The 123,394-nt window shown below is 35.3% G+C and overlaps 19 protein-coding genes, 2 long non-coding RNA genes and 1 pseudogene across 22 annotated transcripts; 10 read left to right on the top strand and 12 right to left on the bottom strand.

Moving 5' to 3' along the window:
• The first annotated feature begins 5,353 nt into the window (after positions 1–5,353).
• On the top strand, positions 5,354–7,244 carry LOC105964776 (uncharacterized). Its single transcript, XM_088823263.1, has 2 exons — positions 5,354–6,758; positions 6,849–7,244. Exon 1 carries the CDS (start codon positions 5,355–5,357, stop codon positions 6,558–6,560), a length of 1,206 nt encoding a protein of 401 aa, XP_088679389.1. The 5' UTR covers position 5,354; the 3' UTR covers positions 6,561–6,758; positions 6,849–7,244.
• A 10,295-nt stretch (positions 7,245–17,539) lies between these two features.
• LOC105966280 (uncharacterized) lies at positions 17,540–19,321 on the top strand. Its single transcript, XM_012990846.2, has 2 exons — positions 17,540–19,147; positions 19,223–19,321. Exons 1-2 carry the CDS (start codon positions 17,687–17,689, stop codon positions 19,319–19,321), a joined length of 1,560 nt encoding a protein of 519 aa, XP_012846300.2. The 5' UTR covers positions 17,540–17,686.
• A 773-nt stretch (positions 19,322–20,094) lies between these two features.
• Positions 20,095–20,805, bottom strand: LOC148767853 (uncharacterized). Its single transcript, XR_016033589.1, has 2 exons — positions 20,671–20,805; positions 20,095–20,580 (listed from the first exon to the last, which is right to left on the bottom strand). It is a non-coding gene; the product is annotated as an uncharacterized LOC148767853 (long non-coding RNA).
• A 740-nt stretch (positions 20,806–21,545) lies between these two features.
• Positions 21,546–22,073, bottom strand: LOC105952135 (putative invertase inhibitor). The gene has a single exon (XM_012975650.1). The coding sequence runs from the start codon at positions 22,071–22,073 to the stop codon at positions 21,546–21,548; it is 528 nt and encodes a 175-aa protein (XP_012831104.1).
• An 8,840-nt stretch (positions 22,074–30,913) lies between these two features.
• LOC148767852 (germin-like protein subfamily T member 2 pseudogene) lies at positions 30,914–31,700 on the top strand (annotated as a pseudogene).
• Positions 31,701–39,989: 8,289 nt separating this feature from the next.
• On the top strand, positions 39,990–40,776 carry LOC105952157 (germin-like protein subfamily T member 2). Its single transcript, XM_012975673.2, has one exon. It carries the CDS (start codon positions 40,037–40,039, stop codon positions 40,715–40,717), a length of 681 nt encoding a protein of 226 aa, XP_012831127.1. The 5' UTR covers positions 39,990–40,036; the 3' UTR covers positions 40,718–40,776.
• A 1,681-nt stretch (positions 40,777–42,457) lies between these two features.
• On the bottom strand, positions 42,458–42,985 carry LOC105952136 (putative invertase inhibitor). The gene has a single exon (XM_012975651.1). The coding sequence runs from the start codon at positions 42,983–42,985 to the stop codon at positions 42,458–42,460; it is 528 nt and encodes a 175-aa protein (XP_012831105.1).
• A 9,154-nt stretch (positions 42,986–52,139) lies between these two features.
• Positions 52,140–52,646, bottom strand: LOC105952137 (pectinesterase inhibitor). Its single transcript, XM_012975652.1, has one exon. The coding sequence runs from the start codon at positions 52,644–52,646 to the stop codon at positions 52,140–52,142; it is 507 nt and encodes a 168-aa protein (XP_012831106.1).
• A 5,888-nt stretch (positions 52,647–58,534) lies between these two features.
• LOC105952138 (pectinesterase inhibitor) lies at positions 58,535–59,041 on the bottom strand. The gene has a single exon (XM_012975654.2). It carries the CDS (start codon positions 59,039–59,041, stop codon positions 58,535–58,537), a length of 507 nt encoding a protein of 168 aa, XP_012831108.2.
• A 10,420-nt stretch (positions 59,042–69,461) lies between these two features.
• On the top strand, positions 69,462–69,976 carry LOC148767851 (uncharacterized). The gene is made up of 2 exons (XM_088823354.1): positions 69,462–69,831; positions 69,939–69,976. Exons 1-2 carry the CDS (start codon positions 69,462–69,464, stop codon positions 69,974–69,976), a joined length of 408 nt encoding a protein of 135 aa, XP_088679480.1.
• Positions 69,977–71,912: 1,936 nt separating this feature from the next.
• Positions 71,913–72,509, bottom strand: LOC148767850 (uncharacterized). Its single transcript, XR_016033555.1, has 2 exons — positions 72,369–72,509; positions 71,913–72,273 (listed from the first exon to the last, which is right to left on the bottom strand). It is a non-coding gene; the product is annotated as an uncharacterized LOC148767850 (long non-coding RNA).
• A 925-nt stretch (positions 72,510–73,434) lies between these two features.
• On the top strand, positions 73,435–73,941 carry LOC105952139 (pectinesterase inhibitor). The gene has a single exon (XM_012975655.2). The coding sequence runs from the start codon at positions 73,435–73,437 to the stop codon at positions 73,939–73,941; it is 507 nt and encodes a 168-aa protein (XP_012831109.2).
• A 3,249-nt stretch (positions 73,942–77,190) lies between these two features.
• On the bottom strand, positions 77,191–77,697 carry LOC148767849 (pectinesterase inhibitor-like). The gene has a single exon (XM_088823352.1). The coding sequence runs from the start codon at positions 77,695–77,697 to the stop codon at positions 77,191–77,193; it is 507 nt and encodes a 168-aa protein (XP_088679478.1).
• Positions 77,698–79,029: 1,332 nt separating this feature from the next.
• On the top strand, positions 79,030–79,767 carry CCB3 (cofactor assembly, complex C (B6F)). The gene has a single exon (XM_012975674.2). It carries the CDS (start codon positions 79,113–79,115, stop codon positions 79,686–79,688), a length of 576 nt encoding a protein of 191 aa, XP_012831128.2. The 5' UTR covers positions 79,030–79,112; the 3' UTR covers positions 79,689–79,767.
• Positions 79,768–80,404: 637 nt separating this feature from the next.
• On the bottom strand, positions 80,405–85,418 carry APC8 (anaphase-promoting complex subunit 8). Its single transcript, XM_088823486.1, has 5 exons — positions 85,118–85,418; positions 84,679–85,009; positions 82,237–83,487; positions 81,870–82,149; positions 80,405–80,475 (listed from the first exon to the last, which is right to left on the bottom strand). The coding sequence occupies exons 1-4, from the start codon at positions 85,201–85,203 to the stop codon at positions 82,078–82,080; spliced, it is 1,740 nt and encodes a 579-aa protein (XP_088679612.1). The 5' UTR covers positions 85,204–85,418; the 3' UTR covers positions 80,405–80,475; positions 81,870–82,077.
• Positions 85,419–87,304: 1,886 nt separating this feature from the next.
• Positions 87,305–90,261, top strand: DEL1 (DP-E2F-like 1). Of its 2 annotated transcripts, none has more exons than XM_012975711.2 (11): positions 87,305–87,574; positions 87,674–87,741; positions 87,842–87,894; positions 88,019–88,096; positions 88,217–88,270; positions 88,397–88,505; positions 88,653–88,723; positions 88,805–88,880; positions 88,979–89,040; positions 89,132–89,495; positions 89,937–90,261. In XM_012975711.2, the coding sequence occupies exons 1-11, from the start codon at positions 87,474–87,476 to the stop codon at positions 90,026–90,028; spliced, it is 1,128 nt and encodes a 375-aa protein (XP_012831165.2). In that variant the 5' UTR covers positions 87,305–87,473; the 3' UTR covers positions 90,029–90,261. The 2 variants fall into 2 exon arrangements, with proteins under 2 accessions (XP_012831165.2, XP_012831164.2); XM_012975710.2 differs by having other exon boundaries at positions 87,338–87,574; positions 88,961–89,040.
• An 872-nt stretch (positions 90,262–91,133) lies between these two features.
• Positions 91,134–95,159, bottom strand: LOC105952189 (pyridoxine/pyridoxamine 5'-phosphate oxidase 1, chloroplastic). Its single transcript, XM_088823485.1, has 13 exons — positions 94,702–95,159; positions 94,563–94,601; positions 93,468–93,635; positions 93,283–93,385; positions 93,043–93,209; positions 92,734–92,946; positions 92,544–92,632; positions 92,366–92,416; positions 92,112–92,202; positions 91,929–92,033; positions 91,759–91,829; positions 91,587–91,682; positions 91,134–91,310 (listed from the first exon to the last, which is right to left on the bottom strand). Exons 1-13 carry the CDS (start codon positions 94,801–94,803, stop codon positions 91,262–91,264), a joined length of 1,344 nt encoding a protein of 447 aa, XP_088679611.1. The 5' UTR covers positions 94,804–95,159; the 3' UTR covers positions 91,134–91,261.
• Positions 95,160–96,072: 913 nt separating this feature from the next.
• On the bottom strand, positions 96,073–100,237 carry LOC105952190 (pyridoxine/pyridoxamine 5'-phosphate oxidase 1, chloroplastic). Its single transcript, XM_012975718.2, has 14 exons — positions 100,039–100,237; positions 99,723–99,914; positions 99,607–99,645; positions 98,976–99,143; positions 98,793–98,898; positions 98,316–98,482; positions 97,993–98,235; positions 97,763–97,851; positions 97,542–97,592; positions 97,330–97,420; positions 97,099–97,203; positions 96,918–96,988; positions 96,567–96,662; positions 96,073–96,347 (listed from the first exon to the last, which is right to left on the bottom strand). The coding sequence occupies exons 1-14, from the start codon at positions 100,174–100,176 to the stop codon at positions 96,281–96,283; spliced, it is 1,623 nt and encodes a 540-aa protein (XP_012831172.1). The 5' UTR covers positions 100,177–100,237; the 3' UTR covers positions 96,073–96,280.
• Positions 100,238–101,504: 1,267 nt separating this feature from the next.
• Positions 101,505–102,589, top strand: LOC148767848 (cysteine proteinase inhibitor 5-like). Its single transcript, XM_088823351.1, has 2 exons — positions 101,505–101,592; positions 102,279–102,589. Exons 1-2 carry the CDS (start codon positions 101,505–101,507, stop codon positions 102,587–102,589), a joined length of 399 nt encoding a protein of 132 aa, XP_088679477.1.
• Positions 102,590–103,309: 720 nt separating this feature from the next.
• On the bottom strand, positions 103,310–107,639 carry LOC105952191 (uncharacterized). The gene is made up of 15 exons (XM_012975719.2): positions 106,923–107,639; positions 106,282–106,379; positions 106,062–106,162; positions 105,866–105,944; positions 105,695–105,755; positions 105,562–105,608; positions 105,380–105,472; positions 105,195–105,285; positions 105,043–105,091; positions 104,826–104,942; positions 104,558–104,705; positions 103,994–104,086; positions 103,844–103,912; positions 103,673–103,715; positions 103,310–103,570 (listed from the first exon to the last, which is right to left on the bottom strand). Exons 1-15 carry the CDS (start codon positions 106,978–106,980, stop codon positions 103,470–103,472), a joined length of 1,248 nt encoding a protein of 415 aa, XP_012831173.1. The 5' UTR covers positions 106,981–107,639; the 3' UTR covers positions 103,310–103,469.
• A 2,724-nt stretch (positions 107,640–110,363) lies between these two features.
• Positions 110,364–110,955, bottom strand: LOC105952159 (CDP-diacylglycerol-glycerol-3-phosphate 3-phosphatidyltransferase). Its single transcript, XM_012975675.2, has one exon. The coding sequence runs from the start codon at positions 110,753–110,755 to the stop codon at positions 110,534–110,536; it is 222 nt and encodes a 73-aa protein (XP_012831129.2). The 5' UTR covers positions 110,756–110,955; the 3' UTR covers positions 110,364–110,533.
• Positions 110,956–112,974: 2,019 nt separating this feature from the next.
• LOC148767847 (uncharacterized) lies at positions 112,975–116,280 on the top strand. Its single transcript, XM_088823350.1, has 4 exons — positions 112,975–113,112; positions 113,209–113,269; positions 114,683–115,212; positions 115,300–116,280. Exons 1-4 carry the CDS (start codon positions 112,975–112,977, stop codon positions 115,330–115,332), a joined length of 762 nt encoding a protein of 253 aa, XP_088679476.1. The 3' UTR covers positions 115,333–116,280.
• The last annotated feature ends 7,114 nt before the right edge of the window (positions 116,281–123,394 follow it).

The following is a 123,394-nucleotide window of genomic DNA, read 5'->3' as shown; positions in this document are numbered from 1 at the left end:
GCCCCACTGCTTATCATATGCATTCCCCAATGCAATTGGCATTAGGCTTTGAGCCTGCTATTTCGCACCTACGCACATTTGGTTGCGCCGTGCAAGTGCCAATTTCTCCTCCTTAGAGGAATAAAATGGGTTCCCAACGCCGACTTGGCATATACGTTGAGTTTGATTCACCGTCGATTATTAGGTTCTTGGAACCAATGACGGGTGATTTATTTACCGCTAGATTTGCGGATTGTCATTTTGATGAGACATTATTTATACCGATTGGTAAGGATATTCAGAATATCCGTGATAATGATAAACAAAAATCAATCGAGAATCTCACATGGTGTGAGCAATATTTATCCCATCTAGACCCACGTACCCCTGAATGTGAAAATGAGATCCATAGAATCATTCATTTACAAAATATTGCCAATAGACTTCCTGATGAATTTAATGATGCCAGTAAAGTCACGAAGTCTTATATTCCAGTTGTGAATGTACCAGCTAGGATCGGTGTTCCTGAAGAACATGCGAAAATGAATGACGATCGCCCACGACAAAAACGGGGTAGACCTTGTTAAGTGTATATTTTTACACTTTATCCTATCTTTTTATTTGAGCTTTTGGTGTGTTTTAACGATAATTGGTGCTTAAAAAGTTGATTTATTGTATTTTAGGTATAAATTGAAGAATTGGAAAAGTATGGGGTCAAAACTGCAATTTTGGCGAAAATATGGGTCAAAAGTGAAAATATCAAAATTCTGAAGATTTAAAGCTGAGACCCCCGTCCCAGTTTTAGTTCAAATTGTGAGACCCCCGTCCGAGACTCCGAAGTTGCGCAGTAAAGGAATTTTAATTGCACAAGGAAACTGCCTTCTTCCCCAAGTTCTTCACCCTATATAAGACCAAGCCAAGCACACAATTAGGGATCTTTTTACGCAATTTCAAGAGCAACAAAGCAATAACGAAGACGAAGAATTCGAAGACTCTAAGCAAAGATTTGTCGTCTATGATTTATTTTATTTGCGTTTTTCCTTTAATCATGAGTAGCTAATTCTCTTATTTTTAGGATTTTATTTGGAACCCTATGTGGGATTTATGAACCCTTTTCTATGATTTTATGCAAGTTTTAATTCCGGATTATTTCTTCTACTTGTTTTATTAAGTTCATGAAACTGGCCACTTTATGCGCTTTTATGTTATTGTTAATCGCATGAATCGGAAGATCGGGTTAATAATTAGAACTGTGGTAGAAGAGCCTTTGTGGTATTAACATAGGAATATAGTTAATCTCTTAGGTAGCCATTATTGAGATTTGTGCTTAATGCTTTGTTCTAGAATTAATTGCATAGGAATATAGTAATTGAATCTAGAGTATTAGAATTGTAATACACGCGGAAGCGGGTTATGATTATTTTAGCATCTCAGGTTAATAATTCGGGTTAATTGCTTGCATAATTGAAGGAATTGGGGGAGTAATAATCACATAGGGGGAAGAATAAAATCCTAGGCTTGTCTACTTTGATTAATCTTCGTATTTTAAATTGCTTTCTTGTTTTTGCTTGTTTTTAATTTAGTTTAATTTAGTTTATTAATCCTTATTCGACTGTGTAGGGTGGGCTTGATAATAATTGGTAGAATTTAGCGTCTAGGATTAGATAATTAAATATTCCCTGTGGGTTCGATATCCGGACTTAATTGTCCACTATATTACTTGTACGATACGTGCACTTGCGTGTAGGTTTTCGACCAACAGACCTATTGGATCAAATGACGTTGTTCCTAGAAAAATAAAGGAGAAAATCGATAAACCCTCGAACCAAGTGGTTCCTAGTGAGAATGCTCCAGATGAATCTGTTGAGCCTGATATCGAAAAAGCGATATCAAATCCCGGGAATACCAAGAATCCCATAAGTTATTGCAATGAAATATGGGATAGAAATGAGATAATCACCGATAATATTTTTGTATTCTCGGTTGCACAAGAAATTATGTACGATGATTATGATAGTGAACCGCGTTCCATAATGGAATGTCGCCAAAGAAATGATTGGCCTAAATGGGAGGAATCAATAAAATATGAATTAGCTTCCCTAGAAAAACATAAAGTATTCGGGCAAATTGTTCAAACTCCGGATAATGTAAAGCCCGTTGGGTATAAATGGGTATTTGTCCGTAAGAGAAATGAGAACAACGAAATTGTAAGATATAAAGCCCGCCTTGTAGCTCAAGTTTTCTCCCAGCGACCTGGGATTGATTATGATGAGACGTATTCACCAGTGATGGATACGATCACTTTCCGTTTTCTTATCAATATGGTCGTCCAAGAGGGACTGGACCTACGTCTAATGGACGTTGTAACGGCCTATCTATATGGTTACTAGATTCTGATATTTATATGAATATTCCTGATTGATTTAAAATGCCAAACTATGGCGTTCCTCGTGAGCTGCACTCAATCAAATTACAGAGATCATTGTATGCTCTTAAGCAATCCGGTAGCATGTGGTATCACATATTGAGTGAATACCTTATCAGGGAAGGTTATAAAAATGATCCTATTTGCCCATGCGTTTTTATTAAAAGATCAGAAATCGGATTTGCTATTATTGCGGTTTATGTAGATGGCATGAACCTCATTGGCATTCCTGAAGAGTTGGCCAATGCTGCTGAGTATATAAAGAAAGAGTTTGAGGTCAAGGACCTTGGAAAAACCAAACTCTGTCTTGGTATTGAGCTTGAGTATAAAAATAACGGCATACTTATACACCAATCTGCATATACTAAACGATTGCTCATAAAGTTTAATATGGAAAATTTTAATTCATTGAGCACCCCTATGGTTGTGCGCAATTTAGATCCTAAAAAGGATATGTTCCGACCTAAAGAATTTGACGAAGAGATACTTGGCTCTGAAGTGCCGTATCTCAATGCTATCGGAACGTTAATGTATCTAGCACAATGCACTCGACCTGATATCGCTTTTGCGGTAAATGTGCTTGCGCGATACAGTTCTGAGCCTACCTGGAGACACTGGAATGATATTAAACATATTTTTCGATATCTCCGTGGTACTTCAGATTTGAGATTATTTTTATACGAAGAATGCAACTAACCAAGGGTTAGTTGGTTATGCCGACGCGGGATATATATCTCATCCCCACAAAGATCGCTCACAAACTGGATATTTGTTTTGTTATAATGGTGCAGGTATATCTTGGCGATCTACCAAACAGACACTGGTGGCCACCTCCTCAAATAATTCTGAAATAATAGCCCTTTATGAGGCACACAAAGAATGTGTTTGGCTAAGATCAATTATAGCTCATATACGAAATTCCTGTTGATTACATCCAGTTACAGACACGCCCACAGTCATTTACGAAGACAATGCTGCTTGTATAGCGCAAACAAGGGGCGGATACATAAAAGGAGATAGAACCAAGCATATATGACCAAAGTTCTTCCACACACATGAGCTTCAGAAGAATGGAGAGATCGATGTTCGACAAATTCGCTCATGTGGCAATCTTGCTGATTTGTTTACAAAGTCCTTGCCAACTTCTACATTTGAGAAGTTGGTATACGCCATTGGAATGAGAAGAGCCAATGTAAAGCAAGATTGACGACCCATTTAAGGTTATATTGCTCATTCCAGGGGGGGCAATGGTCCGCTGCACTCCTTTTCCCTTAAGACATGTTTTGGTCCCATTGGGTTTTCCAGCAGAGGTTTTTAACGAGGCAGCTTATGCACTCAACTTGGATTCGAGTTATGCACTATTTTTGGGGGGGGCAATGGTGCACTGCACTCTTTTTCCCTTATGGCATGTTTTGGTCCCATTGGGTTTTCCAGCAAAGGTTTTTAACGAGGCAGCTTATGCACTCAACTTGGATTCGAGTTATGCACTATTTTTCCCTTCTGATCGGTTTTGTCCCGTTGGGTTTTTCGACTCAAGGTTTTTAACAAGGCATATATTTTCATAATTAATTACTGAATTAGGTTTTGACAAAAATCTTACGCTAAAATAAAATTATTGATGAATTTGGAACAAAATTAAGTATTTTTGTAATTAATATATTGACCTTACGATATTAATAATTTTAGGACAAAATGCACTTCACCCCCTTAAAAAGTCAACTTTTTGCACTTTCCCCCCTGAAAATATACAAAAGAGACTTCCCCCCTTCAAAATCCAAAATAGTGAGCACATTACCCTAGAATCAACTTTTGTCCAGAATTTGGCCGGAGTTCGCATTTTATAAAGGGTATTTTCGTTATTTAAGGTTGAATTATTATTTTATCTTTTTTTTTCCTTTGAAAGGTATTATTTTATTTTTTCCAACTAAAGTAAAATCCTGCTCAGAAAATTATTTACTAAACGTAAAAACTAGGGCTTTTTTTTCTCTCCCCAAAATCAACCCACACTCTGCTACGAAATCTTCACTGACACAATCTGAAAATCGTGGAAGCTGTTGGCGCCATATTTTCGGTTATTGAAGATCGAGGAAATCCGCCAAGTTTTGGAATTAAAAGATTGGCAAAGATTTGTTTTACATATTTATTTTGGAATTTATTAGAGTCCTATTCTTATAATACTTCTATTAGGACTTAGATTTATTTCCATGTATTCTAGTTAGGTATCTTTTGTACTTATCTAGAATAGAAGTAGAAATCAACTAGGATTCTATTACTTAGTTAAATAGATTTCTTGGGGTTCAAGTTAGGTCTTAGGGCTTATTTTCGTGGCTATATAAGCCTCCAAGACATACAAGAACCGTGGGCATTATTTGGGAGAAAAACCACTTCATAGCATCGAAGCTTTGCCAAGGCGTTCTGCGGAGCAGGACTGTGCCATCGTTGCACTGTGCCAACATATACAGATTTGCTGTATAGATCTCAAGGGAGATCAGCCGCGTTTTCTGAAGGGAGTTCAGGCTTGAAGAAAGTTCAAGGCACGCGGAGTGGAGCTGCTGTAGAGAGAGACACGGAGTTCGAGTTGTGTACAAGAACGGCGTAAAAATTAAAGAGGGAGTCTTTATTATTTTTAATAAGTCCTATTAATGTACACTGTAAATCTGAACTAGTGAAATCGTGTTTGCAGGTCCACGTGGATGTAGGGCACATTTGTGTCTGAACCACATTAATTCCTTGTGTTCATTTATTTGCTTTAAGTAGTTTATAACTGTGTTAACACAAGAATTATAGTTGTAACTGAATACTGTTTCCACAACTTAACTGTTACAACTTAGGTTAATTGATTTCTATAGGCATATAAATCAACAATTGGCATCAAGAGCCTCTCACTAGATATACATAGTGTGTGATTTTGGGAATTTGATTTATTTTCCTTTTGTCTTCCATAGGAACTATGAATGCTCATATGGAAGGTGGTTCCACGACTCGCCCACCACTGCTTACTGGAACCAATTACTCTTATTGGAAGACCAAGATGAAGATGTTCATCAAGTCAATGGATGAAGATGCATGGCGCACAGTTCTGACTGGCTGGAAACGACCTGTTGCCACAGATGAAAAAGGAATTCAAACTGAGAAACATGAAAAAGACTGGAGCAAAACTGAACAGATTGCCGCAAATATGAATTCCAAAGCATTGAATGCCATGTTCAATGGAATTGATATCAATCAATTCAAAATCATCTCAGCATGTGAGTGTGCCAAAGAAGCATGGGAAAAATTACAAACAGCTTATGAGGGGACAACCTCTGTTCGATTATCAAAACTTCAGATGCTCGCTACTCGCTTTGAGGATCTTCGAATGGAAGAGAATGAAACCGTAAGCGATTTTAATTCGAAACTATGCGATATCTCGAATGAAACTCATGGTCTTGGTGAAACCTATCCTGAAGTCAAGCTTGTTCGTAAAGTGTTGAGATCAATGCCAGACCGATTCGCATACAAGGTCACAGCTATTGAGGAAGCAAATGATGTGGACTCATTGCGACTTGAAGATCTGATCGGAAATTTGCAGACATTCGAGAACAAGTTGAACATCAGCAAAATAGACAAAGAAAGAAAAATTGCTCTACAAACAGTCGCTGTGACAACTTCATCAGTGCCCCCAGTTCCCATGACAGCACTCGAAGTCAAGCTAACAAAATCCATGTCTCTAATAGCTAAAAACTTCGGAAAACTCGTGAATATGAATGGAAATCCTACAAGTTTTGAAAGAAAACCCAGAAGTCCTACAAATAAGCAAGAAGTGAGGAAGGGGATTCGATGTAGAGAATGCCGCGGCTATGGTCATATTCAAGCTGAGTGTGCAAACACTCTAAAGAAGCAAGGAAAATCACTTGCCACAACCTGGAGTGACGATAACTCTGAATCTGATGATGACAGTGAAGCAAGTGATGCTGAAACAAGTATTGACTTCTGTGGTACATGCAGGGTTACTGGCGTGACACAAGATGATGTTACATGCACTGAGCCGTCACACCTTAGGATCACTAAAGTGACACATGGTGATGTCACATGCACTGAGCCACCACACCTCAGGTATGCTACTCGTAATCTCAAGAATCATAGAAATTTAAACACAATTTTTTTGCCCACATGAGAAGAAGATTCAGAAGATGATGAAGAATGCTCCATTGAGATGATTCAACAGCAACTGAACGATCTTCTAAAGCAATGTCATGAGGTTGGTGATGAAAACAAGCGTTTGAAGGAGAAAGTAAAGGAACTGGAAGAGGAGAATGAAGCAGTTAAAGTCAACCTGAAGGCCAAAATCGATGAGCTTGAATTGGAAAATGAGGTACTGGAGGTAAAGCAGGATTTTGCTTTGAAAGATATTGACAATCTAAAAGAATTGCTGAGACATTTGCGAAACAACGATTGCAATAAGACAAGGCAGATCAAGAAAAATCCTGCTCCAATGAAAAATGCTGAACCCTGCCTCAACCTGAAGTGTGACAACTCCCCTGTTGCAAGAACGTTAGAGACATCAGTCAGTAAGTTAAATCGCACTACGATTCTTCCTTCAAACAGGTTAGATGAAATCTTAAATGCTCATCCCTCAAATCCTAATAAACTTGGTCTTGGCTATATTGGGAGTAAGTTCGATGGTAAACCAAATCCAAATCGAAAAATTAATTTTGTGAATAATACTGTCAAACCTACTCCACAACATGTTGCCTCACAGTCTTATACAAAAAGGTTTGTGCCAACTTGTCATTTATGTCACAAAGTAGGACATGTTAGGCCAAAATGCTTTAAAAGATGGAAATTGATAAATAAGAGTTTAGCATATCAATCATCAAATTCCGCTGCATGGGATCACAATTCCCAAAGAAGATACTCTGATAATAAATGGATGAATAAGTATAATGCAAACTGTTTTCCTGCTATTCTTTCTTTAAAAGCATGTACTACTAACTCTTGGTATTTTGATAGTGGTTGCTCCAAGCATATGACAGGTGTACCTAATTACTTAAAAAACCTGCATAATGTGTCTGGTGGACAAGTTACTCTTGGTGATGGAAACAAGACCTTTGTGAAAGGAGAAGGTAACTTGGATGTTGGAGGATTACCTAACCTTGACAATGTTCTGTATGTAGAGGGTTTGAAATCAAACCTACTCAGCGTAAGTCAGCTATGTGATCTATACGACTCAGTGTTGTTCACCAAGCGTAAGTGTGAAGTGTTTGATCAAAACAACAGGTGTGTTCTATCTGGTTATAGATCATCTGATAATTGTTATAAAATTGATCAAACTGACCAAGTTGAACAGTGTCCCCACACCACCTCTGATACCACAGATCTATGTTGTCATCGACTGGGGAATTTGAATTTTCAGGATCTAACACGAAATATCAATGCAGGTTGTGTGAAAGGTGTTCCCCAACTAAACTCCAATACACCAGATTTATGTGGCGACTTTCTAATGGGGAAACAAACTGAGAGCATTGGAAGAGAAATACCATAAGCCAAAATCACAGAAGTATCAGTGCCTACATATGATGTCACAACTGAAGATGTTACCACTGGTAAAGAAGGTATGAAAACTTGCAATAAGCCCAAGGTTGACTACCAGGAAATCTTCAGGTATGTCTATTTCACCTCCACCGTTGAACCAAAAAACATCAAAGAAGCAATTCTTGATGAATTTTGGGTGTTAGCCAAACTTGAGGAACTTGAGCAGTTTTCTCGAAATGACATGTGGGAACTGGTTCTGAGCGATGACAAGGTAAAGCAACTAGAGGATGTGATATTTATCTCAAAGAGCAAATATGCCAAGTACGTGGTAAGTAAATTTGGGTTGAAAAAGGCCAAGCTTTTAACAACACCAATGACCTCAATTGAGAAGTTGGGACGAGATTGTGATGGCACAGACGTTGTTTCCACACTATACAAGAGCTTGATAGGAAGTTTGTTTTATCTTTCTGCTAGTAGATATGATATTTGTTTCAGTATAGGTATTTGTGCTATGTACCAAGCAAGCTCTAAAGAGAGTCATTTGAGTGCTGTAAAGCGCATTATCCGATATGTTAGTGGAACACCCGAATTGAGAAAATGGTATTCAAAAGATACTAATAATTGTCTTGCAGGGAACAGTGATGCTGACTGGACAAGAGATATGGATGACATAAAAAGCATCACATGAGGTTGTTTCTACATGGGTAACAATTTGGTATCTTGGTACAGTAAGAAACAAAATTCCATTTCCTTACTTAATGTTGCGTGTGAATACATAGCTGCAGGTAGCTGTTGCACTCAACTCGTTTGGATGCAACTTATGTTAAATAACTATGGCTTTCGTGAAAAAGAGTTGCATGTCTTTTGTGATAATGAGAGTGCCATAAATATTTCAAAAAATCATGTTCAGCATTTTAGGACAAAACATAGAGATATTCGTCTTCATTTCATCAGGAATTTAGTTGAGCAGAAACGTGTGACTATAGATTATGTGTCCATAGACAATCAACTAGCCGATATTTTCACAAAGCCTCTTGATTTCCTTAGGTTTGATTCCTTGCGTAAAGCGCTTGGAATTCGCCATGTGCAAAACTGAATTTTCTATAATAGTGCAATTAATGTTTATGTCCGGATTGCACTTGAATTTTCTTAATCGGACATTATATGTGTCACCTACGAATGTGACATCCTTGCTTTTGGAATAGGAATGATGGGAGGTTCATTTTGACTAATTGTTTGTGTGTTAGTTTTCGTGAATTAATTTTTGTTTCCACAGTTAGCCATGATAGAAGTGTGCTGCCCCCTCTATCGGGAGTGATCAATGTCTATGACCTCATTCATCTCAAAGATCATACCTCTATTGGGAGAATTATGCTACCGCATATGCATCCCTGACTTCTATTTAAAAGCTATGTGGATTCTTAAGGAGGTTGTCATCCTAATGTTTGCTTGAACATCATATCAAAAAAAAAAAAAAAAAAAAAAGGAAAAAGTTGGGATGGTATTCAAGCATATATTAGGAAATTCTCCTTGAAGTCCACGATCGAATTGCTGTGCTAATCGCATACGCATTCATAACCCTAATAAAATTACCTAAATTATGGTTTCTTGAGTATGGTCATGGGGTTATAGGTATATCGTGCATCCAAGAGTTTGCTCGGTGGCCTTCTATTGTGATTTTCTTTAAGATTATCAAATTAATTCATGAAAACCGAGCCCTCAACTTTTAATGTTGTGATCTTCTTGATTTTCTTTTCCTTAAAAGATGTGATTTTTTCCTTTTTTCGTTTTAAAATTTTTTCTTGAATTTTTTATATATGGGCTTTGTGAATTTTTTGGCTACTAGTTGTCTCTGGCCACGTGGCTATGGCCATGTCATCTGCCTTCTCTATTTTTTTGATGTTTCGTGTGGAGAATATCTTGTTTGTTATTGGTCACGGATTTTGTGGGATCTTCTTCTGATTTGAAAATATCCGGTATTTGAAGAGTCCTCTCTTTTTCTGCCATCTTTTCTCGGTCCTTGTGCTTTAAATATCTGCCCCTTCTAGGGTTTCTGAGTTTATTGTGGCCTCTGGCTGACTGTTGACATATGGCTGTCTTGATACGTGATCCGTTTGAATCTCTGAAGAAGCGTGTGGGAATATACTTCTGTTTTATCATGATGTTTGTAGGATCTGTTATCATCCTATCTTTAGGGCCTCTAAGATTTCTCAATATTTCTTATACTCGACCTCTCTCTCCAATATCTCTCTATGCTTTTCGAAAGCTACTCGTCTCTTCTCTTTTTTGTGCTCCACAGATTTACTATGGAAAGAGACAAATCGGTCGAGGGGTCTGAAATGAGGAAGCACAAACAACTGTGCATCGCCGTTCGACAAGAAGTCTGGAAAAACGTCAAAGTCTGTGACGACAACAGTGGTCTCTGTAGTTCCCATCTCTCTCATGGCCACAATTCCGGAGCCCATACTCACACATGTGCAGTCACCAGCCCCAAGCTCCAAATAAGATGTTGTCTCTGATCCGCTGGACAATATTCTGGTTGAAAGTGATCCTTCCATGTCTAAGGCAGAAGATGTTAGTGGTGAAGACCGTGTCGCAATTGAAGAAGCTACTTTCAGCACCCATGTGCAGCTTTGCCGGCCTCAAAGGAAGTTTGAGAGCAATTATGGTCTTGATGATGAGTCATACGCTTCGAGTGGCTACCAATCTCTTTCTGAGCAGACTTATGCTAGCTTTACTGCCATACATCCAATTAGATCTGAGTCATCAGAATCTTCACCAGAGTTCTAACTTTCTGTTGATTCTCCATTGTTGGGTCTCGCGGTTACTTGCGAAGGGAAATTTTTCAATGTGGCTCCAAAATTGAATAAAGATATTTACTGGTGTAAGAATCAAATCACTGATAAGCCCTTTGTGTCAATGACACACCATAGCCGTTGTGATCACCGTATGCTGGGTTTCTCTGAAGCGTCACTCATGATGTCTTTATCAACATTGGGGAGCATATCTTTGCTCAAAATGGAGCTCTTGCTAAACTCTCGCAGAAAAAGTTGGAGTGATGCCTACCTTTTCCCTCGTTGATCTAACATTCCTTGTCACCACATTTCTTAGAGGTTGCTCTCAAGGCGAAGAAGAGTTTACTTAATGCTTCTGGGCCCATGACATCTGGTTGCTCCTGAAATTGGTTGTATCAATGAGAATTTTACAAAACTTCACGTGAGGATTACATCTGTAACTCCTGTTTTGATCAATGACTTTTATAAGTGTCCAAACGAGGTTACTTCCAAACCTTCTGTTTCTATGGACACTCTGGCCTCTGTTCTCACTGCCAAAGTGTTGAAAAAATGGCCTGGTCTGAAATCTGCTTCTCATGTCTTTAAGCTGGCTCAACTGTATTCGGTCCTGTTCAAGATAGGCATTTCCAACTGGTTTCCCACTAACCACAATGCCACTCTCAATCCCACCCAAGCTGAATTTTTATGGTGCATCACTCATGACCATAAAATCAATATTGGTGATTAGATTTTCAATCAGATTGGTGTGTTAGCCAATTCCCGAACCGAGCGTGAGCATCTGCCGTTTCTTTCTTTGATATATCAGCTCTTGATCAAACAAGGCCTGCCCACTCGTGATGCCACTCTGTTGGATCCTCCTGGCCGTCCAATCACTATCCATGGTAAGGTCATTTCTGAACATTTTGCTGATCTGCCTCCTATCGATCCTTCTATTGTTCAGACGGTCTCTCGCGCGAAAAAGGATCCCATTGTCTCTGTTTCTATTCCGCCGCCAGTTGATGTGGTCACCAAAGATGAGCTCACTCGTTTTTATGAGTCTATCCAGGCTCAGCTTGCTCAGGGATTTTCGTCTATTCAGGATCAGCTTCTTAAGACTTTGGCACAGTCTGGTCAGAAAGGGGGAGTAGCAACAACTCCAGATGCAACTCCGCATGCCCCAGCAAAAACTTCAATGATGAAGCAGCAGTCCACAACCGCAAGGCAAAGCGTCCAGCAATTCTCATGATAATGATCAGCTCTCCGACTATGATTATAGGGAAGTTTCCTTGAAAAACTTTTTTGTTGTCCTTTTTGAACTGCTTAAATTTATATCTTATTTAGGACTGTTATAGTTATGATTACTTTCCTGTTTTTTGGATATCATCTTGGTTATCTTTATTTTGTGCCTTGGGCTTGTTTTGGATAACTTTGTGCTGCAGGAAATTTCTCTGTTACAACAACTTCTATTGTACTAACAGTATGTGATGCAGGGGGAGTTAATCATTTCTGCAAAAAGAGAAAATCTCATATGCAGGGGGAGTTCTTGTTAAATATGGATTCTGACCAATCTATGCCAAAGGGGGAGATTGTTGGCGCCATATTTCCGGCTATTGAAGATCGAGGAAATCCGCCAAGTTTTGGAATTAAAAGATTGGCAAAGATTTGTTTTCCATATTTATTTTGGAATTTATTAGAGTCCTATTCTTATAATACTTCTATTAGGACTTCGATTTATTTCCATGTATTTTATTCTAGTTAGGTATCTTTTGTACTTATCTAGAATATAAGTAGAAATCAACTAGGATTCTATTACATAGTTAAATAGATTTCTTGGGGTTCAAGTTAGGTCTTAGGGCTTATTTTCGTGGCTATATAAGCCTCCAAGACATACAAGAACCGTGGGCATTATTTGGGAGAAAAACCACTTCATAGCATCGAAGCTTTGCCAAGGCGTTCTGCGGAGCAGGACTGTGCCATCGTTGCACTGTGCCAACATATACAGATTTGCTGTATAGATCTCAAGGGAGATCAGCCGCGTTATCTGAAGGGAGTTCAGGCTTGAAGAAAGTTCAAGGCACGCGGAGTGGAGCTGCTGTAGAGAGAGACACAGAGTTCGAGTTGTGTACAAGAACGGCGTAAAAATTAAAGATGGAGTCTTTATTATTTTTAATAAGTCCTATTAATGTACACTGTAAATCTGAACTAGTGAAATCGTGTTTGCAGGTCCACGTGGATGTAGGGCACATTTGTGTCTGAACCACATTAATTCCTTGTGTTCATTTATTTGCTTTAAGTAGTTTATAACTGTGTTAACACAAGAATTATAGTTGTAATTGAATACTGTTTCCACAACTTAACTGTTACAACTTAGGTTAATTGATTTCTATAGGCATATAAATCAACAGAAGCAAAATGAGTTGGAAATTGCGACAAGGCCAACAGAGAACAATCAATGGTATTTATATTGACTTTGATTTTTATTCTTATGCTCTTCTTTAACAATGGCATTAAATCAATGGTTAAGTTAATGTATTTTATACAATCAGCGTCCCATTTAAATATGAAAAATGGTCCCACACCATTAAAAAGTTTGTCTTGTATATGCTTTATGTATACGGATTTGAGATTGTGGATGTCTACCATGTAATTTTTTTTCTTTTATTTTCAAATAATAATAAATCCACTATGGCCCCATATACTTTAACTTTTTCCGATGTTAATATACTATTTTATGTCATTACCTGACCTCAATTAATTAGTTTCACTTAATGTATATTAATATTTTGTATGTCCCAGGTGACTCAAAAGATTTTACAATTCAAATGCATCATGGAGGAAATTTTCTAAATCTCGGTTTACGATATTATGCTGGAGGTAAAGTTGACCACTTTGACAATTGTAATGCAGACACGATGTCGATGAGAGAAATACATTCCATGTCCGTTGAATTGGGTCACTATAAATTAGGTGATAATTGTGTTGCATTGAGATATTATCACACTTTAGGAAGACCTTATGATTGCACTGCTGTTAAAGAATTGCTTAATGACATCGATGCAATGAACTTGGAGAATTTTGTTGACGGGGATAAAGTGGTTGGTGTTTTTGTTGAACATATGAACTTAGCAGAATTCAACAAAGAAGATGATAATGAGCAATTGGTATGCACTGCCTTTGATGATAATGATAATGAAAGTGTGGGTGAGATTAGGGTCGGTGCTATTAATACAGAAGATTCTGATTGTGATAGCAATGAACAATCATATGGCGACGATTCTGAACACTCTGATAAACTACATGATAGTGAATATGATGATGAGATATATGACAAAAATATTGATCTGGATGTTGAATGGAATGGGGCGGTTTTGTGCCAAAATGCTAATAACGAGGCTTTAGTTTGTCGGAGTGATGCTACAAAAGGGGATTTTGAATACAACCATGCATATCCGCTTATGTTCAATCCTAAAGCAGATATGGCTGATCCAAAATTCGTTGTTGGATTATGTTTTTCATCAACCGATATTTTTAGAGCAGCTGTGAGAAGACACTCTATGAAGCATGGAAGAGATATCCCATTTTTGAAAAACGTGTTAGAGTAGGTGACCAACAAGCCAACATGTGGTTGTGGTCTTTCGTATTTATTATTGTAATAAACGAACCTTTATTCGTATTAATGATAAAACACCTTGGCATTCTATATCTTTGTCCCTTTGTCACAAGCATAGATATAGTCCTTACAGTTATTACAAGTACTAGTAATTGATCGTTAGGATCGTGAGATATTTACTTAAGTATTATAACTGTTAAACGTGTTCCTAGTCGAAGGGTTACGCCACTAATGAGGATATCGGCCTTTCCCATTAAGACTAGCACTTAGTGTATGTGTACTGCATCTCATCAGTAAACGGTATTGTGATATCGGCATGCATAAGTGGGTGCTCGTAAGTTGACGAGTTCACTGAACTCCCTCACCCTAGAAATCTCTAAGTGGTTCCCAATAATCGAGTAGAGATATCTATGGTATAGTTGTACACCATTAGTCCTTATGACCTAGACATCACCGTGACTTCACTAGAGGACCAGCTGTATCGTGACCTGTCCCTGAGTTCCACCGAGGACCATCCCAAGTAGGGGTGGAAATCGGAACGAAATTTCCGATTTCCGCCGATTCCGATCCGAATATTTCCGAATTTGGAACGGTTTTTTGTAATCCGATTTCCGAATTTCCGATTTCCGATTTTTCCGAAAATAATCGGATCGGAATCGGAATTTGATATGAAATTTTCGGAATTTCCGAATTCCGATCCAAAATAATTCCGAAATTTTCCGAAATTTTCCGATATTTTTCCGAATTTTCCGATTTATTTTTTATATTAAAAAATTATTATATGTCCATATGGTCCCACTAATTTTCCTATTCCGTGATGGGCCATAAATTTATTTCTTCTAAAAATATAATCATGACCCATGTAATAGGCCCAATTAATAAAATTACAACTACTAACCTTTTTCAATTCTAACCTAATTTTTTCACTTCAATTTTTTCTTCGTTTCAATTTTCTACCGCCGCTGCTTCTTGAAGTTTCTCTTTGCTTTCAAACTTCAATTTTCTACTCTTTTTTCTTCTTCCTTCTCCGCAGTGGTGCCCCTGTGCTCAAGCTTTCTGTCCATTGTGTTATGTTTCGATAAATTAGCCACCTACAGAAAACTTCTACTTTTTTCTTTTGTAATTTTAACATATTTTGTAATTTTAGGGATTATTCATGTGATGTATGAACATTTGCTCTGGTAATGTGAAGATAATAGAAATTCTAGATTGTGTTGCAGACATGAGGGATTATAACACTCGATTCATGCTGGAATTTTTTTGTTCTCGATTTTTTTGTTTTTTTTCTTCTCTTTCTCAAAAAATATCCGAAATTTCCGAATTTCCGAAAATTTCCGAAAATTCGGAATCGGAACTCGTTTTTAGATTCCGAATATTTCGGAATCGGAATCGGAAATGAGAATTCAGTTCCGAAAAAAATCGGAAATTTTCCGAAAAGCCTTTTTCCGATCCGATCCGTCCGATTTCCACCCCTAATCCCAAGGGCCAGTGTTCGTGCAGTCCGAAATCTAGTGGGAGGTCTGTGCATTGTAGTCGGGGATTCGATCGCTAGAATAGTCTTGGATGTCCTGTGTGTTCTGAAAGTTTGTAATCATTCTAAGTCTCTGGCCAGAGCTGACTAAGTGATGATTAGAGAATTCGATTCTCTAAGTCATGCACGTAAGGATTACAACACTTAGAACGATCGCACCGTCATTGAACATATAAAGAGGTCTCGATGAACCAATGCCTCTAGTTCAATCGGGACATATGAATCGAAGGGACCGTACTGTACGTTAACTATATCTGAAGGTTCTTGCAGGCACTTCATTTGTATCTAGGGAATCATGACGCGTAGTTGCTAGACGCCAATCTTGATTCGTTGGGTGATTAAGGTGAAACGAGCTTCATCTTAATCGTAACTCTAAGGGACGAGTTTTGACCACAAAGGGTTGTGGGCCCACGGCTAGCTTACACCTGAACCATCGAGGGTCACACTGCTCGTGCACATGAGATCTAATTGAATAAACGGTCAGAGATAAAATAGTTTATCTTTGCATGATTGGAAGTCAATACGATTGAGTCCAACATTCGTAATTTGGAATTATGAATGAGAATAAGAAAAGGAAAAGAATAGGCAAACATGTTAGTGAACTTTCTAAATCGGGAAGTTTCCAAATTTAGAAAGTGCACTGAACTAGGGTTTCCACTTTTGGAAAGTTGGAAAATGAAAGATGGCACTCGTAATGACGAGGATATTATAATGATTCCGAAAATGTAATTGTTGCAATTTTCCGATCATTGAATTGAGAGAGACGAGCAAGTAAAGGAACTAACGAGCTTAAGCTGTTGGGCCCGGTCCAACTTAAGCCCGTTAGGGTTTTATGCAAGGGACTATAAATACTTGATTTATAGGCCTTGCACAAACACACAAGATCTAACCCTAACCCTAGTCGTCCACCTCTCTCTCTCGGCCTCTCTCTCCCGCGGCCACCTCCGCCGTCAACGCCGCCGTTTCGCCGGAATCGGCCGTTCATCGGCCGGTTACTTTGGTAGCTTCTTTCCTTCTCTTTTTTCTTCCGTTTTTCTAACTATTACGTGTCTAGTGCCACGTATTTAGTAGATCAAAGTATACGAGGTGAAATCCGAGAGGAGGAAGACCGAAGATCGAAGAATCGAAGAGCAGCGCACGAGCCGAAGCCGCACGCTGCCCCACGCGCCGCCCCGGAAAGACCGCGCGTGAGTTTCACGCGCCGCCGTGGCCGTCTCACCGCCGCTGCCGCTGCACCGCTGCTGCCCCGATTGTACGGATTGGTTTCCGTAGCAATCTCGACTTGCTTAGCACTTCTACCTCACGCTTCAAGAGGTAAACACACGAACTCGAAGTTCTTGTTTCGTTTAAACGTTATATATATTCATGTTTGTTTTCGTATGATTTTATGTGATTATGTGTAATCGTTTTAAATCATTGCAAGCATGTTATTTGGTTTAAACGCGAGCATGTTAATTGATTTAAAATTCGGTTAAATTAATTAGCATATATGTTGTTATTTAATTTCGCTGGAAGCGCAAATGTACGCAATTAATTGATTAAATTTGTCGGGCATGTGCTTATGTGCTTTAAAGTCGTTTAAATCGCATTAAATTTTTGTTTTCCGCTGCGTATGCGTGCCTGAAACCCAACAAAACGATCCTCATAGAGTTAGAGTAAAGTGTAAGGATGAGCAGTGTTAGTGGATGGTCTATGCGTCTTATAAGCATGGTGAAAATACAATGCAAATCAAGACTCTTGGATCATAACATAGTTGTAGTAGGCAGAGCAAAGTTTCAGCTGCAAATTCCAGATTTTTTGCCACTAAATACCATGACCACATACGGACCAACCCTTCTTGGCCTATTACATCCATGATGACTGTTGCACAAAAGGAGTGTCAGTTAGAATTTTTAAGCTTTCAGTTGTACATAGCTAAGAGAAAAGGGTTGGAACAGGCTAGTGGTAGTGAGAAAGAGCAATTTTCAAGGTTATGGGATTATGCAGAGGAAATCAAAGCAACAAATCCCGACACTACGGTGAAAATAAAGAGTCATATTGGTGAAGATAATGTGCTGAGATTTCAGAGAATGTATATTTGTTGGGGAATACTGAAAACTGGATTGTTGGAGGGTTGTAGGCCTCTCATAGGGTTAGATGGTTGTCATTTAAAGGGTCCAAGTGGAGGGATCCTTCTAACTGCAGTTGGTATTGATGGAAACAACAGTATGTACCCTTTTGCCTATGCTGTTGTTGAAAAAGAGAAGACTAAATCATGGTTATGGTTTTTGGAGCTTTTAGTTGAAGATTTGGACATTAGTAATAGTTACACGTGGACTATAATGTCAGATAAGCAGAAAGGTTTAGTGGAAGCTGTTGAAAAATTGTTACCGGATGCTGAGCACAGATTTTGCGTTTTGCATTTGTACAACAATTTCAAACTGAGTCACAGAGGATTGCGTTTGAAGGAACTTTTGTGGAGAGCAGCATCATCAACAAGAATTGTGGACTTCAATGCAGCAATGAATGAGTTGAAGAATGTTGATAGTAAGGCATTTCAGTGGTTGTCAGCTAGATCACCTCAACATTGGTCTAGAGCTTACTTTAGTACTTACTTGAAGTGTGATATGCTTCTTAACAACCTATGTGAGAGCTTTAATGGAATGATAAGAAAAGCTAGAGAAGAACCAATAATCTCGATGCTTGAGTTGATCAGAATAATGTTAATGAGAAGAATTCATCGACAAAGGGACTTGGTCGGTAAAAGTAGTAGCAGATTGTGTCCAAGAATCCAACTTAAGTTGGATGAAGTCAAGAAAGAAGCCATGGCGTATAATGTTGAGTGGAATGGGCATGAACAATTTGAGGTGATTGGTGCATTTCAGGAAAAAATTGTAGTACACTTGGGTGAAAAAACTTGTAGCTGTAGAAAGTGGAATGTTTCGGGGGTACCTTGTAAACATGCTATTGTAGGTATGTTTTATATGCATTATCCACCTGAAGAGTTTGTGGTTGATTGTTACAAAAAAGAGGTGTACTTGAAGGCTTATTCGAGGATGATGAACCCAATGCATGGCCCTGACGAGTGGCCAAACTCTAATAGAAGCCCGCTACATCCTCCTATTGTGGAAAAGCTTTCAGGCAGACCGAAGAAGGCTAGAAAGAAGCAACTCGGAGAAGAAGTTACAAAAAATGGCAAAAAAAAACTAGCAAGAAAAGGGACAAAAAGTAGATGTTCTATTTGCAAAGAATATGGACATTACAAACGCACATGCCCCAAAAAGGATAATAATGTTGGAGTAAGAACAGAAGTTTCTGCCATTACTAAACTAAAGGTAACTTTAACTTTAGTTTATAATAAATTTTTGCTTGGATTTAACTTGGGCTTACTATATTATTATTGGTTGTAGGTGAGAAGGAAGAATACATTTTCAAGAGCTCAGCCAGATGCAATAATATCTACTCAACCAGCTCCAAGATTGAGTATATCCCAAGATGGTGGCTTTTAGACATAGAGATGGTGTGTGTAGATTTTTTTGAAAATGCCTATTAATATATACTTTTGGGAATGATCGTCTGATACATTTTTTTGTCAAGGATCTTGATATTAGGTTGATTTGATTTTGAATGCTTTTGATGCCTTAAACTTGACGTATGTTTGATTGGTTTCTTATAAACTTACTGAATGGCTTTTTGTCAACTTTTTTTTTGGTCAACAATGATTATCTGATGTTATTTACAGATTTTGATTTACTATTATATATTTTGGTTTGCTTGTTGTACATGTACGTTTAATTTGCGAAGTTTGATTCTTGTACATGTTCTGTAAGTGAAAGTGAAAATAAAGTTTAAAAAAAAAAATTATTGTTATATATTGTGGTTTCATTGTTGTACATGTATTGTTTACTTTGCAAAGTTTGGTTCTTGTACATGTTCTGTAAGTGAAAGTGAAAATAAAGTTTAAAAAAATAAAAAATTACTATTATATATTTAGGTTTCATTGTTGTACATGTATTGTTTAATTTGCAAAGTTTGGTTCTTGTACATGTTCTGTGAGTGCAAATAAAGTACGAGGAAAACAACATTTACATTATAGTACATGAATCAAGATAAAGACTGCTGGCAACTTTTGACATAAGTTTACAGTATAATTCAACAACTATCAATTAAAATTCAAGTTTACAGTACATTACAATAACAAATACATTGACTGCATAAAAGGTTCAACATCTAGTCCTAAACACCATACATACCATACACCCCATACAAATAGATGCACGAATAAACCTCAAACTAGAAATTATCAAAACCATTCTTTCACATACTATTACACATAATCGACAATAAACGAAAACTATGATTTGCACAAAGGCAAATACACGATAGATAGGAAGACCAACAACATAAATAAGAAGACACACTTGGTTCCAATTCGAAAATAAGTTGTTTTTTGTTTTTCTCATTCGAGGTATTTGACCATGTACGGACCTTCGAGCTTGTATCCTAACTTTATATAGTAATGCCTAGTTCCTACACCTGAAATAACACATATATTTGTCGACTTGTGCTCTCTAAGAGCAATCCACTCTGTTTCAGCTTCTCTTCCATGAACTGGAATTGCGTAAACATGTAACTCGCGAACAATGGAACACTTTCCAATGAGCTCTGGACATGTTACATTCTTTCCACATTTCCGTAAGCCAGGAATTATTTGTAGCTCTATCTGTTTCCCATGAAAGGATCCAATCACGCAACAAATGCACAACCACTGCATTTAGTAAAAAATGCAAACATCAAACATATATAAATACATATAAATTTGAAAGCTTATGAAATTTGTACAAGTTTTAATGTGTACCTTATACTTGATACAAGTATTGTACCTCTTTCGGGATTCCTTTCCATTAAGAAGTTCTTTGCACCACCATATTCCCACAAAAAACATTATTGATTTTGGACAACTTTTCTTACAATCAGTTACAACCCCTCGAGCACTATCAATTTAAACATTATCAATTTAATAATTCAAACTACTTACCCACTAAAGCTTGAGTCAATGTTCGAAAAATAAATAAAGACAAATAATAGCCATCAACAATCAATGGAGAAGAGCTAGCCTGATTCGCGAATCCAGTTTCGCGTAGAAATGGATAAAAATGTTACCTTTAATGAATCTTTTGACCGGTTGATGGAGAAGAGATGGCCGCTGATTCGATTTGATTTTGAAAAGAAGAACCCTAAGTTGGCCGATTCAATTTGGAGAGATTGTCGCTGCTGGATTTGAGTTTTGGGAAAAAGAAAACTCAAGGTTTCGTTGATTCGATTTGAGGAGAAAGGCGTTGATAAAAAATGGAATATAAGTGGAAAAATAAAAAAAATAAAAATAAAAAAATATATATAAAATGAAATTTAAATGTGCATTATTGAAATCCGGCGAAAATCTGAACAGAATACACTTTCGGGGCAAACTGCTCCTAGTTTTATATTTTGAAGGGGGAAGTCTCTTTTATACATTTTCAAGGGGGAAAGTGCAAAAAGTTGATTTTTTAAGGGGTGAAGTGCATTTTGTCCATAATTTTAAGTGCATATTTTAGATTTTTTTGGGTACATTTTTATTCTAATAATTATTTCTTTCTTTTTTCTTTCTAATAATCATTCAATTCAACAAAGAAATATAAGTAAAAAAAACATGTCTATATTATTTTGATTCAAAAAAAAAAAAAATTTGAACAATCAACCACCGAAAGAGCGAGCAATAATCGCCAGGGCGTCGGCAAAGATCCCAACGAGTCTATCCGTATTCGCGACCTCGGCCGGTGCATTATGATTAAAAACCGCCTCGCACGCGTCGACTCCGGCGCGGATCGACTCGGCATTCTTCCTGAGTACCGCCCACGCCTTTGAACTCAATTCGCCGGGGGCCGCCTGGAAATGCTCAAGCGCGGTCTGGTAGAGATCGATGCACCGGCTGTATTGGTTCTTAACGGCCGGGTCCGCCGCACGCATCATGGCTTCGTGCATGTCGATTTTGGTGTTGCCGCCGTAGTACGCCGCCCATTGGACCGCGATCTCCCCCAGCATCGGGGATGCCGCCGTCGCGCTGCGCGGATCGATGTTGAAACATTGTTGGCAGAACGGCGGGTCGACGGTTTGACGGCACACGTCGTCCACCGCGGCGCCGTGTGTTTGTAGAGAGAGAAAAAGCAATTGGATGCTGAAAATTAGGGAGCAACATATGTAGAGAGAGGAAAACTTGGCCATGTTAATATTTGATTCCCGCCTTTTTTTTTCTATTCAATTTGTGGGGTTGTTTTTTTTTCATCTCTAATTCATGTGAATTTATACAAAAATATTTGTAGTATTTTAGTAAGTAACTAAATATCAAATCTAGTTTAATTGTTGAGAAATTAAATGCGTCTGATTTCTTGCTATATAAATCTTATATATAGAAGGAATGTTTTTTATATATATGTATACACTTTTTTTTTCTTTAATCAATCTTATATAAAAAAGGTCAAAATCTTATATCCAATTTAATAATATTTTGTGTCCAATGTTTATAATACATTAATACTAATTTACTTATTATATCGTTAATTCCAGTTTCCATCCTTGAGATGTAGCATGTTGGCACAATGGCACTTTGCACCCTGAACAAAATATTAATATCACTTTGCAATATTGAAATACAATAAACCATGTATAATGCACCTCGAATAAATTTTTTTAAAGATAATTTAATATAGTAGTATTTGTTTAGGATGCCAAAAGTCAAATCAGTTTTTTTCGTATTCACGAAACTACAATGTGAAAAAATTATCAATATATTTAAAAAAATCACAAAAAAATAAATTATTTTACATAATAAATCACATAAATAATAAACACATCATAACGTTGTGAAGCCATGATTTAATGAATGGGGGATCGAATATACATTAAAAAGTTTAAATAAAAAATATCGTAAAAAAAAATTAATGACAATAATGATTGTTCCAAGAATGACGACTCTAGTATTTTCAATTTTGCTATAGGGTGGGTTACGGGAGCACGGAGGCAACGCCTCAAAAAAAACAATAGGATTTTTTATTTTTGTAACTAGTTCGACTATATTAATTTTAATTTAATACCTTAAATTTAAAAAAAGGAAAAAAGAATATTCACGAGTTGTTTTTATTTTTTGAAATTTCCAAAAATTCCAATTTTATTCTTAGAATGATAATATCTCCTATTAAAATTCCAAAAGTTGTTCCGATTGTCATTCTTATTGGAATTTCCGAAATTTATGGAATTGGAACGTATTTTTTAGTTCTAAAAAATTCATAACTGTAATCGAGTCTAAAAAATATTGGAATATTTTTTGAAACCATGTTTCTGATCCGATCTACCTGATTTTCAGTCCCATAATTAAAGTAGCATGCATGCAGCCTTCTTTTTTTATTTTTTGTATAAATCAATAACAACAATAACTTTATTTTTCTATAAATCATTCATCATTATGTTAAATTAATAACAATAATAATATCAAAATAAATAAATAAAATAACTATAATAATATGAAACTAATAAATAAAACTGAATCACTAAGACATGAGTGCGTCAGCAATCAAAACCATGGCGTCAGCAAATATCCCGACAAGTTTATCCCCACTCGCGAACGGCGAACTATTGTTAAACAACGCCTCCGATCCGTCGACGTCGGCGCGTATCGCCACCGCCTGCTTCCTGTAGTCGGCGTAGTTGCCAGCTTGGCCTTGATGAAGGTCATTCATCATCGCCCCGAAGCAGTCGAACATGTGGAAGTAGAAAGTCGAGCACTTCAAGTATAGGTTGACCAGGTTCCGGTCCTTCTCGTTCGCCATGCGGTCGTCGACCTCGCCTTTCGTCGTGGCGGCGGCCGTCAACCCCACGTCGACGGCCACCGCCGCCAGCAACGTCATGTTGGCGGTCGCGCTGCGGCCGTCAGCATCGGCCGCGAAGCCTTGTATGCACAAGGGTGGGTCTTTGGTTTGGTTGCAGATATCGTCCACTGCAGCACCGTTTGTTTGTAGAGAGAGAAAGAGTAATTGAAGGATGAAAATTAGTGAAAAACAATTGTAGAGAGAGAAGAAGTTAGCCATAATAATTATTATTTTTTTTTTCAATTAGTGATTAGGTGTTTTTTTGGTTCACTAATTAATTCGAATTTATACAAAACTATATTGTAATATACTTGAGTAATTATATTTCAAATTCTACGTAGTGAGCGAGAAATTAACCACACCTAATTCCTTATTACTCAAATCTTATATAATAAATAATGCTTTGGAAATTAAAAGATTTTTTTTCTTAGAATACAATATAATATTTCTTATTTTAGGGAAAAGTCGAAAATATATAAGGCATTCACGGCCGAAAGGGTGGAAGGAAACCCCTTCCAAACAATCCAAAACGCCAAAATAAGCTAAATTACGAGTAAGGCGATTACCATGCACGTCTTGTAACGAAGGAAAACGAGGAAACGAGAAATAAATTAAAGAATCGAACGATTGGAGAGTGTGATTCTTGCCATTCAAGCAAGCCATCACATGCGGACAGTCTCCATTAGAACGTCTAGAACAATCTAATCAGACTCAAATGTACGTATGTAATACCGACTGAAAATAATAATTAATAGAGAATTGAACCGTATATCAAAAATTTCTATGATTAAGAACTTAGACATTTGATTTATATGATTATATCTAACAATTTATGGACAAATACAGACTAGGATGCAAGTCGGGATGGAATTTTTGAATTCCGTCGTCGATTCAATTTTTTCTAACTATGGAACAAATACCTTCATTAAAATATTCCATATCCCAATTTCCGATTTATTTCAAACTCTTTTTGGACTGAAACTTAAATTATATATTGTTTTGAAAATTCTAATATACGATTCAATTTTGATATTCAACAATAATTTTGATAATTCTATTTTCTTCCCGTAATATTATATTAAATTATTATTTTATATCATATATGTTCAAATATATTACATGTTGTAATTTGTATAATTTGTCAAGTACGACTAGATTATTTTTTTATTTAATTCATTTACATAAAGACATAATTAATTTGTGATTTTTTATTTTTTTTTTTGTTTCTTGAAATTTCCAAAAATTCCAATTAAGTTCTTAATATCTCCAATTAAAATCTCGTAATTTGTTTCAATTGTGATTTTTATTTTCGAAATTTCCGTAATTGGAACAGATTTTTGAATTCCGAAAAAATTCGGAATTGGCATCGAAGGTGTTATTTAATTCATTTCCAAAAATATTGGAATATTTTCAAAATGCATGTTTCTGATCCGATCCATCTGACTTCGAGTCCCAAGTAACATCAACGCCACCATTTTTTTTCTTTTTCTTTTTTTTTTTTTACAAATCAATGTGACGCAGAACGGAAGCACGGTAAAGAATTAATTTCTACGAATTAATCCTATAGAACAAAATAACATTCGGAATCCACCGAAAACTCTGGAATCCACCAGAAAAATAGAGAAAACTCTAAATATTTTATTAAAATTCGAAATTCTTCAAAAATAAAAGTCCTAAGGCAGCTATTTATACTAAAAAACTAAAAACCCTAATAAAACTAAGAAAATACTAAAAATTACCAAAAACGGCAAAAACGAGTTAGAGTCTGATTCTAGTAGATCTCGTAATTTTGGGAACAACCCAATTTACGGAATCCTAATCCGATTTTTCTATGATTTGATATTAATTTTCTAAAACTTACCTAAAATAGCAAAAACGAACTTTTGGGAGTCTAAACGACCTTGGATTGCTGAAATTTGACGTGATTCATGAGCTTTGCTCATGAGTTTTGTTCCTTACGCCGTTTTACTTGAGATAGAATTCATTTCATACTCAACTACGATTTAAGTTCGTCGAAAACCCTTATTTTCCCATAATTTCTTTCGATATTTCCACCAATGCCCATTAATAACTCTTCTCCGAATTAAATAGTTATTTTGCAACACGAATCCAATTTGACGTTCCTTATCAATCTCCTCTTCTTCAAAAGAGCTCGACCTCGAGCTATGATCAAAATATAGCGATGCATATTTCTTTCGAAACAACTTCAAGTGCTCCACCAATATTTCCGCCACAAAAATCTCGCTTACAAAATCTTCATCCAAACGAGGCGTTGGAAAAATTGGCTTCTTAATCGAAAATCTCAATGGCTCCACCAATTTCGCCGATGCAGGAACTTCACAGCAAACATTATCTACAATTAGATCACATACCTCAACGCAATCCACTTGTTCCTTCTCTTCACGTGCACCTTCCTCTTCTTTTACAACTTCAAATTCTTCCTCAAATTTATTTTTAACACCCTCTCGAAACTCATCGACTCCCTCTTCAACCTTGCTAACGTTCTCTTCTACCCCGTTGACGCTATCTTCGACTTTGTTGATGCTCTCTTCAACCTCGTTGACTCCCCCTTCAACTTCATTGACTTTCACCTTGATTTTGTTAATGTCATCGTTAATCATAGCTACGCTAATTTTAACTTTTGCATCAACAATTTTTTCTTCAACTTTGTTAACTCGTACGCCATGATCCTCCACCAAACTGGATGCTTGAATAACGAACGAAGTATCTTGTACCTCCTTAACTTTGGCAACGGGTAGAACATCTTTGATTTTTCTAGAAGAACTATTTCGCTTCTGATAATATTCTTCGCTCCATGCTAACTCCTCAGCCTCTTCAAGGGAGTCGATTGCGCGCCACCCTATCCTAAGACGGATTGAAATATTCAATCCTTGCAAGTACCTTGAAATTTCCATACTTTCGGATTCTTGCAGGTTATTTAAGTTTGCTAGTCTCATAAACTCAGCAGTATACTTGTTAACAGATCTACTCCCTTGCGAACAATTACGATATAGTTGGAATAGACGTTGCTCATAACCTAGGGGTAAAAAACGATCCATCAACATTTTTCTCATCCTCCTCCATGATTGGATTGAAAATTTTTCTTGTCTAGCTCTCTTCCTCTGTATTTCATCCCACCATGCGGCTGCACAACCCTTTAACTCACACCTAACCAATTTTACCATCTTATTCGGCAAAATACCCATCAATTCAAAATAATTTTCGACTTCTGACACCCAATCGATAAAATCCTCAACTTCAAGAAAATTTCCACTAAAAGAAGGAATTTCAGCTCTTACCCGATATTTATCACGATCTTTTTGCCTCCTTCTAGGCGGATTTTCTTCAAAATCAGAGTTGTCGCTTCCCTTTGAATAGTCTTCATACCTTGATTGAAGTTGAACAGGTCCATGATAATTGTGTCTAACATATGCACCTCGGGCTACACCGTCGGCAATCATCGTGTTAGATTCAGTCCTTCTGTTGTTGTTGTCAAGGGCAAATCCCTCGCGCACCAACCGCAGATTTTGCAGTTTCTCAACCCCGCGGTCATCGCCAACGTAGTTGTTGTCTCCATGTCTCGCACCTTTCGCCATCTAACCAGGAAAAACCTCGCTACTGATGCCAACTGACGCAGAACGGAAGCACGGTAAAGAATTAATTTCTACGAATTAATCCTATAGAACAAAATAACATTCGGAATCCACCGAAAACTCTGGAATCCACCAGAAAAATAGAGAAAACTCTAAATATTTTATTAAAATTCGAAATTCTTCAAAAATAAAAGTCCTAAGGCAGCTATTTATACTAAAAAACTAAAAACCCTAATAAAACTAAGAAAATACTAAAAATTACCAAAAACGGCAAAAACGAGTTAGAGTCTGATTCTAGTAGATCTCGTAATTTTGGGAACAACCCAATTTACGGAATCCTAATCCGATTTTTCTATGATTTGATATTAATTTTCTAAAACTTACCTAAAATAGCAAAAACGAACTTTTGGGAGTCTAAACGACCTTGGATTGCTGAAATTTGACGTGATTCATGAGCTTTGCTCATGAGTTTTGTTCCTTACGCCGTTTTACTTGAGATAGAATTCATTTCATACTCAACTACGATTTAAGTTCGTCGAAAACCCTTATTTTCCCATAATTTCTTTCGATATTTCCACCAATGCCCATTAATAACTCTTCTCCGAATTAAATAGTTATTTTGCAACACGAATCCAATTTGACGTTCCTTATCACAATGGATTAATATTTTCATATCATACCATTTCAATATATAATAATGAAGCCATAACTTTATTTTTAAGATTAACAATCAAATTCAAATGTTGTTCTACATATCAATCTCGAGTATTTAATGTTGGGTACTCGTACAGAAGTATACGTATATATAAGACAGTTAAAAAATAAGATAGAGGGAAAGAGATACGCAAACAGATATAGTTAAAACACACGAAAGTATACATATATATAAGATAGTAAAGAATAGAGGGAAAGAGATACACAAATAGAAATAGTTAAAACACATGGAATTGTTATTGTTTCCAGACGTCTCAGTTCCTATTGTCCAGTGTTCAGTCCATAAATTCAAGAAGGTGGCGACTTCAATTGGAAACCAGTACCAAGCCGTAATCACTTAAACTGTGAGGTCCTGTTCCACAGCAATAGCCACACTGAGTTGACTCACCAACACATGCACATTCAACCAATCAAAAGAAACACTCTCACACTCAGTAAACCACAGTTTCCTCTGACTGGAAGACTCAATCACTAATAAAAGAAAAAAAAAAATTGAAGGAGAAAACTCAGAGATGTGTATAGATAAGTGTTGCATATGTCCATCTCTGTAAGGGCAATATAAATAGGCACATAACCAACGGTAGGAGACAACAACGTTGCTATCACTTCAAAGTTAGCTATATACGGCGAAGAATCTATAAAGAGTTGCCGGAAAAGACAAGCTGGTGATGGAAGTGTTGTTCATAGAGAGAGGAAGAAAGGAGGAAAGAGAAGCGACCCATAAACGAAGTAAGTCTGAGCGAGTGGATATCTACGATTAAACGAAATAATCTGGACGGTCAAGACCTTGACTATGCGCTGGACTTTATTCGGCTTGGGCATTTATAGGAGTTGGGCCGCCGAGAATTAATTAAGTTTAGACCCAATCCCAAAATTTGAATAGTTTAATTAGCTCAACTCATCAAGCTTCTTAATTATTTTGCTCAAGAATCATAAAACAAAATCCTCAACAGAAAAACAAACAAAAAAAAAAAAAAAAAAACAGAAAAAAAAAAAATCCTTCTTGTAATAAAATATAAAACAGTCATTAACACAATTAGTTCATCAATCTAAAAAAAATACTGTAATTTATGTTTAGCTGACGTTGGATGAACATGGTTTATCAGTGTAATTAGGTTTGTTCTTGAAAAAGTCATCAGGTTCTTCATATTTAATTAGTTTCTTGATTGTTTTCTTAATTTCAACCTCTACTTGATCAGCATGAATATTAATTCTTTTTGTCAACAAATCCTAAACTAAAATAACAAAAAAAGTTCACTTGCTACCCATGAATCCTTCAAATGTTTGAAAATACTACCTCTGAGTTCTCTTTCAACTCTAAATTATTATATATTTGATCAGACTTTTTCCACACAAAAAATATAATAATAATAAAGAACCACACCTTCCTAAGTTAAACCTTTTCAAGTTAATGTAGTACTAATTGTCAACTTCAGTTATGGAGATTTAATAATAGGGTAAATTAAAAGTAACGTGAAATTACCAAAAAATCCTTCGTGTTTGGATAGTTACAAATTACAAAAAAATCCTTCATGTTTGGATAGTTATAATCACCTTCTTAATTATGAGTTTTCTTATACGTTCATCTTTGCGGTGTCAAATTTAATGGAATCTTTTAGATTATATGGAATATTCTCCAGTTTGTACCTGTTTTACCTCATTCGAGCTCCACATTTTGAAACAAGATGATCGTAAGATGTATCTCTTGGCTTGTAAATATCAGATTGTGGTGCATTGGAAACTGCATTTTTGCACAAAACAAGTACAAACTAGAGAACATTATACAGAATCTAGAAGACTATGTTGAATTTGACCATAAGGGTGGACGTGTAAGAAGATTCATTGTTGAAGGAGGTTATTGTAATTACCCAAACACCATGATTTTTTTTCGTAATTTGACCTGGGTGTGCCGGTAATTTACCTTTAATAAAAGGGCAAGTTATGGTCACCCCCGAGTTATGGTCAAACTACGAAAAACCTCCTCATGTTTAGGTAATTACAGCCATACCCTCAACTATGTACTATCTTATGAAAAGACCCCTTCAGAGGTAAATTTAGAGATGTTAATTCGGTAAAACTGAACCAAAATTTCGGTACGCCAACATTTTATACCATTTACCGAACTGAATATACGATTTTGTTCGGTAAATAACCGAATTACATAAATTTATGTAAAAATATTTAAAAGGATTGGGTAACTGTAATTAGAGTCGTGCTATTTCCACCTCCAAAGTATCTCAATTCACCACCAAATATTATAAAATGTCATAAATACCCCTCAAATTTATAATCCACCACCCTTCCTTATATTCACTTAATCCCCCGTGTTCTAAGTTATTTCTATTTTTTTTCAATGAAATATTTATTAGAAGATATTAAAACTTCCATATCAGATGATCTACAGATATGTAATTCTTTTTCTTAGGAAATAAAATTATATTAAGCCAAACTGGCAAATTTCGGAGGATGTTAAGGACCTTCTATATGCACTCTTAATTTATTTTTCAAAAAAACGTGAAATTTTGCTCCTTTTGACATTCGAAAATATTTTTCTTTGACGAAAGTATTATTCACTTAAGGTGGAAAGGGTGAGATTTTCAATGAAAATGGTGGGGTTTTTTTATAAATATTTTAATGCGGTAGATGGTTTATAAATTTGTAAATAAGATAGGTGCACGAAGAAGAAAGGTGTAAAATGGGAAATATATTTAATTTGGTGGTGAAATAAGATATTTTGTGGGTGGAAATAGCACGTCTCCTGTAATTATAAATTACCCAAACTAAATAATTTTTTTTTAATTGGCTCTTACCTCAGGGGTATAGCGGTAATTTACCTTTAATAATATAACATGCTCTACCAGCTTTCTTGAAATTATTTCATTCAAACATTAAATTTTTCTCATTTGCTCTACCTAAAGAAACCAAAGGCAGCAGAAAAAAATGAAGGCTAATAATATCCAAATCCAACACATAGTATTCTTGATAATTTTGTTGCCAATTATTAAGCCTTCACATTCATCCGATCCCGATCCGCTACTAGACTTCTGCATCGCCGATCTAAAATCCCCACCGTCGATCAACGGCTACCCATGCAAGCCCACCGTAAACGTGACCTCAGACGATTTCTTCTTCGACGGCCTAAGCAAAGAAGGAAACACATCAAACAGCCCCATGAAGAGCTTCGTCACGCAGGGACACGTGTTGGCGTTTCCAGGCCTCAACACGCTCAGCATGTCGATGAACCGAGTCGATATAGCCGTCGGTGGGGTCACCCACCCCCACACCCACCCTAGGGCTACCGAGTGCGGGGTCGTCGTCAAGGGGAAAATGCTTGTCGGCCTTATTACGAGTGCGAACAACGTCGTTTATTCCAAGAATTTGAGTGCCGGTCAGGTTTTCGTTATCCCGAGGGGTTTGGTGCATTTTCAGATGAACGTTGGCCGGGTGAACGTGCTCGTTTTTACCGCGTTTAATAGCCATTTGCCCGGTACGGTGCAGATATCGAAGAATCTCTTCGCTTCGAAACCTTCGGGTAATAATGGTGTTCCTGATGAGGTTTTGATGAAAGCTTTTCAGGTGAATAAAACTGTTGTTGATGAAATTAAGTCCAATCTTTCTTAAGTGATTATTATCTTATTGTATCTGTATAATATTGTCATTAATAAATTATTATTGTTACAGTGTAAGAGTAACAATTTTATATCCATTTGAAATAATATATATAGATGTATGAAACTGAGGGGTGAAAGTTGGAGCGGAATTTTCAATTTTTGCTGGTTATGATCGGAAATAATCCAACTTTAATTTGGAACAATAATTTTTGTTCTGGATTTTAGTTTTCCAATTGTTTTTTATTGGAATTGGAAGAATATATAAAATAAATAGAATTTTTCAATTTTTCGATCTGACTATAATCCAAAATTAAAAAAATCCGGTTTTTATATTAATATTTATTTATTTTACGCAAAATTATATTAGTTAAAATTTCAAAAATTGTTCCAATTTTGATTTTTATTGGAATTTTGAAATCGAAAGTGTTGTTTGATTCCCGAGCAATTTTCCTCTGAATTGCTCGAACTCATAACTAGATGATGTTTGCAAAAGCTTTTAAAACCAGCTTTTTATAGCTCATAATCTGTTTTTTGGTGTTTTGCAAAATTATATTTTGGGTAAAATTCATTTTGCACCCCTGTACTATGATAAATATATCGTTTACCCCCTGAAGTATTGAAAACATCAAATACCCCCCTGCCGTTAGTTTTTTTCTTCTAATTTCGTTAGTCAAACCCTTTGACCGACTATTGCATAGAAATGTTGGCTTTTTTTTTTTAACGAAAATACCCCAAAAAATTTATATATATAGATTTCAGGGCTTTTAGTTTTCATTTTTTGTGGGTTTTGTGCCGTTAGTTTTCCTATATATAGAAATTTTTTGAGGTATTTTCATTAAAAAAAAAAGCGAACATTTCTTTGCAATAGTCGGTCAAAGTGTTTGACTAACGGAATTAGAAGAAAAAAACTAACGGCAGGGGGGTGTTTGATGTTTTCAATACTTCAGGGGGGTAAACGATACATTTATCATAGTACAGGGGTGCAAAATGAATTTTACCCTTATATTTTACTTATACTTCTCTTAGAAATAAGTTGTTTTAATTAAGTTATTTTTTAAAAGTACTCATAAACTTGTTTTTTCTATTTAGCTTTATTTTTCACCCTCAAATTATATAAATTGCACTTAATACTCATTCACTAATTAACTTTTGTTTTTTTTAATAAACTTTTACAAAAACCATCTAAAATAGATTTTAGGTGCAAAGTGGGTAACAACAAACTACTTTTCTCTTGTCATATCTCTTATTCAAACACAAGAAAAACTATATATTTTATTATTTTTTATCTTACTAATTAATAAATTTTGAAAGGATAACATCAAATCTAATTTGACACAATCACACAATTAAGAACATGGTAAGATAAATAATATAAAAAACAGGAAGAAAACATTATTATAAATTGTGCTTGAAAAAGTCAGCTTCTTCATATTTAATTAATTTTATTTGATTGTTTTCTTAGCGCTAATAATTCTTCTGTCACTCTTAATTAATTACTGAATTAGGTTTTGACAAAAATCTTACCCTAAAAGACGAATTAGGAACAAAATCCAGTATTTTTGTAATTTAATATATTGACCTTGTTATTACGATATTAATAATCTTATCTTAAGTCCATATTTTAGATTATTTTTTGGTAAATTTTAATTCTAATTATTATTTTTTTCTTCTAATAATCATTCAATTCAACAAAGAAATATAAGTAAAAAAAACATGTCTATATTATTCTGATTCAATAAAAAAAAAATTGAACAATCAACCACCGAAAGAGCGAGCAATAATCGCCAGGGCATCGGCAAAGATCCCGACGAGTTTATCCGTATTCGCGACCTCGGCCGGTGCATTATGATTAAAAACCGCCTCGCACGCGTCGACTCCGGCGCGGATAGACTCGGCATTCTTCCTGAGTGCCGCCCACGCATTTGAATTCAGTTCGCCCGGCGCCGCCTGGAAATGCTCGAGCGCGGTCTGGTAGAGATCGATGCACCGGCTGTATTGGTTCTTAACGCCCGGGTCCGTCGCGCTCATCATGGCAGTGTGCATGTCGATTTTGGTGTTGCCACCGTAGTACGCGGCCCATTGGACGGCGATCTGCCCCAGCATTGGGGGTGCCGCCGTCGCGCTGCGCGGATCGACGTTGAAACATTGTTGGCAGAACGCCGGGTCGACGGTTTGACGGCACACGTCGTCCATCGCGGCGCCGTGTGTTTGTAGAGAGAGAAAAAGCAATTGGATGCTGAAAATTAGGGAGCAACATATGTAGAGAGAGGAAAACTTGGCCATGTTAATATTTGATTCCCGCCTTTTTTTTTCTATTCAATTTGTGGGGTTGTTTTTTTTTTCATCTCTAATTCATGTGAATTTATACAAAAATTTTTGTAGTATTTTAGTAAGTAACTAAATATCAAATCTGATTTAATAGTTGAGAAATTAAATGCGTCTGATTTCTTGCTATATAAATCTTATATATAGAAGGAATGTTTTTTGTATATATGTATACACTTTTTTTTTTCTTTAATCAATCTTATATAAAGAAGGTCAAAATCTTATATCCAATTTAATAATATTTTCTGTCCAATGTTTATAATACATTAATACTAACTTACATTTTATATCGTTAATTCCACCTTGCACCCCCACTTTGCACCCTAAAACAATATTAATATCACTTTGCACCCTTAAAATACAATAAATCATGCATAATGCACCCCCAAATTAATTTTTTTATAGATAATTTAATATTTTTAATAGTATTTGTTTAGGATGCCAAAAGTCAAAGTCAGTTTTTTTTCCTATTCACGAAACTACAATGTGAAAAAAATAAAATCATCAATATATTGAAAAAATCACAAAAAAAAAAAAAACATTTTACATAATAAACACATCATAACGTCGCGAAGCCGTGATTTAATCAATGGGGGAACGAATATACATTAAAAGGTTTAAATATAAAATATCGTAAAAGAAAATTAATGACAACAATGATTGTTTCAAGAATGATGACTCTTGTATTTTGCTATAGGGTGGGTTTACGGGACCGCGGATGCAGCGCCTCCAAAAAAAATAGGATTTTTTATTTTTGTGACTAGTTCGACTATATTAATTTTAATTTAATACCTTAAATTTAAAGAAAGAAAAAAAATTATTCACGAGTTGTTTTTATTTGTTGAAATTTCCAAAAATTCCAATTTTATTCTTAATATCTTCTATTACAATTCCAAAAGTTGTTCCGATTGTCATTCTTATTGGAATTTCCGAAATTTCTGGAATCGGAGCGTATTTTTTAGTTCTCAAAAATTCATAACTGTAATCAAGTCTAAAAATTATTGGAATATTTTCTGAAACCATGTTTCTGATCCGATCCACCCGATTTTCAGTTCCAAAGTAGCATGCAAGCAGCCTTCTTTTTTCTATTTATTGTATAAATCAATCGATTAATAGTTTCCAATTCACATCATTTCAATACATAACGAAGCCACAACTTTATTTTTTTCTATTAATCATTCATCATTATGTAAAATTAATACCAATAATAATATAAAAAAAAATAACAAAATAATAATATCAAACTAATAAATTAAATAAAACTGAATTATCACTAAGACATGAGTGCGTCAGCAATCAAAACCATGGCGTCAGCAAAGATTCCAACGAGTTTATCCCCACTCGCGAACGGCGAACTATTGTTAAACAACGCCTCCGATCCGTCGACGTCGGCGCGTATCGCCACCGCCTGCTTCCTGTAGTCGGCGTAGTTGCCAGCTTGGCCTTGATGAAGGTCATTCATCATCGCCCCGAAGCAGTCGAACATGTGGAAGTAGAAAGTCGAGCACTTCAAGTATAGGTTGACAAGATTCCGGTCCTTCTCGTTCGCCATGCGGTCGTCGACCTCGCCTTTTGTCGTGGCGGCGGCCGTCAACCCCACGTCGACGGCCACCGCCGCCAGCAACGTCATGTTGGCGGTCGCACTGCGGCCGTCGACATCGGCCGCGAAGCCTTGTATGCATAAGGATGGATCTGTGGTTTGGTTGCAGATATCGTCCACTGCTGCACCGTTTGTTTGTAGAGAGAGAAAGAGTAATTGGAGGATGAAAATTAGTGAGAAACAATTGTAGAGAGAGAAGAAGGTGGCCATGATAATAATTATTATTTTGTTTTTCAATTAGTGATTGGGTGTTTTTTTTTTTTTGGTTCAGTAATTAATTCGAATTTATAAAAAACTATATTGTAATATACTTGAGTAATTATATTTCAAATTCTACGTAGTGAGCGAGAAATTAACCACACCTAATTCCTTATTACTCAAATCTTATATAACAAATAATGCTTTGGAAATTAAAAGATTTTTTTTCTTAGAATACAATATAATATTTCTTATTTTAGGGAAAAGTCGAAAATATATAAGGCATTCACGGCCGAAAGGGTGGAAGGAAACCCCTTTTCCAAACAATCCAAAACGCCAAAATAAGCTAAATTACGAGTAAGGCGATTACCATGCACGTCTTGTAACGAAGGAAAACGAGGAAACGAGAAATAAATTAAAGAATCGAACGATTGAAGAGTGTGATTCTTGCCAGTCAAGCAAGCCATCACATGCGGACAGTCTCCATTAGAACGTCTAGAACAATCTAATCAGACTCAAATCTACGTATGTAATACCGACTGAAAATAATAATTAATAGCGAATTGAACCGTATATCAAAAATTTCTATGATTAAGAACTTAGACATTTGATTTATATGATTATATCTAACAATTTATGGACAAATACAGACTAGGATGCAAGTCGGGATGGAATTTTTGAATTCCGTCGATTCAATTTTTTCTAACTATGGAACAAATACCTTCATTAAAATATTCCATATCCCAATTTCCGATTTATTTCAAACTCTTTTTGGACTGAAACTTAAATTATATATTGTTTTGAAAATTCTAATATACGATTCAATTTTGATATTCAACAATAATTTCGATAATTCTATTTTCTTCCCGTAATATTATATTAAATTATTATTTTATATCATATATGTTCAAATATATTAAATGTTGTAATTTGTATAATTTGTCAAGTACGACTAGATTATTTTTTTATTTAATTCATTTACATAAAGACATAATTAATTTGTGATTTTTTATTTTTTTTTTGTTTCTTGAAATTTCCAAAAATTCCAATTAAGTTCTTAATATCTCCAATTAAAATCTCGTAATTTGTTTCAATTGTGATTTTTATTTTCGAAATTTCCGTAATTGGAACAGATTTTTGAATTCCGAAAAAATTCGGAATTGGCATCGAAGGTGTTATTTAATTCATTTCCAAAAATATTGGAATATTTTCAAAATGCATGTTTCTGATCCGATCCATCTGACTTCGAGTCCCAAGTAACATCAACGCCACCATTTTTTTTCTTTTTCTTTTTTTTTTTTACAAATCAATGGATTAATATTTTCATATCATACCATTTCAATATATAATAATGAAGCCATAACTTTATTTTTAAGATTAACAATCAAATTCAAATGTTGTTCTACATATCAATCTCGAGTATTTAATGTTGGGTACTCGTACAGAAGTATACGTATATATAAGACAGTTAAAAAATAAGATAGAGGGAAAGAGATACGCAAACAGATATAGTTAAAACACACGAAAGTATACATATATATAAGATAGTAAAGAATAGAGGGAAAGAGATACACAAATAGAAATAGTTAACACATGGAATTGTTATTGTTTCCAGACGTCTCAGTTCCCTATTGTCCAGTATATTGTCCAGTATTCAGTCCATAAATTCAAGAAGGTGGCGACTTCAATTGGAAACCAGTACCAAGCCGTAATCACTTAAACTGTGAGGTCCTGTTCCACAGCAATAGCCACACTGAGTTGACTCACCAACACATGCACATTCAACCAATCAAAAGAAACACTCTCACACTCAGTAAACCACAGTTTCCTCTGACTGGAAGACTCAATCACTAATAAAAGAAAAAAAAAATTGAAGGAGAAAACTCAGAGATGTGTATAGATAAGTGTTGCATATGTCCATCTCTGTAAGGGCAATATAAATAGGCACATAACCAACGGTAGGAGACAACAACGTTGCTATCACTTCAAAGTTAGCTATATACGGCGAAGAATCTATAAAGAGTTGCCGGAAAAGACAAGCTGGTGATGGAAGTGTTGTTCATAGAGAGAGGAAGAAAGGAGGAAAGAGAAGCGACCCATAAACGAAGTAAGTCTGAGCGAGTGGATATCTACGATTAAACGAAATAATCTGGACGGTCAAGACCTTGACTATGCGCTGGACTTTATTCGGCTTGGGCATTTATAGGAGTTGGGCCGCCGAGAATTAATTAAGTTTAGACCCAATCCCAAAATTTGAATAGTTTAATTAGCTCAACTCATCAAGCTTCTTAATTATTTTGCTCAAGAATCATAAAACAAAATCCTCAACAGAAAAACAAACAAAAAAAAAAAAAAAAAAAACAGAAAAAAAAAAAATCCTTCTTGTAATAAAATATAAAACAGTCATTAACACAATTAGTTCATCAATCTAAAAAAAATACTGTAATTTATGTTTAGCTGACGTTGGATGAACATGGTTTATCAGTGTAATTAGGTTTGTTCTTGAAAAAGTCATCAGGTTCTTCATATTTAATTAGTTTCTTGATTGTTTTCTTAATTTCAACCTCTACTTGATCAGCATGAATATTAATTCTTTTTGTCAACAAATCCTAAACTAAAATAACAAAAAAAGTTCACTTGCTACCCATGAATCCTTCAAATGTTTGAAAATACTACCTCTGAGTTCTCTTTCAACTCTAAATTATTATATATTTGATCAGACTTTTTCCACACAAAAAATATAATAATAATAAAGAACCACACCTTCCTAAGTTAAACCTTTTCAAGTTAATGTAGTACTAATTGTCAACTTCAGTTATGGAGATTTAATAATAGGGTAAATTAAAAGTAACGTGAAATTACCAAAAAATCCTTCGTGTTTAGATAGTTATAATCACCTTCTTAATTATGAGTTTTCTTACACGTTCATCTTTGCGGTGTCAAATTTAATGGAATCTTTTAGATTATATGGAATATTCTCCAGTTTGTACCTGTTTTACCTCATTCGAGCTCCACATTTTGAAACAAGATGATCGTAAGATGTATCTCTTGGCTTGTAAATATCAGATTGTGGTGCATCGGAAACTGCATTTTTGCACAGAACAAGTACAAACTAGAGAACATTATACAGAATCTAGAAGACTATGTTGAATTTGACCATAAGGGTGGACGTGTAAGAAGATTCATTGTTGAAGGAGGTTATTGTAATTACCCAAACACCATGATTTTTTTTCGTAATTTGACCTGGGTGTGCCGGTAATTTACCTTTAATAAAAGCGCAAGTTATGGTCACCCCCGAGTTATGGTCAAACTACGAAAAACCTCCTCATGTTTAGGTAATTACAGTCATACCCTCAACTATGTACTATCTTATGAAAAGACCCCTTCAGAGGTAAATTTAGAGATGTTAATTCGGTAAAACTGAACCAAAATTTCGGTACGCCAACATTTTATACCATTTACCGAACTGAATATACGATTTTTTTCGGTAAATAACCGAATTACATAAATTTATGTAAAAATATTTAAAAGGATTGGGTAACTGTAATTAGAGTCGTGCTATTTCCACCTCCAAAGTATCTCAATTCACCACCAAATATTATAAAATGTCATAAATACCCCTCAAATTTATAATCCACCACCCTTCCTTATATTCACTTAATCCCCCGTGTTCTAAGTTATTTCTATTTTTTTCAATGAAATATTTATTAGAAGATATTAAAACTTCCATATCAGATGATCTACAGATATGTAATTCTTTTTCTTAGGAAATAAAATTATATTAAGCCAAACTGGCAAATTTCGGAGGATGTTAAGGACCTTCTATATGCACTCTTAATTTATTTTTCAAAAAAACGTGAAATTTTGCTCCTTTTGACATTCGAAAATATTTTTCTTTGACGAAAGTATTATTCACTTAAGGTGGAAAGGGTGAGATTTTCAATGAAAATGGTGGGGTTTTTTTATAAATATTTTAATGCGGTAGATGGTTTATAAATTTGTAAATAAGATAGGTGCACGAAGAAGAAAGGTGTAAAATGGGAAATATATTTAACTTGGTGGTGAAATAAGATATTTTGTGGGTGGAAATAGCACGTCTCCTGTAATTATAAATTACCCAAACTAAATAATTTTTTTTTAATTGGCTCTTACCTCAGGGGTATAGCGGTAATTTACCTTTAATAATATAACATGCTCTACCAGCTTTCTTGAAATTATTTCATTCAAACATTAAATTTTTCTCATTTGCTCTACCTAAAGAAACCAAAGGCAGCAGAAAAAAATGAAGGCTAATAATATCCAAATCCAACACATAGTATTCTTGATAATTTTGCTGCCAATTATTAAGCCTTCACATTCATCCGATCCCGATCCGCTACAAGACTTCTGCATCGCCGATCTAAAATCCCCACCGTCGATCAACGGCTACCCATGCAAGCCCACCGTAAACGTGACCTCAGACGATTTCTTCTTCGACGGCCTAAGCAAAGAAGGAAACACATCAAACAGCCCCATGAAGAGCTTCGTCACGCAGGGACACGTGTTGGCGTTTCCAGGCCTCAACACGCTCGGCATGTCGATGAACCGAGTCGATATAGCCGTTGGTGGGGTCACCCACCCCCACACCCACCCTAGGGCTACCGAGTGCGGAGTCGTCGTCAAGGGGAGAATGCTTGTCGGGCTTATTACGAGTGGGAACAACGTCGTTTATTCCAAGAATTTGAGTGCCGGTCAGGTTTTCGTTATCCCGAGGGGTTTGGTGCATTTTCAGATGAACGTTGGCCGGGTGAACGTGCTCGTTTTTACCGCGTTTAATAGCCATTTGCCCGGTACGGTGCAGATATCGAAGAATCTCTTCGCTTCGAAACCTTCGGGTAATAATGGTGTTCCTGATGAGGTTTTGATGAAAGCTTTTCAGGTGAATAAAACTGTTGTTGATGAAATTAAGTCCAATCTTTCTTAAGTGATTATTATCTTATTGTATCTGTATAATATTGTCATTAATAAATTATTATTGTTACAGTGTAAGAGTAACAATTTTATATCCATTTGAAATAATATATATAGATGTATGAAACTGAGGGGTGAAAGTTGGAGCGGAATTTTCAATTTTTGCTGGTTATGATCGGAAATAATCCAACTTTAATTTGGAACAATAATTTTTGTTCTGGATTTTAGTTTTCCAATTGTTTTTTATTGGAATTGGAAGAATATATAAAATAAATAGAATTTTTCAATTTTTCGATCTGACTATAATCCAAAATTAAAAAAATCCGGTTTTTATATTAATATTTATTTATTTTACGCAAAATTATATTAGTTAAAATTTCAAAAATTGTTCCAATTTTGATTTTTATTGGAATTTTGAAATCGAAAGTGTTGTTTGATTCCCGAGCAATTTTCCTCTGAATTGCTCGAACTCATAACTAGATGATGTTTGCAAAAGCTTTTAAAACCAGCTTTTTATAGCTCATAATCTGTTTTTTGGTGTTTTGCAAAATTATATTTTGGGTAAAATTCATTTTGCACCCCTGTACTATGATAAATATATCGTTTACCCCCTGAAGTATTGAAAACATCAAATACCCCCCTGCCGTTAGTTTTTTTCTTCTAATTTCGTTAGTCAAACCCTTTGACCGACTATTGCATAGAAATGTTGGCTTTTTTTTTTTAACGAAAATACCCCAAAAAATTTATATATATAGATTTCAGGGCTTTTAGTTTTCATTTTTTGTGGGTTTTGTGCCGTTAGTTTTCCTATATATAGAAATTTTTTGAGGTATTTTCATTAAAAAAAAAAGCGAACATTTCTTTGCAATAGTCGGTCAAAGTGTTTGACTAACGGAATTAGAAGAAAAAAACTAACGGCAGGGGGGTGTTTGATGTTTTCAATACTTCAGGGGGGTAAACGATACATTTATCATAGTACAGGGGTGCAAAATGAATTTTACCCTTATATTTTACTTATACTTCTCTTAGAAATAAGTTGTTTTAATTAAGTTATTTTTTAAAAGTACTCATAAACTTGTTTTTTCTATTTAGCTTTATTTTTCACCCTCAAATTATATAAATTGCACTTAATACTCATTCACTAATTAACTTTTGTTTTTTTTAATAAACTTTTGCAAATACCGTCTAAAATAGATTTTAGGTGCAAAATGGGTATCAACAAACTACTTTTCTTTTGTCATATCTCTTATTCAAACACAAGAAAAACTATATATTTTATTCTTTTTATCTTACTAATTAATAAATTTTGAAAGGATAACATCAAATCTAATTTGACACAATCACACAAAGAACATGGTAAGATAAATAATATAAAAAACAGGAAGAAAACATTATTATAAATTGTGCTTGAAAAAGTCAGCTTCTTCATATTTAATTGATTTTATTTGATTGTTTTCTTAGCGCTAATAATTTTTCTATCACTCTTAATTAATTACTGAATTAGGTTTTGACAAAAATCTTACCCTAAAAGACGAATTAGGAACAAAATCCAGTATTTTTTTAATTTAATATATTGACCTTGTTATTACGATATTAATAATCTTATCTTAAGTCCATATTTTAGATTATTTTTTGGTAAATTTTAATTCTAATTATTATTTTTTTCTTCTAATAATCATTCAATTCAACAAAGAAATATAAGTAAAAAAAACATGTCTATATTATTCTGATTCAATAAAAAAAAATTGAACAATCAACCACCGAAAGAGCGAGCAATAATCGCCAGGGCATCGGCAAAGATCCCGACGAGTTTATCCGTATTCGCGACCTCGGCCGGTGCATTATGATTAAAAACCGCCTCGCACGCGTCGACTCCGGCGCGGATCGACTCGGCATTCTTCCTGAGTACCCCCCACGCATTTGAATTCAGTTCGCCCGGCGCAGCCTGGAAATGCTCGAGCGCGGTTTGGTAGAGATCGATGCACTGGCTGTATTGGTTCTTAACGGCCGGGTCCGCCGCGCTCATCATGGCTTCGTGCATGTCGATTTTGGTGTTGCCGCCGTAGTGCGCGGCCCATTGGACCGCGATCTGCCCCAGCATCGGGGGTGCTGCCGTCGCGCTGCGCGGATCAATGTTGAAGCATTGTTGGCAGAACGCCGGGTCCACGGTTTGACGGCACACGTCGTCCACCGCGGCGCCGTGTGTTTGTAGAGAGAGAAAAAGCAATTGGATGTTGAAAATTAGGGAGCAACATATGTAGAGAGAGGAAAACTTGGCCATGTTAATATTGATTCCCGCCCTTTTTTTTTTTTTTTTTTTTTTTTTAATTCAATTTGTGGGATTGTTTTATTTTTTTTCATCTCCATGTGAATTTATACAAAAATATTTGTAGTCTTTTAGTCAGTAACTAAATATCAAATCTGGTTTAATGGTTGAGAAATTAAATGCGTCTGATTTCTTGCTATATAAATCTTATATATAGAAGGAATGTTTTTTGTATATATGTATACACTTATTTTTTTCTTTAATCAATCTTATATAAAGAAGGTCAAAATCTTATATCCAATTTAATAATATTTTGTGTCCAATGTTTACAATACATTAATACAAACTTACATCATAAGTTGAGATGTAGCCTTTTGGCACTTTGCACCCTAAAAAATTATTAATATTATTTTACACCCTTAAAATACAATAAATCATGAATAATCCAAATTAATTTTTTTAATAGTACTTGTTTAGGATGCCAAAAAGTCAAATTAGTTTTTTTCGTATTCACAAAACTACAATGTGAAAAAATAAAATCATCAATATATTTAAAATAATCACAATATATATATATATATATATATATATATATATATATATATATATATATATATATATATTACATAATAAATCACATAGTTAATAAACACATCATAACGTTGCGAAGCCATGATTGAATCAATGGGGGATCGAATATACATTAAAAAGTTTAAATAAAAAATATCGTAAAAAAAATTAATGATAACAATGATTGTTCCAAGAATGACGACTCTAGTATTTTGCTATAAGGTGGGATTACGGGATCGCGGAGACAGCGCCTCTAAACAAAAAATAGGATTTTTTTTATTTTTGTGACTAGTTCGACTATATTAATTTTAATTTAATACCTTAAATTTAAAGAAAGAAAAAAAAATTATTCACGAGTTGTTTTTATTTTTCGAAATTTCCAAAAATTCCAATTTTATTCTTAATATCTCCTATTAAAATTCCAAAAGTTGTTCCGATTGTCATTCTTATTGGAATTTTCCGAAATTTCTGGAACTGAAACGTATTTTTTAATCGAGTCTAAAAAATATTGAAATATTATCTGAAACCATGTTTCTAATCCGATCCACCCGATTTTCAGTCCCAAAGTAGCATGCATGCAGCCTTCTTTTTTTATTTTTCTGTATAAATCAATGGATTAATACTTTCAATTCACATCATTTCAATACATAACGAGCCATAACTTTATTTTTTCTATTAATAATTCATCATTATGTAAAATTAATACCAATAATAATATAAAAAAATAAAATAAAATAACAAAATAATAATATCAAACTAAGAAATTAAATAAAACTGAATTATCACTAAGACATGAGTGCGTCAGCAATCAAAACCATGGCGTCAGCAAAGATTCGGACAAGTTTATCCCCGCTCGCGAACGGCGAACTATTGTTAAACAACGCCTCCGATCCGTCGACGTCGGCGCGTATCGCGACCGCCTGCTTCTTGTAGTCGGCGTAGTTGCCAGCTTGGCCTTGATGAAGGTCATTCATCATCGCCCCGAAGCAGTCGAACATGTGGAAGTAGAAAGTCGAGCACTTCAAGTATAGGTTGACCAGGTTCCGGTCCTTCTCGTTCGCCATGCGGTCGTCGACCTCGCCTTTCGTCGTGGCGGCGGCCGTCAACCCCACGTCGACGGCCACCGCCGCCAGCAACGTCATGGTGGCGGTCGCGTGTTACGTGGTAATTTGAGCAAGAAAACATAGTTTCAAGAATTAGGAAGAAATTGAGAGATATGAATTAGGAAGAGAATTAGAAGAAGAATTAGAGACGGAATTAAGAGAAGACAGAAGGAGATTAATTGATTCTTAAACTTTATAATACGTAACATTCTAATTACCCTATTTATAATACTCATAAATAATAATTAAACTACCACCCCACTAATCCCTTAACCACACTAACCCACTAATTTAATTCATGCCCACTAATAAAAAACTACCCACTAACATATAATTTGACTAATTCTAATTAAATTAAATAATAAAACATATCATCGCGCTGCGGCCGTCGGCATCGGCCGCGAAGCCTTGTAGGCACAAGGGTGGATCTGTGGTTTGGTTGCAAATATCGTCCACTGCAGCACCGTTTGTTTTTAGAGAGAGAAAGAGTAATTGGAGGATGAAAATTAGTGAGAAACAATTGTAGAGAGAGAAGAAGGTGGCCATGATAATAATAATTTTTTTTATTTTTTTTTTATTTTGTTTTTCAATTAGTGATTGGGTGTTTTTTTTTTTGGTTCAGTAATTAATTCGAATTTATAAAAAAACTATGTTGTAATATACCTGAGTAATTATATTTCAAATTCTATGTAGTGAGGGAGAAATTAACCACACCTAATTCCTTATTACTCAAATCTTATATAATAAATAATGCTTTGGAAATTAAAATATTTTTTTTCTTGGAATACGATATAGTATTTCTTATTTTAGGGAAAATTCGAAAATATATTATGAATTCACGGCCGAAAAGGGTTAAAGGGAAGGGAAACTCCTTCCAAACAATCGCCAAAACGCCAAAATAAGCTAAATTACGAGTAAGGCGATTACCATGCATGATTTGTAACAAAGGAAAACGAGCGAACAAAAAATAAATTAAAGAATCAACGATTGGAGAGCGTGGTTTTTTTTTTGCCATTCAAACAATCCATGACATGCGTCGGCAGACAGTCTCCATTAGATCGTCCTGAACATTGTTCAAGATGATCTAATCAGACTAAAATGTACGTATGTAATATCGACTGTGAATAATAATTAAGAACTTAATTAGACATTTGATTTATAATTATATCTAGCAATATATGGACAAATACAGTCTAGGATTCAAGTCGGAAAGGAATTTTTGAATTCCGTCGATTTGCATTCAAATTTTTTTGACTATGGAACATATATATACCTTCATTACAATATTCCATATCCCAATTTCTAAATTTTTTTGGACCGATACTTAAGTCATATATATATTGTTTTGAAAATTCTACGATCCAATTTTGATATTCAACATGAATTTCGATAATTCTATTTCTTTATCCGAAATATTTTATTAAAATATTATTTTATATCATATATGTACAAATATATTACATGTATAATTTGTCAAGTACGACTAGATTATTTTTTTTATTTAACTCATTACAAGAAGACATAATTAATATGTGATTTTTTCTTTTGTTTCTTGAAATTTCCGAAAATTCCAATTAAGTTCTTAACATCTCCCATTAAAATTTTCAAAATTTGTTCCAATTGTGATTTTTATTTTCGAAATTTCCGGAATCAGAACAGATTTGTTAATTCCAAAACTTTCGAAATTGGCATCGAAAGTGTTATTTAATTCATTTCCAAAAATATTGGAATATTTTCAAAACGCATGTTTCTGATTCGATCCATCCGATTTTCAGTCCCAAGTAACATCAATGCCGCCTTTTTTTTTCTTCTTTTTGTACAAATCAATGGATTAATATTTTCATATTCATATCATTTCAATATATAACGAACCCATAACTTGATTTTTCTATTAATCATTTATCATTATATTAAATTAATAACAATATTAATTAAACTACTAATTAATAAATTATAAAACTAGATCAAGGAGACATGAGAGCATCAGCAATCAAAACCATGGCATCGGCAAAGATCCCGACAAGTCTATCCCCGGCCGCGAACGGCGAACTATTGTTAAACAACGCCTCGACTCCGTCGACGTCGCCATGGATACCAATCGCCTGCTTCTTGTAGTCGGCCCAGTTGCTTTGATCCCAATCGTCCATCATCACCCCCATACTATCGGTCACGTGGAAGTAGAAAGTCGTGCACTGCAAGTAAATGTTGAACATTTTCCGATCCTTCTCCTCCACAAGGTGGTCTTCGATGTCGAGCGATACTCGACCGGCCTCGGCCAATGCCACGTCGATCGCGACCGTCGCCAGCGTCTTCATATCCGCGGTGGCGCTGCGCCCGTCGACGTCGGTCGCGAAACCTTTTAGGCACAAGGGTGGATCTTTGGTTTTGTTGCAGATATCGTCCACTGCTGCAGCGTTTGTTCTTAGAGAGAGAAAGAGTAATTGGAGGTGGAAAATTAGTAAGCAACAATTGTAGAGAGAGAAGAAGTTGGCCATGATAATTATATTAATTTTGTTTTTTTTTTCAATTTGTGATTATTTGTGTTTTTCTCGCCTCGAATTTATAAGAAAAAATATTGTAATATATTTGAGTAATCATATTTCTCTTTTTCTTTTTAGAAATTCAAATCATGTTACAAATTACTGAAATGAGTGAAAAGTTACAATGCTAAATATCTGATTAATCAAATCTTATTTCTCTCTCTAACTCATCTGAATTTATATAAAAGTATGAAACTATTATAATATATTTTAGTAATTCGATTTCAAATTCTATGTAATCGATGAGAAATTAATCACACGTGATTTCTTATTACTCAAATCTTATATAATAAATAAATAAATAAGATTTTCTTTAGCCCTTAGTACTTTTTCCTTCCTATTCTGAAATAAAAATCATAACAAAATCACTTAGCTTGTTGTGCATTTATATGAGTTATTTTCAAAATACAATATTAAAAGACCATTTTGTACAAGTTATATTTTTTTCTCTCTCAAAATTTAACATTAGTTTTTACGGATTTTAAATTTTAAACGCAGAGTATTGTTCCAATTTTACTAATATTTTTTTTGACTTCAAATGTGATTTTGACTCTTTGCAAGTCTGATTTTCACAAACTTCAAATTGCGGAACTTTTAGTAATATTATTGTTGACTTGCATTCGAAATTTTTTGACTACGAAACAAATATCTTCGTTCCGATATTTCTTGTCCTGATTTTCAATTTTTTCTCAATTCTTTTTTGTAATGGAATTGGAATAAATATTTTTTGAAAATTTCAATTTCATTTCTACCCGATCCTTATTCTGATCCGATCATCCGATTTTCACCCATGTAACATTGATGTGGCTTAATTTTTTTTTATAAATTATAGATAGATTGATCATTCTTCCCATTAATATCATTTCATTAATCAAGCCATAATTTTATTTTTCTATGATCATTTATCATTATTTTATGCACATGTAATAAATATATCCCAAGCATCCAATATTAAACTAGTAACTAATATACTGGAGGTCCCTTAAACAAAACGTCGTTATCAATGAGACATAAGAGCGTCAGCAATCAAAACCATGGCGTCAGAAAGGATCCCGACGAGTTTATCCCCACTTGCGAACGGCGAATTATTATTAAACAACGCCTCAACTCCACCAACATCGCTGCGGATTGTCGCCGCCTGCTTCTTGTAGTCGGCGTAGTTGCCTTGGCCTTGATGCACGTCATTCATCATCACCCCGAAGCACGAGTCGATGTGGAAGTAGAAAGTCGTGCACTTCAAGTAGATGTCTTTCAGATTGCGATCCTTCTCGTTCACGAGGCGGTCTTCGATATCGAGCGCGGTTTTGCTGGCGGCGGCCAACCCCACGTCGACGGCGACCGACGCCAGCAACGTCATGTCCGCGGTGGCACTCCGCCCGTCGGCGTCGGTCGCGAAACCTTGTAGGCACAAGGATGGATCTTTGGTTCGGTTGCAGATATCGTCCACTGCAGCACCGTTTGTTTCTAGAGAGAGAAAGAGTAATTGGAGGATGAAAATTAGTGAGCAACAATTGTAGAGAGAGAAGAAGGTGGCCATGATAATATTATTAATTTCTTTTTTTCAATCTGTGATTAGTGTTTTTTTTTTCTATCTCTAATTCATTCCAATTTATACAAAATTATTGTAATTTATTTGAGTAATTAGATTTGAAGTTATATTTACTGATTGAGATTAATAAACCACAAATAATTACTTATACTTGAATCTTAATTATCAAAATAATTATAGTAGTAATAATAATTTATATCTTTTATCATTATGGTGTTTTTTGCATAAGTCCATATCTTTAGTATTCTAGGTTCATGGGTCATATTTCTTTGACCAATAAGCTCATTCCTCTAATATATATTTATGATAAATAAAGAAAAATTTAATGTATACGACAAAACTACCCCAAATTATTTACACCAAATTCTTAATTGTAACCCCAATTTAATCAATTTTGACCACAAAAATTCAATTTTGACTGTTTTTTAACTTTTTTTTTTGAAATTATTTTTTTGTCGCCGGTCTCTGGTGTTGACTTTTGAATTTTTTTTATGGTTTGATTTTTTCGCCGCCGGTTTCCGGCGTTGACTTTTTCGATTTTATTTTTGTGTCCGCTTTTTCCGCTGCTGGTTTTCGGTGTTGACCGCCGATCTCCAGCGTTGACTTTTTTTAGTGAACTTTTTTTTTTCCTAAATTTTTTTACTCCGCCACTTAATGTTGACCGTAATTGTACATTCATTAACAATAATTATACTTTCACTGACAACAAATTAACGTAATTATACTGTCGTTGAAAGTACATCCACGTAATTGTACTGACATTGACAGTACATTTATGTAATTGTACTGTCGTTGAAACTACAAGTAGTATCAACGACAATATTATTATTTTTTTTTGGCTTTTTTTATTTGTTTTATTTGTTGACAAGTCTCGTAATAATATTACCGTCGTTGACAGAAAATAACTGTAAACGCAATAATATTACTGTCAGCAACATTAATATTATTATTTTTTTGGATTTTTTGTTTTGTTCGAGTTGTTGACGGAGTAACGTAATAATATAATATTACTGTCTACTATTATAATATTGTTGTAAACACATAATATTACTATGGTTGACGGCAATATTACTGTTGTTAGAGTAATATTACCGTCAACCACATCAATATTAATTTTTTATTATGTTTACCTTTGTTGAACGCTCAACATATTAATATTACTCTATTACACAATAATAATGACTTTTATTGTGTTAATATTACTGTGGTACAGATTAATATTAAAACTGAATCAATGCGACATGAGTGTGTCAGCAATCAAAACCTTGGCTTTAATGCAAGTCATTAATCGTCACCCCGAGGCACGAGTCGATATGGTAATAAAAAGTCGTGCACTTCAAGTAGATGTTTTACAGATTGCGGTCCTTCGATATCGAGTGCGGTTTGGCCGACAGCGGTCAAGCCCACGTCGACGGCGACCGACGCCAGCAACGTCATGTCGGCGGTGGCGCTCTGCCCGTCTGATGTCGGCCGCGAAACCTTGTGGGCACAAGGATGTATCTTTGGTTTGGTTGCAAATATCGTCTACTGCAGCACCATTTGTATGTAGAGAGAGAGAGTAATTGGATGATGAAAATTAGTGAGAAAACAATTGTAGAGAGAGAAGAAGGTGGCCATGATAATTATTTATTGTATTTTTTAAAATTTGTGATTGGTGTTTTTCTTTCTTTCTCTAATTCATTCGAATTTATACAAAACTATTGTAGTTTATTTGAGTGATTAGATCTCAAATTATATTTACAGATTGAGATTAATAAACCACACATAATTTCTTATTACTCAAATCTTGTTTGTCAAAATAATCATAATATACAGTAATAATAATAAATTATATTTCTCAATAATATATAAAAGAAAGAATCGTGTGAGAACCCTATAAAACCCTAAGGAAATTGTAATAGATTTGTTTCCTTTTTGCATGGTGTTGGTCGAAAACCTACACGCAAGTGCACGTATCGTACAAGTAATATAGTGGACTAAAAGTACGGATATCGAACCCACAGAGAATATTTAATTATCTAATCCTAGACGCTAAATTCTACCAATTATTATCAAGCCCACCCTACACAGTCGACTTTAGAGAGAATTAACTAAAATAAATTAAAAAAAATAAATTAAAAAGCAAATTAAAACGACAAAGCAAGAAAGCAAATTAAACACGAAGATTTATCAGAGTAAACGAGCCTAGGATTTTATTCTTCCCCCTATGTGATTATTATTCCCCCAATTCCTTCAAGTATGCAAGCAATTAACCCGGATTATTAACCTGAGATGCTAAAATAATCATAACCCGCTTCCGCGTGTATTACGATTCTAATACTCTAGATTCAATTACTATATTCCTATGCAATTAATTCAAGAACACAGCATTAAGCACAAATCTCAATAATGGCTACCTAAGAGATTAACTATATTCCTATGTTAATACCACAAAGGCTCTTCTACCACAGTTCTAATTATTAACCCGATCTTCCGATGCATGCGATTAACAATAACATAAAAGCGCATAAAGTGGCCAGTTTCATGAACTTAATAAAACAAGTAGAAGAAATAATCCGGAATTAAAACTTGCATAAAATTATAGTATTGGGTTCATAAATCCCACATAGGGTTCCAAATAAAATCCTAGAAATAAGAAAATTAGCTACTCATGATTAAAGGAAAAACACGAATAAAATAAGTCATAAACGATAAATCTATGCTTAGAGTCTTCGAATTCTTCGTCTTCGTTATTGTTTTGTTGCTCTCCAAATTGCGTAAAAAAGATCCCCAATTCGACATTCGATGATGATGCGCCTTCCTCCCATGTCTCCTCGATAATCCTCGCACACTCGTCATGACGAACCCACATAGCTTCAAAGCGATAGGGCTACAATCATAATCCACTACATCTATATATATATTTTTTTTATTATTAATATTATTATTATTATTATTATTATTATTATTATTATTATTATTATTATTATTATTATTATTATTATTATTATTATTATTATTTTCCAGCCTATTTTTTCTAATAAAAAATATGTTTTATTTATTTAATGATTGACAATTAAGTTTTTATAGTTTTTTTTAATGAATTTGTATTAATATATCCGTATAAATCTTGATGTTGTTTTTGATATCACTAATAAATTTTATTATAATTGTAATTATCATGTATTAAATTAATCATTATTTTTATTTGAAATGTATGTTGTGCATCGCACGAAAGAAAATGCTAGTATCTAGTAATAATAATAAATTATATTTCTCAATAATATATAAAAGAAAGAATCGTGTGAGAACCCTATAAAACCCTAAGGAAACTGTAATAGATTTGTTTCCTTTTTGCATGGCAAGAGAAGAATTGCTTAGTTCTTAATAATTAAAAAAAAAAAAAAAAATATAATAATTAACTATGATCAGTGAGAAAGAGTTGTAGCCATAATTGCAACGGCATCAGCCAGAATGCCAACAAAGTCGTTCTCCTTTCTGAACGGCGATGCCTGCATGAACACCGCCTCGCACCGGTCAACGCCGCTGCGGGCGAGCCCCATCTTCATCTTCAGATCCACGTACCGGCGCTGCTGCAGATCCTCCGGCGCGATGTCGAGTGCGGCCAACGCGTCGACATACAAGTCCTCGCACTGGATGTACAAGTTCCTGTTTCCGGGATTCTTCTCCGACATTACGAAGCGGTGGATTTTGATTTTGGTTTGCCCGGCGGTGTTCTCCGCCGTGTCGATGGTGATTTGTGCCAGCTGCGGGAGCGCCGCCGTGCGGCTGCGCGGGTCGGTATTCATAGCTGCTATGCAGAGCGACGGGTTTTTGGTTTGGCGGCAGATGTCGTCCATCGCGGCGGCGTTTGTTTGTAGGAAGAGATTGCCGGAGATGAGAAAAACAATGCAAAGAGAGAAGAAAGTAGCCATTATTAGCAGTTAGCACTCTTTTTTCTCTCTTTTTTTCTTTTATTTTTTTTTGGTCGAATGTATTTTTTTTTAGGGTTTTCGTGTGAATTTATACACAATTATGTGAATGTATGTATAAATTTTCAAATCCAATTTTGTGATCTAGAAATTTATTTCACAGGATTTTTTTTCCTATTGGGATTAAAACAATTAAAGAAAATTATTATATATATCGATTTTGTTATTCTGATTTTGGTTTTAACCGCATACCATGCCAAGATTAATTTGGAATTATTGTTTTTAATTACATGTTGAGAAATCATTGACAATTTATATTCATGTGCGTATAGCAAAAAGGCCCATCACATGGGACTTAAATGCATTTTGGTCCACAAAAAAAAAACAGTCTCTCAATTAACTCCATCCCCATGTCTTTAGTCTAAAATATCCTCAACAATATAATTCTTATCAATTCCACCAATTATGCTCTAACTTCATTAATATTACACATTGACCCCCATATTTAAACAAATATATCACATTAACCCCCAAAACTTTTTTTTTTCAGAAAATAATTTTTTTTTCTGAAATATTCAGATTCCGGCCAGATTTCCGGGGTTGACCGCCGGAGACCGCCGGTCTCCGGTGTTGACTTTTTTTTTTTTTTTTGAAAACTTTTTTTTTCCTGAAATTTTTTCCGGCCGGTCAACCACCGTTGACTTTTTTTTTCTTTTTGTTTTTTTTGAATTTTTTTTTCTTAGAAGAAAAAAAATTTTAATTAATATTACTGTTTTAGCTACTAAATTACTGTCTCAGACAGCAATATTACTGTTTGGGACAATAATATTATGAATATTATTTTTCCGAACAGTAATATTATTAATATTATTGTCTAAGACAATTAAATTACTGTTGAAGACAGTAATTTAGTTTCTAAGGCAGTACTATTAATTAAAATATTTTTTTTAAGAAAAAAAATGAAAAAAAAGTCAATTAACAGTTAAATTACTGTCTCCGACAGTTAAATCACTGCTGGAGACAGTAATTTAGCAAACGAATACAGTAATATTAATTAAAAATATTTTTTTTAATAATAAAAAGTCAATTAACAGTTAAATAACTGTTTCCAACAGTTAAATAACTGCTGGAGACAGTAATTTAGCAAGATACAGTAATATTAATTAAAATATTTTTGAAGAAAAAAAAAGTCAATTAATAGCTAAATTACTGTCTCCGGCAGTTAAATAACTGCCGGAGACAGTAATTTAGCAGCCAAGACAGTAATATTAATTAAAAAAAATTAGAAAAAACAAAATTATAAAAAAAAAAAAAAAAGTCAACGCCGGAATCTGGCCGGAAAAAAAAAACATTTCAGAATTTTTTTTTTTCTGAAAATAAATAAATTTGGGGGGTTAATGTGATATATTTGTTTAAATCCGGGGTCAATGTGTAATATTAAGGAAGTTAGAGCATAATTGGTGAAATTGATAAGAATTAGGGTTAAAATTGGGGTCAAAATTGAAATTGGGGTTAAAATTGGTTAATTGATGAAATTTGGCTAAATTGGGGTGTAAATCATGAAATTGGAGTTGAATTGAGTTTCAATGAAGCGGGGGTAATTTTGGTATATATGAAAGGATTTTCCTTATTTGCAAATAAGTTTGAATGAGTTGGATTTATTTGAAAGACAAAAAAATTGGATGTCTCTATTTTAATTATTTGCCATTACCCCATTTCCAATTCATGTATGTAAAATAAAGGAATGAATCGTTAGATTATATTAGATTAGATTAGATTTATAAAAATCCGAGTCGTATCTCCTTTTTCTGGGCTTCGACCGAGTTTCACTATTATTATTCGCCACTTAAGCCGGTCCGTTCAATTGGATCGAACCAATTTGTATCTCTCCCTCTCAACTTTATCACACATTATAATGGTATTAGGGGTGGATATTGAGGTTATTGTTACTAAAAGTATAAGTTGTTAGTAAAATGTATTATTTAATATTAGGGTTAATAGCATTTCGCCACCTGGACTTTGCCTGTTTTTGCACTTTGCCACCTTAACTAAAAAAAGTTGCAAGCGCACACCCACACTCAGTTTTTTTACGCACATAACCACCTAAGGGGAATATTCCAGCGAATATTCTCATTTTTCAACACACGCGATACGCACATGCGAAAGTAAAAGGACTTTTTCGTATTTTCACCTGAAAATATCATAAGGGGGTGAAATTGAAAGTACCAGGGATTCAATTGAACTTAATTTGAAACTTTCACAAATGCGAAATTAATTAAAGCTTTGTGCCTTCATCTTCCATGGGATCAAAACACCACCGCTGCACGTCTGTTTCAAAATGGAGCAAAAATATCTCCAATAAAGAGATGAAGAACAACAACGACATCAATCTGCTGAAATTCGCCGTGGATGAGGGAGACGAAGAACCCAACTCCGGAAGCGATTGAATCGGATTTCGGATTCTCGCCGGATAGTCTGGCGTACAGCATGTACCACCGTTCTTCCAAGTCGTCGAGGTACCTTTTCACGACCGGCGAACCGATTTCAACGCTTTCCCATGAATTGTCGGGGCCCAAATCGAAGACTAAACCCCTACAGAGCGACGAATTTGAAGGAAGTGGTGGAATTGAAGTGGGCGTGGGCGTGGATACTTGAATTGGGAAGTGAGTAATTTTCATATGTTGTCTCTTTGGCGGTGCTTCTGCTCATCAACAACAAGGCGTTTCAGGAATCCTCCAACGGCAGCCCCCCCACCCCTGTCGGAATTCTCCAATGGCAGCGCCCCTTTGTTCACCGGGCCCAAGCAGTGGGTGTTTTGATCCCATGGAAGATGAAGCCACAACGCTTCAATTAATTTCGAATTTGTAAAAGTTTCAAAATAAGTTCAATTGAGTCCCCGATACTCTCATTTTCACCCCCTTATGATATTTTCAGGTGAAAATACGAAAAAGCCCTTGTCCTTTCGCATGTGCATCGCGCGTGCGTTGAAAAATGAGAATATTCGCCAGAATATTCCCCTTAGCTGGTTACGTGCGTCAAAAAACTGAGTTTGGGTGTGCGTTTGCAACTTTTATTAGTTAAGGTGGCAAAGTGCAAAAACGGCCAAAGTTCAGGTGGCGAAATGCTATTAACCCTTAATATTAATATCTTTAATAAGTTCAGGTGTATTATATTTAGATTCTTGCACTTAAAAGTGGGATATATTCGAACTTAGGAGTTAGGACATTTCATTTGGCATGACTCTAATACTAAGTCGCATAACCATCTCAGGTTGAGCTTAGGGATGGCAATTTGACTTGTGCTATATGTACCCCTCCCGACCCGCCCCGAAAATGGCGGGGAATGCCCGCCTCGAAAAAATACGGGACGATTTCATGGATTTTGTTATACCCGCCCGCATCCCCGCCCCGTCATTGTATTCTCTTGAACCCAATTTCGTACTTCAAATCACTAAATAAAAATTGTAAAAACGCCTCTTAAATTGTGAAAAATTACAGACCACCCACCGAAAGCACAGAATTGTACATATTTGCACTATTACCCCACAAGAAATAGCAAATTACTCTAATGCTCCCAAAATAACAACATTGTATTTCATCCCATTTAGAGGGAGAGAAGAGAGAGAAACGGGTGTAGATAATGTCTAATCTCTCAGCTCCAATAGTGGGGATTTCAATTTCATGGCTGCCTTCAAAACCAAGGAATCAAACCTACAAAGATCATCAAAATTCATCTTCTCATCTCCCTACCCACAAATACAAAAACCCTAGAAACAACCACATTTGCAGAGCGCACTGTTTTTCAGAAATCCCTGTTTCTCTCTCATCCACATCTTCAATAAACGCGCCGCTCGACGCAATAGCCGCGATCCACAATCGAAATTGCTCGAGGATTTGGTTGTGGCGGATTTGGATCCGGCGATGGCGAAGGATAGTGATGTCATGGTCAGGGCCGGTTGGCCGGTTCTGAGTAAAGACGAGAAATGCGGTCGCCTTGGGCCCCCAATTTTTTTATGATTACGTAAAAAAAGTCCAGATTTTGGCTTTGAGGTTATCTTATATAAATGTAATTAAGACTTGGTAATATATATAGGAGTTTCCTTATGAATCAAAATTCCTATAATGCAAAGTTGAGAAATTACGGACGGATGTCCGAAATTTAATTCATTTTCTCAGACGGCCGTCTCAACCTTCGATTAGATTTTTTTTTTACATTCGGGACGATCGTCGGAGAATTAGCTGAAAACTTCAGACGGCCGTTTCAGTTCTATTTTTGGTCTGCGGCTAGTTGTCTTCCCTCCTTGCCCGTTCTTTACCGTTCCATCCTCTAGACTCCCGATTCTTCAATTTGTACCTAAAATACACTAACCAAGTCATTAAGCACCATTCAATCAATGAAATTCCACAAAAATTGACATAAGAAAATATAAATTGAGTGTTAAACTTACACTCAACACCTCTAAAAAAATCGGGGGCCAGCCCCCGTACCCTCAATTTTTTTAACCTACTATGTTATATTACTTCGAACAAAAAAAAAGACAATGTTGCCCCTTCGAGGGGCCCCTGTTTCAAAGATCTAAACACTTCGCCTTGGGCCCCCGAATTTCTAGGAACGAGCCTGATCATGGTACCCTAAGCTGCCGTTGGAAGAGTTCCCGTACGTGTTGGCCTACGCGCCGATGGAGCCACTGCTGGTTCTGACGAGGAAGGTGATTCCGTTGTTGGCCGGAGTTGACGTAACTCCGATTGTGTGGTTTGGATTGCTCAGTTTTACAAATGAAATCCTAATCGCATATTTATATATATATATATATATATATATATATATATATATATATATATATATATATATATATATATATATATATGGGAATTTAATTAAAAAAAGGATATTCAATTTTTTTTTCTTTCAAATATTTTCAGCTCATTCAAACTTATTTGCAAATACGGAAAACCTTTAATATATATCAAAATTATCTTCAATTTTTAAAAATTCAATTCAACTCTAATTTCATGATTTACACCCCAATTTAGCCCAATTTCACCAATTAATCAATTTTGACCATAATTCTAATTTTGACCCGCCACCACCAGAAACCGCCAGTCAGCCGCCGTTGACCGCCGATCTCCAGAGTTAGACTTATTATAGATTAGGTAGGAGTCATTTCCTTATTGGGTCTCTGATACCAACTGATAAGAGAGTTATAAGCCGAATGGTAAACTCTGTCAGAATCATACGTGACTTTCGGGATGCATGAAACACTGCCAGAATCATACCTGAGATATGGTAAATTACGCAATAACCCCTCATGTTCGGGTAATTACAATCACCGCCGCAACTATAAATCTTCTTACACGTCCACTTTTGCGGTGTCAAATTTAGTGGAATCTTCTAGATTATACGAAATATTCCTCACTTTTGTAACTATTTTATCACATGAGAACTCCACATTTTGAAGCAAGATGAGAATAAAATGTGTTTTTTGGATTGTAGATATCAGATTGTGGTGCATTAGAAATTGCAATTTCGCACAAAACGAGTACAAACTAGAGAATATTCCACAAAATCTAGAAAATTATATTGAATTTGACACCATAAGGGTGGACGTAAGAAGATTCATAGTTGAAGGTAGTTGTAATTATCCAAACATGAGGGGGTTTTTCGTAATTTGATTATACGTCAATGGCGGTTGTAATTTACCCTTTATTTAATGAGCAATTTCATATTATGACAATTAAGTTCATATATATTTTTTTTCAGAATGAGTTTGCATTATTAAATCTGTATAAATATTAATATTGTTACCGATATCAACAATAAATTTTATTATAATTGTTATTGACATGCATTAAAAAAGTAATCATTATTTTCACTTTTGAAATGCTAGCAAATCAGCGAGACAGAGTTCTCGCCATAATTGCAACGGCATCAGCCAGAATCCCCACAAACTCGTTATCCTTACGGAACGGTGATTCATGCATGAACGCCGCCTCGCACCGGTCAACGGCGCGGCGGGCGAGCCCCATCTGCATGTCCAGATCCACGTACCGCCGCTTCTTCAGATCCTCCGGCGCGATGTTGAGGGCGGCCAACGCGTCGACATAGAAATCCTCGCACTGGCTGTACATTTTCTGTTTTCGGGGATTCTTCTCCGACATTACAAAGCCGTGGATCCTGATTTTGGTTTGCCCGGCGGTGTACTCCGCCGTGTCGACGGTGATCTGCGCCAGCTGCGGAAGCGCCGCCGTGCGGCTGCGCGGGTCGGTATTCATTGCAGCCACGCAGAGCGACGGGTTTTTGGTTTGGCGGCAGATATCGTCCATCGCGGCGGCGTTTGTTTTTAGGAAGAGATTGCCGGAGATGAGAAAAAGAATGCAGAGGGAGAAGAAAGTAGCCATTATAGCACTTTTGGTCGAATGTATTTTTTTAGGGTAATTTGTGATTGGTGTTTTTTATTTTCTTTCTCAAATTCATTCGAATTTATACAAAACTGAAAACTATTGTAATTTATTTGAGTAGTTAGATTTCAAATTGTATTTAATGATTGAGATTAATAAACCACACACATAATTTCTGATACTCGAATCTTATTTATCAAAATAATTATAATAGTAATAATAATTTATATCTTTTATCTTTATATATATAAGAAGGAAACGATGGGATAACCTCAACATTCCTAATCACATATATCTAACAAAAACAATATTAAATATATGGGCAAATAGTAAAATGAGACATGACAAGCGGGTTAAATGCACATTGATCCAGACGAAAAATAGTCTTCTAAATAAATTCATTCACATGTCTTTTGTGTAAAATAGCCTCCACAATATATTTTTTTTATCAATTTCATCCATTATATTTTAACTTTCTCAATATTACACATTGACCTCGGATTTAAATAAATATATCACATTAACCCCATTTTAATAATTTTTTGAAAATATATTTTTTTTTCAGAAAATAATTTTTGTTCTGAATATTTATTTTCCGGCCAGATTTCGACGTTTACTTTTTTTTTTAAACTCTTTATTCAGAATTTTTTTCCGACCGCTTTTCGGCGTTGACTTATTTTTTGAATCTTTTTTCTTAAAAAAAGTTATTTTAATTAATATTACTGTTTTGGCTGCTAAATTAGTGTCTCCAACAGTAATTTAACTGTTAACTAACTGGCTTTAACAGTAATATTGAATACCAAAACAATAATATTATTAAGGGAAAATGAGGGACGACCCCCTCATTAGGTAAAATAATATAGTCTGGGCTCAATTTATAATTAACCATTTGTAAACAAACTCATTTAATATTTTCTGAATTGTGTGACCCCCTAAGCTTATGTTAATGCCCATTATGCCCTTTTTTGTCAATATTTTTCTCCTACTTTCTCTTTCTTCTCATTATTTCTCTCTTATCCGTCATTTTATATTTTCCATTCATTTCTCTCTCTTCATTTTTTTCCTCACGTTCTTTTATTCTTCTTCTCTCTCCGCTCTCCTCTCTCTCTCTCTCTCTCTCTCTCCTCTCTCTCTCTCTCTCTCTCTCTCTCTCTCTTCCCCCATTTACTCTCTTACCGTATCTTTTTTTATTCTTTTTTCTCCCCCCCCTCTCTCTCTCTCTCTCTCCTTTCTCGTCCCCCATTTCATCTCTTCTCATCTGTTTTTGTTTCATTTTTTCTCTTTAGTTTTATCTATTTATTACCACTACTTTACCTTTTTCTTCTACATCTCATTTTTTGTTCGTTTAAATCAATCGATTTTCTACTTTATGAAATTCATGTATTCACCGGAGATGAGATTTCTATCACGAGTATTCAATTTTATAACACCATAGTATCTTAAATTTAAAAATATATAATATAGTGAATTACTGAAAAATTTATAGTTGACTACCAATTGTTTTATAGTTGACATCGGAACAATTATAGTTGACTATCTAATTTTTGTTGTTCACTCTGGCAACAATATAGTTAACTACCATTTTTTTATAGTTGACATCATAAAAAATATAGTTGACAATCTAATTTTTGTAGTTGATATTGGGAACAATATAGTGAACTATCCGATTTTATACTTGACTCTGAGTGTAGATGACTACAATTTTATGTTTTTCGACAACAATGATTTCTTCTTTGTTGTGGGCTCTAATAAAACAAATTTCATAGGAAACAAATATTTATAAGTCAAAAAATAGTGCGACCATAGATCTGTAGATCAAAAAAACAAGCTTGTTTACAAATTCCATTTTTGAGTAATCAACCATGGAAGAATTCTGAACCGTCGCATATGGTCGTCGCGTTTCTTTGATTTCGGAGTGACCGAAATTAGGGAAAATTCCAGTGATTCATGTATGAAAAATAACATAATTAATCAAACAACTATTAAATCTACAACATATCTAAGTGAAAATCGATTGTCGATTTCAGGCTTACCGTTGCATATGATTTCTGTAGGAGACTTCAATTTGTCCTTCGAAGACACTAAGAAGGGTGAAAAATATAAATTATGTTGTAAAACTAAAGAAATTAGATTAATAGAAGTGGATGGGAGCCGTGAATGTATAGGAAACTACCTGTCTTCGGTTTGCTAGCTTTCACCGTTGTTGTCGGCCTGTATTTGTCTAGAATTCGCACAAATCTCAGTTTTTTCTTTTTGTGAACAAATATAGCAAACGAAGGTATTGTTGGAACCGGGAAAGGATCGTATATATTTTGCAGATTTTTTGGCGATTTTCTTGGAATAAATATAGTAGAGTGGCAGAAATTTGGGGATACATTACATTGAATTTGGTTGAAGATTTTATGATTTAGGGGAAAACGGTGGGGGGTCATTGCTATTGAAAAATATGGGGGTAGTATAATAATTGGTAAATGTGAGGGGGTTTAATCCATTTAAAATAATGTTAGGTGGTTAGTTCTAATATTTTTTTGTAATGAGGGGGTTATCCCTCATTAACCCTATTATTAATATTATTGTCCCAAACAGTAATATTATGAATATTACATTCCCGAACAGTAATATTACTAATACTAGTAATTTGTCCCGTGCGATGCACGGGCCATTGAAAAAAAAAATTAGTATATATATGTTCAATTGACAAATTAATGAACATTTTCTATAAGTAAAGCTTACTACATATAAGATCCATGATAACATTTACCTCCAGTAGAACATGGGTTTAATTTCACTTTACACCCCCACAAAAATTTAATAGCATTTGTACCATCTAAACACAAAATCATACAAATTGCACCCCAAATTAAATTTTTAATAGTTTATAAGGCAAAATCATCTTTCTAATGGCATTTTTGTTTTGGTGATTTTTTTTAACATACGAAGTGCAAAAATAAAAGCACCAAATCAATTTAAAGCTAAATTTGTTTCTCACAAAAAAAACTGAATTTTTGTTTTCAACATTCGATCAGTATACCGTTTACTATAATTTTTTAACGTACCCACTGGAATTATTTTTATATACGGCAGTGGCTAAAGGAATTATTTTCTTAACTCTGCATTGCACAATTAACATATATATTAAAAAATAAAATTACCATGATTGATTATATCAATTTATTTTTATTGATTCCAATAAAATACCAATCCCTCGGATAATATGATGAGAAAATATTTGAAAATAATTTGTTCTTGTTCTATTAAAACTAACTTTGAAGCCATTTGGGGCGATTTATTTTTTTCATTGAAAAATACCAGTATTAAGAAAAAAATATCCTCATCAAGTTACAAAAATTCAATATGAGAGTAAATTGTGAATGATTTATTATGTTTTTAAGGGTGCAAATTACTATTAATTTTTTTCGAAAGACTACATTTGAAGTGTCTTTGAATCTTTGATATAAATAAAGCCATCACAAATAAAATAAAAGGTAAAAATAAAAAAATTCATCGAATTACATACACCACAATCTCTACAAATGCAACAACCAAAAAGTTGTTTTTATTTTTTACTGCAACTAATCAACTAATCAACATGAACAATCAATTAAGCAAACGACATACTATTTAATAATGTGGAAAAATAGTGCATCGTTTCAAGTCAAGTAGAGATAAAAGATCGAAACGAATTATTATAAATACATGATAATAAGAGAAATCTAATAAAGACAAAATTTATTAACGACTGTCATGTACAAAATCAATACGTAGAACAACGAAGAAATTGACATTTCACTAATTGCAATCACAAAGAGAAGTCATCACAAACACGTTTTTTCATACGTATAATGTGAAGAAAAAAAATATATATTACAAAAGAAAAAAGGATTACATATATAGCTTCTTCAAAGTTTGTAGGGATGGAATAACGTTCTTGAAAACCATTGTTAGTGTTCGATCTGATAACAAATACAAACTATAATTTTAAATTTTTTTTTGACAGTGATACAAATTAAACTATAATTTCAAAATGCTTAAAAAGACATACATGCATAATTGGTAACTAAAGAAGAATAAAACAATAAAAAATGAAGAACATATACACACATAAATATAATTTATGTTTCCAACCATAAATGTACATGAAGAGAATGTAAAAAAGTGATTAAAAAAAGGAAGCATTGCAGTAATAACAACCTAAGATGATAAATGAACCATTATATGTAGAAAAAAAAAAAAAGAACATATTAAATCTCAACTCCACTTTGATTAGTATTTTTTGGAGTGCACAAACTTTCAGTCATGCATAAAATCACATTTCACATATCCGTAGTATATTAGATTCTCCAGCAACTTATCCTCAGGAAGGTGCATTATATTTAAGAGAGGGACTAATGAGTATATTCTGAAAGTATATTCAATAGGGGAATACAGTAAGTTTAATTCAGAAAGTATATACATATACATTGCATATATAGTACCAGAAGGGGAATTCGAGGAGCGGTTGTTTATTATCATTGGATTTTGCCGCAAATGAGAGCGCGGATAACTGAGGAGCCTCGATCGATGTTGACTTTCATATTCCTAAATGAAATTAAAAGAAAAATTACACATAAAGAAGAAAATAAAGCAATTCTTTAAATAATGCAATGAAGTTCCTTATGTTATACGCGTAAAAACGAAACTTTGATTTTTTTTATAGCCGCGCCGGCGTATAAAAAATGGTTTTGTTACCTAGTAACGACACCGTGTAAGGCTCAACGCTAATCAGTCACCTTGATATGTGTTCGAATTTGGGCTGTTTTTAGAAGTTAAACTTTCGGAGAAATATTAATGAGAGAAAGGAAAAGGTAAATGAACCCCTGAAATTTTAATTTCATCTTATGATGATTTTTTTTTCTTCGAGAAAATACCTAATGGAGAAGAAAGAGAAGCATGGAATTTTTGTGTGTTCAACCGAGTGATTTGAGTTTAAATAGGATAACAATTTGTGATGGAGTTGAGATAAAAAGTGCTTTCAGTTTCTCTTTCAATCGTGTATCAGTGCTCCGAATTTTTTGGTAGTGGACGGTTAGGATATTTTTTAAAAGAAAAAAAATAAAATAAAATACAAATAATTTGAAACGTGTACTAAATGTGTTCTATAAAAGTGGAGGAGAAAGATGAGACAAAGTGTGCTATAAATGAGGAGAAAATAAGAAGGAAAAAAAACTGAAAAGGACCGTGACTTTTGAAAGAAATATGACTGATTTATAATTTACCGAAAATAACCTTAGGGTTACAAATATTTCACAAAAATGGGATTAGGGTTTCGGGGCAAAACCTTTCTTTTATATATAAAGATTGCTGTCCCAAACAGTAATATTATTGCATGAGACAACATTTATGGTTATCTTGCTTCAAAATGTGGAGTTCGGATGTAATAAAACGGTTAAAAAATTGAGAATATTCCATATAATCTAAAAAATTCCACTAAATTTGACAATGCAAGAGTGGACGTATAAGAAAATTTATAGTTGAAGGGTGGTTGTAATTACACAAAAATGAGGGAAGTTTTCGTAATTCGACCATACCTCAAAGGTGGTTGTATACCCTTAAAGAAATGAACAAAGAAGAATTAGAGAATATACACTCGAAAATAGAATATAAAAATAATAATAATATTTAAAAATATATAGTGGTAGTGGATCAAAACTGTGCTAGTCGAGATTTGGTATACATATATATATATATATATATATATATATATATATATATATATATATATATATATATATATATATATATATATATATATATATATATATATATATATATATATATATATATATATATAGGGGTAATGGCAAATAAGCCCATGACAAGGGCACTTAATTAAAAGATGGACATCCAATTTTTTTGTCTTTCAAATAAATCCAACACATTCAAACTTATTTGCAAATAAGGAAAATCCTTTTATATATACCAACATTATCCCCAATTCATTGAAACTCAATTCAACTCCAATTTCATGATTTACACCCCAATTTAGCCCAATTTCATCAATTAATCAATTTTAACCCTAATTTCAATTTTGACCCCAACTTTAACCCTAATTCTTATCAATTCCACCCATTATGCTCTAACTTCCTTAATATTACACATTGACCCCGGATTTAAACAAATATAAAACTTTTTTTATTTAGAAAATAATTTTTTTTTTCTGAATTTTTTTTTTCCGGCCAGATTCCGGCGTAGACTTTTTTTTTTTTTTTTTTATAAATAATTTTGTTTTTTCTTAATTTTTTTAATTAATATTACTGTCTTGGCTGCTAAATTACTGTCTACGGCAGTTATTTAACTGCCGGAGACAGTAATTTAGCTGTTAATTGACTTTTTTTTTCCTTCAAAAATATTAGAATTAATGTTACTGTATCTTGCTAAATTACTGTCTCCAGCAGTTATTTAACTGTTGGAGACAGTGATTTAACTGTTAATTGACTTTTTTATTCTTAAAAAAATATTTTTAATTAATATTACTGTATTCGTTTGATAAATTAGTGTCTCCAGCAGTTATTTAACTGCCGGAGACAGTAATTTAACTGTTAATTTACTTTTTTTTTTCATTTTTTTTTCTTAAAAAATATTTTAATTAATAGTACTGCCTTACATGCTAAATTACTGTCTTCAACAATAATTTAACTGTCTTAGACAATAATATTAATAATATTACTGTTCGGAAAAATAATATTCATAATATTACTGTTCGGAAAAATAATATTCATAATATTACTGTCCCAAACAGTAATATTACTGTCTGAGACAGTAATTTAGTAGCTAAAACATTAATATTAACTAAAATATTTTTTTTCTAAGAAAAAAAAAAAAGTCAACGCCGGAGACCGGCGGTCAACGCCGGAATCTGGCCGGAAAAAAAATATTTCAGAAAAAAATTATTTTCTGCAAAAAAAAAGTTTTGGGGGTTAATGTGATATATTTGTTTAAATACGGGGTCAATGTGTAATATTAAGAAAGTTAGAGCATAATGGGTGGATTTGATAATAATTATATTATTGAGGGTATTTTAGACTAAAGATATGTGGATGGGCTTAATTGAGAGACTGTTTTTTTTGTGGACCAAAATGCATTTAAGTCCCATGTGATAGACCTTTTTGCCATTCGCCCATACATATATATATATATATATATATATATATATATATATATATATATGCCCATGACAAGGGCATTTAATTAAAAAAGGGACATCAAACTTTTTTGTCTTTCAAATAACCAAAATTATCTCCAATTTCTTGAAGCTCAATTCAACTCCAATTATGATGTACACCCCAATTTAGCACAATTTCACCAATTAACCAATTTTGACCCGCCACCACCAGAGACCGCTGGTCAGCCACCATTGATTTTTTTTTGTTTTTGAAAACCTTTTTTTTTCTAAATTTTTTTTCCGGCAGGTCAACCGCTGGTCTGCGGCGTTGATTTTTTTTCTTGAAAATATTATTTCAATTAATATTACTGTTTTGGTTGTTAAATTACTATCCCTACCAATAATTTAACAGTTAATTGACTTTTTTTTTTTGCAATTTTGTTGTTTCTTATAAAAAATATTTTAATTAATATTACTGTCTTGGTTGATAAATTACTGTCTGACACAGTAATTTAACTGCCGAAAACAATAATTTAACTGAATGAGACAATAATATTACTGTATGAGACCGTAATTTTACTGTATTAATTAATTTTATCGTCTTGGCTTGCAATTTTTCTGTTTTCGACCGTAATATTACTGTCTACGACCGTAATAATATAATAATAAAAAAAAAACAAAAGAATTAATATTGATGTGGTTGACAGTAATATTACCATCAACCACATCAATATTAATTCTTTTGACCACAGTAATATTATTGTGTTTATAGTAATATTATACTAGTAGATAGTAATATTATTACGTTACTCTGTCAACAACTCGAACAAAACAAAAAATCTAAAAAAATAATAATATTAATGTTGGTGACAGTAATATTACGGTAAAATAATTACGTTGACTTGTCAACAAATCAAACAAATAAAAAAAAGGCAAAAAAATAATAATAATGTCGCTGATACTAATTGTACTTTCAACGACAATACAATTACATAAATGTACTGTCAACGATAGTACAATTACCTGGATGTACTTTCAACGACTGTATAATTACGTTAATTTGCTGTCAGTGACAGTATAGTTACTGTTAATGACTGTACAACTACGGTCAATGTTTAGTGGCGGGGTAAAAAATCGGATAAATTTTACGGAAAAAAAAAGTTTACTAAAAAAAGTAACGCCGGAGACCGGCGGTCACCACGGGAAACCGACAGCGGAAAAAACAGACAGAAAATAAAATCGAAAAATTTAACGCCGGAAACCGGCGGCGAAAAAAACAAACCGTAAGAAAAATTATCGGCGGCAAAAAATAATTTCAAAAAGAAAAAGTTAAAAAAAAAAATCAAAATTGAATTTTTGTGGTCAAAATGGATTAAATTGGAGTTACAATTAAGAATTTAGTGTAAAGGGTTTGAGGTAATTTTGTCATATACATTAGATTTTTCTTTATTTATAATACATATTAAAGGCATGAGTTTATTGACCAAAGAAATATGACCCATGAACGTAGAATACTTGCACCATAAGGCGAAATCCCTCGCCCCCGGGGCCCCCATCCCTTGGCCCGACAAGGATTGATGGAGGAATGTAAAATGAACCTAGAATACTAAAGATTTTGTTAATGTCATCGTTAATCATAGCTACGCTAATTTTAATTTTCGCATCAACAATTTCGTCTTCAACTTCGTTAACTCCTACGCCATGATCCTCCACCAAATTGGGTACTTGAATAACGAATGAAGTATCTTGTACCTCCTTAACTTTGACAACGGGTGGAACATCTTCGGTTTTTCTAGAAGAACTATTTCGCTTCTCATAATATTCCTCCCTCCATGCTAACTCTTGAGCCTCTTCAAGGGTGTAGAATGTATGCCACACCATCCTAAGACGTATTGAAATATTCAATCCTGTCAAGTACCGTGAAATTTTCGTACTTTCGAATTATTGCAGGTTATTTAAGTTTGCTAGTCTCATAAACTCAGCAGTATACTTGTTAACATATCTACTCCCTTGTGAACAATTACGATATAGTTGAAATAGACGTTGCTCATAATCTAGGGGTAAAAAACGATCCATCAACATTTTTCTCATCCTCCTCCATGATTGGATTGGAACTTTTTCTTGTCTAGCTCTCTTCCACTGTATCCCATCCCACCATGCGGCTGCACTACCCTTTAACTCACACCTCACCAATTTTACTATCTTATTCGGCAAAATATCCATCAATTCAAAATACCTTTCGACTTCTGATACCTAATCGATAAAATCCTCAACTTCAAGAAAATTTCCAGTAAAAGAAGGAATTTCAGCTCTTACCCGATATTTATCACGATCCTTTTGCCTGCTTATAGGCGAGTTTTCTTCAAACTCAGAGTTTTCGCTCCCCTTTGAATAGTCGTCATACCTTGATTGAAATTGAACAAGTCCATGATAATTGTGTCTAACATATGCACCTCGGGCTACACCGTTGGCAATCATCATGCTAGCTTCAGTCCTTCTGTTGTTGTTGTCAAGGGCAAATCCCCCGCGCATCAACCGCAGATTTTGCAATTTTTCAACCCCGCGGTCATCGCCAACGTAGTTGTTGTCTCCATGTTTTGCACCTTTCGCCATCTAACCAGGAAAAACCTCGCTCTGATACCAGCTGACGCAGAACGGAAGCACGGTAAAGAATTAATTTCTACGAATTAATCCTATAGAACAAAATAACATTGGGAATCCACCGAAAACTCTGGAATCCACCAGAAAATAGAGAAAACTCTAAATATTTTATTGAAATTCGAAATTCTTTTTAAAATAAAGTCCTCAGGCAACTATTTTTACTAAAAAACTGCAAACCCTAATTAAACTAAGAAAATACAAAAAATTACCAAAAACGGCAAAAACGAGTTAGAGTCTAATTCTAGTAGGTCTCGTGATTTTGGGAATAACCCAATTTACGGAATCCTAATCCGATGTTTCTATGATTTGATATTATTTTTCTAAAACTTGCCTGAAATAGTAAAAACGAACTTTTAGGAGTCTAAACGACTTTGGATTGCTGAAATTTGACGTGAATTATGAGCTTTGCTGATGAGTTTTGTTCCTTGCGCCGTTTCACTTGAGATAGAGTTCGTTTCGTACTCAAATACAATTTGAGTTCGTAGAAAACCCTTATTTTTCCACAAGTTCTTTCGATATTTCCACCAATGCCCATTAATAACTCTTCTCCGAATTAAATATTTATTTAGCAATTTGAATCCAATTTGACGTTCCTTATCAGCAAACTATCAGCAACACATGGAACGACTCTCCACTACTCATCAGGCTCGTCTCTCCTCGGTGTGGGCTGCACCAAAACCAGGATGTATTAAACTTAATGTTGACGCGGCCCTCCCACAAGGTAAGTCATTCCACACAGTTTCCTTGGTGGCTAGGGACCATAGCGGTTCGTGTCTTGCTTGGGCAGTTACGAAGCTTCTAGGTCGCCGATCTCCAACAGAGTGTGAAGCTCGAGCAGTGCTAGAGGCGATGCAATTGGCGATGAAATTCGCGATTTCAAAAAGATGGACCTCTGTTGTCATCGAAGGTGATTGCTTAGAAGTTATCAACGACACCCTCAATCTTGGTGAGGTGTCATACGCTTCTTATGGAGTTTATCTTGACGATTGTTTTTTTTTTCAATCTTTTGTAGTTGCTTTTTCTCATTCATTAGACGTAAGGATAATATTTTAGTTCACTTATTTGTCACGAGACATTTTTCTCATTGTACGAAAGGTGTTTTGCTTCCTAATGATTTGGCGGTTTACGTTTGAATAAATGTTTGTTCTTAAAAAGAAAAATTCAGATGATCGGATAGGAATAAGGATATATTGGGTGGAAATGAAATAACACTTTCAATTCCAATTCCAATTCCAATATTTTTTTTTTTTTTTGGAAAAATCTTTTCCATTTACGAAACTATCGAAAAATCAGAAATTTTGGATATTCCAATAAGAATCACAATTGGAATAAATTTCAAAATTTTAATTGGAGATATTTGGAATTTAATTGCAATTTTTGGAAATTTCAAGAAACAAAAAAAAAATCACAAAATAATTATCTCTTTTGTCTCACTTGTGAAAATTATATACCATATGTGAAATAAAATATAATATAATAATTTAATAAAATATTTTGGAAAAAATCAGAATTATCGAAATTATTTTCAGATACCAAAGTTGTATCGGAAATTGAAATTTTAGATAAAAACTTTGTTATAAATTTGAAGTTTAATATTACGATACTAGATATAAATATAGTATTGTTATTGTGTTATACAATAATAATATTATGTTGATCAGGAAAAAAAACGTCACAGGAAAAAGTTCAAAAAAAATAAAAAAAGTCAACATTGTTAACCGAGAATACAATGTCGGTAAAGGGCGTTAAAAAGAGTATTTAAAAAAAATCAATGCTGAAACAAAAGGTTAAAAAAAATCAACGGCGGTATGGTGGTAAAAATCGGGGTCGTTTGTCAAAAAATTGATTAAATGATGAAATTGTGGTTAAATTAGGGTTGAATACTATTTTAGGGGTTTTTAGAATATTTTAAAAGAATGCAGGGGTCTGAGTGCAATTTTCTCAATGAAAAATCCCAACTTCAGCCCTAATTCAACAGTTGACCGTTATTTCTTGACGGTCAAACAGACGGAGTGACTAAATCTGTTAAAATGTGACAACAATGTGTATTTTATTAACGGCGGTAAATGGATAACCAAAAATAAAAAAAGTGCAAACTTGGGAGACCTAAACTGTAATTATCCCCTAAGTTCTAATATCATCCCACTTTTAAGTTTTAAGTGCAAGAATTTAAATATAATGCACATGAACTTATTAAAAATATTAATATTAAATAATACATTTTACTAACAACTTAAACTTTTAGTAACAATAACCTCAATATCACTCCTAATACCAATATAATGTGTGATAAAGGAGAGAGAGAGATACAAGTTGGTCCCTCCTCATCCGGGAACATATACAAGGTTAATTTTGACGCGGCTTTCCCAGAAGGGCATGATTTTTATCGAAAAGTTGCATTAAGTGGAGGACAAAGTGTATTCGAGAAGGGGTCTTTAGCAATAAACCCCTTGGATGAATAATAAATGGTGATATATCCAACCCTCAAATCTTTCTTTGTGATAACCCCCTATAAATATTAATTCCAATACTACCCTTCTAAAATTATACAATCTCCTACACAATAATTGCACGGTTCTTGTTTCCTTAAATAATGCCTAAATAATAGTGATTTTTTTCCAACACTTAATATTCGAATTCCTTAAATTCTGCCAATTAATTAAAGAAGAAAATAAAAAAAAATCAGCACAATATCACATCTCCTTAAAATCAGCCAACAAATTAAAAAGAATAAAAATATGCTTGATCACGTACAAATCAAAACCCACTAATTAAAAGCTTTGCAGAGTACAATTTTTATTTTTTATTTTTTTATTATTTTTTTTAATATTTTCTTACAAAAATGTTAAATAAAAAATTGAATTTTTCCCCAGACAAGTTTATTACGTTGAATATGACTATAGTTGAATATGACTATAATCTAATATGACTGTATGTGACTATATCAATTGTAGTCATATTCTTTCTTTATTTTGTCGGTTTTTGCATTTTCAACTTTAAATACCTCATGTTTACCAAATTAAAAAAACTTTAGTCTGTTTTTCGACAATTAATTCGAGAAAAAAAATATGAATTAACCATGACTGTAGTCATATTAAGTATGTATTTATTCAATAACAGTGAGTCCAATGTGACTCCAACGTGACTACAATGTGACTACAATGTGACTACAATGTGACTACACTCCTAATTGCGCTACGGGTTCCTCAAATCTCGTCGGCGTTGTTTTATTTGCATCAATTTGGTATGGGTTAGTTGTAAGGTGGCGGAGGCAAGAGTGTTTGGGGTATTTATGGGGTTGGGAGGAGGAAACGCGTAACCCTAAATGGCGGCTCTGGCCAGTGGCTTGCATCTAGAACAAATAAAATGCAATTAAGAAGAACAATGAATTACATTTGGCAATATTGTCGGGCTCTCTTGAGTACTTCACCTGAGAAACATAAACAAAGTATGAATCTTAAATCATGAGAATACATATTAAAACCAAAGGCATCAAACAAGAAATTAAAACGACGAACAACTTACAGTTAGCGCATTTGAAGAATTTTATCAAAGGTTCTCAAATTACATGCCGCTGTTGTAACTGAATCAAAGACTAACAATTCTTCCAACAATCTTCAAAGATTCAAGAGAACACATACAATTACAAAAGAATTTTAAATTACAGAGATGAATTGTGTTTATATATATATATATATATATATATATATATATATATATATATATATATATATATATATATATATATATATATATATATAGAGAGAGAGAGAGAGAGAGAGAGAGAGAGAGAGAGAGAGAGAGAGAGAGAGAGAGAGAGAGAGAGAGGAAGGAGCGTGAAAAAAAAATTGTGAGAGAATAAGATGAGAGAACGAAAATTTTGTGAGAGAACGAGAGGAGAGAGATAACGAAAGAGAGAAATATGGAGATTTAAAGAGAGAATTAATGTAATCCTATAATCACGTGAGAGGTTATGGAAAATAAATATTGCAATTATTTAAAAAAAAACCTACCTATAAGGGTAGTTTCGGCTTATCACATTTGTTGAGGGGGTTTCACTAATTAAGATTGGATTTTGGGTTTGTGCAAAAGTCTTAAAAGTCAAATGGGTTTTACTCATAATATTTTCCATTTGAGGGGGGTATTGCATATTTCCCCATTCGAGAAATGAGAAAATGGTAATTAATACATAGTGGAATTCTAATATTACAGATAATATGGAATAAGAAAAAATATAATTTCTGGAAAACGATTGTTAATTTGGAACATGTGGAGTATATCTTTAATATAAGTGTCAATGATTTCTCAACATGTAATTAAAAAAAATAATTCCAAATTACTCTTGGCATGGTATGCAGTTAAAACCAAAATCAGAATAACAAAATCGATATATATATAATAATTTTCTTTAATTGTTTTAATCCCAATAGGAAAAAAAATCCTGTGAAATAAATTTCTAGATCACAAAATTGGATTTGAAAATTTATACATACATTCACATAATTTTGTATAAATTCACACGAATACCCTAAAAAAAATACATTCGACCAAAAAATAAAAAATAAAGGAAAAAGAAAAAAAGAGTGCTATAATGGCTACATTCTTCTCTCTTTGCATTGTTTTTCTCATCTCCGGCAATCTCTTCCTACAAACAAACGCCGCCGCGATGGACGATATCTGCCGCCAAACCAAAAACCCGTCTCTCTGCATAGCAGCTATGAATACCGACCCGCGCAGCCGCACGGCGGCGCTCCCGCAGCTGGCGCAAATCACCATCGACACGGCGGAGTACACCGCCGGGCAAACCAAAATCAAAATCCACGGCTTCGTAATGTCGGAGAAGAATCCCGGAAACAGGAACTTGTACATCCAGTGCGAGGATTTCTATGTCGACGCGTTGGCCGCACTCGACATCGCGCCGGAGGCTCTGCAGCAGCGCCGGTATGTTGATCTGAAGACGAAGATGGGGCTCGCCCGCAGCGGCGTTGACCGGTGCGAGGCGGCGTTCATGCAGGCATCGCCGTTCAGAAAGGAGAACGACTTTGTTGGGATTCTGGCTGATGCCGTTGCAATTATGGCTACAACTCTCTCCCACTGATTGCTAATTATTATTTTGTTTATTTTTTTTTTTATTTTTTTTATTATATTAAGAACTAAGCAATTCTTCTCTTGCCATGCAAAAAGGAAACAAATCTATTAAAATTTCCTTAGGGTTTTATAGGGTTGGCACAACCTTTCTTTCTTTTATACTAGATTTTTGGCCCGGCGATGCACGAAATTGAATTAAAATTAATATAAAGTAAAGTTTAATTTAAACGACAAAACTGAAGTTTCAATTCATTTTGATGTTTTGTTATATGCATCGAAGATAATCTCCCATCCATAAATGATTTTTACAATATTTATTAATTTAATTTTATGTTTTTGATGAAATATAGTTTTATATTTATCTTATCTCAGTCAATGTAGAAGTTTGACGAATCTTCTTATTTATCATCCATAAAAGGCTTCAATAAATTTACTTACATCAATGATGCCTTTAAATCTTAAAAATTTGTTAGGAGCAACTTTACTTTTATTAATAAGATAAGAACTAAATGTTTTTCTAAACAATTAAATAATTTTTCCATAAAATTAATATTAAGTAAAATACAATTTAGTTGGAAAAGATAGGTAGATTTGGAACCAAAAAGTCAGGATACTTTATTAAACTTGATATAATTAAATATAATAAAAAAATAAAATTAATTAAATAAATTAATGACAATTATAGGAGCAACCTTACTTTTATTAATAAGATATTATTGAGAAATATAATTTATCATTATTACTATATGCTAGCGTTTTCCTTAGTGGCGATACAGGGATACATTTCAGATGAAAATAATGATTAATTTAATACATGATAATTACAATTATAATAAAATTTATTAGTGATATCAAAAACAACATTAACATTTATACGAATTTAATAATACAAACTCATTAAAAAAATTATAAAAACTTAATTTTCAATCATTAAATAAATGAAGCATATTTTTTATTAGAAAAAATAGGCTGGAAAATAATAATGATAATAATAATCTGAAAATCTTAACTTCACCCACATTGTGCTCATTCCTAAAGCGAAAAATCCTAGAATGCAGCAGCTAGTCTGAAATATGTGTTGGAAAGGTATGCTAGAATATCAGGTCAGATAATTAATGTTGATAAATCCTCTATGAATTTCAGCCCAGGAACTTCGGAGGATTTGAAGCATTCCATTCAGCATATCCTTGGCTTTAAAATTGTCGAGGCTCATGACAAGTACTTAGGAATGCCGGCAATGGTTGGTCGTTCAAAAAAGGAAATTTTTAGTTTCCTTCGGGATAGGGTATGGACTAGAATCAAAGGTTGGGGTGAAAAACAGTTGTCAAAAGCGGGAAAAGAGGTTCTTATTAAAGTCGTTCTCCAATCCATTCCGACATATTTAATGGGTTGTTTTGTTCTGCCCAGTACGCTGATTAGAGATATTGAAATGGCAATCAGGCGATTCTGGTAGGGTGATGGGAGTACTAATAATAAGATGAACTGGATCTCATGGAGTCGACTATGTGCCCCAAAAAACGCTGGAGGAATGGGATTTAGGGATCTAAAGAGTTTCAACTTGGCACTTCTAGCTAAACAAGGATGGCGTTTCCTTATGTGCCCCGACTCATTAGCGGCGAGACTTCTTAAAGCTCGTTATTATCCAACAACAGAATTTCTGAAAGCAGACCTAGGGGTGCGACCTTCCTCAATTTGGCGGAGTATACTCCATGCTAGACCTTTTCTGGAAAATGGTTTAAGGAAAAGAATCGGCAATGGTAAGTCTACGGCAATATGGGGACATGCCTGGCTGGCTCCACACAGATGGAGCCTTCAAAATTATTACAAAGGGCCCTATTCACACATCTTTCCCGGATAAAGTGTCGGACCTTGTGGATTATCGCATGAAAGTGTGGAATGAAAATATTATAAACGAAGTGTTTTGGCAAGTTGATAAGGAGAGGATTTGGCGAATTCCGATAGGTAATTTTGAAGCGGAAGATCGTTATGTCTGGCACTACTACCGGAATGGGAATTTTGATGTCAAATCATGTTACCATAATACATTTGCAGCTAGTCATCGTGTCAAATCATGTTCTGGAAGTGGAGTGGAGAGAAAACAATGGAGTCTTATTTGGAATATGAAACTTCCCCCAAAAGTTCGAATTTTTGTGCGGCGGACGTGTAATGGAATTTTACCAACAACGCATGAATTATATCGGAGAAGAGTTAGTAATAGTGATGCATGTATTCGGTGTGGTGTTACGAATGAAACAATTATGCATGTGGTCAGTGTATGTAAGGGGATGGATAGTATTTGCAACCAAACCAAAGATCCAACCTTGTGCCTACAAGGTTTCGCGGCCGACGTCAGACGGGAGGAGCGCCACCGCCGACATGATGTTGTTGGCGTCGTCGGTCGCCGTCGACGTGGGCTAGACCGCCGCCGGCCAAACCGCACTCGATATCGAAGGCCGATTTGTCCGCAATTTGAAAAACATCTACTTGAAGTGCACGACTTTTTATTACCATACCGACTCGTGCCTCGGGTGATGATTACTGACATGCATCAAAGCCAAGGCAACTACGCCGACGACTACAAGAAGCAGGCGGAGGCGATCCGAGGCGACGGTGACGGAGTTGAGGCGTTAAAATACCTTTGTTGAACGCACAAGTCACAACATATTAATATAACTCTATTACACAATAATAATGACTTTTATTGTGTTAATATTAGTGTGCTAGAGATTAATATTAAACTGAATCAATGTGACATGAGTGCGTCAGCAATCAAAACCATGGCGTCAGCAAGGATCCCCGCGAGTTTATCCCCACTCTCGAACGGCGAATTATTATGTGTTTTTTTGCTTGTATGTATCAGATTGTGGTGCACCAGAAACTGCAATTTTTCAAAAAAAGAGTACAAATTAGAGACCATTCCACAAAATTTGGAAGATTATATTGCATTTGACATCATAAAGGTGGACGTGTAAGCAGATTTATATTTGAGGGATTGTTATAATTATCTAAACATGAATGATTTTTTCGTAATTTAACATACCTTAGTGGATGATTGTAATTTACCCTTTATTTAGTGATTAATTTCATATTATAACAAGTAGGTTCATATATATTTTACTAGGAATGAATTTATATTATTAAATTTGTATAAATATGAATGTCCTGTGCTACCGATATCACTAATAAATTATGTTATAATTTTTATTGACATAGCATTAAAAAAGTAATCATTATTTTCACTTTTGAAACGCTAGCAAAATCAGCGAGAGAGAGTTCTCGCCATAATTGCAACGGCATCGGCCAGAATCCCCACAAACTCGTTCTCCTTTCGGAACGGCGATTTCTGCAGGAACGCCTTCTCGCACCGGTCGACGGCGCGGCGGGCGAGCCCCATCTGCATGTCCAGATCCACGTACCGCCGTCGCTGCAGATCCTCCGGCGCGATGTCGAGCGCGGCCAACGCGTCGAGATAGAAATCCTCACACTGGCTGTACAAGTTCCTGACTCGGGGATTCTTCACCGACATTACGTAGCCGTGGATCTTGATTTTGGTTTGCCCGGCGGTGTACTCCGCCGTGTCGATGGTGATTTGCGCCAGCTGCCGGAGCGGTGCCTTGCGGCTGCGTGGGTCGGTTTTCATTGCAGCTACGCAGAGCGATGGGTTTCGGGTTTGGCGGCAGATATCGTCCATCGCGGCGGCGTTTGTTTGTAGGAAGAGATTGCCGGAGATGAGGAAAAGAATGCAGAGAGAGAAGAAAGTAGCCATTGTATATAGCAACTCTTTTTTCTCTCTTTTTTTCTTTTTTTTTTATTTTTTTTGGTCGAATGTATTTTTTTTCTAGGGTATTCGTGTGAATTTATACAAGTTTATGTCAACGTATGTATGTATGTATGTATGTATAAAAATTCAAATCCAATTTTGCTGATTTAGAAATTTATTTCACCTGATTTTTTTTCCTATTCGGATTCAAAACAATTATAGAAAATTATTATATGTTGATTTTGTTGTTCTGATTTTGATTTTAACTGCATACTAATACTAATTTTGAATTCTTTTTTTGATTACATGTTGAGAAATCATTGACATTTATAGTAAAGATATACTCCACCTGTTTCAAATTAACAATCGTTTTCGAGATTTTATTCTTGGTCAATATTTTCTGTAACATTAGAATTCCACTATATATTAGTTGGAAAAGAATTACCAGAAGTAACATTTTAGTCACATCTCACATTGTATGTTTTCTTCTAAATTCACGATTATTTATTAACTTTCTTAATATATTCGCAACAATGTACCAGAATGACACGTATTTCTTAAAGGAACGCACCTCGAGAAGTGCTTCGAAATTAAAGATTTTTTATATACATGTACGTATAAAGATATTTCGAATTTATGTATGTAAAAAAAGGTATGATATATATATATATATATATATATATATATATATAGGTTAGATTTATAAAACTCCGAGCCGGACCTCCTTTTTCCAGGCTTCGATCGAGTTTCACTATTACTATTCGCCACTTAGGCCGGTCTGTTCAATTGGATCGGACCAATTTGTATCTCTCTCTCGACTTTATCACACATTATATTGGTAGTAGGAGTGGAAATTGAGGTCACGAAAGATTAAGCTGTTGGTGAAATATATTATTTAATGATTAATATATTTCATAAGTCCAGGTGTATTCTATTTGAAGACTTAAACTTAAAAGTGGCGCGCCTATTCGAACTTATGACAATTCATTTGGTCTGACTCTAAGACCAAATTGAATAAGTATCTCAGGTTCAGCTTAGGGATGGCAATTTGACCTACCCTACCGATACCCTTTCCGACCCACCCCAAAAATAATAGGGAATACCCACCCCGTAAAAATATGGAACGAATATGAAGATTAATGCAAAAACTTATACCGAGTACGGCGGAATGGATTTTGTTATACCCGTTCCGTAGACCTGCCCCTTCATTGTATTCTCACTTCAAATCACTAAAATAAAAATTGTGAAAACGCCGCTTAAATTGTGAAAAATTGCACACCACTCACCGAAAGTACGGAGTTATACATATTTGCACTATTACCCCACAAGAAATAGTAAATTACTGTAATACTCCCAAATAACAAACATTTTATTTCATCCCATTTAGAGAGAGAAAGAAGAGAGAGAAACTGGTGTAGATAATGTCTAATATCTCAGCTCCAATAGTGGGGATTTCAATTTCATGGCTGCCTTCAAAACCAAGGAATCAAACCAACAAAGATCATCAAAATTCATCTCCTCATCTCTCTACCCACAAATCCAGAAACCCTAGAAACAACCACATTTGCAGAGCGCACTGTTCTTCAGAAATCCCAGTTTCTCTCTCATCCACATCTTCAATCAACGCGCCGCTCGACGCAATAACCGCGGCGATTCCGCAATCGAGATTGCTGGAGAATCTGGTTCTGGCCGATTTGGATCCGGCGACGGCGAAGGTGGCGATAGGGTTATTAGGGCCATTTTTGTCTGGATTTGGGTTTTTGTTCATAGCGAGGATAGTGATGTCATGGTACCCTAAGCTGCCGCTGGAAGAGTTCCCGTACGTGCTGGCCTACGCGCCGACGGAGCCGCTGCTGGTTCAGACGAGGAAGGTGATTCCGCCGTTGGCCGGAGTTGACGTAACGCCGGTGGTCTGGTTTGGGTTGCTCAGTTTTATGAATGAAATCCTTGTGGGCCCACAGGGTCTCCTTGTTCTTCTTTCTCAGCAGAAAGTTTAGCTTTCATTTTTTATTTGTTATATTTTGGATATATATTTCGATTTTATTTCTAAAAAAAAAAGGGATATATTTTATTTTATTTCGATTTTATACGAAATTATACCAATCTATTTCGTATTTGATTCGAGATCGTTCTTTAAAAGCTATTTATGCTCGATTTGTTAATATGACGAACAAAAAAAGAACACTTTTTTTTTCGTTCGATAAGCTAATCGAACTTGATTCGTATTCGACTTGATAGTGCTGAAATTAGACCAATCGATTTTGTATTTGGTTCGAGATCGTTCTTTAAAAGCTCGTTTGGGCTATTTAAGCTCGATTTGTTAATATAACGAACAAAAATAGAACACTTTTTTTTTCCGTTCGAAAAGCTAACCGAACTCGATTCATATTCGACTTGATTGCTTATTGAAAGAAAAATACAAATTTGAAAGCACGATAAAATTACAAACAAGATTGAACGAACATGCATTAATCACTCGTAAACTTTATACCATAATAATATAAGAAGTAAATCTATTTCGTATTTGATTCGAGATCGTTCTTTCAAAGCTTGTTTGAGGCTATTTAAGCTCAATTTGTTAATATAACAAACAAAAAGTGAACACTTTCATTTTTTTCGAACTTGATTCGTATTCGACTTGATTGCTTATTGAAAGAAATCAAACACAAATTTGAAAGCTGGATAAAAATTCAAACAAGATTGAACAAACATATAAAGAAGTAAGTAAAAGCATTGACATATCCAAAGGGGAAAATTGCTTTTTATTGTTACACATTATATATTCTTTAAAGAGTAAAAAGCAGTTTACCCCCTAAACTATGACCCGTTTTGCACTTTACCCCCCAAACAAATTTTTTTTGCACGTTTTTACCTAAACTTGGTTTTTTGTTGCATGGTGCCCTAAAAATGTTATTTTCCGGCAATTTTGACCGGAATCTTACACACATGCCATTCACGTGAGTTTGGCAGGGTCAAAAGTGTCTATTCCCTTACATTCATCATATTAAATAAAAAACAAATAAAATAAACAATAATAATAATAAAAGAAAAGAAAATAAGAAGGAAAATCTGCAACTCTCTTCCTCCTTCCTCGAGAGAAACCTGCAAAGTCTCGCCGCCGTAACTTTTCACCACAAACTCAAAGATGGAATCTATCTAAATATATTTTATTTGAACTGAATTTTGGAACTTTTTGGAATAACAATTTGGGATTTTCTTTGACTTCAACATTGAAGCTATTCAGTGTTTTTTTTTTCTTCTTCAGAATGAAATTAGCAGCAGCAGCACATATCTTCCCCCAATTCCACCCTCCATTCTCACACCCCCACCACCCAAATCCTCCCCCTCCACTCCTCGCCGCCGCCATCACCACCCACTGCCGCGGCAAAGACCTATTCCCAATCAAATCTCACCAATCCCAGCCACCCAATCCCCAAACCACCGCCGCCGCCACCCGGCACGATGACGGCGGCGACTCCGGAATCCCATTCGAACACGTCAAAATACTGGCGAAATTCAAATCCCGGCACAACTACATCAGAGTGATCCAAGTATCCAGGGCGGCGGACCACCCACTCGCCGGATCCAGGCTCCTCCTCCTCGACGCCCCCGGCAACATCCACAGCATCTCCTTCCTCTTCAAAACCCTCACCAACGCCTACTACGACGTCTTCGCCACCCTGCCGCCGATCCTCCCGCCCGGACCCGTCGGAATACTCGGGTTCGGAGCCGGATCCGCCGCCAAAATCATCCTCGAACTCCACCCTCAAACCGCTGTCCACGGCTGGGAGCTCGACCCCTCCGTCGTCGCCGTCGCCCGAGAGTACTTCGGCCTCGAGAAGCTCGAAAGCAAACACCCCGACCGCCTCTTCGCCCACTGAATGTGAAAACAATGGTGGCGGTTGCCAGGAACATAAGCGAGAGAGGGGAATTGGGAAAGATGAGAAGAAGAATACTGCTGGACGCCACGTGTGTATTAGCAAGGAAAAGACAATTTCGCCCCTGCCAAATCACGTGAGTGGCATGTGTGTAAAATTCCGGTCAAAATTGCCGGAAAATAGCATTTTTAGGGCACCGTGTAACAAAAAAACAAGTTTAGGTAAAAACGTGCAAAAAAAATTTGTTTGGGAGGCAAAGTGCAAAACGGGTCATAGTTTAGGGGGTAAACTGCTTTTTACTCTTCTTTAAACTATCAAACTACATCAAAACACAAAGCAGTGAAGCACCAGTCTAAAACTACTACTTGTCTTAACTAAATTAATAAATAAATCTATAGCTAAACTCGACAAATGATTAAATACATCAAAGCCGCCACCTCAGTCGTACACGAACACCTTCGCTACACCGCCAAATCCATCAAATTTATTCGAAAGAAATCGAATAAACTTACGGAGGGAAATGCTCAACATCCCTTGCGTATCTTATTCCTCGAAGAAGACTCTTTGCCGTTTCCTTCTCCTACATTCAGAATTCGTAACAAAATGATTAAAACATATATATTATAATAAAATAATAATAATATAATTTAACTCTAAATAGACTTACGGGACCCGTATAATCAAGAAGACGAGTGCAATAAACCTCAGCCTCATCGAACCTCTTCTGATTCTTACAATGCTGCGCAAGAAACATCAAAGCCTCGACCATATTCGGACCTTCTCTCTCCTCAGCCTCCATCCTGTCCAAATCCTTCTTGTAGTAATACGCTGCCTTGTCACTCCTTCCCAATTCACAGTGCAGCTTCGCCAGCTGGTGTAAAGCAATTGCCTCCCTGTCATTACAATTCGCTGCCCGTTCATAACATTTAATCGCCTCTTCAAGCATATGAAGCTGCTCCGTTTCGTAACACTGAGCCATTGCAATCCACAAACGGGAATCACTCGGCTGCAAAAAGACAGATTTCTTGAAATAATTCAGCGCGTAAAACGGCATCCCCATCATTTCGTAAGCCTGCCCTAATCCATACCAAGCTCGATAATCACACGGATTTATGTCCACCGCCCTACGGTAGGCATCAACTGCAGCCGAAGTGTTCTTCATTTCAACGTACTCGTGGCCCATAAGAGTCCACGCGGATAAATAATTTTTATTCAATTTAAGCGCCCTCCGAAAATACATAACCGACTTCTCGTGCTGCCCTTTTAAGCTGTAGTAGTTTCCGACTATGCAGCAAGATTCAGGCCTGTATTTATCGGTTAGAAAAACCCGGTGGGCTAAATAACTTAACGCGGAAAAGCATTCTTTGGCGTAGAGCACGTTCGAGTACATATCCATATCCTCGATTCTGTAAGGATCGTTTCTTAAAAGCTCCTCGAATATGACCTCCACTTGCTCGAACTCTCGAAGATTGTACTGGGCTTTCGCGATTTGGGCTTGTATGTAATTGCTGTAAGAGAAAGTCGTTTGTAAGTATTCGTATTTAGATAAAGACTCGTTGTGCATGCGAAGTTCTTGATAAGCTGTGGCGAGAAAGAAGTCCTTCATCCAATGATTAGTGAGAGTGATGCTGTTTAATGACTCGATTGTGGTGCAGAGTGTTTGAAGTTCGGACCAAGCGCTCCAATTCCAAGGGTAGCTATTTACGGATTCGACCAGAACAGATCTTGCTAGATTCTCGCTGCCTTTCTCTTTCAGGACTAGGCCGTACACGTAAAGGGCAAAAGGGTCAATTGTCCCATTTTTACGGAGGGTTGATAGTTCTCGTTCCAGAGAGACGAGTTCTCGATTCTCGGCGTTGCTCTTGCCTAATGGTCCCTCGAGTTCTATCATCTCTTCTTCTTTCCGCTTCTCTCCAGCCTTCAAGAGCCAAAAAAGAGGTGAGTAAGAATTTAATTAGGACTTTGTAGATATAAAAAGATGTGAAAGGAGCTTAAAAGTATTGAACATATTTTTTTTTCCCGAAAGTGAGAGAAACTCGAAAGCTAACAAATAAGAATCCCCGATTTAAGTTGCATTAGTTTTATGGCTATTAACAAGTAAATAGAGTGAATGAAATGTTTAAAATATTATATTAGGAAAATACTGATCTTATAGAAGCTACACGACACGTGGTGAAATATTATAGGTAGTTTTCCACCTTTGATTTACACACAAGCGCACACATATAATGTGGATGTGTGTAAAATATGCAAGGATGTATACACGTATAAGTTCACCGGCTGTATTATAGAAAAACCGAAAACATCAAATAAGAATACACTAAATTGTTACCGTACCACAAGTCACCAAAAGCAGAACTATCTTCTCCCTTCTTTCACAAAATAAAACCAACACCATTAACTCACTGCAGATTACTAATCATTTTACTATATTCAGAGATGTAAGTATTAAATTTCGAACGACGAAATCATTATTACACTCATCACAAACAGAGGTCACATACTTTTTCATTGAGAAATGACATTGTGCCGTCAACCTCCAATCAAATTAGCCAACATTGACTTATTTTATACGACACGTGTGTCAGATTTCAGCTATCTAAAGTACAAGTTCTTTTATGCACACTTTCAAGCCTATACAGATGAAGCATTTGTCATAGAAAACTCGAATTGATTCATATATTTCCTACAACATATTACAAACAAAAAATTCCAAGTCTAGTGCCACCACAATTCTAGATGTTTCAAAATTCAAATTATTAAAAGCTTATGACTAACATCTTCATTTCCGATTCTTGCTAATACTTACGAACACTAAATTAACTCTTCCACACCAAACCCCTTAGGTAATAAATATACTTCCTAATCAAAATGCAGCACGTGACTTTAATACATAAGATTTCCGAAGTTTTTCATTCTCGGTATAAAATAACGAGGGCAGGTGCAAGTTCAACAAATTATTCAAAACAGGTACGATACATAGAAAAGAACGCGTTGGATTCAAACATAGGCCAGCAGTAACCTTAAATATCGTAAACACGAAAATTCAATCAACACGAAAATTCAATCACGACGATATAAAAAAAAAAGGTTGTCGAAAAAAACCAACCAGATAGAGAGAATAGCAGCGCAAGAACACGGCTTTCTTGCTGGTCTGATCCCGAAGCACATGGGCAGCCCTCCTGTACTCTTTGCAGTCAAAATAAGACTTTGCCAACATATAAAAATCGCTATCCATCATATCGTAATCGTACTCCTCAACCCCCATGAGCGACGGTGTGTTGATGTAAGAAACCCCAGCGGCAGGTGTGGCGGAGGAATCGGCGGGGGTGGAAGTGCGGAATCGGCGGCGAATGCTGGAGCTTCCACGCTGGAATCGAGTGTGTGATGGAGTGTGCTTCGATGGGTCTTGCTCGATTCCCATCAACTGCTCCGCCGCCCTTCAAATCAGAAATAATTTTTAAATTCGAATTAAAAAAAAAAAAAGGCGATTTTTTTTAAAAAAATTTTTGAAGTAATTAGGGAAAATGACGGAGACGAGTATTTACCATTTGGAGGCGGAGTAGAGGCCGCGGTCGCTGAGGTGGCGGACGGCGGAGCGGAGCTCGGTTCTGCAGGTTTCTTTGGAAGCCATTTAATTACTGAATCTTCTTATTGAGTTTTCCCCTCTTTTATTTGAAATTGGTGGCATTAATCTCTGGTTTTGTGGAGGTGAAATTGAAATTGAGATTGAATTTGGGGGCGGAGGAAGGGTTTGGGGGTTTTGTGTATCGACGACGCGCCTTCTTGTTGATTTGAATTTTCAGCTTCAAAACGACACTGGAACTGAACCAGGGCGCACCCAATCCTTATTCCAATATATTTATTTTTTTTAATTTTTTTTTTCTATTTTTGCTTTGGGATAAATTTGTTTATGATAAATAATAAGGAAGCAGCTAAAACAAATACCGTTTTTCTCTCATTTCAATACCACCAACATACAAAAAACATAGAAAATAAATAGGCAATGACATTATTACCCTTAATAAAAATCAATACCACAGATAAAATTTGTGTGGTATTGATTTTATTAAAAGGGTATTAATGTCATTACCAATTTTATTTCTATTTTTTATGTTGGTGGTATTGAAGTGAGAAATAAACGATATTTATAGTGGAAGAATAAAATTAATTATATCCGTCTCCTAATAGTGGAGGAACAAAATTAATGTCATTACTCATGTGAGAGCTGAAAAGAAAACAATAAATAATAATAATTAATTTTTAAAAAATGACAAATATGCCATTAGGATTTATTAGGTTGCTCTAGCATTTTATATATATATATTTACTTTGCGAAAGTAAAAGACACAATGAACGGAGGGCAATCGATTGACGAAATGGTGATATAGTTGGCAGAGAGCATGAGAGTATGGTGCGGTGTCTAACGGCCAAGTTCGATCTCTCATCCTAATATGTGATGGTATAAGCCATAAAGTCTCGTTCAATTGAGGGTTTTGTCGACCAAACCCCGACTCAGTTCACATACTTTCACCTCGTCGGTATATGACCTTAGCATTCATGGGTTCTCTATGTGACAATATATTTGACTTTCACCAGCTCGTGTGCAATGACCAAAGCTTTGGATTTCACATTTATTACTCTAAGTAAGCAAGCGATACCACATCAAATGTGAAAAAAAATAGATTCATGGGATGGTATGATAGTTATAATAACAAAATTGTTCACACAAACTTGGTGATTATTTTATATTTTGTTTATAGTTTTGCTCTATCTCAAAATTATTTTTGAAAATTATCACTCAATTTGAAATATAAAATAGAATTATCACAAGTATTCACATATAAATTTAAATATGAACTTGATAATTTAAAGGATCTTACATTTGTGTTTAAAAAGACTATCTACTTAAAAAAACTATTGTGAGAGCTATAGTTCCAATTCCTTCACAAGGTTTCATGGTCCGAACGAACAAATTTTCGCTAAAATAAAAAAAAATATATCTAAATAAATTCTAAAACATTAATCAATCTTACACTACAAATTATAAATTACATTAGATACAAACACCACGTGCATTAACAAGATAGTTCAATTTCGTTTAAAATTTTTGTACCTTTGGAAGTCAGTTTATTAAATTTTCGCGCCTTTTTCAACCTACATTCCATCGGATCTCAAATTCAAACCTATTAATCAATTTTGTCCGATACGATAACCATCATTTCCGATCCCGCCAAACCCGTTTCCCTCGCTTTTTCGCATTCCCCGCGAACAATGTAAGCCCGTTTCCCTCGCTTTCGATTCGGTATTCAACGATATATTACAATCATATAGTAATTACAAGTCAAATATTACCTCCCTAAACATAATTCAACCTCACAATTAGTAATTACTAATTAGGGGATCTATACAATTTAAAAAGCCAATTCACAATTTCAAATCTCAAAAGAGCCATTAATTTAGATTTATTTTTACCAAAACAAAAAAGTGGCAAAAAGGCAAAATCCAGCCACGTGATTAGTAAATTTAACATCATTAGATTCCGTGCAAATCAATTTCCACAAATACCCTTCCCCAAACAGCGAAAGGCCCACTTCCAACCAAGGCTAAATCAGTAATTCCACGCCCACGGAGGCGCTCCCCCCCATAACACACCGTTGAAAAAAAAATGCAGAATTCAAATTCCCGCTCTATTTGCATGTGGCGTTGTATTTCAAACTTTCAAAATCCCTCCCAAATCAGAAAATTACACAGCCCCCCGCCATTGTCAACAAACCCTTCTTAACGGTCTTTCCGCCACCCACAGATACACACTTTCCTGCGTGTTTTTTTTGGTGTGTGTGTGTGTGTAATTTACATACATAAGGAGAAAACGCAGAGATATAGAGTTAGAGAGAGAAAATAATGGCTTTACCTTCTTCTGTTTATTCCGCAGCTGTTGAATCTGGATCTAAAGATGTGCCCTATTGCCGTAAACAGAAATCCCTCGGCCTCTTGTGCTCCAAGTATGGATTTTTCGCCCCCCCCGCCCCTCCTATGGGAGTGTTTGTAGTGGTGATTTTTTTTTTTTTTTTTAATTTTTAATTTCGATTTGAACGATGCAGTTTTTTGAGCTTGTACGATAGAGAGGGGATTGAGACAATTGGGCTGGACGATGCAGCGTCGAGACTAGGTAATTTATTTATTTTTGATTTTGCTTTAATTGTTTCAATTTCAATTTCAATTTTTTTAGGTTTTAATTCTGTAATTTATGTATAAAATTTAATTTGTAGGGGTGGAGAGGAGGCGGATCTATGATATCGTGAATGTTTTGGAGAGTGTTGGTGTAAGAGCTTCTAATCCTTTTGAGCCCTATTTTGGATTTTTTTTTTTGAGTAATTGGGGATTGGATTTGTACCAGATTCATTTTTGTGCTGAGTTTTAGGGGTTTTGTATTTGTTTGTTAACAGATTCTTATCCGGAAGGCAAAAAATCGATATACTTGGAAAGGGTTCGGGGCGATTCCGGAAGCTCTGGAAGCCCTAAAAGTAATATTCCTTTTTTTTAGTGAATTTTGATTTTGTTTAGAAGCTTGAAGTGTTTAATGGAATGTGAGTTTTTCTTTATTCTAAATTCCTCCGGTTTCGTTTTTTTCAATTATGGTACAGAGGGAGGGTTTGAGGGAGAATGGCCCTTTTGCTGATACAAGCTGTTCTGAGAAAGTAAGTTGTTCTTGGGCTCTTGTTTTTTCATTTTGGTTTCGACTCTTGAATTTGAATTGAATTGATTATTGAATGTGATTGCAAGATTCCCCGTATTTTTCTGTTCCTGACATTGTTTGGAATCAGGTTTCGGATGATGAAGAAGATTCAATGTCCTCTGATATTAACTGCTTAAGCCAAAATGATAAATCGGATACTAGTTCAGTTCTTAAATCTGCTATGGCATCCAAATCTGGTACTAGTCTTGTTCATCGTATAATCCAATTGCCTTTCTTTTTATTGAATTTCCGCAAATATGTTCGTTTTGTAATTCTTTTCTGAAACCCTTTCCTTAGAGATTGCACCATTTGACTGAAAAATGAATTTTTGTTTTCGTATATAGGTGAGAATAGGAAGGAAAAGTCTCTTGGGCTTCTTACACAGAATTTCGTTAAGCTGTTTCTCTGTACCGATGTAAGTATATTTCATGTCGAACATTAATATTTGTATCTGTTTGGTTTGCATCTTATGAATATAAACTGTCTTCAAATTCAGATGGATTTGATTTCTCTCGAAGATGCTGCAAAGCTTTTGCTCGGTGACGGAAAGCACACTTCAATGACGACTAGAAGTAATATACCTTTACCTTATTTATTCATCTTGGTTTATTGCTTAACTGAAAGATAACAATAATAAATTTCTTAACATTAGTTTCGTTCAACTCTCCAGCAAAAGTCAGAAGACTGTACGATATTGCCAATGTGTTATCTTCCATGAAATTCATCGAGAAGGTGATTCATCGTATATCCTAATTCGACATTAATTTTATGAAACTCATTATGTGGATTTATAATTTTAACATTTATTCTGTACGATATACAGATTCATCACCCTGAGACAAGAAAACCTGCTTTTAGATGGTTAGGGCTGAATGGAAAACCCGATAATGGAATTGTAGACTCGAAGAAGAGGATTTTTGGGACTGATTTAACTAATACAGCAAAGAGGTTTAAGGTTGATGAAGATGGGCTTCAAATCTTGAAGCCAGTTAACCTAATGCGAGTAAAAAACGAGACAGAAAACGAGGATGATAGAACAACTACAATGGGTGCAAAGAGTTACCAGTTTGGCCCTTTTGCACCTGCAAATGTACCCCAAGTTGGAGTGTCGAACGATGATAAGGGAAAGCAGGTTGTTGATTGGGAAAGCTTGGCTTCTACTTACCGGCCTAAGTATCACAACCAAGGTATTTTCTTGAAACTGTTGATTTCATCATATCAAAATATTTTTTCTTAGTTAAATAAATTCCAACCATTTCTTTCATTCGAAGTGTCGTGTTCGTGTTTGTGCTGTGTTTATCAAATAATAGACAACAAGATGCAAGTGATACAAATAGTACATACATTCATTTTCTTTATTTCAAGTTCCATACTGTTTAGGCACGCCATTTTTTTTCCAAGAAACAACTATGTTCGTTTATCTAATAATTCGTCATCGTTAAATTCGTGTCTGGACAACAGTTGAATAGTTTCTTATTTCTCATGAATTTGGCAAGCATCGAGTACTCTTTCAATTTGTCTAAATTCTTTGAAGATTGTTAGTTGCACAAATGATAGATATTTGTTCGAATAATCTTGTGGCATATCTCACTCACGAAATACTCGTTCTTGATTTTCTTTTTTCTCAGCTTTGAAGGATCTGTTCTCGCACTACGTTGAAGCATGGAAATCATGGTACTCTGAAGTAGCTGGAAAGAGCCCAATACAACTAATGTCCTAAACTTGTTTCCGTTTCGGTTTCTGTTCATATTTCCGAGTGTTGACGGTGTAAGCGTTGAGATACATTAGCTGACTAGGAGCAGAGATACATAGCTTAATGATGAATGCATATTCTCAATGCAATGGGAATCTATCACTTGTAATGTTTGATTCAACTTATACATTTTTTTACATTTAGTTTTTGAATACATTCGTTGACTTTAACCGAGGGTAATATATTCGACATTTTCTTAACTCTCGACACCGAAGAAAAAAGAAAGATAGATGTGAAGTATGAAGAGGTTGGTGTGTTTTATGCATGGGTGGTGAAAATAAATTGTGTTGGCTCGACAAAGGTTTGAGCTTGAATCATCGGTTCTAAAGAGAATAGAACCATTGTTTTAAGGTTTGTATGTATATGGTGACTATTTTCATCTAATGAAAATCAAGTCGACATTAGAGACGACTAGTTTGTGATGTACTATTAGAAAATATCATGCAAGTGTTGGGTAAATCACAGGCCAGCCACCTCCTGAGGTAAGATCAAATTACTAAAACCTCTATCTTGTTTGGGCAATTTCAACCACCTTTGAACATAAAATTTTCTACACGTTCATCCGTAAGGTGTCAAATTCAACATAATTTTCTAAATTTCGTGAAATATTCTCTAGTTTGTACTCGTTTTGTGCCAAAAATGTAGTTTCTGATTCACCACAATCTGCTATTTATAAATCAAGAAACACATCTTATGATCATCTTGTTTCAAAACGTTGAGCTCGAACGAGGTAAAACGGATACATACTGGAGAAATTTCCACATAACCTAGAAGATTCCACGAAATTTGACATCAATAGAGTAGCCATATAAGAAAATTCATAGATGAGGGAGGTGGTTGTATATACACAAACATGATGAATTTTTTCGTAATTTGACCTTACCTCAGGGGTGACCGTAATTTGCCCTATAAATGTTAGTTAAAAAACAAATGGAGTTAGAGAAAATATATTAACCCCTAATATATATAAAATCTTACAATTACATCCCTGATAACTACATGGATAAAATTTGTGTAAAATTCAGCTTAATAGCACTATACATATATATATATATAAAAGAACAGATAAATATACATGTAATAAGTTGCATGTTTTAAAACCAAAATTAGCAAAACTAACACCTGTACTTACAAATATATGAGCACAAAGTATAGTAACAAAAAACCCCATACAAAAATCAAGGTTGTACAATGTATCGGTTATTGAACGATTCTCCACTCGTTTTCTCCATCGCTGAAATACCGTAACCTGATAATCAAAATGAAAATGAATATTTATTCACCCTCGACAAAATGTTGAGGAAAATAGATATACCGAACTTGTCAAAAATAGGAGAAATATTAACTCGAAACTATATGAAAATACAATGAGCAACACCGAGTGAAGTACACATGTTGTAGCATCCACCATTCATCTCCACACACAAAGAAACACACACATCCATGTGGGTGTGTGTGTGCGGATGAAAGGTGGATATTTTTACAATTTATATATATTCGACAAAACCGAAAAGAAAGGAACAACCTTAAATGCACACACGATTCATCTCCTTGCCAAAACTCGAAACTCTCGGGTACAAGTCTATAGCCTCCCCAATTTACCGGCCTAGGAATCGTTGTTCTAAACACGACAGAAAAACGAGAATTTCTTAGCAATTTAATCGTATTGCAATTACATAGAGTAATAAGTTAATTACCCCTCAGGGTACTTTTCCTCCAATTCTTTACATTGTTGATGGAGAATCTCCCTTCCTGATATTTCGGTGCTCTGTAATAAACGAACAAATAAATTGGATTAATGTTATATATACGTATGCTGGAATTTAATGAACAATTTGGGCGATGAGCTATAGATTGAAAGATGGACCGTTTTGCTGACAGCTGGCACGATCTTTATTTCGCGTGGACGAGTGCAGAAGTACTCTTCCGATTCTTCATTAGAAACTTTCTGCACAAAACCTTCCACTCTTACCTGCATAATATTAATTAAATTTCCCTGTATTTTTTTATATAAAAGGAAAATCGACGGGTTGGAATTAGTGATGCTTACCTGGCGATTCAAGATATTCCAGTAGAAAAGAAGTGATGCATGAGGATTTTCGGATATTTCGCGCCCTTTTCGACTTCCATAATTACTACACCTGCGCATGTTTGTTTGTAAGTTAGAATTATTTGTTCGAGATTAAACTAAACGGATGCATTATAAATTTATAATCGAAGTTCACGAGAAATCCTTTCCCGTTTCAATTCTCAATAGGAAAAAAACTTATATTAGGACGAAAATGAAAAAGAAAAAACACTAACCAGACAAATCCTCGTCGGTCAAACTTCTTTAACAAGACAACTCGAGACGAACTGCACTAGTTAGAAAATATTCACGTATTAAAATTTCGTACGAACGCAAAATAGTGCACGTATATATTAACGAAAGGCTAGATAGATTCACTAGTGTAAAAGCAAAAATCGAAAACGAAAAACGTACGGTTTGCCGTCTTTGGTGGCAGTTGACAGCGACACAGCTTTTGGTTCCTTCAAACCAGCTGCCGCTGCATCGTCTAACCATTTCTTAAACTGCAAATTACGCAAAAAATAAAAAAAATAAAAAAATTATTGTAATATATATTTTCGAAAAGATAAGTCGTGCAAAAGAATACATCTTACAAGTTCCTCACCTGCACAAATGGATCAGCTTCCACATTTTCCGGACGAGCTTTTAAGTTAGTTCGAGGCGGTTTTCCGATTTGTACACACATAGAAGTGCCGTTATACGGTGGAAGTCGTAGCTTATACTTTTGCACAATAAACGGAGGTATGAATCTTCCACCCAAAAAGTGGTACGAACCAAGAAATGCTTTAGCACAAAGCTTTGGAGCTGTTAAGGAAACCTTATACACGAGCGATTTTAAGTGAAAAAAGTTTCGGTGCACTAACAACGCGAATTTAGGAAAAAAAAAAAAAAAACCTGTAATTTTTTTTTTTACCAGCATATCCGGTTTAATGCCGTCGCCAGTTATATCTCCTTCTTCGACATGCCAGCCAGAAGGAATATCCACAGACACAACGAAACGAGATTTTTTACGTTCTTGATAATGTTCTCTTAAAGACGCTAAACTACGGATCAGATTGTCGAACGGTGGTTTAGGATTTCCTACGTAAAAATATATTTAGATACGATAAACGATAAGATTGATCTCGATAAATTGAAATGAAAAATTTCATACCATGGAAAGAGAAGCTAAATATTGCGTCCACTATAATGTCGAAATTTAAGTACTCTCGAGGCAGGCTCTCGATCGAAAGGAAGGGGATTGATAACGAATCGAGCTACAAAAGTAACAATGAATGAGTATTAATTGTAATGCGATTTAAATTTACGGGGATGGAGATTTGATTCAGTAAATAATACCTGAGTGACGAGGCCCGTGAAAAGAGGTTTAAGATTACGGTTTGGATAACAAACGAAGAGCTTATATCCAAAATGGTGCAAATGGCGAGCAGCTACGAGACCATGGCCGCCGTTATTTCCGGGACCGCATATTACTAGTACAAGGTTGTGTTCGTTTGGTCTGTAAACCTGTAAAGTATTACGAAAAAAGGTGCGGTTCTTGAAATATATTGTCACTTCCGTTTTTCTTTAAGGGGCACTCGACAAATTACTCCGATAAAATACATGCAACTGTATGCTTGATTACTAATTAGTCTAATTAAAAATGATTTCTAATCCATCAGTCCCTAAACACGAAAAGTTTTAAGAGTTCAAATTCATACCCGAGAACCCAAAACTCGAAAACACGAAACCTCGGAAAAAATAAAATCATGCATAATGGTTACTAAAAGAAAGGGAGCAAAACGTGGATAAACACAACTGTCATGCAAGCAACAATCTCCCATAAACGAAACAACAGTAATTCCTAAAGGCCTCGTTTGGGAGTAAGGATAGGACTTGGTAGACAATATAATCAAGGTGTATCAAATGTTAAAGTATGAAGCCCGTGATTAAAAAAAAAAGAGGCCCGGAATTTAATTGATATTGAGTCCATCCTCAATCTCTATTATCACACAATCCGATGAAGAATATACCCAATACAAAGATCCATCACATATAACAATTTAAATTTAGGGCAAATTACGGCCACTCTTGAGGTGTGGTAAAATTACGAAAAAACTCCTCTTGTTTGGGTAATTAGAGTCACCCCTTTTTTTAAATATTTTAACATAAAGTTTATGTAATTCGGTTATTTACAGTTCGGTAAACTGTATGAAATGTTGACGTACTGAAATTTCGGTTCAGTTTCACCGATTTAACATCCCTAAATTTATCTGGGTTTTTTCGTAAGATAATACGTAGTTGAGCGGTGTCTGTAATTACCTGTAAATACCCAATCGTAATTTGACCATACCTCAAGGGTGGCCGTAAGTTGCCCTCAAAATTTATCAATCTCAGCTAAAAAATAAAGAAAGTAAGCAAATATGTATGTATATACAAGCTAAAAGCACAGACCTCAGCTATTGCAGATGCAACACTTAAACCACCCAATTCCTGCAATTTAAAATCACATTTAACAAAAAAAATAATTAAAAAGAAATAATAATTGAAAAACAGAAATTGCTGTTAGTAATAAAATATGATGAAAACGAACCATGAGTTGATCGATGGTGAAAGAAAGAGGGCCCACAAGTAATTCATCAATCTCAGCAGCCTGTTGCTGTGTTAAATAGGATATGGGTTTTTCATCCTCCATTTTTTTCCCTATGGTTTCTTGAACTTAGAGCAAAAATGAATATCTGGTTTTTTTTAATCTCAATTTTTTTTTCTGGATCAAGCATTAGATGGGAAAATTTTCCAATCAATAAATTTAGTGGTCTTCGATGAGTATGTAGTGGAATTTAAATTTTTTTAAATATAAACCATTTAAAACACTTAAGAAAGAAAAAACAATTTTTGTTTTAAATTGTACAAAAAAATTATTAAAAAATTGAAAAAAATGGGGAAGCATAAACTAAAATTAACGTGAGATATGTGATAGGTCATAGGAGAGATAATAGGGGATGGTGAGAGATGTTCAGAGAATAGGGGATTTGCATATCTACCAAAAATGGATTGATTTTTCCACAATAATATAATATATTAATTTTCAGTAATAGTAAATAAGGGCATTTTGGATAATTAGAATTAATTGAATTTATAACAAATATTAATTAAAAAAATGGATTTTTCAAGAAGTCCAAATTGAATGAGGGGTGTTTGACAAATAGCCCCTAAATAGAAAAGGAGAAAAAAAATAAAGAAAAAGAAAAACCACTGGTCTTGACTCGAGTTGACTAGGAGGTTAAAGAATAAGAGTATAAGACTCATTTCTTTTCATAATTGAAGGTGAAAATGTAAAGTAAATGTTCATTTGTGGAAAAATTATAGTTTTTACCCTAAAGTTTGTACATATTTTATATTTCGTCCTCCATGTTCATAAAAAATACATTTGGCCCTTCATGTTTAAAAATTCAACATTTTTAGTCCTTTTCCGTTAGTACTAACATATTCAAATGTGTGCCGGTGACTGTCTTAACTGCGAACTAACGGTAAATTGACGTAAATGAACCAAATGTGTTTTTTGTGAACATAATGGACCAAGTGAAATTGTAATTTTCCCTTCATTTGATGCATAACAAAGTTATATCAATTAATTTTCGCGAAACCACTATATGTAACCGAGGGATGAGGTATCATTAACTTTCTTTTTGTTGTGTGGCAAGCTCGACCTATGAACTGTCGTCAAAGAGATTCGATGCTGGATCAATTGACACAAGATCACTCGCTCCAACCGCTAGGTCAGCCCTTGCGAGACATGTGGTATCATTTACTCGAATTAGTTAGGTCGTTGTACGCGAGCTGTTAATCTATTCGAAGACATATTGCCACGTGGAAAAGCGAACAAAACCATGTTAATTTTGAGAATAAATATAAATTTTTATTATGTTTTCTTACCCTTGTTAAAAAAAAAAAATCGAAATAGTAGATGCAAGTGTAGCTGGTATTATTAGTCTAGTATATCAGTATATGTATGCTTGTTGCCAAATACACAAACAGGACTACACTTTCTTGCATAAAGAGTTACATACAAAATAAAACTTAGAATTAATGCTCTAAAAAAAGAAAAAAAGAAAAACACAAAAGGAATATAATATGCCTTTCTTTCATAAGGAAGATGCCTTGGATAATAGTCATGGAGACAATCTCACAATTTTCCATACTGTCTTTCCATCACTACCCTCTGGACTGTAACATAATCTGCCAACAATGGTAAAATTCATTTAAAAAAAAATAATAATGAAATAGACGAGATGCATGTAATTTCTGCTTCTTTTTATTCGATAAAAAATATTTGACCTGTACTTTTCTTACTGTCATGTTTTCGATCGCATACATGCTTTCGTTTTCGGTATTATTTAACGTTTCTACTATCTATTATCTAATGAGCCACGCGAAAAGTTGGAAATATATTGTTACCTATCATGCAAGCGGGATGGTTGTCCTTGCCAAAATTCAAAAAGCTCCGGTTTGAGTCTGTATCCTCCCCAATGTTTCGGTTTCGGAATCAGGCTTCTGCATAAGATATCGATTGTTGCTATTAGAAATTTAAGGGTGAAAAAAAAAGGAAGGGATACTTTGCCTCTTTAGATGACGATAGCATAAAAAATTGAACTGTATCATTTGGTTTCAGACGAAACACGGCACGTTATACAACACTATCTCATCATGTTGCAATATCGTAGGAAATATCCCTACATATTACACAATTAAATCAAGAAACACACTCTGCTCGGACTATTTGAGTGGTTGAGCAACGAATAAACTAACCCGTCCGAATACAGAGCCTCTAGCTCTTCCTGTTGTTGGTAGAGATATCGCCTTCCGGGAACTACAGTACTCTGGAGGAAAAAAAATCGATAGATTTAGGTGTTTCACAAGCATCTCAAACAAACACGATACGAAAACACGAGTATAATTCAAAAATTGGAGGGAGAACAAAAAACGGAACCTGTTTGCTAACTATCGCTCCAATCTGGCTTCCTCTGGGACGGCTGTGGAAGTACTGCTCAGATTCCTCATCCGGAACCTTCTGCACTGAGCCTTCAACTCTTACCTAAAGCCACATTAGTATTGAACCTTTACGGATTTTGTTCGTATAAATCACTATTTACAGATTCGTCCTCAAGCCATATCGTGATACGAAATGAAACTGCTAGTTCAACTGTAATATGACAGATACCTGACGATTCAAAGCATCCCAGTGGAACAGGAGAGCGGCTTGAGGATTTTCTGATATTTGACGAGCCTTTTGACTTTCGTAATTAGTGTACCTAATCAGAAGAATAAAGGTTTATCGATACTAGAAAGGGAAGGAACAAGTTTTAAAGGGAAGGAACAAGTTTTTGATCAGGCGATATGCATTCCATTTGAGTGTAAAAGAGCAGACTTTACCAAACAAAACCGTCTCTGTCAAATCCTTTCAGCAATACCATTCTTGAAGATCTGCAGCAAAATAATAGCAAACTACATATCATCGTGGTTCGTAGTATGAGGTAAAATTTATCCACACACAATCTCTTTTGATATAAAGTATACATTTTGGAACTCCGTTTACACAATACAAAATCTTCAAACAAAATAATCAATAATCAGAACCGAAGTAGGAAACTTACGGTTTCCCGTCTTTTCCTGTTGTGGAAAGGGCCATAGCATTTGGTTCCTTCAAGTCCGCTGCCATGGCATCATCAAACCATTTTTGGAACTACAGTATTAAAAAAATTAAGAAAAAAAAAGGTTTTAAAGTAAACATATCTTGTAGGAAAATTCATGAAATAAATCCAACTCATCATAAAACTATCCCATTTATCAGAATTCAAGAGAATTCAACTTGGCTAATTAATACCTGGGCGAAGGGATCAGCTTCAGCTTGGTCCTCAGAAAATTCAGGAGAAATATAATTCTCTCTAAGAGCTGAGATGTCAACTCGTGGAGGCTTCCCGATTCTGACACACATAGAAGTTCCAGGATATGCTGGAAGTTCGAGTTTGAACTTTTCTGCAATCGAAGGAGGAACAAATCTGCCTCCAAGAAAGTGGTGGGAACCAGAAAATCTTTTGGCACACAACTTAGGAGCAGTTAAGGAAACCTATTCGCAAATTGCGACATTTTAACATGCCAATCAAGTGGGACGAGAAAAGTTAATTTTTTTGAGTGATAGGTACATACAAGCATGTCCGGTTTAATGCCGTTGCCACTGAGATCACCTTCTTCAACATGCCATCCAGATGGAATATCTACAGAGACTACGACAGGTGATTTCTCATTCTTTTGACTCGGATTTTCTAAAGCTACCAACCTCTGTATCAGATCGTCAAAAGGAGGCCTTGGGCTGCCTAGAGGAGTGGAAAGAAATTTATCAGAAAAATGACGTTGGATTAAATAGAAGCTAGTGTGGTAGCTGCTATCAGTATGTATCGTATCTTTAACTGATTCGCCTTAATCAAATTCATGATTAATAAATGCATTATTAATCACAGTCACGAGGCTTGATCGATATGTAATTTTTCGGCAGTACAATTTTAAGGAATTTTGAAAGATAAACGTAATTTCTTCTTTATGATTGCATTTGCATGCATTGGTTCGACAATGAGTCGTGCACAGGAGTAACAATGCAATTGATATTTCGTTCAGAGGTAGGAGTACCATGAAACGAGAAGCCAAATATTGCATCCACTACAATGTCGAAGCTTGCAGATAAATCCGCTGGCAGATCCTCAACAGACAGGAAAGGAATCGACAGCGACTCTAACTACAAACAAATCATACATAAGCAGCACTGCAAGATTACGGTAGTTTGCTCTAGTAAACATTAGTGATGCCCTATACCTGCGTTACTAGCCCACTGTAAAGAGCCTTATCAGTACGTTTTGGATAACAAATAAACGGTTTGTACCCAAAGTGATGCAAATGACGAGCGGCTACAAGACCATCACCACCGTTATTCCCCGGGCCACATATAGCAAGAACACGGTTATGTTCAGCTGGCTTATAGACCTGCAGATAGAAAAAAAAGCATTTGAAACTCAAAAATTCTGAATCGGGTAAAATCAAATTAATTTACCCGACGTTTCTATTCGAGATCGTTCGTTAAAATCTTTTTTGAGCTACGGTTACTAACATAACGAACCAACCTTAAACACATATTTTCGTTCGATACCTACGGCCTATGAAGCTCGGCTCGAACTCGATAAAAGAAATGAAAAATTATGTACGAAAAATCAAGCTACTCGGGCTTGATTCGTATACGGCTCGATTAAGCTAGTTCGAGCTTAACTCGATTGCTTATGAAACCAAGTTCTAACACAACTTTGAAAGCACAATAGAAATTTAAACAAGCTTGAACATACATGAGTTCGGCTCGACTCAATTCGATTAGCTACAGACTCCATAATTTTCCCTAATGAGCACAGAAATGGGGATAAAAAGAGCTACATACAAACTATAGAAAATCTTTTACCTCTGCTATAGAAGTGGCCACACTCAAACCAGCCAATTCCTGCATTAAAGAAATTTCCAGACGTTAACCATTGGAGCTCAACAAAAGAAAACATAAAAGAAAAAATTAAAACTGACCATCAACTGATCAACGCTGAACCCAAGTGGGCCCATGAGAATTTCATCAATTTCCGCAGCTTCTCGCTGATTCAAGTATGAAATCGACTCCGGATCGCTAACAATTTTCGCGGACGCCATTGATTTCACTCCAGTATAACTCCTCGAGCAATATCCACGTGGATTGATCCTGGAATTCGAACTCCAAAAACCCTGAATTCACAATTTCAAAAAAAAAAAAAAAAAAAAAAAAAAAAAGCACCACCAATCAGGATTCAGGCGACGAGGCGCCGGAGAGAAGAGTGAGAATTAAGAGAGAGAGAAAGTGCGGAATTACAGAGGTGAAATGAGGAAGACGATGGGGATTGGGGATTTGATTGGGAGAGTTAAAATTGGGTGGAGAGAAGAGTGACAATTGGGCGAAGAGGATGCATTTCATGCTCTTGCTTCTCCGCAGCAATGGCTGCAGCAGCATATTCGACTTTGGTAATTAATAAATTAAATAAATAAATAAATTCTACATTTAAGTCCAACCAAACATAATTTAATGTCCACTCCTTTTCTTTTCTTATTATTAAAATCCGGTACGTTTCCAACATCGAACCGAAGATTCGGTTCGATATTCGGTATGGAATACGGTATTGATGATGCTCGGCATACGGTACGTACTGAGTACTGAAATATTTAATATTTATTTTTTTCTTTTATTTTAAACCATTTAAAGTTATAAAAATTATAAAATATTTATAGATTGATAAAAAAAATTCATTATTTACAAATTAGCCTCTATTGATGATCATTTTTTTGCTTTTAGGGCCGGTTATTGAAATTTGAATGTCAAATTCAAGAATTATTTTGTTTATTAATAATGTTTACCTTTTCTAGAATAAGAAAATATATTTCGATTTTACCAATACCGAACCGAATAGTTTGGTAAAAAACCATACTGGACTGAATAAACGGTACAAATTTTTGAAGTACCGAAATTTTAGTTTACCGAAATTTCGGTATGGTTCGGTACAGTTTTACACTATGAACACCCCTACTTATTATTCGAAAATAGATAAAACACGAATTTAGTAGTTGTGTCGCTCTATGAGTACCCGCTATAAAAGTTCAAATTCAAATTAATAATTCACTAGTATTTACAGATAGGAAAAAAAACTATTTAAATACATCATAATAATAATGAGCTATTATAATAATAATGAGCTAATAGCACAGACCCCCTGTGTTATTTCTAATTACCAAAAAACGCCCTCTATTAAAACAATTAGCAAGAAGCCCCCTATTTTGTGTTTCTCAAAGCATACAGACCCTTATTTTGAAATGTATTGTTGACTTATATGAATTGATGAAATTACCCTTATAAAATAAATACAAAAAAAAGAAATTAAAAAAGGAAAAGTAAACGCAAAGCATTTGCAGCAAAACCTCTGAAAGTCCTCTTCTCCAACGCCCTTCGGTGTTCATGCCTGACATCTCGCTGCAATCAAAGTGGTGTTGTCTGGTTGGTCCGAAAAACGTCTGCCTTATTCGAACCTATTTCGAGCCAGACCACCAGTCCACCACTCTTATATTTCATCGGAATCGAAGTTGTACGGCTCAATTTGGCCGGAAAATGTATGCCCCTCGTTAAATCTACATTGAATCAGCCCCCATAGTCAAAAGTAGCTTTGACTACTAATGGTAGCTTAGTGTGGTATTGAGGAGGGAGATGGATGGGCGCGCAAGGGAGGGGGGGGGGGGGGGGGGGGTGTTCAAGAACTTGGCGGTGGAGGAGAAGGGGAATTAACCTCTGTAATGGAGGGTGTCAACGGCAAGGATAGCGGAAGAGGCAGGTGGTGGAAGGAAAGGGATGGGGCGGAGGCGTTGGTGGTGGTGATTCAATGTGGAAGACATTATTTTCTCTCTGTATGGCAATTGGCAACATACAGTGACGATGCGGAGCAGATTGAAGAAGAGGGATTTTTCAATAAGGATAAGGACTGAATTGAAAATTCTGAAAATTTTAATTTAGGGTTTATAAAATTTCGGGTTGAAACTATAATTTTTAAATTCTGAAGTTTAAGTGTATGTTTAACTTTTTCTGTCCAAAAAGTTACTCCGGCCGCACAATCCGCGATTGGGCATCACGAAAAGCTGTTAAGGGATTTTTCGGCTTTGACTAATTTTCACAGGGAGTCTTTACTAATTCTTTTAACACGGTGGTTTTTTTGGAAATTAAAAATTACACAAGGATAGTCTTTGAAAAAAACCTAGTAATAATTGTAATAGAAAAAGATGTCCTCACTTTGTAATAAACTTTGACATAATTGTACACAAAAGTCCACTTCATGTGCATGACACCTATGTATACCAAATGTTCAAAAACTTTTGGCTTAGGAGATAACTACAAATTTATTATGTGGCTAATTTTTAAGATATTTATATTAAATAACAATATAATTTCATTTTTTTTTACTTGTATAAATAATAGAGTTTCTGTCACACAAATTACTGAAAAAAAATGGCATACAAATGTATCTTGCTTCTAGAAATATTACTACTCTCTATTTTGATAGTTCCGATTCGCAGTTACAACTTACAAGCATGATGATGTCATGGTCGGTGGTTGGTTTCCGATCGTTAACCTAAACGATCCCGAGATTGTGAAGGCAGCAAAATTTGCATTGAAGAAGTATAATGAAACGGCTCATACGAAATTGCATTTGTTACGTTTGATCAGCGGAGAAATGCAAATAGTTCAAGGCTCGAATTTGAAGTTGGTGATAGAGGCAAATGACGGCCTTCCCGTCGCGCCAGGAATCTACAAGGCATTTATTTTCGCTAGACCGTCGAAAAGAAATCGTTTTGTACTCAAGTTTTTCGAAACAGTTCAAGTATAATATATAAATAAATAAATAAATAAATAAATAAATAAATAAATATATATATGATAACAATTTGGTATACAAATTTATGTGCACAAAATTATATTTTCTACAATATTTGAACTTTACTTTATGATTGATGATGAGTACTCCATAAACATTCATTAATTATTGGTGCTTTCCATTATTTTGAATTTGCTTATTCCAATTAAGGTGTTAGGGTAGATAATTTATGATTGTCGGAAGAATTGGCGAACAAGAATTTTCCGGCGAGGGCTAGGGAGGAGGTGTAGGGGTTTTGGCTGGAGAGGGTCGCCACGCATTGGTGGTGGATGTGGAGGAGATGGGGCGGCAACGGTGGTGCTGCGTTGGAAGAGATGGAGGGGATAATGGGGTAATGAAGCTAAGGAGTTGTTGGTTTGCTAGGTTTTGACGACGGCTGGAAGATGTTAGATGTTAGGTTTTGACGGCGGCTGAGGTTTTTGGCTGTTAGGGTTCGGAATAGTAAACCGTATTATACCATAGGATACCACAATAATTTTACAATCTGCTGTATTATCTAACAAAAACGAAAGTAATACAAACACCCAACCATTAAAATTTAAAACATGTTAATCCACAAAGTAAAAAAATTTCATAAAAATGTACTTTATCAAACCTTGATCAATAAAAAGTGTTAAAAAAAACTCCCCACTCTAGCCAATCTTATATATATGTAGTATATAAAATAGGGGATGAAAAACAATGCAAGAATTCTGTCATATGTTTACTGTAATGAAAGAAGATGTCATTTTACAAATTAGAGAAATAATTAAATTAAAACAAATGAATAATAATAATAATAATGGATTAAAAACAAACATATTTTCGATGAAGAGTTAGTCGATTGTGTGTATCACAAAAGGATTTCATCTTGAACACTTAGATTAAGAGTCTTGTTTGGAAGCACGATACTGTTTGTCACCACAACTTCATCTTCGACCGTCACAGATTCCCCTGGTTCGCAAAACAATGCGTACGGTTCAGAGAGAGAGAGAGAGAGAGAGAGAGAGAGAGAGAGAGAGAGAGAGAGAGAGAGAGAGAGAGTTGTAGACATACCGAGAATAGTAACCCCAAGCTTTGCATTGTAATCACCCGAAGCCTGAAATACGGTAACTCAGGCTTAGGAAACGTATGTATCATGTTTTATATTTCATATATATTATTTTTTCGAACGACTTTTTACTTCGTTAATCAGTGACTATGTGGGAGAAAAAATTGCCCGATTACCTGTACTCTGGACCACCTTCCGATGGAAGACTTCCATCCGACAATTGCATGAATTACAACGGCATTTTCCTAATTTAAAAATTAAAAAATTATGACATTGTTAAGGTTTAATAAGGATCATGATATAAATAGTTAAGACAAAATTAGCACCTTAATCTCAACACCATCAAGAATAATGCAGCTCACAAGCCTCACACCAGCTCCTATCCGAGCATTGGCCGAAATCGAAACATTCGGACCAATCTAGTTCACACCAAAACAGATTACTAATATTAAATTAATAAATAAAAAATCTCTATATATCAAATACTAGCTTTGTGAAAAAAGCGGTGAGGGGGGTCATGACCCCCATCGCCCTAAGTGAATCGTTTTTAAGGGTGGTCAAAATCCAACTTCTTTATCTTTCCGAAGGAGAAATGGATTTTTTTTTTCAAATAATATTGGAAATATAAGAAAAGGGTAAATTACAACTGCCCCCTGAAGTAAGGTCTATTTACAAAAAAAAACCCTCATTTTCCAATAAGTACATCCATCCCCTTGAAATTGTAAATGTCTTACGTTAACACCTTTCTGTAGGGGGGTGAATGTAAGAAATTTACAAATTGCAAGGGGGTTGGATGTAATTTCTCAAACAAAAGGGTTTTTTCGTAATTACACTTTACCTCTGGGAGGTGGTTGTAATTTACCCAAAAAAATGATGGATCTTGGGACTACCTTTGCAGTTGGATGAACTTTCGCCGATGGATGAATATACACATCGCCAGAAATCGTAGCATTTTTCGAACCATCTCCACTCGCCAAAAGATCGGGTGAGATTATTCTATATTGGGCGAGATATAGCCCAGAAGATTTCAACGACATTCTACACAATAATACAAAATAATTTATAAAAAAAAAACCGTTAGATAGAAAATAACAGTCTTTAAAGAATATATATATAGTCGAAGCAGAAGCATACGACATTGTACTGTATTTAACTTACCCGGGGGTTTTAATTTGTTCCCAGAAATCCATGGTTTCGTACACGTAAAACTGCTTCTTACCAGCAAGTGGTGATAGAATATCTTGATCCAATCGTACAAAATCTGTCGGAAGATTCCTGCAAATTAATTTTCGTATAAATTTACTGACACGATTTTGTTTTTTCCTCAAAATGAGGAAAAATATACGAGCAGTTTGTACGTTGTGCGTTTACGTACCTGTTTGCAGGTTGAAGTGCTTCAAAGCTCGTTACACGTCTTAGAGTAGCTGCAAAATAGAACGAAAAAAAAACGAGAAATAAATATATCATTAAGCTAATTAATCAGCTAAAAAATACGTATTAATATCGAAGATTATTATACTAACTAACCTCTTTCTTTACGTTGCGTGGATACACCTTGAATAGCTGTAAAGATTTCCGGCGTGAATACGTAAACACCACAGTTAATACGGTCACTAACCTGTTTCATGCAGAGATAAATTATTGTAACTATTTATTATCAAAAAAAAAAAAAAAAAAAAAAAAAAAAAAAAAAAATTGAACTTATTACATACAAAAGTTTCGGGTTTCTCGGTATAATGCAAAAGCTCGTTCGTAACAGGATCCGCAACGAGTTCCCCGAACTGGCTAGCTAACTCGGGAGAAACCTGGAAAAAAGGAAAACGTAATTTGTGAACCAATGATAATTTGACGAGTGTTATTTAATCAAGAAAGATGGCATTATCAAGTTACGGACCTTGTTCACTAAAATTGTTCCGAGCCCACCATAGCTTTTGTGACCCTCTGCAAAGTAATCCGTAAATTAATAAAAATCATATTCCGAAAAAGACAATGAGATATTACTCTCCGGTAAAACTTGGACAATTTACCTAGCATTTCAGACAGTGGAAAACTGCAACAGACGTCACAATTCAGCAAAAAAATGTGCGACTGCGTGGAAAAAAAAAAAAAAGACCCCGTATTAAAAAAAAATTTAAATTAAATTTCTATTAGATTTTATAGAATGTGTAAATAATAAAGAATAACATTAAAATACGAACTGGATCATCTTCCATGATGAAATCCCTGAAGTTATATAGTCCACCAGCCGAACCGTGTGGCTTATCTTCTCTCAAGTATCTAATTACGGAACATTCAAACGATAAACAACACTAAGTGTATGATTTTATATATAAAACATTGTTTTGATGTGTCGAGACTCGAAAGGAACAAGAAATAATAAATCGATGTAGTTACCTTACAGGCACTTTAAGCTCATTAGAAATCGACGATACAAACAATGCGAATTCACGCTCCTCGTAAAAGCCAATCAAATAGATCTGCGCTAGATTTGGGATCTAAAAAAGACATAAAATTCCCAATAAACGAATCGACTTTGCCGTAAATCACATTACACAAACTAACAAACCAAAATAAAATTGAAAATTTGTAACGCGGACGCAATTCGGTAGCGTACCCGTTTACAAGCGGATATTGGATGATGAACCATCGGCTGTCCGGCCAGTGGGAAAAGCGGCTTCGGGATATTCAACGACAACGGCCTGAATCTAGTCCCTGCATTTTCGTAATCCAAATCCAAATCCAAATCCAAACAAAGGTCTCGTTTTTAGTTAACTACTAACTTTTTCAACAAAACGATTAAATCAAGAAACGGGCTCTCTTATTAAAGATCCAATTTTTTCGATGAATACAGTCCACTTTCAAGCACAACAATTCAAACAAAGATCTAATTTTTAATTAACTACAATTTTTTTCAGCACAACGATTGAATCAAGAAACGGGCTATCTTATAAAAGATCCAATTTTTTCGATGAATACTGTCCAATTTCAAGCACAACAATTCAAATTTTCAATTTACTACAACTTTTCCAACACAAGAATTAAATCAAGAAATGGGCATCTAATTAAAGATCCAATTTTGAAATGAATGCACAGTCCAATTTCAAGCATTAAAATCCAAATGAATGCAAAAGGGTCCAACATTAAACCCAAACCACACTAAATATCAAACAAGTAATCATAATCAGAACTTCATGATCAGTTCAAGGTGGTAATAAAAACAATTAAAAAAGATAAAGATAAAGATAAAGATATTACCTTTAGTGGGCCCACCCACCATTATCACAGCAACAATTCTTTCATCTGAGCTCCCCATTGATCAAACCCACAAACCCAGATCTCAAGATTCCCTACACAGACTAATTTAAATGCTAACTATTTCAAAAAAAAAAGGCTTAAATTTTCAATAATTCAGTGTCCCAAATGCAATAAACCCTGTTTCTTGATTTTAGTGTCTCTGATTCAGAAAGAGGTGCAAAAGAATTGAACCAATAGGGAAGGAGGAAAGTTGTTTTAACACTTGAATCAGAGACAATGACTGAAGTTAGAGTAAATTATATTACAGGATTCCCTGATATCATAAAATTAAAATAAGGGGAATATGCGATGTGAAATGAAGGGATCCCAATGCAGGTGGGGTGGGTGGGGGGGGGGGGGGGGGGAGGGGTATTGAATACTAAATGGTGGGAAGTGGGAAGTATCCACCACTGTTTTAATTCACAGGATGAGATGTGGGGTACTTTTGTGCAGATTTTATTTTATTTATTTATTTTTTCTGATGAATTTAATAAGAAAAGAATCTGGGGTTATGTAATGATTTTCAGATTCATGTGTTTTTGTTTTTTAAGATCCGATTCATGGGTTTGTTGTTATTATAAAATTAAAATCCTTACTTTTTATTACTTTTAAGAATTTGTTTGGATGAAGAATTGAATTCAAGATTCTTGATTTATAATGACGAAAATTGTTGTATGAAGTTAGTACTTGGTAAAAACAAAACATCAAGATATTGAATTTGATGTTTTAATTGTAAAAAGATAAAATAAAATATACGGATATGCTAACTGTCACCTATGTAGCACGGACATGGAATCAGCGATAGGGGGAAATGGGAAACGAATATGAAAAAACAGCTTGTCTAAAAAGTGGGGATACAAGAACTTATGGAAAATGTATAAATATTAAAAGTATAGATGTGTATTTATAGATATGATATATAAACATAAATAAGATTTGATGTATATATAGATTCATTTTATATATTGCCATACAAATATATTCAAAATAAATATTATCATTAACTATCAATTTTGTTTATTTTTACCATGTAAATAATTAGAGAAGTAACAAAAATATTTGAAATTTTGGTATTCTAACATGTTTCTAATTTTTCAGAAATTGCAAAATGGACCATAAGGTGTCTGACAGGTGTCCTCGAGTGTCGGACACAAAATGTGTCCGAAAAACAGATACGTTAAGTTGAAATTTCCGTGCTACATAGACTATAACTCAAACATATCATGTTCAATGACAAGTTGCACACGTGTTGTGAGTACAACTTGTTAAAAAAATTGAAGTGGGATAGTTATGATTAGATTAGAAACCCATTTAAACATGATATAATTCGTTAATTGAATCAATGACAAAATTTTGAAACTTTTTATGAAAAAATAAAAATAATTTTTTTTAGGTTAATAATGTAGAGTAGTTAGGCCAAATTCCTAACTCCAACTAATAAAAGAGGTAGGGTAAGGTTTTTTTTAGATTCCTTTAGGTAAACATATATTAATTGCAAAGTTGGTATTATGAAATTATGAAATAATAAAGTAAAATTGTTGTAAATAGATTGAAAATGCATTAATATAAATTAATATGTATAAAATAAATAAATAAAACCCCCCCCTTTTGCAATCTAGAATTGCAAAAAAAAAAAAAAAAAAAAAAAAAAAAAACAAGGGAAAATTACAAATTTTGTCCCTCAACTTTGCACCGATTCCACATTTGGTCCACTGTGTTTACAAGAAAAAACATTTGGTCCCTTATATTTCAACAATATATTAAATATTTTTTGTTATTTCCACCAATTTGCAGATATTACGTCAAAGAGAGTGATGGGGACATGCTTGATTCTCTTAATTTTAATAAAAACTGTCGGAAATGATCAAAAATATTAAATTATTGAAACATGAGGGGCTAAATCTATTTTTTTGTAAACATGGAGGATCAAATATAAAATCGAGTAAACTCGAGTGACGAAAAGTGTAAATTTCTCGAGAAAAAAAAAGTCATGTGTTATAAAAATTAGGAAACAACACCTCCTATTAAATATTTCCGATATCACACTGCACATTAGCATTGTATGCAATGACCGATTTTGAAAAAAACAACATAAATACCTCGAGGGAATTTCACAATTAGAAAAATTACATTCGTAATTCAGTATTATTATGTATTTTATATTATATTATATACGAATAAAAAAATAGAATTTTGAATTGCACAATTCTTTTTGCAACGAAATTGACATTAATTTTTCACATTCGATATTTTTTCTCTTTTTTGAAATTGTTAATTTCGATCGTCGATAATTCGATATTCAATTACTTAAAAATATATATTGCAAATAATATTTTTTGGCCCAAAAAACGTGTGTGCGCATTATACAAATTAACATTTTCTTAACGCATAATAATTAGTAAATTGTACATGCATCATTAAGATGTCATAAAAATAATTTAATTGTCATTTATTGGGTGTTGATTTGATGTCACCTTTGCACCTCTTTCTGACTTTTAATAATTTAATTAATTTAATGTTCATAAAGTGATTTGATGAATATTCACGATGTGTATTAACATGGTAGATTGAACAATAAAAATTAAAATATGTTGAATAATGAAATACATTGACCAATCGAATACATTTCACAATAAAATATTCAAATATGTTGAACATAATCTGGAACAAAGTGACACATCGAATCGAACATTACAAATTAAACGTCACCATTACAAATTAAATTAGTAACCATTAATCAAGTTATAAATTAGTAATTTCAGATTACAATTAATTTCAATATAAGTTTTCAATCTCCTAAGAGGGTGTTTGGCTAAGCTTATAAGATGTTAAAAGGAACTTATAAGATGTTTTAGAGTTTATAAGCTCTTCTAAAATGTTTGGTAAATTTTTTAAAAAAGATCTTTTTTTTTTTTTTAAAATAAGGTGTTGGAGAGCAAATAAGATATTTTTAACAAAATACCTCTACCCCACCTTTTTATTTAAAATCTTATAATGAGTAAAAATAGGAAATAAACTTATTATCCAAATACTCAAAAAATTAATCGATGTAACAGCTTATCAGCTCTTAAAACATCTTATCAGATATAAGAGCTTATCAGCTGTTGAAAATAAGCTTAGCCAAACACCCTCTAAATGTACTAATCCGTCAATTAAATCTTCTATTCTAATTATATTACTAATATATTATATACATTCAATATATTAACATAAGAAAGATCATCAAGAATTATACCATAACCCCAGGAAAAAAAAAACAATATAAATTTTCAATCTCCTAATTTGTAACTAAATGCACCAATCTGTAAATTAAATCTTCTATTCTAATTTAATATTACTAATATAGAAATTATACAGTCAATATATTAACATAAGAAAGATCATCAAGAATTATACCATAACCCCAGGAAAAAATAAAAAATAAATAAAATAAAAATAAAGAAATTCATGTACATCAACAATAATTCCAACACATTTTTATTTCAAATAAATAGATCAACAAACTTTAATTAAAAATAAAATAAAATCACCGTCCATATATATATATATGGATATATTATATGTATATATAATCAGCTTTTGGATTTCTGGCACTTGTCTTTGATCCACCGGAATCCGACAGAGGTGCCTTCTTTAACCTTCTTAACGCCGGTGGTGGCCGCCGATTTAGTTTTCCCCAGCCCTTCTCCGACCTTCTTCCCATACTTCGCCGCCGCACCGCCGCCGCTCTTCTTTTTCTCCGGCAGAGGATCTGAACTGTTGTCCCACTGATCAGCCCACGAGCCGCCGTCCATTTCTTGATTATTTTTATATTCTGATTTTTTTTTTCTCCTGATTGCAATTTCTTGAGCACACAGTATAAAAAAGGGTTTTTAGAGAGAGAGAAGAATTTAATATATAGCGAAATTTTATTTAATACTGCAATCTGTGAAATTTGGAGATTAATAAAAAATATATTGTGGGGATTTATTACTAAATAAGAAATTAAGATGAGAAGGATTTGGTCTAACGTGAAGAAATATAGGGTGTGGGGAATGTCTACGTGTGTACACGTGTGAAAGATCCATGCATTTTGCTTTATCCAGTCAATTGTTTTTTTACGAAATGACAGGAATACCCCTACCTAATTTGGAACAAAATTGAGATGTTTTTTCCATTAATTATCCGTTCGATATGCGTTCGATCTGCTGATGCTATATCCGATAAAATACATTTGGAGGTCTTGCCACATTAACAAATACACACACATTCATGTTTGTTAAGTGGATGGTTATTCACTTATTTGTATAAATTTATAGTGCAAAACCATCCAATATTTTTTGCCAAATGTAGCATCTCATAGACCCTAATTATTTCAGTCTTTATAATTTTATCTTTGGCAAATTCGGCCACCCTCTGAGGTATGACTAAATTACGAAAAAATCTCTCTTATTTGGGTAGTTATAGGCACCCCTTCTTTAAATATTTTTACATAAAATTTACGTAATTCGGCTATTTACAGAACCAAATCGCATATTCAATTCAGTAAACGATATGAAATGTTGGTGTATCTGAAATTTCGGTTCGATTTTACTGATTTAACATCCCTAAATTTACATCTAAATAGGTATTTTCGTGATATAGTACATTGTCTAGGGGGGGTGACTGCAATTGCCCAAATATGAAGGGAGTTTCGTAATTTGATCATAACTCGGGAGTGACCGTAGTTTGCTCTTTTATCTTTTTCGAATTATCGTAGTCTAAATAATTGGTAGGAAAATTCTAGATGATACCAACTTCGTTAAACTATGATCCCATCCCGCTCTCTTTAGTGATTGTTTGTTCCATAGTAAATGATCGCGCATCAAGTTCCAATTAAGATTTGAACGCAAATTCGAGCATGATTATTCCACCAATCGAATTTTACCGTTGTCTATATGAAAGAAATAAAAATAAATTAGTGGCATGTTTGATATAACTCAATATCACTAAATTGTATTTACCCAGTGCACATATTTGATTATTAAAGTCAAAACCAAACAGGTTATTTGTATGATATATATGTTTTTAGGCTTTATTTTGTTACTGTTTTTTATTTTTTGAAATGGCTAATTTCAAATCTAAAGAAAACGAAGTAGCAAGGGTAGTATAGTAATTAGAACCGCCGCGTAAATAATCAACCGGAATAAAGAATTTTGACCGGAAACAAAAGGTCGTAAATGTAGCCGCCCTATCCCATTTAATAAATCCATAATGTTCATCACCAAATTCCAACGTACTTTTTAGAAGTTTCCGACGTCTTTGATTGGGTTTAGTTGATTTTATTATTATTATATATATATTTTTATATAAATAATAGTCCTACAAATTCTATGGTCAAATTTATGATTTATGAAACACATAAAGCTTGATTTGGTTTCCAAGATAGTAGAATTATGTAATTTAATGAGAATACAATTGTATGAAACTTTATTTGATTATTTATTAGACTAATTTGGATTGAATTTAATTAAATACATGTTACTCCCTCGTTCCCTAATTATTTGATGTTTTAAGCATGTTTCTTTTTATTTGCAATTGATTATTAAATCGTATAAATAATTAGCTACGTAATAAAAATATTTGAAAATTTACTATTCAAACATGTTTTTAACTGATGATGTTAAAAATAAATCACCTGGGGTGTTAAAGCTGGGAGAGCAAAGTAGGTCACGTGCTCACGAGCTAGATGGTCCTGAAACACTTTAATTAACTTAATAATCATGCGAACAGAAAACACGTAATCTAAGCCGGGGGTTGATCCGGCAGAAACTCCTCCGACGCTCAAGTCAGACGTGAGGATAATCGGTAATAGCCGAGAGAATTTGAGTAGAAAAAGTGATTGAATAATAAAAGTGTACCTTCATTAAATGAGTTTAAGTTCTATTTATACTTTATTGATTGAGCCGAGATCAATTCTCGTGCCCAACCTTATTTGGATGTGATTGGGCCTCCGTAGAAATAACTATTAAGTTGGGCCTGTGACCCAGTAAATATGGGTTTATTGGGCTGGGTTAATAGGCATATCATTAAGCCCCCCACTCTCGAATCGATGTGGGAGCGAATTGGAGAGAGGTGCCGGATCGTGTCGAGAGTAGAATTATATTTCGATCTTCTTGTCGGTGTCGTTGACGTAGGGATAATAATAAAAAAAATTTATTATTTTGCGGGCTGGATTGATGAGCCGACTTATATTTAAAGTGCTTAAATATAAATTTGTGCCTTGTAGCAAGTAATTCCTTGTGACATCAGTAGAGAGGAGTATCAAGATTCACGTCGAATAGATATGGGTTAGTAATCAAATTTTTTATTTTATATATCTTCGTCTTTTATTTTGCACCATATACTTCGTTGTAGAAAAAAATATATTCTCTGGCTGAGAAGATCATCAGATAAAATAATTTATATGTCTGAAGCGGGAAAGGCGAAACAGTTGAAAATTATCCTGCGAAAGTCGATTGTAGAGAGCGAGATGACCTTTGGAACCGTAGGGAAGGTAATTGGGTCGAGTTCCGGTAAAAAAATTGCACCGGAGAAAGAAATCGCGCGTTCTGATTGTACGCGATTAGGGTTATCCGGAAATATTGCTACGGAGCCAGTAGACCAAGCCGCGCGGCTCGAGGATGAGAGAGGAGCTGCGCGGCTCGGCTCCGCGCGACGTGGAGCCGCGCGATCTGTGTGTGAGGTTAGAGCCGGGCACGGAGCCCGGAGTGGAGGGGTTGGCAAGGAGAGAGAAGAGAGAGAGGAGGAGAGAGAAAGGGGTGGGTGTGGGTAGGACTGGTGGGGATTACCCACGTGGGGGTAGGGAAGAGAGAGGGGGGAGAGAGAGGGAGGTGGGAGGTGATAGTGAATTTTGGGAGTGATAGTGAAGAATCACTTAAGTCGAGTTCGTCTAATGAGTCTGACGGATCCGAGAGTGATGTAAATCCGGATGGACATGTGGGAGGTGAGGATGACATTCCACGCGAAGATGTCATTGTAGACAAAAATAGAGGGAAGAAAATAAAACCACTTAATCTGAAGTTGGTGGATTTTGATACTTCGTTAACCTAATCGCAATTCTGTGTTTTTCGTCAACTAGTTGGGGCTCCGAGGAATATTGAGATGCTCTTGCCTTAAAAAGGTGAACGATTGTATGCACCCCCTGTTGGGTTCCACACCAAATACATCGCATATTTGACATGTACCTCGCAGATTGTGCCTGACTCGACTCTTATGAAGATATGCGAGGAATTTCGGGTAGGATATAGTCAATTAACTCCGAACGTGATTCTCACGTTCGAAGCGTTTCGATGAAGAATGAGCCAAGTAGGATTACCGACTAGTGTTGAGATGTTCAAGGCCTTGTTTACACTACATCGTTCAAGTGATTTACCCTTCTTCTGCACACATCCTCGGGGTTCCTTACAGATTTTTGAAGGGGATTAAATTGAAGTGGAAAAAATAGAGTACTTTATTTTTTTATGTAAGGGCTCCGTCGTCCAATGTTCCCCTTGTTTGGAATTCGGTATACGAATCTTTCAAGATAATGAAGAATATGAAGAAACGAATTAAGGAGTCGAGGTTGTGTGATTTGGAGTTCGATCCGAGTTATATTATTCCAAAGGGTCAGACGTCTACATCTTTGCATGTAGTCAACGCGTTTTATGTCTTTGTGCCTTATTTTTTCTTGTCTCTGCTATTCTTTTTTATCCATCTGTGAGTAAATGGTTGTGTTTTTTTTTTTTTTTTTTTTTTTTTTTTTTTTTTTTTTTTTATAGATGGGTTCATTTATTTTGCGGCCCTTCGGGCTAAGGCTACTGGAGGTGCGAAAAAGCAAGCGAGGAGGGATCCCTTGAAGCAAGCGAAATCAAGTAGTAGCAAATCGCGCGAAGTGACCCACGTGGAGGCCCCTCATGTGAGTAGAGATGATCGTAATCATAGTGTTGGGGGGGATGACCTGGATCGAGTGGTTAATAATGGGAAGGATAAGTTGGTTGAGATAGTGTATGTACCTGCACCGAAACGGCCTCGAGTGGATCCTGAGGTTTCTCATGTGCATCCAGGGGGGGCAGGCAAATGCATGTTCACTTACGGGGTGAACCGAGAGGGGAAGGATTCTTTTTGGGATACGACCGATCATACTATCGCGCTGAGGAAGACCGAGGGTTTCGTTGGGGAGTACGACCGAAGTCGGATATCGGGTAAAGGTCGTGCTCATATGCTTTCGTTGGCTGGAGGAGACATGTGTCGGGTAAATATTTGTTTTAAGTTAATATATTATTCGTTTTAAATTATAAGTCTCGATAATCTAATATTATCTGTCTGAATTTTGATATAGCTCATAGCTATATGGAGGTATCTCGTGGAGTAGGAGGAGCAAGTCGAAAAGACCAATGACGAGGAGCGTGTTGGCTGGGAGGCAAGAGAGAAAGAGCTAAAGGCTCAATTGGAGGCAGCGGAATCCAAACTAGAGGTGGCCGAGACTTTGCTCATTCAGAGGACCGATGAATTGGAGATTAGTAGGAGCGAGACCGATGCGAGTAAAATTGAACTAAGGAAACTAGAACGGTGCTATGACGAGCTGAAGGAGAAGTATGATGCCGAGAAGTTTACGGGGAAGAAGTTTATGGCTTCCTCAGCTGGAGCCGCCTACAAGGAGTCGGTTATGTTAGAAGAGGAACGTCGCTTTCAGAAGAGTGATATGTGTCAAGCGATGATCGAAGAACGAGCGATAGCTGGGGTTTATGCTCCGTTGGTTAGGACGTGTCGTCAGTACTTACGCAAGGTTGGTGGAATTGACGAGAAGATTATTCGAGGTATGGAGGAGGACATTCCCGATGAGGGAGAGGATATCGATGTCGAATATACTGAAATAGCCTCGGATGCGGAAGCGGATGACCGAACTACCGAAGCTACTTCGGCTCGTAAAGTGTAGTTGGGTGTGGTGTTGTGCTTACTTTCTTTAAGAGTGGACTTAGTTTTATTTTTTATTTCTATTTTTATTAAGTGGGTATGTCCACTAGTACTTTCGCATGCTTCATGACTTTATATTCGTTTGAAACCTTGATACATTGATTTTACTATCAAAGTTATTGTCCCTTCTTATTTATTGATTTTGCACTAATGTTTTACATATAGCATTGTGCGTGATGTACTTGATGAGGGGATCCGTCTCTCCAGATTTTTTTTATTTCATTTTTGGGATCATGCCTTTATTTTGGACCTCGTGGGTCGCATATACTGTTTGGACCATGGCCACGTTTTAAATAGGAGGACCCCGTAAACAACGTAGAGAGACTCAGATAATCCAGCTGGCCAGGCTATATAGGTTATCTTAATTTCTCTAAGTGTTTGTAGGGTTGTAGTGATATGAACACGTTGTAACGGTTAAGTAGTAGTATATGAACAATAACATTGAGAGTAAAGCAAAAACTTGATTTAATCATTAATGGAAAATGTGAATTGTCATAAGCCTCCGTGAGGCGAAGGGAAATAACTTGTAAAAAATAAATAAGTCGAAATATCGAAAACTAGTCTATGTGACTATAAGACTTTATTCTTCTTCCACGTCTTGCTTGTACTCGTCCGTGCTTGGTGTATGGGTGGTATGTCTACTGTCTTTGGTGTCTCTATGTCTGAAAAGTATAGTAGAATTTGTTTTAAGTACTTGTATTGAAGACTTAATAGTTTCATAAGTTGGAGTGAAGCGTATTTTGGGGTCACGTACCCAATATGGGGACTGTTCTTCTCTCTCGCATTCCGAGATATAAGATCAACTCATGAGTTGTGGTGATTTGGTGCGCGATCCTTCCTGTCAAAGGAGATGGCGTTACTATATTAGCATAGATATCCAAGAATAAGCGTGTGATATGACTTAGTAAAAGTGGTGTTACCCTTTGTGAGATAATACGGAGTATCTTCTCTCTTTCGAGTGATGGGCGGTAGGCATCCTCTCGTAATTCGTTCTCAATCTGTAAGAAGATGATGAGATGTGATTATGGAATGCTGATGTAGGTAATATTAATAGCCCCCCAGTTTAGGTGGGATGTTTACGCACCTCATTATGGAGCGGGAACTTCTCGAGTGTTTAGAGACATTTTTGCAAGACGAGAGACGTGGAAGGTTGCGAAGCCTGCAAGGGTAGTTGTTTTTAAGCGAATCTCGTATGAGGAAAATGTAGATGCTAATTTAAACAAATTTAAAGTAGGGTGGTTGTATACCTCAGGCGTAGAACCTTTTGAGATTCCCTATATTCCTGGTTCTGGGTATAGGGTGTCCGTCAAGGTTCTCGAGACGATATGCTCCACTGTTGACCACTTGTGTGATTTTATATGGTCCTTCCCACTTCGGGTCGAGTTTACTAGCTAATTGGGCGTGAGGTTTCGGCTTTGCGGAGTACTAAATCTCCTATTTGGAAAGAGCGAAGGCGGACTTTGGAGTTATAAGCTTTCGCCATGCGACTCTTGTACATTTGTTGTCGGATAGAGGCGATCTCTCTTAGTTCGTCGACGAGATCGAGGTTAGCTCTCATTGCTTCTTCATTTGCCTCTGGAGAATAATTGATGACTCTCCAAGAGGGTTCGCCAATTTCGACGGGTGCTACAACCTCTGTTCCGAAAGCTAGGTTAAATGGAGATTCTCCTGTTGTTGTTCGTGGGGTTGTTCGATATGCCCACAGAGCATTGGGTAATTCTTCAACCCATTTTCCCTTGGCACTTCCAAGCCTTATCTTGAGATGTTGAAGTATCGTGCGATTAGTTACTTCAGTTTGACCATTTGCTTGGGGGTTGGCAGCTGAAGTAAAGAATTGCTTAATAGATAAGCCAATGCACCAACTCTTTACTTTGTCTCCACAGAATTGAGTTCCATTGTCTGAAATAATGGAACGGGGGATCCCGAAGCGGCACACGATGTTCTTCCAAAGGAATTGGATGATGTCTTCTTCTCGAATGCGAGCTAAAGGTTCTGCTTCCACCCACTTGGTGAAGTAATCTACAGCTACAATGAGGAACTTGCGTCCTCCTGTTGCTGGTGGAAAAGGACCGACCAAGTCAACTCCCCATTGAGCGAAAGGTATGGGACTGTCAATCGGTTGCATCAGTGCTGCTGGGAGATGAAGGATGTTAGCATGTTCTTGGCAAGGCTTGCATCTCTGCACTAGTCTTTTCGCATCTTCATGCATGGTGGGCCAATAGTAACCTTGTCTCAATATTTTGAGAGCTAAGTTTCTTCCACTTAAATGATTACCACAGATGCCTTCATGTACTTCCCGAAGCACATAGTTTGCTGCTGATGGGTTAAGACATTTAAGATAGGGGAAGGAGAACCCTCGCTTGTAGAGATCTCCACCTATCATTAGGAAACGAGCAGCTCTTACCTTTATTTTCTTCGCTTGGGCGATGTCAGTTGGAAGTTCCCCGCTTTTGAGATAGTTTGTAATGGGGGTGATCCAACATGGTTCGTTTTCTTCAGCGCAATTCACTCTGTCGGTGGAGACTATTTCTGGTTGGGAAGCTGTGAGGAGGGTGATTTTCCGGCTTCCAATGCTTGCCATGGAACTACCAAGTCTAGTCAACTTGTCTGCATCAATATTATTGGCTCGTGGTACTTGCTTTATCTCATAGCGATCCAATTTTGAGAGGAGGGTAAGTGCAAGAGCAAGATACTTACCCATGGATTCTTCTTTGGCTTCATAGGTCCCAAGGACTTGGTTGACCACTAACTGGGAGTCGCTGTGTACTATGAGTTTGCGAGCTCCAGCTGCTAAAGCGAGGCGGATACCAGCGATCAAAGCTTCATATATATTCGGCTTCGTTATTAGAGGCTTTGAAATCAAATCATTGAGCATACTCGAATTCATCGCCATCTGGGCTTGTCAATACAATACCCGCGCCTCCTCCTGTAGTGGTAGAGGATCCATCGACATTGACGGTCCAAGTGGGTATGGAGGTGCTCTCCTCCGATGTAGTCATCTCTACTACAAAGTCTGCAAGGATTTGAGCTTTGATGGCTGGGCGTGGTTTGAATTCAACCCCATATTCACTTAGCTCTATAGCCCATTTAGCTAATCGTCCGGAAGTCTCGGGACTTCTCAATATTTGTTTAAGGGGATAGTTGGTGAGAACTATCACCTGATGCGATTGGAAGTACGGACGTAACTTTCTGGCTGCATTGATGAGGGCGAGAGTAAGTTTCTCCATATTGGTATAGCGGTGCTCTGGGCCTTGAAGAGCTCGGCTTATGTAATATATCGGTTGGTGACCTTTTTTACCGTCCCGAATGAGCACTGCGCTAATGGCATCAACAAAAATAGCCAAATATAGGAAGAGGGTATCTCCTGGCTGGGGTTTCGTTAGTAGAGGTGGGGAAGTAAGACATGCTTTCAATTCTGTGAAAGCTTTTTGACAATCCTCATTCCATTCAAACTTTTTCCCACCTCTTAATACCTTGAAGAAAGGAAGGCCTTTATCAGCTGATCGGGATATAAATCGGTTTAGGGCTGCCAGACAACCGTTAAGTTGTTGGACCTTCTTGATCGATGTGGGAGGGTCCATGGAGGTGATAGCTTCAATCTTTGTCGGGTTGGCTTCAATTCCCCGTTGTGATATCAGGTACCCTAAGAATTTTCCGCCTCGAACTCCGAAAGAACATTTTAGGGGATGAGCTTCATCTTGTATTTACGTAATATGGAGAAACATTGACTTAAATCGGTTAGATGATCCGCGACTTAAATACTCTTGACGAGCATGTCATCAATGTATACTTCCATGTTCTTACCAATCAAGTCTGCGAACATCATGTTCACCAGGCGTTGGTAAGTAGCTCCTGCATTCTTGAGACCAGACGGCATGACTTGATGGCAGTAGATGCCTTGGTCTGTATTGAAGTTAGCTCTCTCTTGGTCTTCTGGGGCGAGCAATATTTGGTTGTATCCTTGATATGCATCAAGGAAGCTGAGAAGTTCGCACCCTGAGGCTGAGTCTATGAGCTGGTCAATCCTTGGTAAAGGAAAAGGATCCTTCGGGCATGCCTTGTTGAGGTCGGTGAAGTCTACACATAGCCTCCACTTGCCTCCGGGTTTAGGTACTAATATCACATTGGATAACCACTCGGGATACTGAACCGATCTAATGTGGCCTACATCTAAGAGTTTTGCAACTTCCTCTTTGATATGTTTGTTGCGCTCAGGACCAAAAGTCCTTTTACGTTGCTTGACCGGTTTCAATCTTTTGTCAACGTTTAGTCGATGCAATGCTGCTTTGGGAGGAATTCCCGTCAGATCTTGAGATTTCCAAGCAAACACATCCCCATTGTGTCTAAGGAAGTTAACTAGCTGATTCTCCACTTCTTGATCTAGATCAGATCCAATGCGGAGAAGCTTAGAATTATCTTCGGGTATGAGTTCTACTGATTTTAGCTCTTCAACAGCTGCTAGCTTGGTGGTGTCGTCTGGTACGCTGATTAAGATTTCTTTATCAGCTTTGATGACTGCGTTGACCCATTTTCGCTTATCGTGTCACGAGGTCTCGTCTCCTCTCCTAAAGGATTAGGTCTCTTAGATGGCTCACGTAGAGCTCTTGCATAACATTCTCGAGCGAGACGCCTATCTCCAAGTACCTCTCCCATTCCATAAGGAGTGGGGAATTTCCACTTTTGGTGGTAAGATGATGGCACAAACTTTAATGTATGGATCGCTGGCCTCCTTAGGATGATGTTATGAGGGGATGGTTTGTCGACGGTGAGGAATTTTATCATCTTCGTAACTCGACAAGGATTTCCCCCTAAGGAGATGGGTAACTCTACTTCCCCCATGGATAAAACACCCTCTCCCGTGAATCCTTTCAGTGGTGTAGTGATGGGGCTAAACCGGGCGTTATCTATGCCCAGCTGCTTAAATGTGTGGAGATACATGATGTCGGCTGAGCTCCCACCGTCCACTAATATCTTCTTAAACAAGAAGTTGGCCACCGATGTTGTGATTACCAACGCATCGACATGATCTTCATCTGGACCTTCAAGGTCCGAGGAGTTGAAGACTATGCTATGATCAGGTCTTCGTATTTGATAGACATATGCGGATGGAGAATCATGCTCTTGATTCATACGTGCTGATCGAGCGAGGGTGCGTCTCGCATTTTGTGAGTCGCCACATGCCGGTCCTCCGGAGATAAAGGCAATGACTCCCCGGGTGGGTTGGTTATCATTGTTATCTGGGTCGCGCCGAGACTCCCCGGGTGGGTTGATTATCATTATTATCATTGATAAAGGCGATGAAAATTTACTATTCAAATATGTTTCTAACCTTTTTAAGAATCGTAAAATGGTCCATAAATTATCCGGCAGGTGTTCTCGAGTATCCGACTCAAAACATGTCTAAAACCCAAAAACATAAAGAAGTTGATGTTTCCGTACTACACATGACATAATCATATATTAAATTTAGGCTGAGTTGGAAAAATCGGGTTTAACCATGTAAAACTAATTTTCTATATTATAAAATTTAATTTTTATTCCCTTGAGTCTTGACACTAAAATTTTATTGTGGAGAAAAAAAAATTTAAATTGGTATCTATAATATGATGCTTAATGATGATACTTTTTTTTTTAAATTATTAATTAATGAAATTGTTTATTGGGCCAATACCATATTTATTTGGGCTACCTTGGTTGAGCCTCTAAAGTCTAAACAATCTTACGATTTCGTTTCAATTAAAGTGAATTTTGAATGTCACATGTTACGTCGTCGTTTCGGATTGAATGTCTTGTTTGCTCTTGTATGAAGTTAAACCAATAATTATTTAAAAATCGATTAATGCCTCGTTTGCTTAGTTCTACTAAATTTTATTAACTAAATAATTGGGGCAAGTAAGATGTTTGGTTGATAGAATTCGTATTTTGTCAAGCTCCCTATTATACTTAAAGTCTGCAGTTAAATGATACAATTTGGTTAAATTAGTAACACCCCTCTCTAAGCAATTAATTTTGTCGGGACGATTAAAAAAAGAAAATATAGTTTTATCATTTAAAATAATATCTTAATTTTGTTAATCAAAAGATTTTTTAGACATTTTATATTCAATACATAATTTAATAAATTTAATACATGATATAATCTAAGGAATCAAACATCTTACTGACTGAATAATTAGTAAGTTAGTAAGATATTAATCTAATCTCACTTAATCCAGGCCTCGTTTGCTTAATGATATTAAGCTCTATTAACTAAATAGTAGGGGTTAGTAAGATGTTTGGTTGATACGATTCGTATTTAGTCTAGTCTGCAATTAAATGCTATTTATTTGGTTAAATTATTAGCACCCTTCCCCTGATCAATTTAGTATAGGGTAATTAAAGGAGAAAAATACAATTTTATCCTCAAAACAATATCTCAATATCTTAATTTTAGGCCTAATTTTACAATACACAATTAATACCAGTATTTAACAAATTTAATACAAGATTTAATCTAACGAATCAACCATCTTGTTTTAGGCCTGATATTAATCCAATCTCACATAATTCAATGTAATTCGATATAGGTAAGCAAACGAGGCTTAAAATCTGATCCTTTGACAAGATACCTTATAATAGGAGCAAGACAATGAAATGAAGTCACGGGATTGATTGATAATAGTGTAATGTAGGATAAGATTCATGATTAGGCCGGATTGTTTCTTGGTCAAATATAGCCTATTCCTACATTGCCTTTTCTTATGGGAACCAAGAAATTTCTTTCCTTTTTAGGTAAGTTTTATCGGATTTGGATTGAATGATCTAAATATTTTTACATGTAATTTCATTAGCACCAAAAATAGCGGATTCATTTTTCGATTAAAATCTATCGTTCTTTATTTCTAAAAATATTAATGCATCGTTATTGGCCTATAACTCATCTACCATGGAAAGTTATAAATCCGATTTGATATATTATGTTGCTTTTATTGAGATAGCGAGGATAAATTATTAAATTTACATGCAGTTGATCGTTATAGACAATCTCTATGTACATGATAATACATTTCTCAATATAAATATTCGAAAATTTTCTGTAATCTCTGTACACAATTCATAACTTCCAAGCAATATTTTGAATTCTCTGAATTGTTTTCATCATATAGTGCTGACTTCAGCATCGAAGGATTTTTTGTGACGGTCGTACAAAAATCTCCCTTAAAATTTAACATTTTCCTAAAATATGGAACTATACTCCTAAAAAAATATTAAATTGTTGAATGATATTCCATACAAATTAAATTAGGTCATGTCATTTCCTATTGAAATAGACAGGCCTAAAACAAGACTATGACTCAGCAAGCAGCTAATATTTGGGGAAAAAGTGATTTTAGGTTTAATGTTTGGCACAAAATTATATAGGAATAGGACTTTCACTTCACACAATGTTTAGTCAATGTATATATTGGATGTAGGTAGGA

This window comes from Erythranthe guttata, chromosome 9, assembly GCF_056151865.1.
Source record: "Erythranthe guttata isolate IM_541 chromosome 9, IM_541, whole genome shotgun sequence".
NCBI lineage: Eukaryota > Viridiplantae > Streptophyta > Magnoliopsida > Lamiales > Phrymaceae > Erythranthe > Erythranthe guttata.
This window is presented reverse-complemented; position numbering and strand designations above follow the sequence as displayed.

Bases quoted from the DNA above. Each gene is read 5' to 3' on its own strand.
- LOC105964776 (XM_088823263.1), top strand. From the start codon at position 5,355: ATGAATGCTCATATGGAAGGTGGTTCCACGACTCGCCCACCACTGCTT.
- LOC105966280 (XM_012990846.2), top strand. From the start codon at position 17,687: ATGATGACTGTTGCACAAAAGGAGTGTCAGTTAGAATTTTTAAGCTTT. The intron at 19,148-19,222 runs GTAACTTTAACT...TATTGGTTGTAG, and splicing joins CTGCCATTACTAAACTAAAG to GTGAGAAGGAAGAATACATT.
- LOC105952135 (XM_012975650.1), bottom strand. From the start codon at position 22,073: ATGGCCAAGTTTTCCTCTCTCTACATATGTTGCTCCCTAATTTTCAGC.
- LOC105952157 (XM_012975673.2), top strand. From the start codon at position 40,037: ATGAAGGCTAATAATATCCAAATCCAACACATAGTATTCTTGATAATT.
- LOC105952136 (XM_012975651.1), bottom strand. From the start codon at position 42,985: ATGGCCAAGTTTTCCTCTCTCTACATATGTTGCTCCCTAATTTTCAAC.
- LOC105952137 (XM_012975652.1), bottom strand. From the start codon at position 52,646: ATGGCTACTTTCTTCTCTCTTTGCATTGTTTTTCTCATCTCCGGCAAT.
- LOC105952138 (XM_012975654.2), bottom strand. From the start codon at position 59,041: ATGGCTACTTTCTTCTCCCTCTGCATTCTTTTTCTCATCTCCGGCAAT.
- LOC148767851 (XM_088823354.1), top strand. From the start codon at position 69,462: ATGGAACGACTCTCCACTACTCATCAGGCTCGTCTCTCCTCGGTGTGG. The intron at 69,832-69,938 runs GTTTTTTTTTTC...ATTGTACGAAAG, and splicing joins TGGAGTTTATCTTGACGATT to GTGTTTTGCTTCCTAATGAT.
- LOC105952139 (XM_012975655.2), top strand. From the start codon at position 73,435: ATGGCTACATTCTTCTCTCTTTGCATTGTTTTTCTCATCTCCGGCAAT.
- LOC148767849 (XM_088823352.1), bottom strand. From the start codon at position 77,697: ATGGCTACTTTCTTCTCTCTCTGCATTCTTTTCCTCATCTCCGGCAAT.
- CCB3 (XM_012975674.2), top strand. From the start codon at position 79,113: ATGTCTAATATCTCAGCTCCAATAGTGGGGATTTCAATTTCATGGCTG.
- APC8 (XM_088823486.1), bottom strand. From the start codon at position 85,203: ATGGCTTCCAAAGAAACCTGCAGAACCGAGCTCCGCTCCGCCGTCCGC. The intron at 83,488-84,678 runs GTTGGTTTTTTT...TGGCTCTTGAAG, and splicing joins GCTGCTATTCTCTCTATCTG to GCTGGAGAGAAGCGGAAAGA. The intron at 82,150-82,236 runs GTAAGTCTATTT...TTCTGAATGTAG, and splicing joins TTCTTGATTATACGGGTCCC to GAGAAGGAAACGGCAAAGAG.
- DEL1 (XM_012975710.2), top strand. From the start codon at position 87,474: ATGGCTTTACCTTCTTCTGTTTATTCCGCAGCTGTTGAATCTGGATCT. The intron at 87,575-87,673 runs GTATGGATTTTT...TGAACGATGCAG, and splicing joins CTCGGCCTCTTGTGCTCCAA to TTTTTTGAGCTTGTACGATA. The intron at 88,097-88,216 runs GTAATATTCCTT...ATTATGGTACAG, and splicing joins AAGCTCTGGAAGCCCTAAAA to AGGGAGGGTTTGAGGGAGAA.
- LOC105952189 (XM_088823485.1), bottom strand. From the start codon at position 94,803: ATGGAGGATGAAAAACCCATATCCTATTTAACACAGCAACAGGCTGCT. The intron at 93,636-94,562 runs GTCTGTGCTTTT...AATACTTTACAG, and splicing joins TTGCATCTGCAATAGCTGAG to GTTTACAGACCAAACGAACA. The intron at 93,210-93,282 runs GTATGAAATTTT...ATTTTTACGTAG, and splicing joins ATTTAGCTTCTCTTTCCATG to GAAATCCTAAACCACCGTTC.
- LOC105952190 (XM_012975718.2), bottom strand. From the start codon at position 100,176: ATGCTGCTGCAGCCATTGCTGCGGAGAAGCAAGAGCATGAAATGCATC. The intron at 97,852-97,992 runs GTATTAATTAGC...TTAATACTGTAG, and splicing joins AAGCTGATCCCTTCGCCCAG to TTCCAAAAATGGTTTGATGA. The intron at 96,348-96,566 runs GTAACAATATAT...CATTGTTGGCAG, and splicing joins CCATCCCGCTTGCATGATAG to ATTATGTTACAGTCCAGAGG.
- LOC148767848 (XM_088823351.1), top strand. From the start codon at position 101,505: ATGGAGGGTGTCAACGGCAAGGATAGCGGAAGAGGCAGGTGGTGGAAG. The intron at 101,593-102,278 runs GTGGAAGACATT...TCCGATTCGCAG, and splicing joins GTTGGTGGTGGTGATTCAAT to TTACAACTTACAAGCATGAT.
- LOC105952191 (XM_012975719.2), bottom strand. From the start codon at position 106,980: ATGGGGAGCTCAGATGAAAGAATTGTTGCTGTGATAATGGTGGGTGGG. The intron at 106,380-106,922 runs GTAATATCTTTA...ACGAAAATGCAG, and splicing joins GGTGGGTGGGCCCACTAAAG to GGACTAGATTCAGGCCGTTG. The intron at 103,571-103,672 runs GTATGTCTACAA...TTTGCGAACCAG, and splicing joins GCTTGGGGTTACTATTCTCG to GGGAATCTGTGACGGTCGAA.
- LOC105952159 (XM_012975675.2), bottom strand. From the start codon at position 110,755: ATGGACGGCGGCTCGTGGGCTGATCAGTGGGACAACAGTTCAGATCCT.
- LOC148767847 (XM_088823350.1), top strand. From the start codon at position 112,975: ATGGGTTTATTGGGCTGGGTTAATAGGCATATCATTAAGCCCCCCACT. The intron at 113,113-113,208 runs GTAGGGATAATA...TGTGCCTTGTAG, and splicing joins TTCTTGTCGGTGTCGTTGAC to CAAGTAATTCCTTGTGACAT. The intron at 113,270-114,682 runs GTTAGTAATCAA...TCCATCTGTGAG, and splicing joins TTCACGTCGAATAGATATGG to TAAATGGTTGTGTTTTTTTT.